This window comes from Marmota flaviventris, chromosome X (assembly GCF_047511675.1).
Source record: "Marmota flaviventris isolate mMarFla1 chromosome X, mMarFla1.hap1, whole genome shotgun sequence".
NCBI lineage: Eukaryota > Metazoa > Chordata > Mammalia > Rodentia > Sciuridae > Marmota > Marmota flaviventris.
Window position 1 is genome coordinate 133,395,805 of NC_092518.1, and position 136,561 is coordinate 133,532,365.

Below are 136,561 nucleotides of genomic sequence, written 5' to 3' on the forward strand. Positions count from 1 at the left end.
TAGGATAACCTCTGGGTCTCCCTGTCCCCAATGACATTGTACAGGTTGAGCCTCCTTGAAACCTCTGCCACCCACACGTTTGCTCCAAGACACAGCATGTCATCTACCCTGTTTGGCCCAGATCTGAGGAGACAGTTTCTTCTTGTATCCTCCACAAGGGTCCCCTGCTCCATTCTTGTCAGATCTGCTGACACCCAGGAAGATCAACCAGTTCAAGCTTCTCCCAAACTGGACAAAGGCATGCTTTGGTCCAAACCCCTTCAATAGTTCCCCAGTGCTCATAGACTAAGGCCTGAACCCCTTACCTTGCCGGGATTGCTAGGGCCCTTTCCTCCAGATACAAGCTGGAATGTTCCCCAGTATCCCCACCCAGCTCCCTCTCCACCACCTCACACCACCCTTTGCCTTCTAGTAAAGGAGCTCTTCCTCTCTCCTTCTGCCCAAGTGACCCAAAACTTTCCTCTCCGGAACTGGACTCAGATGAGAAAGTCTGGGAGAGATGAAGTAGGGGTGCCACTCTACCTAACTTAGGAGTCTCCCCTCTCACCCCGCCCCCAGATTGACAGGACCTCTTTGTTGAATGAGGACTTCTCCAGGGCAGGATTTTGGGAGATGTGGAGGGGAACACAGATTTGAGCCACTGCTCCAGGTACTGAAGGAACCAGAGGTGGCTAATGGATGTCTAAAGACGTAACCGTGGCGCCCCCTGCTGTCAGGAGGCCAAATTGCACCATATGACAGGGCTGCTGGGCTGGGACCCAACTCTGCAGAAGGGATCTGGCCCCACACCTGACTTGGAAGAGCTGGCCACTCTGAACGAGCGTTTATTCTTTCTGGAAAGTTGGCTCTAGTACTCATGCTCAGGGCTCCTGGAGCGGCCAGCACGGTGCTTTCCCCACACAGATCATTCTTAGCATCCCAGTAAAACTATCCCCTGCACTAGTCTGAGGAGCCCAGCGCATTTCCAGCATCTGGCATACAGTACAGGCCCAGGGCAAACCAAAGGAGAACAAATAAGTGTCCTGTATGAGTGAGTGATAAGATGGGAAGCACAGCAAGCCAGCCAGCAAGATGCTGGTAAAGATGTCCAAATAATGATAAGGCCCCAGGTAGGGGCAGAGGGGTGGCAGGAGAGGCCTTTGGAGGAAAGGAGGCCAAGCTGCTGAGACCTGGCTGTGATCCTGGTTAGCTGAAGTTCCCCCTCTGAGTTGTGTGACTCAAAGCCTGAAGTGTAGGATGGCATGTGGGTAGATGTGAGGAGGGAGGAGCTGCCCACCAGCTTCCAGGATTCCCCCTGGTCTTGGGAGGGGATGGCAGAATGTTAGGACAGAAGAGCAGCTGTCTGCACTACGGTATACCCAGAGCACAGGTGCCATGACTGCTCTCCTTCCTGGAAACAACGCCAAACCCCATCATATCCAAGACCAGTCCAGCCTCGGATTGGGCCTCATGGCCTCCTTTTGATCCCAAACTTTGAAAAGGAGAGGAATCTTCTTCTTTAACATGCACCCTGGCCATTTAGCTCATCCCCTGGGGGCTGGCAGGAGAAGGAGTTTCCAAGGGGAAGGGGTGGCCTGCTAGCCTGGAATTCTGGCTGAGGCCAAGGAGTAGCCCTGGGGGTCTTCCCTTGATGGAACCAGCAAGGCCAGCCATTGAAACCCTGATCCATCATAGGTGGCGATGGAAGACCTGGGAGCCGCTACACCAGAACAAAGACCACAGTTCTTCATGCCATCCGTCACAGCTCCTTGTGTTCCAGCTGCTAGCCTGGGTCCGCCCAGCACAGTACAGGGGGTAGAGGCCCCTGTGGTACCCTCTCCTGGTTGAGGGGCTCCTTCTCATCCTCTGACACTGAGGTTCCTAGGATTTCACACAAGCTGCCCACTGGAAGGGGAAGGAGGTAGGAGGAGGTGGGAGAAGGCCTGGGCATATGCATGGCATGGACACTGCAGCCCTGTACTGGAGGCCCAGAGACAGTGCTGTTCTTTGCATTGGGGATAGGGATTTGGCTTCCTGCCATTGCCCCCTGCTGGCAGCCCAGCATGCCTCCGCTGCTGCCCAGAGACCCAGGGTCACAGGCAGTCAGATCTGTAGGGTGGCAGAGCTGGCTGCCAGGTGGCCTCTTGCTGGTACTTAGAGGGCAGGAACAGGAAATTCTTGGGCGATTGGGACCTTGTCTGCCATAATCCCAGAGAGCAGGGGTTCAGGCGGCAATGGGGTCCATTCTTCCTTCTTCATTTCCTCCCCCAGGTGACCCCCAACCCCACACATGTCCACCCCAGCTCACCACTGGCCCATTGCTCTGTCTGTCTTTATTGGTTTGGAGAAAACAAGGGAGCTGGAGGGCCACAACACAAGCAGAACCACCCACAGTCAGCAAAGCACAGAACAGTGCAGGAAGGACGGCCCCTGGAGCCCACCTGCCGACACCTCCCAGGCTTCTGGACAGTGACAACGAGTGCCCCATCCCTGCCCCAGCCATGCGCCACGTGCACGACTCACACACTCCAGCAGAGACCAGCCAGGGGCATAAGGGGTGGGGGAGGGGGACTGAAAGGACTTAAAGGAAGGAAATCGGGGTCTGTCCACTTGGCCTCAGCATCTGCCTGGGGTGGAGGGGAGGAGAGAGAGGCAGAGGAAGGGGGTAGTCAGGAGCCAGCCTGGCCTCCCTGTGCCCCTACCCATCTCCTCCTCCTGCACTCTGTGCCCTCAGCCCTCAGGGGCCAAGGAGTGGTCCTGGGGGTCTTTCCCTGATGAATCCAGGAGGAAGGCTGAGAGGGACCAGGGGAGACTGGGGACCAGTGAGGCAGGACCCTGGAGCCCTAGGCCATGCAGAATGGGGACAGGAAGGGCCAGGCAAACCCTGTAGGGTCCACCCCCTTAGCTCTTGGCCAAATGGAACATCACCAGTCTATAAGCTCTGGGGATGAAAGGCACACATACCTGGGCGTCACCACTTGGGGGGCTGGCCAGTTGGGAGGCCTGGGTGGCTGTGTCGGGCCATACTCTGCCTGGAGGCCTCCTCCCCCTCTGGACTCTGCCCCAGTTTCCGGATATGGCGCAGGAAGGAGGTAGCATTGAAAGCTCTCTGTGGGAAGAAGTGGGGGTGGTGTGTGTCAGGCCATGCCTGGGCCCCAGCCCAAGACTGCAAGGACTATAGTGACCTGCAGGCAGTGGAAGCTATGCCCTGAAGCAGGAGAATAGTGCTGACCTTCCAGTGGGTCCGGGCAAAATTCTTTTGAATCTGCTCACTGACTGAGCCCAGGATATCCTTGTCCAAAGCCGCATCCCCAGAGATCCTGAAGGAAGCCTGAGGTCAGTGGTGTATGGAAGATTGTCTCTCTGGCCTGGGACAACTTGCCAGGGGTCCCACTCACCAAAGATGCTGTAAGGCCTGCTGGCAGGTGAACCTCTTCTGGGGATCTCGCTCCAGAAGGTGCCGGATGAAGTCTTTAGCTGGAGCAGGGGGGACCAGGTCAGCCTGCCCAGTCCCTACTACCCCTGGTCACTACCAAGCAGAGGGTCAGCATCAAGCTCACCTGATTCCGAGATGTCATCCCAAAAGGGAGAGTCAAACTCGTAGCTGGCTCTCAGTATCTGGCTGAAGAGTTCAGGGTCGCTCTCGTCGTAGAAGGGCGGGTACCCACACAGCCTGGCACCCACAGATGAATCACCCAGCTGTTTTCCCCTCCCCAACCCAGCAGGGGGCAGGCAGGCAGGAGTTGAGGCTTCCCACTGGTCACTCACAAGATGTAGGAGATGACACCCAGGGCCCACACATCTACAGCTTTCCCATACGGTTTCTGCTCCAAAAGCTCTGGAGCTGGAGGTCACAAACAGACACATTCTACTGTGCACGCACACAACACGCATGTGTGATTCAGCCCCAGGAATAGCCCAGCGGCAGCAACAGTCACCCCAGATCCTAGCACCTTGGCTCCCCCAGGGTCCCCACCCCCTCCTACCAGCCAGCGAGGCCCAGAGTTTCCCCCCTCTTACCAACATATCCCGGGGTTCCACAAGCAGTGCCTAACATGTTGCCAGCCTGGATTTTGGAGAGGCCAAAGTCAGAGACCATGATCTTGGAGTCCTCAAAGGGCGTGGCATAGAGGAGGTTTTCAGGCTGTGACACATGGGGGCCAGGTCAGGCTCGGCATGGCACCGGCACTGGAACAGGGTGGGCCTCAGCACTCTCAAATTCCCCAGACCCTCAGTGCAGAGGGATGCTGGGAAAGGCCCCAGTCATGCGCCTGGGGAAACACACGAAGGGCCAGGTGGGCAAGGTGTGAGGGCTCCCAGCCAGGCACCTTGAGGTCCCGGTGCACAATGCCCAGGCTGTGCAGGTAGGAAACAGCGCCGAGGACCTGAGCCACCAGGTGGCTGGCATCCTTCTCCGTGTAGGAGCCTCGCTCCATGATGCGGTCAAACAACTCGCCACCCGTCACCCTGAGGGGAGTCCGGAGTTCAGCCAACCCAGGCCCCTGAGCCCAAGCTTCAGCCCCCACGCCTATCCAGCCCCCACTGGCCCTCCTCACAGCTCCATAGCGAGGTACAGGTGGGAAGGGCTCTCGTGGACATCCTCCAGCGCCACAATGTTGGGGTGGCTGACCCTGGAACAGGAAAAAGTAGCCCTTGTAGGAAAGCACAAGTCCAGGCTGCAGCAGCCCCCTTGGGGAGCACAGCAGGGTCTGGGAGAGCTTTGTCCTGAGCCACCTTCTTCCTCTCTTGCTCCCGCATGGACTCCCCATTCCTAACCACGGGCCACCCCTGGCCTACCCCAGCCCAGGCCTTCCTAGGACACACAATTCTAAATCCTGTCTGAAAAGCACAGATCAATATTGACCCTTTCTTGTTGGGGACATTCGGGCCCAGGCAGGGAAAGAGAACTGCCCCAGGCCCTCCAGCGGGTTAGCAGCAGGGGTTCCAGACCAAGGGGCTCTGACCATCCCCACTAACTTCTAGGTCCCAGGCCAGGCATGGCGCACCTGCGGAGTACGGCAATCTCATTCTCCACCAGGGCTTCCTTGCCCCGCAGCGCCTTCTTGGGGATGCACTTGAGGGCCACAAGGTGTGCAGAGCCCCGCTCCTGGGCCAGCACTACCTCTGAGAAGGCACCCCTGCCACAGAGCCAGACGGTGGGAGACCAATGAGGGGGAAGGGAGGGGAAGGAGAGGGCTGAGGGAAATGGGGAGGCCCTTGCCCCCCTCCCCAGCACTTATGCGCACACGCACACGTATTCACACACTCAGATGTGCAAACGTGCGTAACAATTTACCTACACAGTCACACACATCTGTGCCGCATCACATGCTTACATGTCCCCACATACTCCTCCCCACACTCACATGTTCACATACACATGCACACGCATGTCCACACACATATTCACACTGCATCACACTCACGAGCCAAGCTTCTCCCGGATGTCATAGACGCTGCTGATGTCCTCCGTCTGTTTCTTGAGCAGCAGCATGTCTGCAGTGGGAGGTGGAGAAGGACCCTGGGCATGGGCAGCTCCCTCCTCCCGCCATCAGTGTCCTCGGAGATAGCCACCTTCATCCCACTGCCAATCCATCATCGCTGCCCCCCCCCCGCCCCCACCTCCGTCAGGGCCACCCCGCAGCCGAGGTACATCCTGCCCCTCCCCCCGCCCACTCCCACATGGACAATTCCCCATCCCGGGTCCGCTGCTGACATCCCGTGCTTCCCCACCTCAACATCCCCAGGCAACCAACACCTGGGCATCCCCTCTCTGCTTCCACGTATTGGAACCTACATGAGCAGCCGCTTTCTAGAAGGCTCTGTGCACCCCTACTCTGGCCCCTCTAGCCCACCTCCATCTACAGGGCCCAGACCCCTCCCCCACCAGACCTACCACCAAGACACAGCGCCCACATGCACGCGCCACCTAGACCACCCACCCACCCACCGAATGCATCTGCGACCCCGCTCACAACCACCTGTCACGACCACGGCCACCCACGCGGCCGCCTTGCCACAACTCAGCCCTTGGTGCCACGGAGTAAGGGGACTCCGCAGCGTGGGCCCTCAGAGTCCCGAGCTGCGTGGGCCGCGTGTGCGGGCAGGGGGCGCTCCGGGCGTGACAGGTGTGTGCGAGGGTTTTTAGAGTCTTCGGCGGCTGCCGGCCGGGACCCTGTGTGCCCCTGGCCCGAACGGACCTGGCAGGTGCGGACCTGGAGCGGATGCAGCAGCGTCACCTCGCGCAGTGGCCGCTGCGCCGAGCCCCCCGCCCGCGCCCCGCCGGCCCCGCCCCCTCTGCGCGCGCCCCCGCGGGCCGCTGCCAGCCAAGCACTCCGTGGATGAGTACGGCCGGCCGCAACGCGGTAGGGCGCCTTGTAAGGCAATCCCCGGGGCTCCACTGCTGCCACTGCCCTGATCCTTGTTCCTCAGTTATGCTCGCCAGTATCCTGAAGCTCTGGTCTGAATAGGTGGCCACAGGGCCTTTGCACCATCGGTGTCTTCTGTCCAGAAATTTCTTCACCCACATAGTGGCATGGCTCTCTGCATTGCGGTCTCTGCTTTTATGGCCTCTCCTCAGACAGGCCCTCCAGGCCATTTGGTCTATAGCAAGCTTCTTCCCTACTGACCTGCCACCACCACTCTGCTGCCCTGGCCTGAAGCCCCATCAGCACTCATTGAGTTCTTTCTACCTCCACCCTTAACCTTTCACCCTCCTTCTTTTCTTAACCAGCAGCCTGAGCATTCTCTTCTTTAAGATCATGTCACTCTGGTACTGGGAACTCTCCCGCCCCGGCATGTCACTGCTAGTCAAAGCATGAGCCCTTGAATGGCCTGAGGTCTGCTTTGGAGGTTCTTCCTCTGCCTCCTAAAAAGGCCTCCCCTCCCCCAACCCTGCCAAACTGGAACAGAACTCTGCGGGCTCTTTAGAAAAATCCATCACTGCAAAAATCATCTTCTTTGTCTACTCTTCCTCACCAAAAGGTGGGGGGGTCCGCCCTTCATCTTAGTAGATTACTATCACACCTCCCCATCCTCACCCGAATCCCAGTGTTACCACTGTTTACCGGAGACACAAGGCAAGTGTAGAGTGGAAAGTAGAAGCTTTATTAAAGGAGAGCAGAAAAGACTTCTCCCCGGAGGAAGAAGAGGACCCTAAAGGCAAAGTTGGAATCCATGGAAGAGGAGGTCTTCCCTTTTTTACAGCTAAGGTCTTCTTTCAGCTTTCCCACACTCATTTCCTTTGTTTCCCTTCATCTTTCAGTGCTAGAATGCAGATGGGAAGGCCAAAAGGAGGGCATAGGTGGGCTGAAGGAGTAATCTGAGCAGGAAGGGCCTGGGGTGGTTTTTGGTTAGCACCTCCCTGTTTACTGGGAGCTACTTCATTAACAGTTCCTTAGGATGGGTTCTGGGCCTTGGGGACATTAACATTTCAATTTCCCCAAGTGCAGCTCTGGTTTCCTGGACGCCATTCTCAATCATGGTCTCCATTTTCTTTACTAAATATTAGACCCAGATTTACCTAACTACACTAACTACGTATATGTAAATCTGGCTTCACTGGTATCTGTGCCACACCAGGGGATGGGTGCCCTGGTTGTATCAGGAGCACATGTAGAGTGGCCTGTGTCACAAGGACCCTACCAAGTCACAGGGGCCAGGAGTGGTTTACTTAATCCAGTCTTAAGAGCAGTCCATGGGTTTATAGCATAACACAAAGTCTTCAACAGTGTCCTCAGAGCGGGAAAAGTTTTTTAAAACATCATCTTTCCAAACCTCACCTCCCAAACGTATTTTGTTTGTTTGTTTGTTTGTTGTTGTTTTTTAATATTTTAGTTCTCGGCAGACACAACATCTTTGTTTGTATGTGGTGCTGAGGATTGAACCCTGGGCCACACGCATGCCAGGCAAGGGCGCTACCGCTTGAGCCACATCCCCAGCCCCCCAAATGTATTTTGTAGAAAAAAATGAGAAATCTAGCTGGTGTGGGGGCGTACACCTGTAATTCCAGTTACTTGGTATGCTGAGGCAGGAAGATCGTGAGTTCAAAGCAAGGCACTAAGCACCTCAGTGAGACTGTGTCTCTAAATAAAATACAAAAGGGCTGGGGATGTGGCTCAGTGGTTGAGTGCCTCTGGGTTCAATCCCTTGTACAAAAAAAAAAAAAAAGAGGAAAGAAAGAGAGACAGAAAGAGCTGCTGTGTAGCTCAGATCAAGCCTCTGGGTTCAATCCCCAGTATAAGAAAGGAAGGGAGAGAAAGAAAGAGGGAGGGAGGGAGGGAAAAGCAAAGGCAAGATAAGACAAGACAGTCAGGGGAATGTAACTCAGTGATGGAGCACTTCCGGGTTCAATCCCCAGTACAGAAAAAGAAATCTGAGAAGGTTCCTGCCAGCTTCTGACCCAGACCCTTCCCAAGAGCTCCCTCCCAGCTCACCTCAGAAGGCTCCAGAAGCTTCCCAATCAGGAGTATGGGCCCTAATCCCAATTGCTCAACTATGCCAATGGAGTCTTCAGGGTTTACACCCTGTATAAAAAATGATATCACAAGCCAGGCACAGTGGTGTACACCTGTAATCCCAGTAACTCAGGAGGCTGACACAGGGGGATCATGAGTTTGAGGCCAGCCTCAGCAACTTAGTGAGACCCTGTCTCCAAACAAAATTTAAAAAGGACTGGAGATGTAGCTCAGTGTTACAGCACCCCTGGATTGAATCCCTAGTATCAGACACACACAAAAAAAATGCTTCCACATGCAAGGTGAGGTGACATGCACCTGTAATCCCAGTCAGTGGGGAGGATGAGGCAGGAAGATCACTTGAGCCCAGAGGTTTGAGGCCAGCTGGCCAACATAACAAGTGTCCATCTAAAAAAAAAAAAAAGAAGTTTGTTTTACATCAGTATTCATGATGGAACAGAAAGTACACTATTTGCAACTGTTTACACAATTGTTGAAATACTATAGATGTCAATTTCAACATGCATGTGTGTCATGGATAAACAGCTTTTCAAAATGCTTTCAGGAGGTTTATACAAAACTTAACTCAAAAATGGGTCATAAACCCAAATGTAAGATGCCAAACTATAAACTTCTACAAGAAAACATAGAAGACAATCTAGGTTACTTCAGGTTTGTCGATGATTCCTTAAGTACAATATGAAAAACATGACCCCTGAAAGAAAAATGATAAATCCCATTGTAACAAAACTAAACACATGTATCCTGCAAATAACACCATTGAAACAATAAGGGAACAAATTATAGGCTGGGGAAAAAATCTTTGCAATGTGATTATCTGACAAAAGACTGGTTATCCAAAATGTACAAAGAACTCTTTGAACTCAACAATAAGAAAACAAACAACCCGATTTTAAATATGAGCAAAAGATCTGAAAGATACCTCATGAAAGAAGAAAACACAAAACACAAATAAGCATATGGAAAGATACTTAGTGGGCTGGGGCTGGGGCTCAGTGGTACAAGCTCGCCTAGCAAGTGTGAGGCACTGGGTTCAATCCTCAGCACCACATGAAAATAAGTAAATAAAGGTCCATCAACACCAAAAAAAAAAAAGAAGATACTTAGCATCAAAGTTTACCCAAGTGATGCATGACTCAGCAAGCAGGCCCGCACAAGGCCAGGTGCTTGGTGCATTCCTGTAATCCCAGCAATTCTGGAGGCTGAGGCAGGAGGATCATAAGTTCAAAGCCAGCCTCAGCAACTTAATGAGACCCTGTCTCCAAACATAAAAAGGACCGGGGATGTGGAAGAGTGCCTCTGGCTTCAGTTCCCTGTACTGCAAAATAATAGTTCAGCCATAAATGTGTGGAATTGCTGTCATAGAAACTTTTATGGGGCTGAGGTTGGGGCTCAATAGTAGAGCACTCGCCTCACATGTGGAAGGCACTGGGTTGGATCCTCAGCACCACATAAAAGTAAAAGAAAGATATTGTGTCCATTTATAACTAAAAAAAAAAAAACTTTTTAAAAAAGAAACTTTTATGGCTTGGATCTGGAATGTCCCCCAAAGGCTCATATGTTAAAGGTTTGGTCTGCAATGTAGCAATGATCAGAGGTGGTGCTTTTGGGAAGTGATTGGATCACAAGGGCTCTGATCTCACCAGTGGATTAATCCATTGATGAATTCGTGATTTGATGGCATCATTGGGAGGTGGTGGAAACTGCAGGAGGTGAGGCATAGTTGAAGTGAGTGGGTCACTAGGGGGCGTGCCCTGGATGAGTATATCCTGTTCCTGGCCCCTTCCTCTCTAGCTTTCTCTGCTTTCTGGCCACCATGAGGTGAGCAACTTTCTTCCACTATGCCCTTCCACCATAATGTTTTGTCTTACCTCAGGCCCAGAAAGAATAGAACCAGCCAACCATGGGCTAAAACCTCTGAATCCATGAGCCAAAATCAGTCTTTTCTCCTCTACGTTGATTTTCTGAAGTATTTTGTCACAGCAATGAAAAACCAACACATACCTGATTAGGAAATTGCAAACTCTAACTACAACAATATACTACTATGTACCTGCCCTATTAAAATGACTAAAATTTAAAAACCTGACAATACCTAATGCCAGCAAGAATGTGAAGCAACAGGAACACTTATTCATTACTGATGGGAATACAAAATGGTGTAGCCCCTGGGGAAGAGAGCTGGCAGTTCCTAATGAAGCTAAACATATTCTTACCACATGATGCAGCAGTGATAGTCTGGCATTTACCATACAGATTTGAAAACTTATACGCACACAAAAACCAGCACAGAAATATTTACAGCAGCTTTACTAATAATTGGCAAAAACTGGAAGTGACCAAGGATGTCCTTCTGTGGCTGGCAGATAAAGTGGCACATCCAGATGAGGAATACTACTTGGTGGTAAAGAGGACAGAGCTAAGAAACTGCAGAGAAATGGATGAACCTTCCACTCATGATGCTAAGTTAAATAAACCAATCTGAAAAGTTACATATTTTATGATTGCATGTATGTGACATTCCAGAATGAAACCATAGAAACAGTATACAGATCAGTTGTCACCAGAGAAGATGGTGTTCAACTTAGGGACCGCAAAAACATTTGAGGGTAATGAAACTATTCTGACATTGTGATGGCAGACCCCTGCCACTTGGGTATGCTACAGAAGGTCACAGAAGAAGAATGAAAGGATACATGAAGATTTAAAGATAATTGTTAAGGAATTGGTGGACATTACAACAATGCAAATGGTGGCAGATGGTGGGAGCCCAGTTTTTTTTACAGAGAAGCAAAGGGAGGAGGCTAGAATGATCCCTGTGTTCATGCAGACATTAGTGTTATCCACACATCAATGCATCTGTGTGTTCATACACAAGTATCTACACAGGTGAGTGACTACATCAATTTCCTTGTTCTGAGAGCTAAGAGTGTTGTTGAAAGCTCGGTTTTTGTCCTGGATGCCAATCCAATAACGAGGACATGGTTTTGAGACAAAGGAAAAAGATGGTTTATTGCTTTGCTAGCAAAGGAGAAACACAGGGGACTCCTGTCCCAAAGGCTGTCATTCTGCCCAACTGCAGGAAAAGGGGGCTTTCATAGAGGTGATTCAGAGAAAATGAGATTAGGGAGGCGGGATCAGGAAGGAGAAGATCCGGGAAAAAGAGATCAGAGAGGAGAAGTTTAGGGGGAAAAAGAAAAAAAAAACATGTAAGTTTCAAAGCCACAAAGGATATAGTCAAAGCATCAAGTGAGCCCCTGTTACAACTGGGCCTGGAAACAACAGTGCTATACTATTCTCAAATAAATGGCTCCTTGAAGAAATGGCTGTTTCTAGGACTAGAGTATGAGATACATAAGCCAAACCTGGAGCCAGAAGGTCAGGAAGTGTACACCCCACACACACACACACATACACACAGTGGTGGGAGGTGTCTAGGGAACACAGGAGCTAGCTCAGTAGCTCAGTGGTAGTATGTGCCTAACATGTGCAAGGCCCTGTGTTGTATCCCTAGTACTGATTTTTTTTTTTTAAAAAAAGGAACACAGGAGCCAACTGAAAGAGTTCCCAATGGTTAGATAAAGAAAATTTGAACAAAATAAGAGTAGTATTACATTGTAACCAAAAGTATAAAGGAAATATCCATGAGTCCATAAATGACTAATAAATCAATAAATGTAGAAGAATAAACTCCTGTGCAGAAAAATTCCAAATAAATTATGTGGCTGTCCCCCCATGGTTTGTATGCTAGGTGACCCCCAAAGACCCATGTATTAGAGGTTTATTCTCCAGCCTATGGCACTATTGGGAGGTGATGGAACCTTCAAGCAGTGGGGTCTGATGGAAGGAAGTTAAATCATTGGGGGCTTCCCTTGAAGAGGATCTTGAGACCCCCAGCACCTTCCTCTTTTTTTGCTTCCCAATTCCCCTCCTCCACCTGTGGCCAAGCTGACCTGTCTCCAGGGATTGTTAATGAATGAATGTCTCCTGAGCCACTCCCTTCCTTTCCAGCCCAGGATCACTCCACCTTTGGCCCACCTTTTGGTCACGAGTCACTTTGGTCACGAGTCAGAGTCACATCACAAGTCAAAGTCACATCACGTAGGCAGGATGGGGGAGGAGAGAACATGAGAACTTAAGGAAACTTAAGAAGTATAAAAGGGGCAGGACACCCCCACTTCCTCTGCCATCCTGCTCTGGGGCTCCTTCTCTGCACAGAAGTCTGTCTCTGTTCTATCATTTAAATAAAACTTGCTTTCTATGCTTGTCTCAAAACAGAACTTGGCGCTGATTGACTTTCATTATCAGTATCAACTGGGGGCAGCCCTTTAAGAGGATCCTGGGACCCCCAGCCCCTTCCTTTCTTTTTGCTTCCCAGTCACAATAAGGTAAGAGGTGTTCTGCCTTGCCACAGGCCCAAAGATAACAGGGCCAAGTGACTATGGACTGAAAATTCTGAAATTGCAAGCCAAAATAAACCTTTCCTTCTTATAAGCTGATTATTCCAGATATTTGTTACAATAACAGTTGCCTAACACATCCTCAAAGGTGGGACATCACCTGTACCCCTTAACTGTGGGCTGCTCATTAGTGACTTCCTTCTAAATAGTACAGTATGGAAAGTGAAACAAAGAGTCAGTTTACAGTAGAGAGACACCTGAAACACACACCTCAGCCAGGTGATCAAGGTCAATATCAATAGTCATCAGTCACGTGGAAAGCACAGACCCCCTGATAGGACTGATAAGCATGGTAGTTTAGTTCAGTGATCTTTCTCTGAATAAGCCTAGTCTAATCATAAGGGAAATGAGTATTCCCAGCAGAGGCATTCTACACAAGATCAGCTCTCCTCAAAACACCAGGGTCGCCGGACATGGTGGTGCACACCTGTAATTCCAGTAATTTGGGAAGCTAAGGCAGGAGAATTGAAGATTGGAGGCCAGCTTCAGCAATTTAGCCAGACCCTGTCTCAAAATAAAAAAAATAAAATAATAAAAAGGGTTGGGGATATAGCTCAGAGGTCAAATGCCCCTCAGGCTCAATCCCCAGCACAAAAAAAAAAAAAATTAAAAAGTCAGTGTTTTGGTCATCAAGAACAAACAATAGTTGGGCATGGTGGCACACATCTGTAATCTGAGAAACAGTCACAGTCAAGAGATATGACAAGGAAGTGCAATGTGGGATTCCTGGATGGGATCCTGGGACAGCCAGGCTTTACTTAAAAATAATGGACCACGATTGATTCATTAACTGCAACAAACCACTATGCTTGTGTTAAGAGATCAATAACAGGGAAGTTGACTGTGGGTGCTGTGGGAACTCTTGCTGCGATCTCTGAGATTTTTCTGTACATCCAAAGTAATCTAATATGAAACATTTACATAAAACATTTAAAAAATCCTGTCAGAAGGTTTCCATGAATGATCACAGCTTGTGGACAGAGGGTGCTGTGCTGGAGAGGGGCCAGGCCTCTCAGGTTGCACCCTCAGCCCCAGGGCCCAAGACCACAGCCCCATTGGTCTCCCTCACCCGCTGGGCTCAGGAACTGGAAGTATAGAGCCCCACCAGGTGGATCCCAGCTTCTTCTTTGTTCCCAGCTCATTGTAATTCCAAAGCCCCTCGAGCCACTGCCTCCAGAAGAGGAGGCGCCCCTACCCAGCCTCCAGCTGCCAAGATCCTGCCTCTGGGATAAACAGTTACCCCAGGGCAGGACTGACTCCACGCAGCTCATTCCCAGTCCAAGGCTGCCTTACGCCTGGGTGGGCACTAAATCCAACTTCCAGCCCCACTTCTCAGGCTTTCCCATAGGTCCTTCCTCCACCTCACCCCTCTGGGCCCCTCCCCATCATCAGCTCCTACCCTACCTCCAGCCCTAGCTGGGGTCTAGACAGGGCCCGGTTCCCTGCAACACTACAGGGGGAGGACACAGCTGTCCCTCTATCACTTCTGTTCTGGGGTAGAGTTGGCTCCTTCTCCTAGGAGCTGCAGCAGGGGCTTTGGGTTGGGCATAGTTTGCAGGTCCCTGCAACCCATTCTGTGCATGCTCAGGACCCCTTTGGTGAGTAACACCTGGCAGCACAGGGGGAGGCTTGGACAGGAACAGTTTCTGGCCATCAGCTGGAATCCTGGAGAGTCCACCCTGCTCCTTCCTGGCAAAGCCCTGAAAGCACCTTGGAGACAATCCACCCACGGCTTGAAATCCCTGTGCCTTTGTTCCTCAGGCAGTCAGCACCTCAGGGAGCTGTACTCTCCCCACCCCTCCAAGGTACACTCACACACCCCCACCCCAGACTGCGCACGTCGGAGCACCACCTTGGCTCCTCTTGGGAAATTGCCTAGCCAGTCCCCTGGGAGGGAGGAGGCAGAGCTCGGGTATAGGAAACTCACAGGTGGCTGTTGGGAGTGGGGGAGGGCTCCCAAGTCCTCCAGGAGCCCAGTCTTGAGCATCAGCAGGAGGTCAGCAAAGAAAGACAATTGGGAACTGGGGACCCAGGCCCAGCCCGGAGGGAAGCTTAAGTGCTCCTCTGCCACTGACCCCAGACTGGGGAAGCCATGGTTTGGGTCATACTTGATCTTGAATGCCTTGGAGAATAATTTAGTTGTGTATTTTTTTCAATGTTTTCAATATTTTTTAGTTGTTGATGGACCTTTATTTTATTTATTTTTATGTGGTGCTGAGGATCCAACCCAGTGCCTCACACGTGCTAGGCAAGTGCTCTACCACTGACCAACAACTCCAGCCCAAATTTAGTTCTTTTGTGTGTGCATTTCGTTGGCTTTTGGGGAGCATGTTTGTTTTGTTTTTGCTTTGCAGCACTGGGAATGGAACCCAGGACCTTGCCCAGGCTAGGCAAACACACCACTGAGCTACACCCCCAGTCTGGAATTTAGTTTTATTTCCAGAAAAGCCTAGAGAAGGAGATCAGACTGAGGAGGGACTGGTTGGATTCATGCTTCCACAGGGTCCCTCTGGCTGCTGAGAGAAGAATGTAGTGTGGGGCTGTACCAGGCCATGAGGAGGGGGGCCACTGCAGGGTTCCAGAGAGCCATGGGGCTCCTAGTCATTGGCTGCCAGTGGGGTCCACAGAAGTGAGTGGAATGCAGAAGGGTTTGGAGAGGGCTCTGCAGGCCCTATTGACAATGGGGGTTTGTCGATGAATGTGGGAGGGGCTGGCTATAGCAGGCCCACAAGGAGGCCTGGGTGTCTCTTAGGTTGGTAGGGAGCTGGGAGGGTGTGTCCCTGTTGAGTCGGGTCTGGGGGGGCCTGTTGGACATGCCACCCCCATGAAGGTGGAGGTCTCAAGGCTCACAAAAATCATTCTTCTGTTTCCAGCAACCTTCAGCCAGTCCCCCACAGAGACAATGGCAGTCCCAAGTGGCAGCTCCCTCATGTTCCTGCCACTGGCCTTAGCACATGCCTCCCTAGCCAGCTGGCTGTCATATGGCAGAGGAATGTGCCCACCTTTGGCTCCTGGCCTTGCTCTCTTCACCTTCTGCCCTCCCTACAGCAGTGGTCATTTCCCCAAAGTGTCACCAGCTCACCATGTTCTCTACCTCCCACCCCTGCTCTCTGGACAAGCAGTTTTTGAGAGTTGCACACACCCCTCCACTTCTTACTTCTTCACTTGGTTCTCCTGGCACTGCCCACAGTGCTTCCTTCAAGCAGCTTCACCCAGGTCACTGCTGCAGCCACTGTCCTCCTTTGTGGACATCACACCCCCACTCTGTCCTCTTGCTGTCTACTTCATGGGATCCTCTTCTTGTGTCTCTTAAACGTTCTCTGTCCTGGATCTCTGGATGGCCTCAGCTCTTTTTTTTTTTTTTTTTTTTGCGGGGGGGGGGGGCAGATACCAGGAATTGAACTCAGGGGCACTCGGCCACTGAGCCACATCCCCAGCCCATTCTGTATTTTTTTTTAGAGACTGGGTCTTACTAAGTTGGTTAGTGCCTCAATTTTACTGAGACTGGCTTTAAACTCGTGATCCTCTTGCCTCAGCCTCCCAAGTCGTTGGGATTACAGGCAAGTGTCACCACACCCAGCTGGCCACAACTCTTTCATCCCATCTGTGGGTCACTTTCTTAAAAATCTTTTTGTCTCCAGATAGGATTTAGTTCCAGGCTGAGCCAAAGAAGACCCAAGTTAGAGCCCTCTGATGAGCAATGTGACTCTGCTATCTCTACCCTCCTCCTAGCCTAAGCACAAGGGACGAGACACACCTCTTGAGGCTCCTCCTGCTAGAGGGGTGGAGATGCTGCCCCTCCCTCACCTACAGGCACAATCTGGCTCAGGCCAGAATTGCTTTTCTTCCTAAAGCTGACCGGATGACTGCAGGCTTAGCTTAACCGGATGAGCCATCTGGGGACGCCAGTGTCTGAGATTAAATCAGGGAGCCTGGGATTGAGCATAGCACACTTTATTTTCCCAGACAGGACAATAACCACTCCTTCCTTCCCCACCCACTCTCAGTGTAGTCTTGGCCCTAGGAAAATTCACAACAACCTTGCCTTTACTGGGGAGGCCTGCAGGTCCCTGTGGACAGAAGCACAGGCATGGGGAGCTGGGTCCTCCTAGCAGAGGCCTTTGGGGGAGGGTCTGTGCACCGGCCAGGCACCAGAGGGCAGCCTTATCCTATTCCTGCCCCAGTCTGGCAGGTCACACGCCCTTAGCGGCCCACTCCAGGGAAGGGTGGGGTGGCAGGGATCATCATGCAGTCCACCTATCTTGGAGACAAAGTGTACCCTTACTTGTCAAACAGGTTCCTCTTTGCCCACTTTGGAGACTCACAAAAATCGGTTAGCCCAAGTTCAGATCCCACCTCCAGCTTCCAGGGCTATACCCTTGGGGAGGACAGACCGCCCAGCAGCTCACGTGGATGTAGATACACCTCCAACCCTATCCCTCCAGCCAGCTGGGAGCCCAGCCCTTCGGAAGGAAGTTCAAAGCACCCTGGACCCCTTTTCGGGCAGGGAGTTGGCAAGCTTTAGACTTGAGTATCCAACACTGTCCAAATCCCAGCTGGGAGCCAGAAAAGGGCTCGAGATGGGGCGATCAGGACCGATCTCGAGCAGGAGGGAAAGACTCCAGTCTGGAAGGAACAGAGAGAGGGGGAGACGGAGAGCCAAGGATGGCTGGAAGCGGGCCAAGGGAGCCGTCTTCCCAGACCTGGGAAGGGCCAGTAAGAAGACAGAGGGGAGAAGTGGGCCGGGCCGGGGCCAGGTGAGCCCTGGGAGAGGGGCGGTTCAGCCCCAGGGAAGGGCGGTGCTGGACGGCACCCCAGGTAGCAGCCATCCTGCCAGTGGTTGGAGCCGCGTCTTCTTCTCGGGAGGAGGGCGGGAGGAGGTGGGCGGAGTGACGGGGAGGGCGGGAGCGAGGGATGGAGGGGGGAGGGGGACCAGCCCCGTCGTGGGGGTGGGGCGACAGTGACATCACCCGGGAGTCGGTTCTTAAGCAGCGGCCGGTCGCATCGGGGAAGAGAGGGACGGTGGGAGTGCGGTGGCGAGTCTCTGAGCCCGCCGCGGCCCCGAGAGCGGCTGGAGCCGCTGCCGGGAAGGAGGGGGCGAGGCGCGCCCGGGCCGCTGGAGCCGCCGGAGCCGCCAGAGCCGCGGGAGCCGCGGACGAGGAGTGCAGCCGCTGCCGGCGAGGGCCGGGGCGGGGGGCGCGGGCCACAGGCCCCTGCTCCGGCCGCCACTTGCAAACAGTGGGCGCCCGATGCCGCCCGCGCCCCGCTAGGCTGAGCCTCACGCCGGGCGAGCAGCCACCGCCGCCGCCGCCGCCGCCGGAGCCGCGGGCAGGAGCCTCGGGAGCCGCCGCCGCCGCCCGGCCGAGCCCCGCCGCCGCCCGCGCGCCCCCGGGCCCCCGACACACATGAGATTCTTCAGGCTCACTTTCAAGTGCTTCGTGGACTGCTTCTGACTGCGCCGCCCCCGCCGTCCCGCACCCCGCCCGCCCGCCCGCCGCCCCGTCCCCCGGCCCGGCCGCTCCCGAGGCCCCCGGGCGGGCCCGCGCCTTCGGGGCCCTTCCCCCGGGTGCCGCCGGCGCCCCTTGCCCGCCCGCCCCCGCGAGGCGCCGCGACCCCCGGCCCGGCCGCGCGGCCCTCCTGGGCCATGGCGAAGAAGAGTGCTGAGAACGGCATCTACAGCGTGTCCGGCGACGAGAAGAAGGGCCCCCTCATCGCGCCCGGGCCCGACGGGGCCCCGGCCAAGGGCGATGGCCCCGCCGGCCTGGGGGCGCCTGGCGGCCGCCTGGCTGTACCACCACGAGAGACTTGGACGCGCCAGATGGACTTCATCATGTCGTGCGTGGGCTTCGCCGTGGGCCTGGGCAACGTGTGGCGCTTCCCCTACCTGTGCTACAAGAACGGCGGAGGTAAGCGCCCCCGCCCCGCTTCATCCCCGCTCCTCGCCGTGGCCCCTCCCCCAGCCTGCCGCCGGCCCTTCGAAGCGGAGGGGCGAAGTCCAGGGGGTGGGGAGGCCCCCCAGGGTGCACGGAGGCCGAGGTGCCCCTCGCCGGCTGGGCCGCTGGGTGGCACAGCTCGGTGGCCTCCACCCCCCTCGCCAGTCATGTGCCTGGCACTGTGGGGGGAGGCGGCCGGCAAGCCTCCTGCCGAACTGAGGAGCTGTCCCCCAGACTCCCAGCTGAGGCCCAGAGCGATTGGTCACTGAGATGGGAAGGGGAAGCCTGCCCACTAGAGGGGCTCCAAGAGGTGAGGAGTCCTGGCTGCCCCCACGGATCAGACACAAATGGCACATTGTGTGGGCCCCCCACGTGTGCACACACGAACACACACACACAATGGGCCACTCTGTCCCTCCCCCATGTCCTCCCCTCCCCTCCCTTCTCTTCTCTTACATTCCCTCCCCTCCCCTCTGGCCTGGGCCTGGAACACTGGGTGCCTGAGCCAGGCTTGGGAAGCCTGCGGCCTGGCCCGCCTGGCGCCTCCGCTGGACACACCGGCATGCACACCCCATGCCCATCTGCTGAAGCCCAGCTTAGCAACAGTGATGGACACACATGTGTCCTGTGACTGCAAAGCAGCACTGGGTCGCTGGGAAGTAGAGCAACTATGTGATGGGTGGGAAACTGAGGCCCAGAGGGAAGGCCTTTGCCCAAGGTCACACACAAGAAGGATGCTGGGACTAGGAGCCTGGCAGGCTGCAGTTAACTTGGCCAGTGAATAGTGGAGAAAGCTGAGCCAGGAGCAAGTGTAGTAGAGAGAAGTAGGGGGGAGTGGGCAGGGACTGCTGGTACCCAGCTCCCCTTCTGCCACCTACCCAGCCTACTGATAGCCTATCTCTGACTATACCCTGCCTGCCTCCTCCAGAGCCTGGCTCACTGGAGCTTGCTGTGCTTAACTTGGTCCCTTTCCTCCACCTGTCCTCCTCTGTCCTTGTACACAGACACCCCCAACAGCAAAGGACCGCCACCCACTCACCCCCTCCTTGTCTTTGGACAAGCCCCCAGGCCTGACCACGTGTCTTCGCCATTCCTCCAGCTGCTGCCCGGCAAGCAAAACTGGCACAAGGGATGGCCTGCATGCATGAGTGCATGTCCTCCATGCCCATTAGGTCACTCTAGGTGTCCAGGGGGATGGAACCTCCATGGACATGGCCCACACAGGGACTGGGCTGTAATGGCCAGGGGAAGCTATAGTCCCTCCTCTCAACAGATCCAGAACCCACCCCCAAAGACTGTTCACCTTGGGCTTCTGAGTCAGCGACCATCCGTGCACTGATTCACCCAGTGGGAAGTTATGGGACCAGAGTAGAGGCCAGAGCTGGGGCTCCACCTGGATTTCCTAGGGCTTCTGAAGTCTGGGTTAGCCAGCTGGGCCTGGATAGGCTGGCTGACAAATTTCGATCTGCTTCTGGCTTGGGGCTACCCTGTGCCAGTGCCCATGGTCTTCGTGGGGTACTGAGAGGTGTTGTTGTGGTCTGTCTTCTGAACCCCCTCCCATGGCTCTTTCCCCAGGTGTGTTCCTTATTCCCTATGTCCTCATTGCCCTGGTCGGAGGAATCCCCATTTTCTTCCTGGAGATCTCACTGGGCCAGTTCATGAAGGCCGGCAGCATCAACGTCTGGAACATCTGTCCTTTATTCAAAGGTGAGCAGCCCTGGGCCAGTTCCTATCCTCCCCCCAGGGACTCCTCCCCTTTCCCATTATTAGGGTGAGGGCTAGGGAACAGAGCACATTGGCACCCACTTGAGATCTTGTTCTGTCCTGGCCTGGGGACAGGTGATGGCCCCCAGTCTCAAGGGACAATATGAAGGATGTGCAGACCATATAGCAAACTTGGGGAGACTGGGGACAGGACCTGCTGTACATGCTTGGTTTATTAGGGAGGTCTTACTATTGTTATTGAGGAAGCAGGGCATGGAGAGGGGAAGTAACTTGCCCAGTTGTCCACTGAGGGAGGATGACTATCTCCCATGTTGCCCCAGGTTACTAAAAATCTCCCCCAGCTGCTATGTACTGGAGGCTGCTGGGAGGCCAGGTGGAGGCTTGCCTCCAGTGACCACAGTGGTGGCAGTGGGACCTAGGAGAGGGGCCAGGTACCCGAAGCTGGAGAATTGACAGACTAGTGACCAGATGGGGCAGGAGGGGAGGGTTCCACCTTGGCTCTGGAGTGGATGGGGGAGATGAAGAACAGAAGGTGGACAAGGAGCAGGGGGAGTGTTGATGGGGGACAGACTGGGGAGGTGGCACACTGTTGGGACACACAGGGGGGCTCCGGGTGCTCGGAGAAGTCTATGGAGCACAATGGCACAGACCCTGGGAGGATAGGGGAAGGGGAGGATGTGGACACAGGGAGCGGTTCTTAGGGGCTCAGCAGCCCTGGAAAGGGAGCAGAGCAAATGGGGGTGCCAGGAGGTAGCCAGAAAAGAACCCACATGTAAAGGAAGCCCTGGCTCACCCTCAGGCCTGGGCTATGCCTCCATGGTGATCGTCTTCTACTGCAACACCTACTACATCATGGTGCTGGCCTGGGGCTTCTATTACCTGGTAAAGTCCTTCACTACCACTCTGCCCTGGGCCACGTGTGGCCACACCTGGAACACTCCTGACTGTGTGGAGATATTTCGCCACGAAGACTGTGCCAATGCCAGCCTGGCCAATCTCACATGTGACCAGCTTGCTGATCGTCGGTCCCCTGTCATCGAGTTCTGGGAGTGAGTCTGGTGCCCCATCCCATCCCTACAGTCCCCCACAGGTAGTCCAGTCCTGCGGAAACATAGCCAGGGATGCAGGAACAGCCACTCCAGGCCCTGCCTCTCCCTGTTCTAGAGGAGTATCCAGGCCTGCTACTGGGGGTGGTGGGGCTTGCTCCTTCAGTGACACTTGTCACTGTTCTTGCACCAGACCCACTTGGTGAGGGAGCTGGGGTTGCGTGTATGCAGGGGGTGTGGGTGGGGTCAGCTGGCAGCACACAAGCCGGGGGCTGCCAAGCTCCAGGCACATTACAAGACCTGGACCAGGGTCTGTAGGTGGGACAGAGGAGCCACCATTCCTGGGGGCATATCCCATCCACTATGCCCTCTGCTGGCAGGGCCCACAGGTGTCCTCCTTCTCTTCCCCTAGGAACAAAGTCTTGAGGCTCTCTGCAGGGCTGGAGGTGCCAGGGGCCCTCAACTGGGAGGTGACCCTATGTCTGCTGGCCTGCTGGGTCCTGGTCTACTTCTGTGTGTGGAAGGGAGTCAAGTCAACAGGAAAGGTACAGCTGGATGTGGGCAGGGTGGGGCCAGCATTGCCCTGGGAGAGGTGTGTCCCTGCAAGGACATTACAAAATGGGGTGTCCAGCCAGGCACAGTGGTGCATGCCTGTATTCCCAGTGGCTCAGGAGGCTGAGACAGGAGGGTCGTGAGTTCACAGCCAGCCTCAGCAACTTAACAAGGCACTAAGCAACTCAGTGAGATGCTATCTCAAAATAAAATACAAAATAGGGCTGGGGGTGTGGCTCAGTGGTTGAGTGCCCCTGAGTTCAATCCCCAGTACCAAAAAAAAAAAAAAAGGGGGGGATGTCCAGACTGGAACTAAGGACTAAGGAAAGGAGAGGTCCTTAAATCCAGACCACTTTATCACACCCCATCACAGGATATTCCATCCTACCCTCCCAATCCAGGGAGCAGCAGCCTTCACTCCGGAGGGGAAAGGCCCATGCAGTAGCTGCTCCTTCCTTCCCTGTGCCCATCCTCTGTCCCCACCCTCACATTCTTTCCCTCTTTAGTTCCTTTATTCCTTCCTCACTGCCTCAGCCTGTTTCTATGGTCTGGGTGGACCTGGTCTATGGTTTCCAGTGCTGAGGGCCCGGAGGGAAATCTTCACACACTTCCTCCTTCAGGGATTGTCAGGTCATGGAGACCAGTGCATGAACAGATACATAATAGGACAGTGTGTCACTGTGGGAAATGGCCAGGTCAGTCCCTGGAGGGTAGGACTGGATGCATTCACAGTAGGGTCCCCAGAGCTTGGATACTGGGCAAGGAAGCAGAGGCCTTTGCTGTCCCTTTCTCTAAAAAGTACAGGGGATGAAACCCAGGTTCTTTATATTTAATAGGCAAGTGCTTTACCTCTGAGCCACACCTTTTCCCCTTTCCCTTTCCTTTCTGTGTGGCCCAGTTAGAATCCTCAACTAGTAAGGACCCTACCTCTGTACAGAGGATGACCTGGAGTTTGAGGCCCCACAGGGCTCTGAGAGGGACATGGCTTGTCACCCCATGCTACACTGCCAGCATTAGACTCCTTGCTCATTCATCCCCACACCCCAACACCTTCCCAATCTTGCATGGACAAACCCCAGAAGCTGCCTCAATTCTGATCCTCAGGACTGAGTGCACATGGGCTCACTCACTCCCTGTGAGCGCCCTTCCCTGCAAGACATTAGATGTGCCTAAGGATCCTCCTCTGTAAGAGCCACGGTCTAGTCTCTCCCCTCCCTCTGCAGCTGGCCTGTGCTTGCTGTAGAGCTGCCCAGGCCTCTGTCTTCCCTCAGGGGAGCCCTAGCTCTGAGAAGAATGGGGCACCAGTGCTCACCCTCCCTCTGAGCACAAGGGCACACCATGGCTCCCCTGGTCAGATGCCAGGCTCAGGGGGAGGTAGGGGCACAGGCCCTTCTGAACATCCCACCCCTTCAGATCGTGTACTTCACTGCTACATTCCCCTATGTGGTCCTCGTCGTGCTGCTGGTGCGTGGAGTGCTACTGCCTGGGGCCTTGGATGGCATCATCTACTATCTCAAACCTGACTGGTCAAAGCTGGGGTCACCTCAGGTGAGGGGAGGACCTGTGAAGCAATAGGAGTGGGAGATGGTGCTACTGGGCTGGGGCCCTCATGCCCATTCTTTCCTGACCCATCTCCAGGTATGGATAGATGCTGGGACCCAGATTTTCTTCTCTTACGCCATCGGCCTGGGGGCCCTCACAGCCCTGGGCAGCTATAACCGCTTCAACAACAACTGTTACAAGTAAGCACCACAGCCCAGGCCCACCTCTGTCCTCCCTTGCCTGGGAGCACCAGGAGATCTAACCAGTCTACTCCGTCCCCCTCTCCACCACCCAGGGATGCCATCATCCTAGCACTCATCAACAGCGGGACCAGCTTCTTTGCTGGCTTTGTGGTCTTCTCCATCCTGGGCTTTATGGCCACAGAGCAGGGTGTGCATATCTCCAAAGTGGCTGAATCAGGTAAAGCCTCAGCTTCTGCCCTCCTCCAGAACGGCAACACTGTCCTGATGTATGACATGCAAACACATGCAAACCAGTTTTGAAAAGTGACAGACAAGTTCAGCTGAGCTTGTCAGATTGCTCTGTGCCAGAGGGCAGCAGGCAGAGCCACTGTGAGGCACAGCTGTTTTGGCAGCTCAAGGAACCCCCTTCCACCCTTCAAAAAGGGCCACAGGGTGTGTCTTTGTAGTTGTCCCAGGGCTTCAGGAGGGAAAAAGGGTCTCCTGCAGCCCTGCTGGTTCACCTAGGGGAACCAGAGACCTGTGACAGTGATGGCTGCTGGAACCCAGGGAAAAGCCTGAGCCAGATGCCCCACTTACATGGTGGTGGGGTCCTGCTGAGCCTTCAGACAGTATGAGGTGCCTGCAGGGGCCTGGGTGTGCCTGGCCATGCCTAGAAACAAATGTAATTGGAGGGTGTAGCTCTTGGCCCCTAGGTGCCCAGGCTTTGCCTGTGCCTCTGGTGTCTCTGAAGGCCATGTAAGCAAGAGCATCAAGATAGGTTCAGGGCATGCACAGCTCAGGGGGGTGCCAGCTCACCCTGCACCTTTACTCCTCAGGGCCAGGCCTGGCCTTCATCGCCTACCCCCGGGCTGTCACGCTGATGCCTGTGGCCCCACTCTGGGCTGCTCTGTTCTTCTTCATGCTGCTGCTGCTCGGCCTGGACAGCCAGGTTTGCGGGGTGCTCCAGGACAGGAGCTGGGGCTGGTGGGCAGGGGCCTGGAAAACTGGGCAAGAAGTGCTGGTAGGGAGAGGGCTAGGCCTGAGCTGCCCTGGCCACAGTTTGTAGGTGTGGAGGGCTTCATCACCGGCCTCCTCGACCTCCTCCCGGCTTCCTACTACTTCCGTTTCCAAAGGGAGATCTCCGTGGCCCTCTGCTGCGCCCTCTGCTTTGTCATCGACCTCTCCATGGTGACAGATGTGAGTGGGGGCCAGGTGGGGCTGCCAGTGGTCTTCAGCCAATGGCCACCATCTTCCTTAACCTGTCTCCATCCCCCAGGGTGGGATGTATGTCTTCCAGCTGTTTGACTACTACTCAGCCAGTGGCACCACCCTGCTCTGGCAGGCCTTCTGGGAGTGTGTGGTGGTAGCCTGGGTGTATGGTAAGTCTGGGCCAAGGGCCGGGCTGGGATATGAGGTAAGGTGGGGGCAGGTGGTCTCCAGCTCTGGGCCCTGTTGCTTTGCCCAACCCCAGGAGCTGATCGCTTCATGGATGACATTGCCTGTATGATTGGGTACCGACCTTGCCCCTGGATGAAATGGTGCTGGTCCTTCTTTACCCCGCTGGTCTGCATGGTAAGGGCTGGGAAAGGCTGGGCAGGTAAGGCAGTATGGAGAGCCACGCTGACTGCAGGTGTCCATGTCCACAGGGTATCTTCATCTTCAATGTTGTGTACTATGAGCCGCTGGTCTACAACAATACCTACGTGTACCCGTGGTGGGGCGAGGCCATGGGCTGGGCCTTTGCACTCTCCTCCATGCTGTGTGTGCCCCTCTACCTGCTGGGCTGTCTGCTCAGGGCCAAGGGAACCATGGCAGAGGTAAGACCCATTCCAACCCTCCCTCCGGGTGATCAACCTGAAGATTGGCCACCTTGGGCTAGGGGTGATGGCAGGGGAACAGGGCCCACATCTAGCTTCCTTCCCTCTGAGGAAAATACCCACCCATCCCTGTTTTCTGGTGCAGAGACTGAAGCTTTGAAGGGTACCCTTGGAGGAGCAGCCCTAATTTAGTGGCAGGTGGTAGAAATTGGAGAGAGGCAGAAACCATTGCATGGGGAGTAGTGACCCTTGGGGGTGCTCAATATGTCTTCCTCTCCACAGCGCTGGCAGCACCTGACCCAGCCTATCTGGGGCCTCCACCATTTGGAGTACAGAGCTCAGGATGCAGATGTCAGGGGCCTGACCACCCTGACTCCAGTGTCCGAGAGCAGCAAAGTTGTCGTGGTGGAGAGTGTCATGTGACGGGCAACCCCAGCTCATATCACCAGCTCATCCTCTGGTAGCCATAGCAGCCCCTGCTTTAGCCCCCACCCCACCCCTCCAGGGGGCTTGCCTTTCCCTGACAAGTTTTGGGGTCTGCCTGGGGGGAGGGGAGGAAGCACCTTGAGTGCTAAAATAACTTTTTTCCATTTTTAATAAAACGCCAAAAATATCACAACCCACCAAAAATAGATGCCTCTCCCCCCAACCTCTGGGCCCTAGCCAAGCTGGTCCATGTGTTGCTCCCAGGCCCAGCCTCCCAACTCTCCTCTCAGTGTCCAGGACCCATCTCCTACCCCTGCTAGGCCCATCCTGCCCCCATCCCTAGGCTCTGCTCTGTTAAACATCCTTGGGTGGCCCCTCACCCCCAGAAGCAGCAGTGGTAGCTTGGGGAACAGGAGGGAAGGGGGAGGCAGGATGGGGGGGAGGGGTGTGCAGGGGATCCTAGGTGAATGTTTAAGCTGGACTGCACCCCTCTCCCCACCCCTATCCCTGTTCTAGAAGCTTAGAGAGCCAGCCAGCAATGGAACCTTCTGGTTCCTGCGCCAATTGCCACCAATATCAATTGTGTGAGCTTGGGTCCGAGTGCACGTGTGAGTGTAGAGGATGTGTAGATCTCTCTTAGCGAATACCAGATGTTAACTGTGCCTCTGGGCAACAGAGGCTTGTATTTTGCACATTTTATAAAAACTTGAGGAGTGAGATTTCTGCTTGTATATTTCTAAAAAGAGAGCCCTAACCGTCCCCTCTCCTTACCACTCCCTTCCCTCTCAGCCCATCCTTCCTCTTGCCCCTAGCCAAGGAGTGTGAATTTATAGATCTAATTTTCATAGGCAAAACAAAAGCTTCAAGCTGTTTGAGCGTGTGAGTCTGTTGAGTGGATGTGCGTGTGTGGCCCCCAGCCCCACACTGGGGTGGGAAAGTGCATGGTGGGGGCCTCAAAGGTGTCCCCATACTGCTCCTTTGTCCCCAAGTCTGTGGGAGGGGGAGGCTGCAGCACTCTGTCCCAGGATCTGGGGCTGCTCACTTGGCATGCTCCGGCTTGCCCACACCCTGCTCCCTGGGCTGGGCTCCATTGCAGGGATCATCCATGGGCACAGCCCAGGGAAGGGATCCCGGGCACAGCTCCCACTTCCAAGCTTAAGGCTGATGCACTTTCCACATCTTGAGTCTTCCGTGTAGCAGCTTTAACCCACCTCTGTGTCCCATCTAGCCCAAAATGGCTTAGTGGCCCCTAGAAAGGCTTACCCCACCCAGAGACCTAGGCTGGAGGAGTGGGGCTGAGTGAGGGCACAGGGCTGCAGGGACGTTCTTACTGTGCTAAAAAGCCACTGCAAACATAGCAATAAAAACACGTCATTTTCCAAAGCTGGCTCCTGCTTCTGCCTCTGCTTCTCTGAAAGGGGGTCTGGCTTCGGGTGCAAGAGATATAGGGGGCTTCCCTCCAGCTCTAGCTGCTGCCTTCCGCAAGGACCTGTTCTGAAGGTTTTGCACCCAGCACCGTTCCAGGAGCTGGGAATAGAGCAAGGAAGGAAGCTGCAGAAAGCCTCAGCCCCCTGGATCCAGTGTACACACGGGAAGAGGGTAATGGTCATCTCAGGAGCATACCCAGTAGAGGATGGGTGTATAACCATGCCACTGGAATTTTGAATTCAAGAGGTTGCCCAAGAATGTGTCACAGAGCAGGTGACCTAAGATCTGAAGAAAGTGAGGGGTGGTACTTGGACCCAAGTGGTAGTAGTCATGGAGGGGTATAACGTCTTCAGATTGGTGTCTACTTTGAGGGCAGGGCCGGCAATTCTGGGATGCAGAATTGAATAGTCAAGGAGGACACCAGATATTCTGAGCCACAGGAAGACTGGCATTGCCAGGTCCTGCAATGGGGATGATTGGGAGTTGGCTTTGGGTGTGTCATCCAGGAAGTGTCATCCAAGTGGAGATGTCTAGTTGGCAGCTGGACACCAGAATGTGCAGTTATGGAAAGTCTGGCCTGAGTATCCATGGGTTCACAGTAGGGGGTGAGGTGGATAGGTATAGAGGGAGACAGGGCCCAAGCACAGGGTCCTAGGCCACCCTGCAAGTTTCATAGAGGAGAAAATGGCCTGCTCTGCTGGCTACTGCTCCTGGTCAAGGAATACAGTGCTAAAGCACTTGCTGGTTCTGGCAATGAGATCATGGAGACCTGGACAAGAGGTTTGGGGGAGGAGCCTGACTGCATTGGGATTAACAAGGGGGTGGAAGGAACCAAAGTGTCCGGAGACATATGAATGGATAAAGTTTGGCATGTCCATAAAATAGAATATTATTTCACCTCAAAGAGTAAGAAAATTCTGGCTGGGTGCTATGGTATGCACCTGTAATCTCAGCAGCTCGGGAGGCTGAGGCAGGAGGATCCTGAGTTCAAAGCCAGCCTCAGCAATGGTGAGGTGCTAAGCTACTCAGCGAGACCCTGTCTAAATAAAATACAAAATAGAGCTGAGGATGTGGCTCAGAGGTCAAGTGCCCCTGAGTTCACTCCCCAGTACCCACCCCCCTACCCCCCAAAAAAGAAAATTCTGACACATGCTTCAACATGGATAACCCTTGAGAACATGATGCTCGGTGAAATGAGCCAGTCACAAAAGGGCAAACACTGCATGATTCCTCTCACAGGAGGTCCCTACAGCAGCCAAATCCATAGGGACAGAGTAGAATGGTAGGTGCCAGAGGCTGGGGGGAGGGAAATGGGGCCTTAGTGTCTAACAGGGACAAGGTTTCAATGCAGGAAGATGAGCAATTCTGGAGACAGATGGTGGCAATAGAAGCAGAATGTGGATGTGTTTAATACCACTGGACTATGTGTGCAATTAAAAATGGAGATGATGGTGGAACCAACCTAGATGCCCTTCAATAGATGAATGGATAAAAAAAAATGTGGCATTTATACACAATGGAGTATTACTCAGCACTAAAAAATGACAAAATCATGGCATTTGCAGGGAAATGGATGGCATTAGAGCAGATTATGCTAAGTGAAGCTAGCCAATCCCTAAAAAACAAATGCCAAATGTCTTCTTTGATATAAGGAGGGCAACTAAGAACAGAGCAGGGAGGAAGAGCATGAGAAGAAGATTACCATTAAACAGGGACAAGAGGTGGGAGGGAAAGGGAAAGAGAAGGGAAATTGCATGGAAATGGAAGGAGACCCTCATTGTTATACAAAATTACATATAAGAGGAAGTGAGGGGAAAGGGAAAAAAACAAGAGAAATGAGTTACGATAGATGGGGTAGAGAGAGGGGAGGGGAGGGGAGGGGGGATAGGAAGGGCAGCAGAATACAACAGACACTAATATGACAGTATGTAAAAACGTGAATGTGTAACCGATGTGATTCTGCAATCTGTATACGGGGTAAAAATGGGAGTTCATAATCCATTCGAATCAAATGTATGAAATATGATATGTCAAGAACTATGTAATGTTTTGAACAACTAACAATAAAAAACAAAACAAAAAATGGAGATGATAATGTTTTCTGTTATATATGAATAACATTCCACTGGGCACAGTGGCACACACCTATAATCCTAGTGACTCAGGAGGCTGAGGCAGGAGAATCACAAGTTCAGGGGACAGCCTGGGCAACTTGGTGACTCTGTATCAAAAATAAAATTTAAAAATGGATAGGGGTGTAGCTCAGTGGCACAGTACTTTCCTAGTATGCATGAGGCTGTGGGTTTACTCTCCAGTACAACGCCCCCACCACCCCCTGCCAAAAAAAAAAAAAAAGCAAAGGGAGGCAGAGAATAATCAGTTCAGACAGGTCCTCAGAGGGATGGGACATTCAACACATGCAGAAGGCAGCCTTCAATAAGCGTGTGGCACCATGGGCAGGAGGGAAGCCAGGAAGCCCCAGTTTTGTCATGTGCAGAATGGGAAGCACAGTCTTCAGGTAGGCAAGTGGGAGCCTGCACAGCCTCCCTGCCATCTTTCTCTTCAGCAGTTTCCCAGTTCCCCTCTCCACAGAACCCCTGCCTGCTCACTGCTCCCCAATTGCCACCTTTTCTTCCACAGCTGCAAAGGCCCTAAGTGTGCGTTAGATCTCTCCCAGGGTGTCCTAGGCCCTATATACTGTGCCTAACCAACTCCACCCATCAGAAGGAGCCAACAGCCAGTGTCACCCTCAGGGCCCCACCCAACCCCTGCCAGGCTTACATCAACTTCTGAACAGCTCTCAGCAGCCAAGTTTTTTGCCTGGGTAAGAATCCTGGTCTGCTGTTCTCGCCTTCAGGCCAAATGCCCTCCAAGCCACATGCCACAATGCCAAAGACACAGAAAACAGTGACATCACAAAAAGGCAATTTCACAGAGGTGTGCCATTTAAACTGGATTCTGCAGTAGCAGACAGGTGCCATTTACTCGGGAATCTGCTCCCTCCCTAGGGGTCAGGACATGGAAATCAACAAGAGCTCTTAGTTCTCAAGTCTCTTGAAGTATAGTGGGAGACATGGGTGGGGAAATGGAGTGCTACAGCACCTTCTGTCCCATTAGATGACATGCCTCAGAAGCTAGGGCAGAGAGGGGCTGTGCCAGGGCCAGGGTGGAACAGCAGGAGAAGCTGTCTGGACTTCAGCCTGTTGAAACATAGGCAAGCTTGGGGAGGCCCAAAGGAGTCCAGGAACACTTCCTGGAAAAGTGGACTAGCCCTAAGCCTTGGCATATCAATCAGAGGGTGTCACTTGAATGCCCCCTCTCCCCATGGCTACCACCTCTTAGACTGCTGAGAAAGGGCTGGGGCCCTTCCCAAGGCAGCCACGCTCTGAGCACAGGGAAGGGTGAGAGGGTGAGGGAAAAGGTAGCCGCTGGCCTGGGCCCAAACTAGGCAGGCAAGAGTGGGAACACACAGCTGGCCATCAGCCATCCTGCCAGTGTTAACATCTATAGGGATCACCCTGATTCCAAGACATGTACCTCCAACCTGCACACCGACCCTTCCACCCAATCCTCACAGATATCAGGCATGGCAGGCACCCTGCAAAGGGAGGAGGTTGGGGACAGAGGACAAGCACCTCACTGGACATAGGCTCTTTCTTGTGCCCTCTTGGAGAGAAGTTCAGCTGCAGGCTGACCCTGCATTAGGGTCTGCTCTGGGAAAGCCACGGGGGAACCACCAGCAAGCCAATGCACAGTGTCAAGCCTGTGCCCAGCGTGTCCTCAAGGCTGGGGTCAGCAGAGAGGCCCCAACCCATTCACAGCCCATCTCTACTGCCTCACTCTGCCCTGGGCCAGCTCTAGGTCACTACCAAGGACAAGTCTCCTCTCCCAGTCTGCATTAGTCAGAGGTCATGCTGCAAACCTTCAGGAGGGGGTAGGGCAGGGAGTGACTGGTGGCATTCTGCCACGTTGTATCTGTCCCAACTGCGATGAACAGGAACTCAGAGAAGGCAGGCAAGTTTGCCATCAGGAAGTCCTGCCGGTTTACCGAGCTTCCCAAGCTCCTAGGATGGCTGCCAACCCCCAGGGAGACTGGCAGGACAGACACTCCCCAAGAGCCATAAAGTGAGGCCTGTCTAGGCCTGGGGGAGAAGGGGGAAGGGCAGAGAGGGCAGGACCTTTAAGGGCAAGTGTGAGCCTGGCCTTCGGGGCTGGAAGCAACTGAAGGAAATGAAGGGTGCTGCACAGAGACCATGCCATGCCTTCCTGGCTGCTCTGGAGTGGCAAGGGGAGGTAGCAGTCCTCCCGGCAGCCCCAGTTACACACAAGTACCACACACACATGATAATAACCTTTATTGCCTCAGGAGAACTAGATGGCCTGCTTCACAGAACTCCTGCAGGACTACAGAGCACACAAAGATGGCAAAACAAAGGGGCTCAACTTGGGCTGGTCACAAGTGCCCTCTACACTCCTAAGAGTGGAAACAGCCCAGCAGGGCAGGACAACAGCAAACTCAATCTTGAATGAGCGACAATCAAGGCCCCTGTGATATGCAGGCAAGGTGAAAGGGGCCTAAATGAGCTATTGGTTGTGGAAGGCAATGAGGCAAGCAGAGGGAGAGAACCGAAGTACCAGAGGAGAGGCTGGGCTCCCAGGAAGCAGCACACAGGCCAGGTGGAAGCCAGCTGCAGGCAGAGAAGGAGGCAGGCCCTCACTCCTCCTTCTTATCCGTTGGACCATCTACTGAGGCCTGAAAAGAAACAGAAACCCCAAAGCAGTAGGTTGGCAGTGCCCATTCCTCCCCTTCAGCCTCTAGCCCTACATGTGCCCAGAGGCTCAGCCTGGTTCCCTTCTCCCATAAATGACAGGTACACAGGCAAGCAACGTGCCCCACCCTTGACAGCACCCAAAGGCTTGCCAGGGTGGAGGACTGCCAGGACTACTGAGGTTCTCCAGCTGGGGGAGCAGCTGGAGGCCTCCATTATGGTTTTTATAGCAGCTGGACCAGAACCAGGATCTCCTCTCTCTCAGACAAACAGCAAGCTGTTTGTTTCAAGTCCTGATTCAGGCTGTTCCCAACTCTGCATACCTTCCACAGATCCTCTCAAAACCCAAGTCCTTCCCAGAGAGCCTGTCCTACACTGAGGGTATGGATCCCCGCTATGGGGCTTACCCCTTTTCCTTGCCCACTGTGGTACCTAAGCTTTGACTGCCAAGCACCAAGGCAAGCTATTTGAACACTAGGGTGTTTACCTGGCCCTATAGCCCAACTTCCAAACCATCTAAGATCCAGCTGCACCTGGAGTTCCCAGGCTAGCCTGAGGACTTAGCCCAGACCTGCAGTGGCAGACAATGGCAGCAACTAGTACATAATTAGTGGCCTTCAAGACTTTCTCCCCAACCTCAAGGGAAAGGTAGCCAGCAGCAGGTCCCACTGTTTGACCTGCATTATCTATTCTTGATGGGGCCCCATACCATGGGCTGGGGTGGTCTGAAAGGTAAGGAGTAGCCCCTCTTGAGAGCCCTGAGGTTGAGCTCAAGAGGAAGGCCCAGAGCAGAGAGCCAACCTACCACGGAGGGCCACCTCAGCAGGTGTCCACCATTCACTGCCAGGCCACACCCCACCATGAAGGGTTCTAGCTGCTGGGTCTGCTCTGGGCCCAGACTTAGCAGCAAAGGAAGCAGGAAGAGGAGGCTTACCACTGGCTGGTCACCTAGACTTCTAGCAGGACCTTTTGGGCAGAGGCAACAGACTCCTCCATACATAGAGGGACTAACTCTGCTACAAGGCCCTAACTCTAACCCATATCTGACAGGCATAGGCACAGACACTGACCTGCAGCTTGGCATGCTCCTCCAGCAGGCGGTCATACTCCTTGGTAAGGCCCTCAGACTGCTTGCGCATGGCCAGAGCCTCATTTTCAGCTTTCTCTAGTTCTGAAAATGATAGAAATGAGGAAGACAGAAAGAAATTAAAGGACTGGGACCAGGGAGGAAAAACCTACTTGCTGAAGACAGAGGACACTGCCGGCAGTCTCTTGGGCAATTACTTCTGTTTCTAAATAAAACCCCTCTCTCTGCCTTTATAGCCCCCAGAGCATAGATGAAGAAAACAGCTAGATGAAGGAAAAAAAAAAAATACAAAGAAACTCCTTGGTTCTTTTAAAGAAGAGAACCCCAGAGCCTCTCAGCAGGGGTGACCTTCAGGGACACCTGAGAGTGAGAAAAATCCTAGACTCAAAGAAAGAACCCCTAATGATGATGACACCTTAGCATGAAGACACAGCCAAAGCATGTGAAGTACAGGCACTCTGGACTTTTGGAGGGTATGAAGGGGGAGATGCCAGTTAAGAGCTGACTTAGTCTAAATCATGTACAACCACAAGAATGAGATCTAAATTAGAATTAGTTATACTCCATGTATGCATAATATATCAAAATACACTCTACCGTCAAGCATATCTAAAAATAAAGAAAAAAAGCCAGTTTAGATTATTTAAAAAAAAAAAAAAAAAAAAAAAAACACCATGAATTCCTGTCCATTCCCTGACATTCCTTTCGTTCTCAGCTCCAAAACAACTTTGGGTTCCCCCTGCCTGTCTTTCTTGATGGGAAAACCCCCAGCAGACACTGCTATGGCATGTGGGGCAGCTGCCAGAGCTTCTCCAGGGCCAGCTCAAATCACTGAGCCCCACCTAGCTGGGGGCCAAGCTCGGCTGCATTTGGTTTGGCAGACATAAGGGTGCTATGTGTGTTTCCACGCAGATCTTGAGGTTGCATGTGAGGTTTGTTATGAATACTTTGGTATAAAACAGGCAGCAGCAGACAACACAGCTTCCAGGCCTCTAAGGGGTAGAGAACACAGAAGACAACCCTCACTTTGCTTGGTGCTGGCCAACTCATCCTTTAGCTTCTTCAGGTCAGCCTTCAGATTCTTGTTTTCTTCCTTTAGCTTTGCCTCAGCATCCTCAAGATCCAACTTGCCTACATCCATAGCAGCTCCCTGGAAAAAGTATGGAGGGCCCAGGTTACTGGGAGGAAGGGAGGGTGAGGTTCCAGCTCGATCCTCCCCACCAAGCCACAGTTCCTCAAGCTGCCCTGGGCACTTGTCCCTTCAGAAATGTCAACACAGAACTGGGCCACCACTTGCTCCCAGCTTCCAGGCAAAGGCCAGGGTGTGGCTGGCTGCCGAGGAACAGAGAAGGGTCAGTGGAGCCACCTGCTACAGGCTCACAGGCCACATGCCCTGCCTGCCCTGGCCCCTGGCCCCGCTTCCTTCCTCACCAGCAAGACTCAGCAGCTTCACGGGGTTAACTGGTCCCTCCAATGTCTCAGCTTGCTGTCATCTTGAGCTCTCTGCTAGTCATCCCCAACTAACCACTTATCATCCCTTCCTTTCTCCAGGCTCTAGCAGCTCACTTAGCCAATGACCCCAAATTCACCCCTGCCCATCCAGCTACATCCCACTGGTGACTCCTGAGCTTGGCTCACACCTCACCTCCTAACAAGCCTTCGAGGACTTGGCCAACAACCCTGTCCCTGCTTCTTCCCTAGCACTGAAGAATGTTATTGGCCCCTGAGTTCCTGAAGGGTCATGGCTGATAGCCATCTTCTGGAGAATAGAAAGGAGACAGTGGCAGCAATGCCCCGTTCTCTACCTCATCCCTAGGAGCTAGAGGAGGATGTCAGAGTCACCCCGGGTCCTTCTAGCAGGCACACCCTCCCCACTGACAACTTCTCCTTTGCGCTTCTGCCCAACTCTCTTCAGCTTCTCAGGTAGCAGCAGTCTCACAGAATTCCCAGCCTACTAACTGTGGGAATGTGGCCATGACCCCAAGCATCCCACAGTGGGTGGCAAAGGCAGGACTCACCTTCTTGAGCTGGTCATTTTCTTCCATATACTTCTTTGCTGCCTCACTTGCACTCTCTGCCTGTTTTTTAAAGGCTTCATTGGAGGCCAGCAGTGTGGCCTGCTGGGAGATGAGTGTCACCAAGCGCCTAAGCAGGCTGCAATTGTTTACAAAAAGGGAGAAGTGAGAAAAAATAAGAGAGCAAATTGGCTGGCAAGAATTCCTCTTGGCTGCCCGCCGCCCCAACCTGCTTCCAGGCTGGACCTGGCTGGCCTCTTATAGGTGTCTCAGGGAGGTTCAAAGTAGGAGCCTGGGGACATCCAGGGCACAGCCTATCTACAGCACAAGGTCCCAGATCAGGGCTTGGACATGCAAGACAAGCCTCAGCACAGTTCTCCTCCCCACAAGGCCGGGCTTGCCTCTGTAAAAGAACAACAGCCAACACACCACACCCAATCCTCTATCTACCTTATAAGGTAGTTACTACGACTGCTCCTACTTTACAGAAGAGGAAACTGAGGTACAGCAGAGTAATGTGCACAGGGTCAAGAGTGAGAAATGGACATGGCTGGAATTTCAGCTTATATCTGTGTTACTCCAAAGCCTGCAATCGAAACCACCATACTTTCTTTATTCTTGGGTCCTGACATGAGGCAGAAAGGACTTTTCTCCCCTCAACCCCTTTTGCAAACCCACCATCCAGGCATCTGTTACATAAAAGATGGGCACAGGTGCCCACTGCCTATCTAAAGCAGAGAGGAAAACAGGTGGCAACTGGTGGCAGACCCCTTTCCAAGTAGTAGGATTGGGCTGGCAGGGAAAGGAAGAAAAACGATGGGGGTAGGGGTGCTTTCCCCATGTCATGCAAAGGGGCCAAGTCCAGACACAGGCAAGGCGCGTAGAGGCCCAGGGAAAAAGGAAGAAAAGTTGTTTCCCTCAGGGCACTCCAACGAAACGCTCTTGCTCAAAACCTCAGCAGTCTGCTCCTACGCTGTCCTCTCTGGCCCTGCCAGGTCTTGGCATGCTCTGTCAATCTCCACCTGCAGCACAGGTGGGCAAAAACAGGAAAGCAGAGCAGGTGAGCTCTCTCTCTGGCCTGACCCAGGGTTCTCCAGGGCCCTGGCAGAGCCCCTTTCAGGAATGCACAAATGGGATGGAGTGGCCCATGGTTCCTGGTTTGGGGAGAGGCTCCCAGGGGCCCCTGGCAGCACAGGGAGAGCCAGGCCATTGATTCCTGGCAGGAGAGGAGAGTTTCCAGTGACATGTGCTCTCTAAAATTAGCATCTGGACCTCGTGGCCTAGGGCTCAGGTTTCCCTGCCTCAGCCCCCAGCTGCCCACCAGTCTGCCCCCCACTGGGTTGGAGCCCTGAAGGTGGAGGGAGCTACTGAGTGCCCCGGGAGCCAGGGAGAAGCCACGCATCTGACTCACAGCAGCATGGCCAGAAGTCATGGAGAGGCCAGAAAGAAAGGCAAGTGTGACTAGTCCCAACCCCCAGTACAGACCTCACTGGCTCCTGAGCAGGTCCCTGTGCTAATGAGGAAGAGGCCCCTCCTCCCAGCTGGAAATGGGGGGAGGGGGCATGTGTGCCACCTGGTGGTAGAGATGGAGCCTGTGGGGACCCTGCATAGACAGGCAGGCAGGACTAAGGGTTACCTCCCCAACCCCCACTCAGGCAGTGCAGGTGGCCACTGGGAATGCCCACGGCTGTTGCCTCAGTTACCCAGGGAAACCAGCAGACTGTGATGACAGCGGCAGTGCAGCAGGGGCCCAGGCTCTTCTCTGTGCTGTCTCAGGCCTTCTCTAGCTATTGAGAAAGTTTCCTGGTTGGGCTACAGCACCCACAGAATCCAGCACAAGACCTGTGCAGTATTCACTCATAATCCCAGCTCTACTGAGCCCCAACAAGGCCTTCAGCTTGCAGCAGTAAACAGTGAATGTTCCCACCACAGGCCCTAGTTCCCTTTCCTCTGGGAGACTATCATAGATGTTCCCCACATGCTGAGCACCCTGGTTCACCTCAGGGCAGACACCCCCATTGTCCACTCCAGCCTGGACAGTTCTCTTCCATAACATCCAATGATTCAACTGTGATTCTGGATAATTCTCCCTGTCCCCACTCCAGTCAAGGCCACAAGCAGGGCCACCAGTGTTCCCCTAACTGCCAGATCCTGTGACCACCCTGAAGATCTCACATTCTGCAGCATATAGCACTGCTGACAAGTCACCCTCATGATGTCCCCCCAATTTCCATAGCTCCTCTCCTGCCACTCAGTACTCTGCTCCTTGGGGGTCTGCTCTGTACCTCGAACTTCCTTCTTACCAATCTTATACCTGAAAGGTTTTATACACCACTCAGACTCATATTCAGCTGTCCATTAAACATCAGATCTTGGATGTCCCTAGAGACCTCCAAACTCAGTCTTTCCAAAACAATCCTTTCCTTACCTACTCTGAGCCAATCATTTCACGCATCCATGCCATGGTGGTGGACACATAAGCCATCTTAGGATCCACCCTCCTTGTTCCTCAGCCCAGGCCACCATCCAGGGCCTTCCCTGTCGACTCTTAGGTCACCTACCAGTCATCCCTACCACCAGTACTATCTCCCTATCAACAGCAGTCCAGCATTCCCATCTACCCCAGATCACCCACTACTCCTCCTGTCAAGCCATTGCTTGGGTAATATGGAGCCTTCACCACCCCCAGAACACATCTGATTCTGCAGGTGAGTCCTCCAGGCTGCAGTGTCTCCTACCCAGCTCAACTAGAGAAGGCCTTTCTCAGCCCACTGCCTGCCCTTTAGGTGTTCCCACAGTGGCCCCCTACATATCCACAGGGCTGCATGGTTCTTTCTAAATCTTCTGCATCCTTCTCAGTTCATGTGGCTGCCTTACCAGGCTATGAACACCTTCGAGCCAGCACTATACCTTTCATCTCTACGCCCCTGTAGCTGGCACAATGAAAAGGGGCCTTCCAGGTGACCTTACCTCACTCCTGTAATAGGAAACACTCCCTGATGAGTGAGGGGACATGTTTGAGGCTGCTCATCAGGCCTAAGCCTGCCCTTTCTCCTTGCTACACCCATGTCCACCTACAGGCCTGGCACTAAGGAAGGCACAAACAGAGAGTGCTCACCAATCTGTCCCACAACAGAAGAGACAGTAGTGGGAAAGTATCCGCTCAGACCCTGTTGGTGAGCAAATCAGGCTTGGAGCCTCGGTGGCAGCAGAGAAAGCACATAAGACAAGCAATTTGCCATGAGCTGGGGCAGACCTGAGCTCTGGCTTCTATCCCCAGTCTATTCCCTTGAGGATTCAGCAAGGCATGTCAGGCCCTTCCCAGCGGGCTCATCAGCATTTGCCAGCTTGGGAGTCGGCCTTCTAGAACATTTTGCTGCTCCTTCACCCACTGGGTCATTCATCCAGATCCCACTCAACAGTCCCCTCAATGACCCTCCACCTCCCACATCCTCACCCTGGCACTCCTCCACACTGTTCTCTATGAGATTTGCCAGGGCCCTGGGACTAAGTACAGCACAGTGAGCAGGGGTAACCTTCAGAATTTCAAGGCTTCAAAGGCCCCAAGACACACCAGCCTGCTGACCACCACACTGCCTCTCTCTCCTGCCACGTTCTCTTCCATCGCTCTCTATCTCCTGAGAGATAGCTGTTCTTCGCTATTCATTTAAGGAGAATAGGTGAGAACCTGAGAGCCAAAGAAATTTCCTAAAGGAATAAAGTAGTCACCGACAAAACAACCCAGGATCCAGATTAACTGCATCTAATGACAGGAGGAAAAGCCAGTGAACTTAATAGAATCCAGATGTGTCCTTGGCAAACAAATGTCAACCCCAAATACCTGAACTCGGCTTGGCTTTCTTGGTAAAATGTTCTTGGATGCTGAGCAGGGCTATCATGCTTTTATAAAAGGTTGAGTAAACAAGAGAAGGCAGGAGAAATACAATCTCTCTCTGGACTCTAGAGAAACAGGGCCAAGCATATCAAGTGGGGAGAGACATGGCTCATAGGCACTTTTCACCAATCCTGTCTCCCCTGTGAACAAACAGGAGAAGGAAGATAGGGGCTTAACAGGAAGTGGGAAAGGAGCAAGCCTCCATGAAAGGTCCTTCAGTGAGGCCCCAGGGGCGTCAGGTGAGATCACACCCCTGCAGGCATAGGCTATGCACACAAGCTCTGCTCCCGCACAAGTGTGGCCCCGGTGTCACAGCGCCACCTGCTGACTCCACGCTGTCACAGCACATTAGAGCCTGGCAATGTGGCCAGAAGACATTGGGTAAAACACACCTTAGCTGTTATGAGAAAAAAATGAGGCAGCCTTCCTGGCAAGGAACCAAAACCAGGTGACGCCCAGGAAAGGCTTTGGTGTAGCAGTGATAATACTAGGGCTTCTGCTGCTCCAGGACTCTCCTCTCTCTCAAGAGCCTGCAGTCTTGAAACTAAGGAAGCTTCGAACAGGAGGGTCAATTGAGACTAGGAAAGTTTTGCAATCCCAGCTACTTGGGAGGCTGAGGCGGGAGGATGGCAAGTTTGAGGCCAGCATGAGAAACTTCATGAGACTGTCTCAAAATAAAAAGTAAATAAAAGGGCTGGGAGCGGGTGTAGCTCAGAGGTAGAGCATCCCTGGGTTCAATTCACCAGTACCAAAAAAAAAAAAAAAAGAAACAGAATTTCCCTAGGAAAGATCCAAGGAAGGTCACCCCAAAGGGCTGCCAAGTCCCTTCTGGCCTCAGCTACTTAGCGAGGCCATGTCTCAAAATTAAAAACAGGCTGAGGATGTGGCTCAGTAGTTGACTGCCCCCAAGTTCAATCCCCATTATCCAAAAAAAAAAAAAGGTAAAGAGAACAAATGATGTGAATGAGCTACTCCAGAGGTTTTCTCATGCTTCTTTCTTGAAACCAGTTGAGGACTTTGGGGTGACATGGGAGGAGGCAGAAAGCAACAGGAGGCCAGACAACTTTGATAAAGATATTCTGTAATTAGTTCACTCAAACTAAAAGATGCTGGTGGCCTGCCTTGTTTCTGGAGAAGTAATCTCCATGATGGTATGAGTCAGGAAGTTGTCACCCTCCAGATGTGCCTGGCACTGGTGCCTGTCACAGCTAAGGGCCTCCAGTAGGTTGAAGATGGTGCTCAGAGTCCAGGGAGAACCACCACAGTGGACACGTATGAGCTCGACTGTATGGTACTCTGTTGAAACGCTCTGTACACAAGGGACATATGAAGCTCAAGTTTCCTGCCAATGAGGAGCAGTGAACCACACATGTGTCTACAGACACTGCTGAAAGGAACCCTGAGTCTTGTCCTCCCCCCACACACCCTGCTTGTGTGACCAGACCACAGAGGTACTCAAAGGGGATCTCCTACGAAAATAAATTTCCAAGGACCTTCAAACAGAGAAGGGCCCCTGCTTGTTCAGCATCCTGCCCCACAGGAGTTCATTCACAAATTTTTGGTGGGAGGGAATACTGGGGATTGAACTTGGGAACTCAACCACTGAGCCACTTCCCCAGCCCTATTCTGTATTTTATTTAGAGACAGGATCTCACTGAGTTGCTTAGCACCTTGCTTTTTGCTAAAGCTGGCTTTTAACTCATGATCCTCCTGCCTTAGCCTCCCAAGCCACTGGGATTATAGGCATGTGCCATGGCACCTGGTTCCACCCTTTAAAAAAATTTTTTTTTAGTTGCAGATGGACCTTTATTTTACTTATTTTTATGTAATGCTGAGAATTAAATCCAGTGCCTCACACACACTAGGAAAGTACTCTACCACTGAGCCACCACCCCAGTCCCCCACCATTTGCTTTTAAGAGTGTGTGAGAGAAAGACTACTTTGGCCTAAATTTAAGAGACTAAACAGTATCTATTATTTTGAAAGCAGGTGGTGGTTATTCAGTTGGATGCTTGTCAAGCAGTCCCTTCCAGGCCATTCAACCTTTTTGTAAGAATCCCCAAGACCCAGCACCAAAGGACACAGCACAGTTGGATGATTTTGACTTGAGGGGAGGCACTAGGAATCAAGGGGTTCTCAAAAAGGCTCTTCCATATTATCTAGGGAAGTGCTATTCCAGTGTTTGTACTCTTAACCCATTTTGTCCCATCATTCCAGATGTGAAACACCTATAAAAACTTAAACTGAGCAAGAAATACACCACTTACGCTAACTTAAAATATATGAATACTAAATATGTTCACAGAATTGAAAACTTAGAAGTTAGTGGGTTAAGAAAAGGTGGCAACCAGTGGATGATTGATGGAGGGAGGGACAGACGAACAGATGGACAAAGGGAGAGAGAGAGAGAACATCAAGTGGAACTTAAGTTAAAAAAATTCCTCTGCTGGCCTTCAATAGCAGTGGCCCTCAGTTCTGGCTGCATTGGCAGAAGTCACCAATTTAATCACCATCTTAGGGTGGGCCAGCACCTGTATTTTTTTAAAAATTCCTAGTTACCTTATCTAGATATGGATTTAGATACCCAAATTGTAAAGACAATCAAGGGAATGTGGATAGACACTAAAGACTTTATGTAAAAAAACTATTACAAACATCTTGTACATAAGGTGTCAGCAACATATTGTCTGGGATTTGCTTCAAAATAATCCAGAGTGGGGAATCATTTGGGAGATGTGAGATGCCCAGTGCTAAAAGTGGACCTGTGCTTATTATTCTGATTATATACACACCTGCTTTTCCAAGTCAATAAAGTGGAGCTCACCCTGCGTGGTTCTAATGTGACCAGGATATTACCCATCTAGATGTCTGGAGCTCCCTGAAGATACGTAGACTGGTTCATCTTCAACTTCTGTTTAGACTACTGCAAGGAGGTCCTTCCCCTAAACCTCTGCTCTTTGAGTAGGCAGAACAACATTAGCCCTTGCTTTGGCTACAGTACCTGTCTTAATGGTTCTGCTGGACTCTGCCTCCTACCGAAGGTCAAGAATAAACTTTCTCGGGCTGGGGTTGTGGCTCAATGGTAGAGCATTCGCCTAGCATGTGCGAGGCCCTGGGTTCAATCCTCAGCATCACATAAAAATAAATAAAATAAAGGTATGGTGTCCAACTACAAATAAAAAATAAATATTAAAAAAAAAGAATGAACTTTCTCTTTAACTCTCTCTGGACCTGCCAATCTACCAATCATGAGGAAAAACATCCCACCAAACTCCATCACTAGCAGGAATGAGACTGATAACAGCTATCAGGCATCAAACATCTCCTACCTGCAAGCATCGCTGAGAATGTTAACATGAATCACCTATATCCTCATCTCTGCTTTAGGGTTTAGGAAAAAGGCTCAGGGAGGGGAAGTAACTGGCCTGAATTCATATAGCTAGCCAGTAACAACCAGAATTCAAACCCAAATATGATTTTAAGCTCTACTCTCATCATGTCAACCTGCCTAACAGAGCCACCAGAGGCCACTATGGTCCCTGGGCAAACAGGAAGTACCCCATGGCCAAGGCACATCAGCAGGCAAAGGCCAGAATGAATATTGGCCTTTTACCCTCGTGGCTGGCACATGCTGTGCCAGCTTACATGGCAGCTCTACCTCCTCTCACCACTGAGCACAAGCCCTGGTAATCATAGGAGTGCTAACTATCTGCATGGACAAAATGCTATTGATGAGCAGGACTGACCCAAAGGAAAGCAGAGCAGCTCACCCAAGGGTCTGAGTGAACTACATCCTGTGGGTTAAAAAGGCTCCACTGCCTTCCAACAAATAACCCAGGCCCCCACAGGGGAACTCTTCAGTCTCACAGTTAAGAAGAAGAGATTTAAGCCCAGTGCCATGGCACATGCCTGAGGCAAGAGAATCACAACTTTGAGGTAATCCTGAGCAGTTTGGCAAGACCCTGTCCTCTCTAAAATTAAAAGGGCTGGGGATGTAGCTTAGTCGTACAGTACTTGCCTAGCATACACAAGCCCTGGATTCAATCACCAGTAGCCCCCCCCACCCACCCACCCACACACACACACACACACACACAGGAGGAGTTTAGCTCTGACCCCAACCTACCTATAAGCCATCAAACAATCCTAGAGCTTTGGACCTTATCCACAGCTCCAGCTGGAGCTGCTGAGAGGCGCCTGCAAATAAGTGCGCCAGTTCCATCCCAGGTGAATTCTTTCTCAGATTCAGACCACTCAGCCTGAGCCCCTCCCTCAACAGCCACAATCACTCCCTAGTTCCTGGAGCTGGCAGGGGCTATAGCCCTGCCTGGATCAGATGCCAGTGACAAGCTGTGAGAGAGGATGAAGGATTGTCATCTCCTGTGAGAGGAAGCAGCTAAAGACAGACAGACTTAGGAATAGCCACTAGCTTTGGTACTCCCTGCACTGACACCCCATGTCCCACACTGAGGACGAGGTCCAGTTCCATCGTGTCCTGCAACTCGGGCATGGCTCAGCACATCAATATGTGCCAAGCCAATGCTTAGTAAATGCCTGTTACTTGCCTGATGGGGGCAAGGGCTTAAGGAGTTTCCTGAGGCGTTCTGGGCCCCTCTGTTTTGTGACCAATCCCAGTTTCTGGCCTATGCTGGAGGTCTGCTAAGTCACAGGGCAGGTACTAGATGGTTAAGCCCAGGAGTTTTCAACCTTGGCACTATTGACATCTGGGGACAGAATATTCTTTGCTCTGGGAACTGTCCTGTGTATTAGTTTGTTTAGTATTAGTTTGTCTACTAGATGCCAATAGACCCCCTTTCAATTGTGACGACCAAAAAAATGTCCCTAGATACAAATGTCCCTTATGGGAGCAAAACCACCCCTGAGAACCACTGATTTAGACTTGCACTGTTCAATACATTAGTCAATAGATGCATGTGGCGAAACTGAAACTGAAACTAAGATTAAAAAGTCTTGTTTCTTGATCAAACAGTCACATTTCAAGTGCTCAAACAATCACATGAGGAGACACTTGTAGCTCTAGGAGTCTAGAACAAGGTTTAAGAGGAAAAGCTTGCATTGGCTGGGAATCGAACCCAGGCCTCCTGCGTGGCGATGAGAATTCTACCACTGAACCACCAATGCCTATGACACTGCAGCTCTAGGAGTTTTCCATCATCAAAGTTCTGTTGGCAGTATTGTTCTATTTCTATGAAACAGATCTGTTTCACAGGAAAGCACAGAAATTGGAATAAATCAGATCCTCTCACAAAAAAGGACCCCTGCCACCTGTGTTCCCAAGGTAGCAAAGCAGGCAGCAAGGCAACAGAAACAATGATATAAAAGACAGAACCTGGGACTGGGGATACAGCTCAGTTGGTAGAGTGCTTGCCTTGCATGCACAAGGCCCTGGGTTCAATCCCCAGCACCACCAAAAAAAAAAAAAAAAAGACCGAATCTAAAGCCAGTGGTTCCCCACAGTGTGGTCCCCCGGAGGGGCCCAGATGTGCACATCTTCACACAGTCATCACTCCTAAGACATGAAAGACTGGGCTTCCAATCGAAAATGCCTGGCCTGGCAGTCTGACAAGTTCAAATCAGACATGCACCTACAGCTGTTACCATCAACCCATGACAACCCAGTCAGTCAACAATGTTCTGGCTGCTCGTCTTGGGTGCCAGGCCCTTGGCACAAGCTAACCAGTCCAAAGGGGAAAAGTCTAGGTTCCCTGTGTGGGACCAATGTGCCAAGCACTACTCCCACAGCCCAATGTGTCAGCTACCCTGGGACCTGAGGACAGTTCTACAGGCCAGCAAGCATGGGCGGGCCTCAGGTAGCCTCCAGAGGGAAACCTCAAAGCATCCTGAACTGATAGCACTGGCTGTGCAAGCGCTCACAGAGCATGTGCAAGGCAAATGCGCCAGAAATGCTCAGAGAAAGGTGTGTATCACTCAAGGTTCTCCAAGGACAACCATGTTGCTGGCTCCAAACAGGAAAAAGCCTCTAAAGCAGAGAATGTTAGGGTCACATCACCAAGGATCTGTGTGTTGAGCCTTGAGGCCACTGGAAGGAAGGTCACTTGGCTGGGGCACAGTGGACAGGTTAGACACAGAACAAGGCTGGTAGCAGGAAGCCTAGTATGGAAGGTCCTATTGGGGTCTACAAAAAGTACTGGTGGTCCTGCTATGGCGATGGTTCTGAGGGTACAGAGGAAGAGAAACTTGGGCAAGGCAAGAACCACAGGCTATGTAACAGATACAAAGTTTTAGTTTTGCAGGAGAAGAATTCTGGAGGCCACTGCACAGGAATAGAAGGTCTGTAATGCTGCTGAACTGTACCCTTAAGAGATGGTAACCACGAGAAGTCTTTGGTTGTGTATTTCCCATTAAAAACCCCCACAGGATCAGGGTTAATGTGGGACAGGGAGATGGGACAGAGCACTCCTAGTTCCTGAGTCAAGGGATAGGGCTGAAGCAGTGGTTCTCAAACTTTGTGGCAGGAAAAGGAACCCAAAAACTTAAGAGGTAACAAGGTACTTTCCCCAAGCCTCATGTGAACAGGCAGCTGAGCCAGGTAAAATTTCAGAATACCTTGGTTCTGAAGTCCGAACTTCCCACTCCCCCCCTACCCCCAGCAATAGCAGCAACTGTGACAAGGACAAGAATACAGGCTAATCCCCATGTGTCCTGACCCTGGCCTGCTAGCAGCCAGTGGCCACCCAGGCTTTCTCCTCTCACCTGGTTCTCTCCTCTACCATGGGCACTCCAACTTGCATCTTTCTTCTCCGTTTCCCTTTTGTGACTCCTGGTCCTTTCACCCATTTCTCAACATACCCTTTCCTGTTGATCTATTTGACCTGCCTGTGTTCAACCTTTCTTTCCCTGTTCTCCCCAGCATGTCCTCTTAGTGGGCTCTGCTGGCCTCCTTCCCTTGTCATCTGTGGGTCTGTGGGCAGCTCCCTCTCAGTGGCTTCATCTCACCATGTACTTATGAAGCTACCAGTGGAGAGTTCCCTTTCCAGAAGGTGACAGATCTTTCACATTCAACGTGCTGAGAAAAGAACCTCCTAGCCACCAGTGCCTCTTAGACCTGTTCCCTCCTTCCCTTTAGCTAGGAGTGCCCTGACTGAGGACAATAGAATCTTTCGTAATGGCCTCCTGTTCCATTCTATCCCACACATCCTTACAAATTTTAATCCAGGACACTGACCAGGCCACATCACTAGTGGAAAACCCACTTTGCTCTCTACCACCCATAGAAGTTTCAAACAAATTCACTCTGAAACCCTCTGCCCTGTCCCCCACCTCTTCTGACCCATCTACCCTACTCTACAGGCTGGGGCCTGCATATGTTCAAATCCTGAGCCAGCTATTCCCAGTGAGGTGGCACACAAAGAAAGAATAGAGATAAACTGGACAGGATGCCCAAAGAAAGTGGGACTAGCCAAACTGCAGGAAAAATGACAACTGACGGTTGTTTTCAACTGTTTGTATGTTGGGGGAAAAAAAACCCATTGAGCAACAGGCTCAATGTCCACCAATGAGGATTGGGAGGCAGCAAACAAGAATGCTAGAGACAGATCAGTAGTCCAGGAAAAAAATATTCATGCTAAACTCAGTGGCAAATGCAAGTCACTACATGTGACAGTTAAACCTTGATCTTGTGTTTAAGAAGCATGTGGATTCTATAGGGAAAAATCCAGGTGCTCAGGTCAGAGCACTGAAACCTCAGCTTTGCTGATGACTAACTCCAGGAACTCAGAGAAGTTTCTGAACTTCTCTGATACCAAGTTTCTTTGTAGCAGAATTAAATAAATAAGTGAAATAAAGGTATTGTGTCCTACAACAAAAAAATAAATAAATATATTAAAAATATCCTGGGTTCTACCCTCAGCACAACAAAAAAAGAAAAAAAAATTTAAGTCTCATGTTTCTCCAACGAATAGGTACTACCAGATGACCTCCTGATCATCTAATATACGAAAGGCACTGCGGTCATTAATATTCTTAAAACCAAGACTAAAAAGGAAGACATTCAGAGAGGTCAAACAGACATCTCCCTACCAAAAGTCAGGCCAGGAAAAAGAGCAGCCCACTATGTGATCTAGCCAGAAGTGAGCTGAAAACACCCATTCAGAACTAAAGCGTCCACCAATGCAAAGAACCTGGCATCTGAACCCTGGCTGAGATCCAGTCTTGGGCACAATGTTTGGCCATCTCTCCTGGATGCCCTCCTCTGTTCACAAAGTCCCATCTAGCCAGGTGTGGTGACTCACATCTATAATCCCAGTGACTCAGGAGGCTGAGTCAGGAAGATCAAGTTCAAGGCCAGCCTCAGCAACTTAGATACTATCTTAAAACAAAAAATAAAAACTACAAGAGCTAGGGACGCGGCTGGTGGTAGAAGGCCTCTGGTTTCAATCAAAACACAGACGGGCTGGGCACAGTGGCACACATCTATAATCCCAGGGGCTCGGGAGGCCGAGGCAGGAAGATTGTGAGTTCAAAGCAAACTTCAGCAAAATCAAGGCACTAAGCAACTCAGTGAGAGCCTGTCTCCAAATAAAATATAAAACAGGGCTGGGGATGTGGCTCAGTATATTTGAGGAGAGCTTCATTTATTTATACCTGTTTATGACCAGGTACAATGTTTGTAATTGGAACAAAATAATAGAGGATGGCTTTGTATCTTTAGGTGTTTCCTGCAAGTCACATATAGGTTGCAGAGATATAAGATGTGGACAAGAATATTTCTGTGGATAAGATCACACAAAAACAGGAATTACAGCTGGGTAAAGTGGCATACACCTATAGTCCCAGCCACCAGGATGCTGAAGAAGGAGGACCACTTAAGGCCTTGAAACACTCTCTCTTTTTTATTCTTATTTTTTGTTTGGTTCCAGGTATTGAGCCCAGGGGCACATCCTCATTTAGTCACCTTCCCATCCCTTTTTATTTTAAGACAGAGTCTCACCAAGTTGCTTAGGGCCTTACTAAGATGCTAAGGCTGGTCTTGAACTTGTGATCCTCCTGCCTCAGCCTCCAGAGTCACTGGGATTACAGGCATATGCTACCATGTCCAGCTCTTTTTTAAAAAGAATTAAAAATTTAAAACGATGAGTTCCTTATGCACGATAGCCATCATCATAGGCTCTGACCCTTAGACTAGGGAGTATGTATTTCTGGAAAAATTCTAGAAATGACTAAATAGATCAATTGTGTGCAACTGGTGAACCCACAATGATTCCTGAGATCACTGTGCCTTTTTCTAAGCAGATGTACCACAAGACCCACCTTGTGACTGGATGGAGCCACAGAAGGGTGCTGCAGGAACAACAAGATGGCTGACATGAGTTTCCAAAGCTAAGATAGAGAGGTAAGGGCTGGGGTTGTGGCTCAGTGGTAGAGCGCTTGCCTAGCATGTGTGAGGCACTGGGTTTGATTCTCAGCACCACATAAAAATAATTAAAGCCCATTGACAACTAAAAAATATTTTTTTAAAAAAAGATGGAGAGGTGAGATGTGTGGCTGCTTGAACAATCTGAACAAGAAGGGAAATCAGCCATTTATCTTGTCTGACACATTTAAAAGGAAATTAAGTAAAGCCTTAGATGCTTGTCAATAGAAGAGATGACAGTGAAGTGGAGTAGGTTGCCAACACAACAGAGAAAGGATTAGGACCATAAGAACAGACTGTGAACAACACGATCAAACTGAACTCCATTCTTCCACCCCCATGCATCACTTTGGAAATATTTTATGGGGTAAATGCGGGCTGCCTTATTTGAAGCACTCATTTAAGTTAGAAAGAAAATCTCAAACTGTTCTGCATCATGATTGTGATAGACAAATGCACATTTGTCCAAAAGCTTTCAGGGCTTGGGATATAGCTCTATGGTACAGTGTTTGCCTGGCATAAGCAAGGCTCAAGGATGGATACCCAACATGGCAAATAAATAAATAAATAAAACCTAAAACCTCATAGAACTGTATGTCAAAAATGGCAAATTTTGCTACACAGTCATGTGCCATATAATGACATTTCAGGCAACAATGGACCACATGTATTGCAAAGGCTGCCTATAGTGAACACATAGCAAAAGACAAAAGAAAAGCAAACTGTAGGAGAAGAAAACTCCCCAAGAGTTTCTTTTTTTTTTTTTTTTAAGTTTGAAGATATGGATCACAATCCCTAAGATTTTTCATTTAGAGAGTGGAATTTTCACACATAATCTGCTTACAAGCAAATCTATGATTAAAAAAAAAAGAAACATCAAGCAAACCACCATGGACATATTTCTAAAAGGAGTGACACATCCTCAAAGAGAGCCTTAGGCTATGTCATTCTGGAGATGCAGAAGGTGGCATTGTCATCAAAGGAGGTGACAGCACTATGCATGTTATTGCCCCTGAAGACCTAATGGTAGGACAAGATGTGGAGGTAGAAGAGTGATCCTGAAGATCCTGACCTTGTATAGGCCTAGGCTGATTGTGTTTGTCATTATTTATAACATTTGAAAAGTAATAATAAAAATTTTAAGAGGAAAGAGATTAGAATAAGAACATAAAAAAGAAAATACTTTAGTACAGCTATACTGTACAATAGGTTTTTGGTTTATCCCATGTATTACAAGAGTTAAAATTAAAAAGTTTAAAATTTACATTAAGCTAAAATTAGTTTATTATTAAAGAAAAACATATTATGAATTCACAGTGTAGCCCACGTGTACAGTGTTTATAAAGTCTACAGCAGTATACAGTAATGTCCTAAGCCTTCACATCCACTCACTACTCATTAGCCAATTAACCCAAAGCAGCTGTTCCACTTATGGGATGTGCTCCACAGAGGTATACGAACTTTCATCTTTTTGTATCTTTTCTAATCAACATTGTTTGGAGGGTTTTGTTTATTTGCAGTGCTGAGGACTGAACCAAAGGCCTTGCACTACGTGAGCACTCTACCACTGATCTACATTCCAAGCCCTATACCTTTTCTAAGTTTAAATACACAAATACTTCCTATTGTGTTACAACTACATACAGTACTCCAGAAAGTAGCATGCTGTACAGGATTTAGCTTAAAAGAAACATGCTAGAACACACAGTCTAGGTGCATAAGCTATATCTCTAGGCTTATGAAATATGCTCTGTGTTACCACAATGAAATTGCCTACTGGGGGCTGGGGATGTGGCTCACAGGTAGAGTGTTTGTCTGGCAGGTGTGAGGCCCTGGTTTTGATTCCCAGCACCCTTTGAAAAAAAGAAATTGCCTAACAATACATTTCTCAGAACATGTCCTGTCATTATATGGCACATAAGTGTAAACTGAATATCCTGGCCCAATAATAATGCACAAAGAGGACTACACTGGGCACATATTCTTCTGGTAGCTTGGCCACCCTAAAGGTGCAGAAGAGAGGTGACCACTATGCCCTGGCATGGTCAGACAATACCTATAGCACCTGAGCTGGATGTGTCCTTCCAGAAGCAAAACAGAGTCATAAGAGAAAAGAAGCTAGAAAGATGGGAAGCACTGACATGCCACTAGCCTACCTGCTATTCTTTCTACCATTCCACTTGTTTTCACATCTGCCCACCATGCCTTCAAGCAGATAAACATGGAATAGGCCACAATCAGGCAGTAGACCTCCGGAGGCCTCTAATTGGTTTGTATGGATCCACACAGCAGCCACTCATGTGAGTTATGACCACGCCTAAGTACAATGTTAGGCTGGCGCCCTGCCCACACCTCAGCATTTGGTCTATGAGAACAGATTTGGAGCTTAGTGAACACTCCATCTATGCTTGATCTACAGCAGGCAGGGCTAAGGTTGATGAACTTCTCCAGGAATTCATAGCAGTTGCCAATAATCCCTATCTTTTCTAAAAGCACATAAGCTTTTCTTTCTAGAGTACAGCTTGAGATCAATCAAACCCTCCCATTTTGGTCATTTCCTCACCCACCTCCTTCCTTTGAAAATTGGGAGGCTGGCCTATCTACAGCCCTTCAGCATCTCTTCCAACCTATAATTCCTTAAGGATCAGCAGCAATTCCACCTGCAGCCAACCTTAATAGTTTCTGTACATAATTCCACCAAGTCTAAGAAATTACACAATTTGGAAAAGGCTAGGCAATCTAGCAGAACTTTGTCCACCAGGGATTTCAATTCTCTTACCATGTTTCCTTCTGTCCCCTGTCTCTTTACTTAGCAATCATGTAAAACGACCTGCTAACCCCCCAGTTCTTCCTGTTTCCCCATTCAGAGCTCATGGAAGGATTTTGCCCTTCACATTCCTTTCCCCTAGCAAGTGCTGAAGATGGAACCCACAGACTTTTGCGTATCAGGCAAGTACTCTACCACTATCTAAAGCTACACCCCCAACCCCCCAAAGACCTAGATGCTGCTGGCAGGCATCCTCCCTCAGCTTCCTCTCTGGTCTCTTTCCTTCCTCATTTAGATCATAGTCATACTCAGAACCTTGTTTGTGAGCCTCAGTCCTCTGGGTATGCTTCCCTTTCATTCTCAGACCACAACATCATACTTTTTTGGACCTTCCTAAAACTTTAGAGTATGTGTCTGACTCCTCCGGGCCTTCTCATTTCCTGACTTTCCTAAGTCTGAGGAATTGCAGATTATATCTGCAATCAAATATATCACCTTAAAAAGATGTTAGAACTGAGGGTATAGCTCAATGGGAGAGTATGTGTTTAGCAGTCACAAGGCCCTGGGTTCAATCCTTAGCAATACACACACACACACACACACAATGATTCAGCACATTAAAAGACTAAATAGAGAGAGCTAGGGTTGTAGCTTAATGGTACAGCGTTTGCCTCGCACATGTGAGGCACTAGGTTTGATCCCCAGCACCACATTAAAAATAAACAAAGATTTTTTAAAAAGGCCACATATTAAAAAAAAAAAAACTTAATTCCTATTGTGGTAGAATTAAGAGGTGGTGCCTATTTGGAAGTGACTGAGTCTTGAAAGTCCTGTCCTCATAAATGGATTAGTGCCTTTTAAAGGCCTGGAGGTTAGCAACTTGGGAGGCTGAGGCAGGAGGATTCCAAGTTCAAGATAAGCCTCAGCAACTTAGCAAAACCCTGTCTCAAAAAAGGGGTGGGGGGCAGGCTGGTGTGTAGCTCAGTGGTAGAGTACCCCTGGGTTCAATCTCCAGTAGTGAAAAGACCTGGAGGGAACCAGCTTAGGCTTTCTTTAGCCATGTTGTCACATGAGGACAGTATTCCTCCTTTCCAAAGGATGAAGCAATAAGGCGCCATCTTAGAAGTAGAAAATAATCCTCACCAGACATCAAACCTGCCAGTGTCTTGGATCTTAAGACTCCCAGCTTCTAGAACTGTTAAGAAATAATTTTTCTGTTATAACTTACCAGTCTCAGGTATTCTGTTACAGCAGCACAAATGGAATAAGTAAGATACTTGGCTTTTTTAGCCCTGAATCACATAGCAGCAAATCTTTCTAATATCTTTATTCACCCTTAATCTGAGCTTCTATATACTTCCCTGCCAGGCCCCATTGATCAGAACCCATGTATGAAACAGGAGGCAGCAAACAGGGCCCAAGACTCTAATTGGCACTTCCTACTAGTCCAGTCTTGCCTAATTAGCCACCCCAGGCCCTGACCAAGACTCTTGGCATTGTCCAAAACAAAACAAACAAAACACCAAAAATACTCAGGGCATCATGGAATACAACATGCAGCCAATACAGACTTACACCTGGAAAGGCTTTAGGGAAAGGGTCACTTTTGTGCACTCTTCTCAAGCACCCCATACAGAAAAGGCCCTTGGGTCAGTCAGTCCCTTATGAGATGGGCTCCACATGTCTTCTTCCAGAGGAGGGAAATGAGGGAAGGGCTTTGTCATTTACTTTGATCTACATGCAAAGAGACTGTAAGATGGTAATACATTTTTTTCCCAGAGACCAGAGAGTAAGTCAGGGTCTTTTGACATTCAGTCAATCCCTTCCCATGCTCCATGCTGCCTCTGGAGATGAGGAGTCAACTTTGTGGCTCCATAAACACAAACAGGGCCGCTGGGTCCAGGCCACAGCCTGAGGAATAGTTGAAGCCACAGGAGGCTGAGCCCACACAGCTCCATGTCGCCGACTAGGCTAGGGTTCACTTCACAGCCCCTGGCCTCTCCCCACTCACAAGGACAGCAGCAATGAAAAGCCAGCAATGTAGAGATTCCTCTGGGCACGGAAAAGCTTCATGTGGAAATGTTCCATGGCCCCAGGATTGTTCTGGAGGTTCACCTTTTCTGTCACATCATCATACTTCCGAATTTCACGTACGGCATCTATGGTGAAGCAGAGAGAAGACAGAACTATTTAGCTGTCACTTGGGCAAGGGAAACAGGTACTATGAAATAGGCTGGCCTCACTTCCCTCATATCCATCTCCCTAATTACTTCTATTTCCACACACACCCATGGGAGGCTTTATCAAAAGCTTCCTCCCTCAGGCCTCCTCTCTACTCTGGCTTTTTGCACATCAATACCTGCTCCATTCTATCCAGACCACAAGCTTGCTCTATACTTCAAGACACTAACCCAGGTTAGGTATTGCTAGCAACAGTGGCAGCATCCCTTTCCCATTGTGCCCCCAATCTCAGCTTGTTCTCCTTCTTTTAAGTCAGGCTGCCAACTACCCCACTGGCAAGCCAGGTATCCTATTTGTGGAAATGCCTGCTTAAGAAACATGGAGATGCCTTGGAATCAAGGGTTTCTGTTTTTAAGTTTTCCAATAGGCTTTATTATTTATGTCTTATTTTGAATAGAAAAGGAACTTATGCTCATCAAAAGTTCAAACATGCTGGGCCCAGTGGCACATGTCTGTAATCCCAGAGGCTCAGGAGTCTGAAGCAGGAGGATCACAAGTTCAAAGCCAGCTTCAGCAAAAGCAAAGCACTAAGCAACTCAGTGAGACCCTGTCTCTAAATAAAACACAAAATAGGGCTGGGGATGTGGCTCAGTGGCCGACCGTCCCTGAGTTCAATCCCCAGGACACCCTCCCCCAACAACAAAAAAAGTTCAACACGGTGGTGCATTCTTGTAATCCCAGCTACTTGGGAGGCCAAGGCAGGAGGATTTCGAGCTCAGGGCCAGCCTGGGCAATTTAGCAAGACCCTGTCTCAAAATAAGAACTGGCTGTAGTTCAGTGATAGAGCACCCCTGGGTTCAACATCTAGTACCAGGAAAAAATGAAAAGATACATATATAAGTATGTGGTCCCCTCATATAAAGTCACTATCGGTCACATCACCCTATTATCTGCTTTATAATACAAATCTGACTCTGAAATTATCTTAGAACATGTTTCTTGTCTGTCTTCCCCAAAATAGACTTTATTTATGAAAGCAGAAGCCTTTTCCACCATTCCCCCAAGAGCTAGCATACCTCTGGGTACAGAGTGAGTATTAAAAAAAATAATTTTTGAAATTATTCAAAATAATTATTGAATAACTCTGCCTCCAAAAGAGCTACTGTCAGATGCACAATTCTATGGTTCCATTCAGGTGTACATGGAACTAGAGCACACCTACTACTTTTCCCCACTTACCATGAGATAGCTTTTTAAGTACATAAAATCTACCTGAAGAATACTCTTAATAGACCCCCATGTAAGAGAGCAAGAGATCACTATTTGGTACTGAGGGTTTGGCTCAGTGGTACAGTGCTTGCCTTGCATGTTCAAGTCCATGGATACCATCCCCAGTATGACCCCCGCCCCCAAAAGGTGGGGAGTTTTAATGTCTAGGTATTGTTTGGTTTATAATTTTTGGTTTGGACAGGTTGGTTTTCATGTTGATCTTGCATTACAAAAATCTACCTGCCCTTCCTGGTGTCTGTGTGTTAAATCTGTGTCATGATGTAAGCACTCTCAAACACTGCCAGTAGGAGTATAAGCTGGTACAACAACATATCCATTAAGAAATGTAAAATGTTCATACCCTCAGGTTCAGCAACTCTACCTTTATGAATTTATCCCACAGAAGCATGTACAATACAAGGATGCCTGTAAGGGAATTAAACTATAGCACAACCATATGAGTATGCAATCTTTTATCTAACTTTTTTTTTGGGGGGGGTGGGCAGTACTGAGGATTGAACTCAGGGGCACTTCACCACCGAGCTACATCCCCAACCCAACTGACTGATTCATGCTGGGGATGAACTGCTAAGCCACACCCCCAGCACCCCCCCACCTTGGGACAGGATCTGGCCAAGTTGCTAAGGGCCTCCCTAAGTTGTTGAGGCTGGTCTCCAACTTGGGATCCTCCTGCCTCAGCCTTTAATGTGCCAGGATTTCAGGCATGCAATAACACACCTGGCACTATGCAATCTTTAAAAACAATGAGATTGCTATAAAAGATTCCTAAGGTAAACAAAAAAAGCACAACCCAGAACAATATGCATATGACCCAAGCACTGTATACATTTCAATACACCACAAAATATTCATAATGGTTACCTATGGGACATGGGATCATGGGGGACTTCAACTTCCCTATCTTTAATTTCTCCATCTTTTCGGGGGGGGGGGGGGGGGCGCGTACTTGAGATTTAACCCAGAAGCAACTTACCACTGAGCTACATTCATAGTCCTTTTCATTTATTCTGAGACAGGTTCTCTCCAAGTTGTTTAGGGCCTCCCTAAGTTGCCAAGCCTGGCCCTGAACTTGCAATCCTCCTGAGTCACTGTGCTTATAGGCAAGTGCAACCATACCCAGCAATTTCTGCATCCTTAATAATAACTTTATACTATTTTGTAATCAGAAAAACAAGATTAAAAATATCAATTCTCACATTGTTGTTGCAATCCAAGAATGCCATCATCCTAAAGACCACATTGACTAACATCCGAGAGGAGATTGGAGTTGGGGGGAGGTTGAGTACTACAACCCAAGGCCCACAGCAGAATCCAGCCCCACCCCCAGGTTGGGTCCCAGCCCAGGTAGTTGGACCCTACCTCATCACCTCTACTCTCCCAATCACATCTGATATAGACCACTCCTGGTGAATAGTGCTGGCGAGCGCTGTAGCTCATGCTAGTTATACCTATAACCTTTCAGTAGTTCTACTATTAATACTTATACCTGCAGAAGATCTGCAGATGTCTCTAAATTATGTCTCTAAATCATAGTCATATGTCTCTCTAGAACTCACAGCAGACCCATGATCCCCAAAAAGAATGCTTTGCCAGCTACCAAAAGGTCTCTCTGGTAAGCTAGCTTTCCTAGTGGTAAGCTGCACTAGAAAACAGACACTATGGCTCTGGTTTGGGGAAGGGGCAAGATCCTGAGGGAATAAGCCCAACATGGCCCATCCTTCCTCCAGTTCTTGCCCTCTCCCCAAACTAAAAGCAAGCATAGACTCTCAATTCAAAAACTCTGTAGCCTGGCTTTGCAGCTCAGAACCAAGATTGACACAAATATTCCCAACCGACTCCTGGCTCAGAGGCTGCTCAGGGAGAGAACCCTGATTGAAAAGAGCTGCTTCTAGAGAGCTTGCCAAGTATTTCAAGAACAGTGAGGTATGTGAGCAGCTGGCACCTACGCTATATGCCTGGGAACTGGTAGGCCACACCTGGCCTGTTCAGAAACAGTCTTGCCTGAACAAATCCCACGGGCCCCAAGACATCAGGAAAGAGAAATACCCAATAATGTAGCTAGTGGGTGGGGCTCTGTACAGTCCTCGGACCTATGTCCCTCACACTATGGCAGAAATGCTGGGCACCAAGGGACAGAAGTACTCAGTACCTAAGCAAATGTCACAGCTCTCAAACGGGACTGCTATCTGCAGCAGAGCCAAGCAAATGATCAAGGCACTTATATCAGTCTCTGTCTCTGAGAAGCCAAAGCTGTTCTCTATATGTCCAAAGTGGCACAGGGTTTTGCAGCAGAGGCCATGGCACAAGGCGTGTGACAGGCAGTTGCCCCTAGACCCAGCTCACTCACCAATGACCAGCAGCACAAGGATGACAATGAGAACTACGAAGAAGGTGTTGCCATAGGTCACTACTAACTCCACCAAACGAGACTTGAAAATCTTCTGCCATCTGTAAAGGAAATAAAAAGCATAGGAACTAAAATCTCTCTCACACACACACACACACACACACGAGATGTAGGCCCTAAACAGAACAGAAAACCAGCTGTTCTCCTGTGGCCAAACAGCCCATACGAAGTCAACCTCAGCTGCCTGTAATTCTCCAATTAATGATGTCCCTTCAAGAGTGTTTAATAAGCCAGGAGTGGTGCTGCATGCCTGTAATCCCAGGGGCTCGGGAGGCTCAGGCAGGAGAATCCCAAGTTCAAAGCCAGCCCCAGCAACTTAGTGAGACCCTGTCTCAAAATAAAACAGAAAAGTTCTGGGGATGTGGCTCAGTGGTTAAGTGCCCCTGTGTTCAATCCTTGGCACAAAAAAAAGGGGGGGGGAGGGTGTTAATAAAAAGATGTCTGCCCACATACAAAAAAAAAAAAATCTAAAAAAAAAGTCTTAAAACACAGGCCTTCTCTAGTGAGGAGAAACAATTTTCATCATATCCTGTTTCACAGTATTTAAGTGTTTGCCCTATACAACTGGTATTTCTTTTTTTTTTTAATTTCAATATTTATTTTTCAGATTTCGGCGGACACAACATCTTTGTTTGTATGTGGTGCTGAGGATCGAACCTGGGCCGCACGCATGCCAGGCGAGCGCGCTACTGCTTGAGCCACATCCCCAGCCCCACAATTGGTATTTCTTTAAACTTTCTATGTGATAAATTTTGGTTTGTCTAGCTCTTCCCACTCGATTATAAAAACACTCCAGAGCTGCCACCATGTCCATCCCCAAATATTGTGGGATGTGGAGAATTATCTTCAGAAATGTTTACATATTGTTAAAATTAGCAAGGCACCCTCATTATCAGAGGCAGCGTTTAAAAGCCCAATTGTTTTAACAGTTGCTTTGTTACAATCAGGAGCCAACAAGGTTCTGACTTGGCATCTGGTAAGTCAGTCTGTCTTACTCTGCAAGTTCCACCCATCCACCCCCCTTTTGTTTCTGATATGTGATTAAAGTCAGGGCCTCCTCTATGCAAAGCAGAGCCCTACCTTTGAGCTATACCCCATCTCTTCTTATTTTGAAAAGAGGTCTTAAGTTGCCAGGCTAACCTGGAACTTGTAATCCTCCTGCCTCAGGCATTTGCCACCACCACTGTGTAGGAAGGAAGAAGTTTGCCCTAGGAAGCTTCCCAGATTACAGCTTCAAGGGGCTCTACCATTTCCTGCTAATCTGTGCACAGATTTGGTTTGTAGCAAACAAAAGCATTGCTTAGGTGATATTGCATTTTTCTTCAGGCCATTACATCAGGACTCTATTTTTCATTAAAAAAAATGATAAAAAAGATATCTGTGGCTACTTAGCCTTAGTTGTTAACATTCAAGTTTAGACAAGGATAATGTGTTTGTGTTCTGTGTGTAATTAAAAATTAACTTCAAATTAACTTTTAACAGTTCCTTTGCTCATTAAAAGGGAATATGGCTTCATCTTTCACAGGCTGAGTAATGCTCATGAGGCTACTATGCAATGCCAGTGAAGCTAGTTAGGACAAAAGTCAGCAAATCAGCAACAACGTGACCCAGTGGTGCAAGTGTTCTGGATCCCACACACAGCCAATCTCCTCCGCAACCTGGGGCCCAAGGGTAGGCAGTAGGAGTTTGTTTCTAAAACTTGAGATAAATCCTCCTTTTGGAGCATTGTGAACTCCAGAAGATAGGGTGCGTAAGAAAGGAATTCAACAAAATGTGACAAAGCACAATGGTGTGCAGAGTTGTCAGTAAAAAACATACCCATGCCACCTCCAACCCAGACAGGTTCTACCTGTTTTAATCTGGCCCCAATTCCAGGGTCCACCAATGCTGCACATGCACAAGCCACAGGGCTCAGTGGCAGGCACCCTCCAGCTTGCTCCACAGGCCATACCTTTTGGGAGAAATGAAGGGAATGCAGAGAAGCAACACAGCAAAGACCTCTGCATAGAGGAAGGTGGCAACTGCAGTCCACTGCAGACTCATCCTGTGGTTAGCAGGTTTCCAACAGAGATGTGAGCTTGTTTCCTAGCAGGGAACAGAAGGAACGGAAGCTATGAGAACTGGGCAACCACTGACCTCGAGATTAGGTATTTGGAGAGGCTAGGGTTGCCACTCATCACCCTGGACCCCAGCACTCTGCTTCAGAGCCCTTAAATCACCGGCTAAATCGGGATTCAACGGACCGTAACTACTTGGCCAATGGCGTCCAACCGCCTGACAAACTTCCGCTTACAGGGACAGTTACTTGCCGCCCTCCAGCATGTGTGTTAACACGTCCAGAGCCACCTTTGTTGACGATTCCTTTCCCTGGGGAGTCCCAGAGACTCCTTGGGCCTGTTTAACTAAGAAAACGTATTCCATAAACAACAGTACATGAGCAGGAGGAAATCCTCAGCACCCACTGGGCTCCCTTCCCAGGCAAACTGCACCGTGCTGCAGAGGCTGGGCATTTTTCAAAACCCTGCTACAGCCAGCCCCGGGACCACAGTATTTTAATAACTGCACCTTGCGGCCACCACCCACTCCCCCACAGAAACAGGGAGTCCCTTCGGTCCCCAACCCTTCCGACCCATAGATAAAAACACAGCGCCTCCTTCTGGAACCATTTTCAGGAGCTAAAAAAGCCTTTCGACTATTCCTGCCTTCCATGGGGCGGGAGGCCTCGAGGTGCCTTGAAAAGGCCCAAGAGAGCGACTCCTAGAGTGCAGGAGTCAGGGCCAAGAGCAAACTCAGGTCTCGATTGAGCATCCCAAGCCCTCATCCAAAGAAAGTTCCAGAAGAAGCGAGTCTCCTCGAAGCCCTAGTGGGTCACAACGCCACCCAGCTCACGAGCCGCCCACGCAGCATCAGGCGGCCTGGGAGTAGCCCTGGCCCGGCACTCTCCCAAAGGCTCTCCCAGAGCTCCTACGGGTGGGGTTCGCCACCGTCCCCTGGCCCTCAACCCCCGAAAGCCCCGCTCCAACCGTCGCCGCGGGCCCATTTCCCTCAGCCCAGCCCTCTCCCACACTCCCTTGTCGGCCCCAGATCCCTAGAATCCGCAGACCCCTCGGTGTCTCCACGCTGCTGGTCCCTCTCCCTCGCTGAAGGGATGGGGTAGCCTTCGCAACCCCGGAGCCCAGCCAGACGCATGGACCCCACTCACCGAGTTCCTCACAATCCACGCACACCCTGCCGCAACCACCAAAATCTCTCACCACAGTCCCAGCCCCGCCCCTTTCCCGCGGCCGGAAACCGGAAGTTCCTACAGGGCCACGCCCACCAGCCCTCGCGAGGCCCCGGCGGCTCCTCCCACGGCTTCTTCCCGCCTCGCTCGCCAGATTAGGGCCTGTCTCCAAGGGCTTGAGAGGAAGCGGCGCCTCGCAGCGGGCAGCTGTCCGCGGTGCCTTGGGCACTCCGGATGCACAGGGGGCGGGGTGGGGCGGAGCCTTGGCGGGAAAACAAGGGCAACTGCTCTAGCCAGCCGGGTCGTCCCTCGTCTCTGTGGTGGGGGGCGGGACCGGCGTGCAGCGAGAACGGGGTGGGGCGCCCCGCGCCTGGACTCCGCCTCTCGCCCCTCCTCCGCCTCCTCTCCTTCCCCTGGCTCGCCCCTGGGGAGGGCTGGATGGGTGGGGATTCTGGGCCGGTGGCGGAGTCACTGTCGCTTCAGCCAGGCTGCGAAGCGGACGGACGCACCCCGTGCCCCGGGAAGGGGCGCCACCAGGGGAGGAGGAGGAGGGGAAGAGATACCCTCTGCCCGAGATCTCTCGAGGCTCTCATCTCAGGGGCTAGGGGATTGACAGGAGAGGGAAGCCAAGTTCCTCTATCTGATCTGCGTGAAGAGGCCGCGACCCTGGAGGGCCCTGAGCCCACCCACATCAGGGGCCCTAGGACCACCCCGAGGGCCTAAAGCGACAGTCTTAGGGACCACTGCAAGGTTACCAGTTGCCTAGACAACGAGCCTAGGGGTCAGCAACAGCCCTTTCCAGCACCTGCCTCAGGCATCACTCCTAGCCCCAAGCGTGCCTGCCAGTCCAGGTGACATGCCGGTGCTCTCCACCCCACGGCCCTCGCGGGTGACCATGCTGAGGCGCACAGCTGTGGTCCTGGCCCTCACAGCCTACGGAGTCCACAAAATCTACCCTCTGGTGCGCCAGTGCCTGGCTTCGTCCAGGGGCCCTCAGGTGCCGGCTGGAGACCCCACGCAAGAGGCCCTGGGGGCCACAGCGGCCAAGGCTGGCATGAACAGAGTATTTCTGCAGCGGCTCCTGGTGCTTCTGCGGCTGCTGTTCCCTCGAGTCCTGTGCCGGGAGACTGCGCTGCTGGCACTGCACTCTGCTGCCCTGGTGAGCCGGACTTTCCTGTCGGTATATGTGGCCCGCCTGGACGGTCGGCTGGCCCGCTGCATCGTGCGCAAGGACCCACGGGCCTTCAGCTGGCAGCTGCTACAGTGGCTCCTCATCGCTCTCCCTGCCACCTTCATCAACAGCGCCATTCGCTACCTGGAGGGTCAGCTGGCCCTGTCTTTCCGAAGCCGTCTGGTGGCCCACGCCTACAGCCTCTACTTCTCCCAGCAGACCTACTATAGAGTGAGCAACATGGACGGGCGCCTGCGCAATCCTGACCAGTCTCTGACAGAGGATGTGGTGGCCTTCGCTGCCTCTGTGGCCCACCTCTATTCTAACCTGACCAAGCCACTCCTGGATGTGGCTGTGACCTCCTACACGCTGCTTCGTGCGGCCCGCTCGCGTGGAGCTGGTACTGCTTGGCCCTCGGCCATTGCTGGCCTCGTGGTGTTCCTCACGGCCAACGTGCTAAGGGCCTTCTCACCCAAGTTTGGAGAGTTGGTGGCAGAGGAGGCACGTCGGAAGGGGGAGCTGCGCTACATGCACTCTCGTGTAGTGGCCAACTCGGAAGAAATCGCCTTCTATGGGGGCCATGAGGTGGGGCAGTTTGGGGCACTGGGCATGTAATAGAGCATGTAGCTGGGAGGCCCAGGGCAGCCAGCTGCGCAGGGTGGGGAAAGCCCAGGGCTGATTGGGGCTGATGCTAAAGGTGCAGTGGGCCATGGAAAGGGGCCTGGGGATGGGTGAGGCCTTGGATGGCTGTGGTCTTAGGTGCAGAAAAGGAAAAGCAGGACAACCGGGTAGGAGCAGGCCTGTGCTGGCTGCCTGTGCAACTCTGATCCACTTCTGCTTCTTTGCTTTGCTACCTTGGTGAGCTTGCCCTGGACTTGGAGCTGCAGATCCTAGCGGTTTGAGACGCTAGCATTCTGGCTCACCCCAGTGCTGCAGCCAGCCAGGAGGAGACTCCTGCCATCTGGGAGCAGAGACAGTAGGACGCAGCCTGCTGCCCAGCCTCTCCCAGGGCCCTTTGAAGGCTGGCGTCCACCAGAGCTGGCCGGCATTATGGGCATGACTCAGCCCAAGCCGAGGTTAACGAGCATCGCCCAGCTCAGCAGCCACTCGGTGGAGGCCGTGGCAGCACTCAGGGTCAAGGCCCAAGGCCGTGGGTCTGCCGAGTTACAGACCAACTTAGCCTCCTACCCGCAGCCCTGGGCTGTGTATGCCTAGCCCCAGCCGCCACCGCGGCAGGACACACTTCCTGCCCACCCGGCAGCAGCCCTGCCCCCAGCGTGGCCGCCCTTCCGCCTAGGTCCCAGGCTCAAGGCTCCCTGGTGGGCCTACGCCGATGGGCAGGCACTGGGAAAGGTTACTCCAGGCCAATGCTCCCTTTATCATTGCAGCCCCTCCCCTTCCTCGTGCCTGGGGTTGCAGCTGCCTCAGGTCTTATTCTCTGCAACTCCATTTTCGGTTCCTGAATGCCTTGGGGGGAGGGGCGCGGTGACATCCAACTCCTAAAGGCCAGTGTGTATTCCCTAGGTCAGGTGGCCTCTTGCCCCAGGACCCTGTCTCATTGGTTGCACATCAAGTAGAGAATCAGGGTTGCATCTGTTTTTTTTTTTTTTTTAAAAGGGCTTGTCCCTAAACTCTGAACTTCAGAGACATTCCGGGTGGGATCAGGTTTCAGATTAGGAGAAAAGTGCCTGGCCTTCTTCGGTATCCCCTCTCCTGCTTCCCTCTTCTCCTGCATGCCAGGCTGCAGGGCCTTGGCAGGCAGCCGTGGCCTTGGGTGAGGTGCTTGGCACATCACCTGCAGCTACATCGTCAGCCTTGGCTGGCACTCCTGCCAACTCCCAGCACGAGCCTGGATCATCAGGGTGCTCAGAGGAGACGCAATCACTTCAGGAACAGGAAATTGGGCCTGAGAAAAGCTTAGCTATGGGAGCAGCACCAGGTGCTAGGGGCAGGTTCTTTGAAGGACTTCCTCTGGCCCTGGCTTCAGGAAGTCATTCATTTGTCAGGGTGGAGGGCCCTGTGTGCATTCTTGGCCAGTCTGGATAGGCCTCAGCTGGAAAGCTGTGTGGGGTGACAGGCCCCCAGAGGTGGGTTGATTGCCCTTGCTGTGCAGGCATGTAGCTCACTCAAGTCCCACTGGCTGATGTCCCATGGACAAGGGCCTGGGTTCAGATCAACAGGTTAGGACAGAAGTGACGGACTGGGAAAGGTTACTCCAATGGCCGAACAGCAGAGTATTCTCCTTTTACTAGGGTTTCAATGAGGCCGCTCATTTAAATACACACACATGCACACAACCTCTTGCTTGAGAACAAAGTAAACCTTTCTTAACAAGTCAAAGCATCATTTATAAGAATCTGGTTCTCCTAACAGCTCTGCCGGTGTGTTCCACATTCCTGTACTGCCTGCTTCCTTCAGGCAATGTGAGCTTGGGCAGAGCACTTTGTCTCTCTGGGCCTCAGTGTCCTACAGTGGACATGAGAATACATGTGCTGTGATATGGGTGTAAATCAAATAGATGTGAAAGCACTTGGCAAATGATGCCAAGCTGGGCATCCCTCATCAGTTAAGCATGGGAGTCAGGGCCAAGGCATGTGTACCTGTACTGAACCAGAAAATATAGGACCCGGTAGCCACCTTGCCAGAAGCACTTTCCAACACCTCTGTCCTCCCTACCTATCTGACTGCTGCTACCACTCAGTTCCCTACAGAGGCACCTACCCAATCCTGACCTAGCAGGAAGTAGTAGCCAATGCACAAGGGCCTACCCATTGCTGAGGGAGGGAGAACCAGGCTGGGATGCAGACCGCTGGGGAACATACCCTCCTGGTTTGGGTGGGAAAAAGCAGTGCAAGTTTCTCATGGAGAGGAACCCTGGAAAGTAGCCGGAGGTTGTCAAAGCCAAGAACACTACCTTTTGCTCTCCTGTACTGCTCTTTGCTTAGTTTAGGGTAGAAAAGTTAGAGCTAGCCTGTGTGGTGTCACATACCTGTAATCCCAGTGGCTCAGGAGGCTGAGGCAGGAACATTTCAAGTTCAAAGCCAGCCTCAGCAACTTAAGTAGGCCGTAAGCAACTCAGTGAGACCCTGTCTCTAAATAATGTATCAAAAAGGGCTGGGGATGTGGCTCAGTGGTTAAGTGCTCCTGAGTTTAATCCCCAGTACCAAAAAAAGAAAGAAAAATTAGAGCTGATGGGGGTGGTGCTGAGGGAGTCCAGAGCCCCTCATGCAGAGGCCACCCAGGGTACAGAGAGGGGAGTGGTGAGTATACTAGCTACAGAGATAGTGGGAAGAGGGGACAGGTACTACACTATGACTTCAGGCAGTCCCTTCTCATCACCACTACCCACATTGGGACATGGCCTCACCCCAATTGTAACCCCCACCTCTTAGCCTGGTCATGGCCATTAAACGGTGAAGTATGTGTGAGCAGTACTTGGAGATTCTCACCATCACCCCCACAGGAGTTGCCACAGGGCCTCTTGGTATGTGTCATCCTGGCAGGTGGAGCTGGCACAGCTGCAGCACTCCTACCAGAACCTGGCTTCGCAGATCAACCTCATCCTTTTGGAACGTCTGTGGTACGTCATGCTGGAGCAATTCCTCATGAAGTATGTGTGGAGTGCCTCGGGCCTGCTCATGGTGGCCGTCCCCATTATCACTGCGACTGGCTACTCAGAGTCAGGTGAGAGCCGGGGCTCTGGGAAAATGAGACAGGGTCCGTTTTTTCCTGTAGTACTGGGTGCTAGGTTTGCAAGGACCCAGTGCTCAGCTGGCCGCCTCCCCATTTGACTGGGGATGTTGAGCCCCTGATGGCATCATAAGATTTACCAGAAGTCAAACTCTTTTCATAGCTCCTTGTTGCCATTCACCCAGCACATTCCTTGTACTGCCCAACCGAGCCTGGGACCACAACCCAGGAACACTGCATGCCACTCCACCATGTACGTGCACCCTTGCCCACCTGTCCTCAGCCCAACTGTAACTTGGAGGTGGGAGGATTTGGAGAGTACCTTGGGTGAGCCCCTTCATGGGCCCAGCCTTGGTTTTCCCACCTCTAAAGTAGTTCTTGCAGGTTTCAGAGGATAGAGATCTATCTCTCTTCCCTGAAGCCTTTTGGGGGAGCAGTAAGCCCATCCTGTTATTGGTCAGGTTGTCTTTGTTCCCATTTTGTTCCTTTACTGGTTTGCAGCTCATTCATTTTGATTTCAGACTTTCAGTAGTTACTCTTGAGAAGTTTCTAAGTCTCAGGTTAATCAATATCTCCCTTCTTCCTAGACTTTAGAACATAGGACCTTAGAGAACCAATCCCCATTGCACAGCTCAGCATGAAGTTTGGTTTCACATGGTTTTTGTTCTTAGCTATGCTTTAGCTGCCACCAGCTAAATGGAAAATGAAGCAAAGTCCCTTGGGTGTGTAGACTTACCTGCTTGGCATTCAGTCATTATACCTCAGTCTGCCTCTCCATGTTCCATTTCCTTCTTCCAGGTAGACATTTTTAAAAAGTTCTTTCAGGATGCATTTCAACCTGGGACATTCTCAATTATTTTGTTGTCTGCAGTTGTCTTTATTCCTGAGCTAAGTTTAGGTTGGGTACAGAAATATAGGTGGAAAGTTAATTTCTCTCAGCCCTCTGTCGGTATTCCATTGTCGACTCACTTCCATTACTGTTGGAAAAAAAAAAAATCTGTGATTGGTTTAATTGTTAGTAACCTCCATTTTCTCTCTGGGTGCCTTTATAATTTTCTCTTTCCCTGTAGCATTCTGCGTTTAGGTGTAGGTTTCTGTTTCTCCTGCTGGAGACTTCTGTATCCTTCGAAAATTCAGGGTTTTCAGTGTTCTTTCTGCTCACTAATTCTCCAGCTCACCAGTTTTTAATCACATCTAAGTTGAATTTTTTTTTTTTACTTCTCATTGACTATTTTCTATAAGTTCTATTTGATTCTACTTCAGATAGAAATTTGAAACTAGAACTTTTCAGATTGAAATTTTAAACTGTTTTTGTATCTTATTTGCTCCTCTTTTGTCTGCTCCTTTTATGCTGCATATCATATTAGTCATGCTTATTTCACAGTATCTATCCAAAGACTTGATGATCTGAAGTTCTTGGGGGTCTAATCCACCATCATCTTCCCTGCTGGTCCTCACTCATGGTGGATCATTCCCTTGTGAGAATAGCTGTGGCGTCCATGGAGGGTGTAATTCCTGTGTGCCTCTCTTCTTTTCTTTTGGGCACGCGCACCAGGGGTAATTAACTAGTTGTAGGTCATGTTCATGTTAAGCTCTCAGCTTGGGCAGGAAGAGGGTGGTTCCAGGGCTTGGAGGCAATGTTCATTTGAAGCCCAGACATATAATTACCAATTCTTAGAGAAGACCTTTTGCTCAGGGCACCTAGAACCCAGGCAAGGTTGGTGAGACTCCCTGTCTTCTTCCCATCTGCTTTCTTTCAAGCACAGTTCTGCTTTAAAAGGTGTTCTAGTTTAGCTAGTTTGATAAGAGGGTTTTCAGTTATACATATATGTATCTAAGCCTGACTTGTTTTAGAAACCGAAGTCTCTCCTATTTTTGTTCCCTCTTTTTTTTTCACTTTGGGGCTTGCATACCTTCAGCTCCGTGTCCCTCTCTGGGTGACACCACCCCCAACCCTCCCTTCCAGAAAAGAAATCTGACTCGGGGGTTCTACATGCAAAGGGACGCTTTGATTCAGTCATGGGTGCCTGGCACAGCCAGCATACCTGGCCCATGGCACATGGAGCCAGCCATGAGGAAACCAACTAGGCTTGTAGGAGATTCAAAGACGGGCAAGTTACTGCCAGGCGTGGTGGCACACATCTATAATTATAGCAACTCAGGAGTTGGAGGCAGGAGGATGGAAAGTTTAAGGACAGCCTCAGTAGTTTAGCAAGACCCTGTCTTCAAATAAAAATAAAAGGGGCCGGGTGCAGTAGCACACACCTGTAATCCCAGCGGCTCAGGAGGCTGAGGTAGGAGAACCGCAAGTTCAAAGCCAGCCTCAGTAATGGTGAGGTGATAAGCAACTCAGTGAGACTTTGTCTCTAAATAAAATACAAATTAGGGGGCTGGGGTTGTGGCTCAGCAGTAGAGTGCTCGCCTTGCACATGCGAGATCCTGAGTTTGATCCTCAGCACCACATAAAAATAAATAAGTGAAATAAAGGTATTGTGTTCAAGTACAACTAAAAAATAAATATTTAAAAAAAAATAAATATTTTTAAAAAATAAATAAAAATAGGGCTAGGGATGTAGCTCGGTGGCCAAGTGATCCTGAGTTCAATCCCTGGCACCAAAGTAAGTAAGTAAGTAAATAAATAAATAAATAAATAAAGTGGTAAATCACCCCTGGGATCAAGCCTCAGTATAAAAAAAAAAAAAAAGAGTGAACTCCTGCCCCTGCCACCTGGCCCTCATAGCTAGTAACCTTTAGAAAATATACAAAGAATGTTCCCATCCTCCTTGCTGGCCCCACTTATGTCTTAGGGGCCTCCTTGTTATTTTCCTAAATACCACACATTCATGGACTCAGGGTCCTTGCGCCTGCTGTGTGCCCTGCTAGGAATGTTCTTTCCTCTGCTGCCCCTGAGGCTCTGTCCCTTTCTCTGCCAGAGCTTTGCTCCCAGGTATCAGGTAAGCAAGGCCTGCCTTGACCACCATCCCTCTCTCCTTCCTTTCCCCTCTCCCAAACAGCATGTGTCACTTCTTTGTGGAATTCCTCCCTTTCTCCCCGCCTTCCACTGAGAGCTGTATAAGGGTAGAGATGTTTGTCTGTTTTATCCCTGCAGTACCCCTAGTACCTGGAGGCAAGTGAGGGCTCCAGGTGCTTCAAAGAGAGCCAGTGGGAGAAGACAGGCACTTAACTACTAGGGAAGATTTAGATAAGCCTATGTGACAGGCCTGGAGGGCCCAGGAAAGGAACACAACCTATCACCCACTCCAGCCCAGAGGTCTGGCCTGCTCTGCTGCAGCCAGGCCTTCAGCTTCCTAAGGTACTAAAAGGGACCTGCAGGGGGCAGTTAGCTGTGTGAGTTCTGTCTCCAGGAAGGTGCCAGACTTGTGGACCCCTTCCCTTTGTCCACTCTATCAGGACATTGAGGAAGAGGACTTGTATTCCTACCCTTCCTAGAGGGCACTGTGGGAAGAAAGGCTCAGGACCTTAGATTTGGAGGATTAATATTTACCCCACACCCAGTTTATATACCTGGTTTCCTGGGCCAGGCCCCAGTAGGCAATGTGAGGTGCTCTGTCCATCTATTTTTTCCCCTTGCACTATCCCTTTTCCTCCCCTCCCTGTCATTGATCTCTGAGGCTCTCACTTCAGGATCACATATGTCCTTGGATAGTCTTCCTTCCCAGTTCAGTCCCAGGGGCCCTGGGCTCTGGAGCTTCTCTGGTAGTTGCTCACTACTCACCCACCCACACTCCTCATTGCCAGATTTCCAGATTACTTGTGTAAAAACCCTGCCCCTCTGGAGACTCCCAAGGTCAAGCATGGTTGAAGGGCATACAGTGGGATCTAGACTGACAGAAAAGCAGGTTCAGACTGGAGCAGTTCTTAGGAGCAAACAAGATAGCCATTGCCACAGAGGTCAGAGATCATAGCTCAAAGGGCCATGAGGGAGAATGGGCCCCAGGGAGGTCAGGAAGTGAGATATTCATGTTTCAAAGACAGCTCTGGGCATTAGATGAGGAAATCCAGAGGCTGATATGGTACAGTACAGAGGGGCTGGGACAGTCCAGGTGAGAGGAGCTGGTTGTGTCAAGAAACAAAGTCATGTTCCTGTAACTTATTTTCTTAAAGTTATTGAGATGTGATTAACAGACCATGTAATTTAGCCTTTTTTTTTTTTTTTTGTGGTACTGGAGAAATGAACCCTGGGGTGCTCTACCACTGACCTAATCCACAGCCATTTCTATTTGTTGTTTTGAGACAGGGTCTCGCTAAGTTGCCCAGGTGGCCTCCAACTTGTAATCCTTTTGCCTTGCTCTCCTGTATATCTGGGATTACAGGCATGCACCACTGCACTGGGATCAATCAGCCTTTAAAAATGGACAATTAAGTGGGTTTTTAAATATATCCACAGAGTTGTGCAACCATCACCACTATCTACATACAGAACATTTTTACACCCTAAAAAGAAACTGCAGACCCATTATCATTCATTCCTTAATCCTTCCCTGCCCAGCCCCTGACACCCACTAATTTACATTCAATCTATGGATTTGCTCATTCTGGACATTTCATAGAAATAGAATCATATGATATGTGACCTTTTGTGACTGGCTTCTTTCACTGAGCATAATTATTTCAAGGTTCATCTATGTGATGAGATGAATCAGTACATCATTCCTTTTTATAGCCAAATAATATTCCATTGTGTGTGTATATGTTTTTCTTTGCAGTACTGGGGATTGAACCCAGGAGCATTCTACTGCTAAGCTACATCCCCAGCCCTTTTTAAATTTTATTTTATTATGAAACAGTGTCTCACTAAGTTGTTGAGGCTGGACTCAAACTTGGAGTCCTCCTGCTTTAGCCTCCTGAGTTGCTGGGATTACTGACATGTGACACCATTGCCAGCTTGTACCACAATTTCTTTATCCATTCATCCACCAATGGACATCTGGATTGTTTGCACCTTTTGGCTATACTGGATAGTTCTGCTGTGAGCATTTTTATGTGGACATACAGTTTTGTTTCTCGTAGATATATAGCTAGGAATGAAATTCCTGGGTGGGTCCTCTGGTAATTCTAGTTTTAACTTTGTGAGGAAGTGCCATACTGTTTTCTAGAGCAGCTGCACCATTTTATCTCCCATGTGCAGTGGATAAGGGTCCAACCTCTCATCCTGGCAAGTGCTTATTATTTCCCTATTTTATAGCCACACTTGTGGGGATGAGGTGCTATCTCTGGGTAGTATTCGTTTGTATCTCCCTAATGACTAATGATGTTGAACATTTTTTTCATGAGCTTAATGGCCATTGGCATACGTTCTCTGGACAAATATCTATTCAGATCTTTTGCTGGTTGTTTGATTGGGTTGTCTGTCTTTGGTTGAGTTGTAGAAGTTCTTTATGTATTCTGCATACTACACCTTTACCAGATATGTGGCTTACAAATGTTTTCTCCCAGTGCGTATGTTATGTTCTTTCTTTCTTTCTTTTTTTTTCCTGGCAGTACTGAGAATTGAACCCAGAGTGCTCTACCACCAAGCTGCATCCCCAGTCCTTTTTGGGGGAAGGGGGTTGGGGACCAGGGATTGAACTCAGGGGCACTTAACCACTGAGCCACAACCCCAGCCCTTTTAAAACTTTTTTTGTTTTGTTTTGAGTCAGGGTCTCACTAAGTCTTTGGGGTGTCACTAAGTTGTTGAGGTTGCTCTCAAACTTACGATCCTCTTGCCTCAGCCTCTTGAGTCACTGGGATTACAGGAATTCACCACCATACTGGCCCTGTTCACTTTCTTGATGATGTTCTTTGGTGTCCAGAAGTGTTGGATTTTGGTGTTGTTCAATTAATCTATTTTTCTTTAGTTACTTGTGCTTTTGATGTCATAGTTAAGGAACTGTTGCCATATCCAAAGACATGAAGTTTTATCTTTGTTTTCTTCTGATTTTATAGACTTAGCTCTTATACACATCAACCTCTGATCCCCTTGGAGTTAGTTTTGGTATTTGGTGTGAGGTAGGGATCACTCTTATGTGCATGTATGTATCCAGCTTTCTTTCCCCTGGTGGCTCATTTTGACTTTCCACTGTCTCTCCTCCTCCACCCCTTCCACTGGTGGGCAGACTCGGAAGACATGAAGAAGGCAGCCTTGGAGAAGGAAGAGCTTGTGAGTGAGCGCACAGAAGCCTTCACTATTGCCCGCAACCTCCTCACAGCTGCTGCAGATGCCACTGAGCGGATCATGTCATCCTACAAGGAGGTAACCACAGCACAGCCCCCACCCCTGCCAATAGCTGGCCAGAGCTAAGTCCATGCTGCTCTTCTTACAGGTGACAGAGCTAGCTGGCTACACAGCACGGGTTCATGAGATGTTCCAGGTATTTGAAGATGTCCAGCACTGTCGTTTCAAGAGACCAGGCGACACAGAGGACAGTCAGGCATGGTGTGGGACCATGGTACGATCTGGTGTTCGTGTGGAAGGGCCCTTGAAGATCCAAGGTATGGTGGTCTCCCCCACGCAGAGCACCCCCTCTCATCCCTGCCTCACTACTTGCTGCCTGGGCTTTGTTCCCATCCTGACACTCAGGGATTATCCAGTCTATCCAGGAGAGAGGGCTTCCCAGCAGGGTCATTGAAAACTTTCACCAGGTTTAGTGGGGTCCCTAGGGAGGGTTTCTCCAGGAGAGATGCTGGTTCAGCAACGTGCCTTCTTAGAGTCGTTGCTGCCAGCCAGACTGCTAATGCAGCCTCCTGAGTGCCCTGGATGAATTATTGGTTAAGAAAGTGGGGACAAGGGTGTGTAGCCAGGCATGGTGGCATATGCCCATAATTCAGGTACTCAGGAGGCTGAGTCAGGGGAGGATTGCAAGTTCCAGGACAGTCTTAGCAATTCAGAGAGATTCTATCTCGAAATTAAAAATTTAAATGGCTAGGGATATGACTAGTGGTAGAGCACCCGTGGATTCAATCTCCAATATCAAAGAAAGGAAGGAAGTGAGGAGGGAAAGAAGAAGGGGAGGAGGAGGAAGAAGAAGAGAAGAGAGGAGAGAAAGGCAGGTAGTCCTTGAGTGTAGGGGATCATGCATCCATGAAGGGCAGCCAGAGAAAATTCAAGGCAGTGTGCAAGCATGGAGCGAGAGTTTAGCCAGCTGTCAGATTACAATAATACAATAGGAAGAGGGACCTGGACATTGGAGTTGGCTTTGACATGGTGCCAGGAGGGTAGAGCCATAGAGCAGGAGTAGACACTCGATGCCACTGGTTCCAAGAAGACCACAGGGTGGCAGCCCACACACAGTACTAGACACTAGGAAAGGGGAGATCTGCCTGTCAGAAGGCCTGGCTGTTTTACCCAAGGACCTAGTACTGCACCATGCCAATTGAATATACACTGGTTTGCTACTGGGGAAGCAAGGGAGGGCAGCCAGGGGCACACAGAACCCACCAAAACACTGCTGCCTATCCTCTCTCCTTGCACTCTTTCTGCAGGCAAAGTAGTAGACGTGGAGCAGGGGATTATCTGCGAGAACATCCCCATCATCACGCCCACAGGAGAGGTCGTAGTGGCCAGCCTCAACATCAGGGTAGGTCAGTGGGCTGGGAATGTGATAGAGTACTTGCCTGGCTTATGTGAGGCCCTAGGTTCCATCTCCAGCACAAATAAATAAGTAAATAAATAAATAAAAATCACAGGTTGAGCAGGGAAAGCGTGCCTGATGAGGAAGTGCTTATCACGTAGACTTAGTTGACAGGTCCAGGATACATGGCTTTGGGTCCTGGCCATCTGCCATCTGCAAGCCCAAGCCTTTGGCTTCCCATCTGACTGTGCTGGCAGTAGCCATTGTCCCCAGATGTACATGGCAGATGGGTCAAGGTCAAGATGAGAGACCAATGTGCCTCTGTGTTCTGAGGCAATAGAGTCAGAGCTGATAAAAGAGACTAACTATCACCAAGATTGGCCAAGTGTTTCTAGTCTGATTGTTGCCAGCTTCCAAACATCCTGAAAGAGCCAAGACTTGGGGGCTCTCATTCCACTCCAGCTGCAGGGGAGGAGATTGCTGCTCTCTCTATCTGGGGCCCTCTGCTCTCCAGGCTAGGTACCTGTCCCATCTGCTTTGAGAAGCTCCCTGTACAGGGTCTATGTGGTGGGCACAGAGCTATTCACTGAGGAGTGCTCTCAGGCCCTGGAGAGGTTGTGGAATGGAGTTTCTGGGAGCTAAACCATCTACTGATCACCTTTGTGCCCAATCAGGGCTTTGGGTAAGGGCAAGGAGCAATGGAGTAAGAGGAAGAATGAGCAGGGGAATGGGGAGGAAGTAAGAGGGATTCATTCCTTTCTTCATTCATTTGACCAATGTTCCCTGAACTCTGGGCTGAGTACTGGAAACCAGAGATAAATTAGGAGGCCCATGCCCTCAAGGTGTCCTCACTCTGGGGGGCACTACAGTGTTACAAAGGACCCCAATTAGACAGCTGTCCAGAGTATAGCAGGGGCTGAAAAAATAATGGTCACCATCCTAGGGGTGAGTGGAGGTCCAGTGAAGCTTCACTTAGGAGTCACAGACAGGAGGATGGGTAGACATGACTGGAACAAAGGACTGAGGGAGGAAGCACCAGGGCCTGCCATGTTCCTGCAGGGAAGGGCAAGAGGAGGGGGGAGTGCCTAGGCCTGGAGGGGACGAAGATGGGAGAAGGCCCCTGAGAGCCAGATGGAGGCAGGGCATGTGTCACTATCCAACGTAGCACAACACAGTGATGTGATCCACATCACCCCTAGTATTGGTCACTCTAGGGGCTGGGGAGCAGCCAGTTGCTAGTGGATCCAAGATGAGTGGTTTCCAGGCTAACCTGGAAGAAGCCCAAGGAGGCAAAGATCCTGAGGTGAAAAGGGACACAGCTGGTTAGAAAACAAGGCCAGGGGAGAAGGGGCAGTGGCGGGTGGAAGAGCAGGGGCAGAGTCCTGAGTGATCCTGTAGCCCTCTTGTCTCCTCTTGCCCTCTGGAGTTAAGAGTCACATGATGGTGTGAATGTTCTGGGGCTGGCCTACAAAGTTACCACAGACTGGGTGGTTTTAGCACCAGAAATGGACTCTTCCCAGTTCTGGAGGCCAGATGTGTACATCAAGGTGCTGAGGTGCTGGCAGGATGGGTTCCCTCTGGGGGCTGTGTGGGAGAATCTGGCATGGGCCCCTCCCAGCTTCTGGTTTGCAGCAAATCCTAGGCGTTCCTTTGCTTCTGCTGCACCACCCCGACCTGTCTTCACATGACGTCCTCCCTCTGCATGTGTCTGTGTGCAAATCTCCCCTTCTGGTAAGGACACCAGCCTTGTTGGGTGAGAGGCAACTCCAGTAGGACTGCCTGTTAATTTAACCAGTTGTATCTGCAACAACCCAATCTCCAAATAAGGTCACACTCGGAGGGAGTGGGGGTGAGGATTCCAACACATGAATTTGGGGGACAAAATTTTGACTCATTACACTGCCCAAAGTAAACCAAATGCTAGAACCTTAAATCTTCCCAGGAGCCCTGTGCATGGTGTTGTTATCTGTGGCTTTCACGGATAAGGAAACACACACTGAGAGAGGGAAGACACAATGTGTGACCATGCTGGTGGTGGCCAGGGAATCTCTGCTCCAGGGTGCCTAACTCCATGCCCTGGGTTGTCCCTAACACCTGCCAGCTCCGGTGCTCACTGTGAATCTGGCAGGCTGGGACAGAGCCTCGCTGCACTCTGACCCCTCCTTCCTATGCACCACATTTCCCTAAGTACAGCACAGATAACGCAGCAGGCTAACCAGGAACCTGGAGGACTCTGACGTGCTTGATGCTAAGCCCACGGGCCACAGAGGCATTTTGTGTCCCCCTGGCACCTGTGGACGTGAAGAGGACTATGGGGGCAGGGAGATGGGCAGTGGAGATTTGGATTGTAAGTGAGAACTGTAAGGAAAGTGTCTCGCCCTGGGCAGCTCCTAAAAGGGATTGGGGCTCTTGATCCTGTGCTTGGACTCCCAGTGAAGTGGAATTTAGGGTAACATTGACTGTCTTGGAACACACCCTTCCTCTTGTGCTGGCCTGTGCTTTCTGGGCATACTGGGACCTTAGGGAACAGGACCAGGTCTTGTCTATTTCCTTGCATGTTGGGCCAGGTGTTCGTTTAGGGCTCTGGATGCTGGACCCCATCCCTCTGATCCTAAAATCCCTTACCAAAAGATTGAGAATGGCCTGTCTGCCAGCCTAGGACAGAGGGAGCCTTCTGAGGCTAGGAAGGAAGCCACAGGGTGTGACAAAGGAGGCCCATGCCTAGGTGTCACAGTCTGCTGCCTCGCTGCCTCTGCAGGTAGAAGAAGGCATGCACCTGCTCATCACGGGCCCCAATGGCTGTGGCAAGAGCTCTCTTTTCCGGATCTTGGGCGGGCTCTGGCCCACGTACGGTGGTGTACTCTATAAGCCCCCACCCCAGCGTATGTTCTACATCCCACAAAGGTAAGGAGGCCAGCCACAGGAGAGGCCTCCCCAGCAGGCTGCTGGAGATGGAGCCCTGTTCCCAGATATCTGTGCCCCACCTCTTCCCACCTGTGCACTTGGAGGCTTACAACAGAGGTCCAGGAAAATATTAGAATCTGCCCCTTAGGAAAAGATACAAGACATTATCTCTGAGCTGGTCAGGGGCTGTGAGGCCTGTGCCCTCCCTTCCCACCCCCATCCGCTCTGTCCATTTAAGATCTGGGTGGGAGGGTTGGTGCACGGGTACCCACAGATGTTGGGGGGTGCACACACACTGTATGCCTGCACGTTAATGTATGTGTGGTGCGCATGTTAGTGTGGGTGGGTGTATGGGCATGGTGGGCATGTACCACCTAGAAGGCTCTGTGTTCAGCCAGGGCCACCATAGAGCCCACTCAGGCACAGACACCCTCACAGAAACAGGGCCACGCTGCCCTCAGTGAACACTCAGCTTTCCCACAGGCCCTACATGTCCGTGGGCTCCTTGCGTGACCAGGTGATCTACCCGGACTCAGTGGAGGACATGCGGAGGAAGGGCTACTCCGAGCAGCAGCTGGAAGCCATCCTGGACATCGTTCACCTCCACCATATCCTGCAGCGGGAAGGAGGTAGGGGTGGGGCTGCTATCCAGTTTATCATCCACTGCAGGGAGCAATCAATTGCCCTTTGTTCCAAGACCCTGATGGGGAACCTGTTGCCACCCCCAGCCCAGGGGGATGAGGATTATCTCAGCAAATAAGAGTCCAAAGTGCTTGCTGCAAGCCCCACCTACCAGGAAGGACAGGCAGTAAACAGGTAGCCCCAAGGGGACTTTCAACAAGGCTCTCTTTAGGAGCCCCGGACACCCTTTCTCAGAGAAGAGAGGCCTGAGCCAAGAACTGTGGAACATTAAGAAGTCACCCAACCTGGGAACCAAGGGACTGCAGGGCAGAGTATAGCATAGGCTCTGTGGCAGGGAGATGCTGGCTCACAGTGGGCCATGGAAGCCTGGACTTGCCCTGAGAGGCATCAAAAGCCCTTAGAAGGGTATAGTCAGAGAAAGTGACAGGTTAGTTTTGCATTTCAACAAGATGGCCCTCCTCCAGGCAATGGGCAAGTGCTCTGGCCAGGCTGTGTATGCAGAGGCTTGAAATGTGGATGGGGAGAGCAGAGTCAGAGGGGACTCTTGGAAGAGTCCTTAGGAGGGAGGGACAGCTGGCAAAAGAAGTTGTTTCAGAGAAGAAAAGGCTTATGGAGGGACAGTGCTTGTCTGCAATGTCCATTGTGCCCAGGGGAAGAAAGAGAGGGCTGCCCAACTACAGGCACAGAATGGAGGCTATCGCTGAGTTTCTTAATGAAGTCTAAGCATCTGGGTTCCGTTTCCTGCCTCCCCCACTTAGATAGAAGATGCCCTTGCACAAAGACCTCACTTCTCTGACTCTTCACCTGCAGCATTAAATGCAATAACTCCTGTGAGGAGCACTAGTGCATTTTCAAAAAATGGCAGGGGGTATGAGGATTCAGGAAGATTTTTCCCCAGGTATTGTCACCTGCCCATACAGAAAAGGGGAACAAGAGGTGAGGTTACTGCAGCTCTGCTCACTTCGGAGCTTCATCCCCATATTTCCCCTGGCCTGGCCTTACTTCTTTTGTTCCTGCCACCTTCAACCTGGAAGGACATCCCTGCTCCTGCCCTCTGTGGTGCCCCTGAAGGCCTAGGACCTGTGGCTAGTCATCACAACCTACTAGGATTGAGTTTAGCTATAACAGAATTATGCTGTCCCATAGTGACTCAAAAGTTTAGCCTACTGTGCTGAGTCCCAAAAAAAAGTAGGCCACAGTTGGAGGGGGTGGCCCCTCTCTGTGCAGGCTCTGGGAATCCAGGCTATTCTATTATGTATGGCCTCCATTCCCAAAGTCACTTCATGATCCAAGACAGCTGGGGCAGCCATCACATACATGTCCCCTACTATGAGATAAAGGAAGTAGAGGGGAGAGGCTTGCCTTCTATCTTTCAAAGAAGGTTCCATCAGCTGCCACATGTGTGACACTCACATTCCTATCCCATTGTACAGAATTTAGTCACACAGTAATACCTCACTGCAGGGCAAGCTAGAAAGTACTCTTTTGGGGGACGCAGGAGTACTGGGCATTGAACTCAGGGCACTTGGCCACTAAGTCACATCCTCAGCCCTATTTTGTATTTTATTTAGAGACAGGGTCTCACTAAGTTGCTTAGCGTCTTGGTTTTGCTAAGGCTGGCTTTGAACTTGTGATCTTCCTGCCTTAGCCTCCCAAGGCCCTGGGATTACAGGCATGTGCCAGGGTACCTGGTGGAAAATAGAATCTTGATGGTTTGATTCTGAGCTGCCACGTGCCCTGGCAAAACTTCTAGTCCTGTGGGAAGGCAGATGGATGATAGGAGAGGAGGCACCCCTTCTGCACAACCATCCTGACAAATCACCCTACTCATCTGCCTGCTCAGACAACCTGGAAGCCCTGCCAAGGCACTGGCACCAGACCATGCTATGTAGCTCAGTCCTTCCAGCAAGGAGCTCCATTCAGGGGAGACCACTCTGTCCATTCCTGGGGCTCTCTGCCATGGGCATCTGCTGCCCACTGAAGGAGGTATTGGCAAGCTCTTCATTGGCACCCCACTGGGGCTACACATAGGGAGCCTCAACAACAGAAGTGCATCTTCTCCCAGTTCAGGAGGCTGGACATCCAAGTTCAAGGAGTTGGCAGGGCTGATTCCTTCTGAGGCATTGAGGGAAGAATCTGCTCCAAGCCTCTCTGCTTGGCTAATGGAAGCCATCTTCTCTGTCTCTTCATACTGTCTTCCACCTCTGCTTGTCTCTGTGTCCAAACTTCCCCTTTTCATAACACACCAGTCATATTGGATTAGAACCACCCTAATGGTCTCATATTAACTAATTACACCTGCACTAACCCTATTTCCGAAGAAGGTTGCATTCTCAGAAATAGAACTGTAATATGTCTTTTTGGGGAGGAAGAATTCTGGTCCCAACTCTTTCAGTTATTAAAGTATCACAGACAAGGACACAGCAGAAGTAGGCAACTGGACAAGCTCCTTTGGGGTTCAAATGTGCCCTGTCTTTCCATCATCCTTGTTATCCTAGCTCTCCCTGCATAAGCCCCAGCATCCCTGCCCCTCACACACATGCACTGGGTCCTATTGAATTGAGTGGAGCTCCTTGCCCTCTGGCCAGGTTGGGAGGCCATATGTGACTGGAAGGATGTCCTGTCAGGGGGTGAGAAGCAAAGAATCGGCATGGCCCGCATGTTCTACCACAGGTAAGCCTCTGGTGGTCGGGCCATCTGGGGTGGTCCAAGCCAGTAACAGAGAGAAATTGGTGCTCCCTAGGGCCTTCCTCAAGACAAAGGCACCTTCCAGGAGGAGCCTTGATTCTACCCTGAACGTAGCTGGGTGGGGTTGGAGCCTGGTCAGGGGTTGGCAATGGAGGGTCACAATCTCTCCCTGTTGGCCATCTTCCACCAAGGCCCAAGTACGCCCTCTTGGACGAGTGCACCAGTGCTGTAAGCATAGACGTGGAAGGCCAGATCTTCCAGGCGGCCAAGGATGCAGGCATCGCGCTGCTCTCCATTACCCACCGGCCCTCCCTATGGTAGGTGCCTCAGAGAGGTCCACTCTTGGAGGAGGGGGATGGGGCTGCCACCCAAGGAGGGGAGGGCAGCTACCCACAAACATCCCTGTCCTTCTCCCGGCCAGGAAGTACCACACACATTTGCTGCAGTTTGATGGGGAGGGGGGCTGGAAGTTCGAGAAGCTGGACTCAGCTGCCCGCCTGAGCCTGACCGAGGAGAAGCAGCGTCTGGAGCAGCAGCTGGCTGGCATTCCCAAGATGCAGCGGCGCCTCCAGGAGCTCCGCCAAATCCTGGGAGAGGCCATGGCCCCCCAGCAGCCCCCAGCAGCTAGCCTCCCAGGCCCTGGTGTCCCCACTTGATGAGGACCCAGTCCCTTGGCCCTCCCCCTCCCCAGGCTCTCTGATCACATGAAGGAAACTGCAGCTCCCACCCTGTCCTCACAGGCCCTGCATGCCTTTACCTCTTCCTGGCCTCCTTGCTGGGGGTTCTGCCCTTTGTAGAAGACCCCAGGAACCTGTCTTCTTCCCCATACCACCACCCCCAGGCAAGTAGGAATGGAGGGTGGCACCCTACTTCCTGCCCCCAATTGTCCATCACTCTGGGGGCTGCTCTACAGTAACTGTCCTGTTCAGGGCAGCAAGTCCTTTACTTTTCTCTGGGGGCGGGGTGGTGAGCCCACAGTCCTGACCCTGCACCTATGTATGGTTGAGCCATACACAGGAAGCAATCAGGGACCCCTCAGGCCCCTGCTCACTGCCACAGCCAGAGACTTGGCAAGCCTGGTGACTGTGTGTCATCTGCCTCCTGAAATTCAAGTTCCTGTTATTACCTCTTCAATACCTTGCAGACCCCATGGTCCTTCCTTCTATTGCCACCTTCCAGGGTAGCCAGCCAAGGCCCCTGTTCCAGGAAGCATCTTTCCTGCCATAGAAGCAACCAGATGGGGCCCAGGGCCAGCCAGTCCCATGCGTGCATCTTCTCCCCCATGGTGGTCGCAGAGAGCCCTGGGGAGAAAGAATGGCTCAGCATTCCTCCCAGCCACAAGAATGTAGCCTGGCTGGTTCACTCCCTTGCTTTCTCTCCTTCTACAGCCTAATTTATTGGATTCCCTGTTTGTAGCCATCTAAATTGCCAATGTGAGCACCCTGCCAGCAGGGGAGGCCACCAGGCGCAGTCCCTCCAGCTGCCCAGCCTCTGAGGCCACAGGCCCTGTTCCCACGGGTGCCAAGCCTGGCCCCCCCACCAGCCTATACTGCCAGCCGCCACTGGGGGGCGTGCTCTGCCTGCCAGGGGGAGTAAGGGCACAGTGTTTCCTGCTCAGTGCCAAAGAGGGGTCCTAGGGGGCGCTGTCTCTACCAAGCCAGCCCTTGCCAAGAGAGACCCCACCACCGCTGTGTGCCTTTCCTGGGCCCTCAGCCCGTGGGCGGGGGCACCCCCCTTAGTCCCCTCAGTAAAAACATCCTACAGAAAATGCAGTGTCGCCTCCCTGCCTGTGTCCTGTTGTGGGGGAGGAGGGCAAGAGGTTGGCTGTGGGACAATTTGAGAAAGGAGTGTACCTAGTTTCCCGAGGCCCTCAGGGAGAAATCGCCTCAGCCACCACCTTTATTCTACCTGAAGACAGGTTCAGTGCTTTCTCTGGATGACTCTCTGAATGGAAATGTTCTTGGGTTACATTCACATGGTGTTGGGGCAGGGGAACTGACAATGACATTTCACAAAAATATTGACTGAGCCAAAGCAGGACTTAGCCTGGTGCTGGAGAGAGGGGATTACCCCCAGTCACTCAGGAGGAGTTGTGGAGAGGAATGCTGTGGAAAGCCAGCAAGCTGCCAAGAAGCAGGAGGGCTCAACCCTGGCCAGTCCTGAGCAGCAGGGAAGGCTGAGTCACAACGCAGGGGTGCTGTGCTTCTAAACCTTCTAGGAAGAGGGAACCACCTCTTGTGCAAAGGCCCAGCAGTAGTGAATGGGGGCAAAATACAGGGTATGATGGCCTGTGGGGGGAAGGAGGAGCTGACTGGTAGGTCTTCCTAAGGAGCCTGGAGTTTGCCTGGAGGCAGCAAGAAGCCACCAAAGAGTTCTCTCCAAGGTGGAACGAGCATGGGGTTCTGTTTTGCCTAAAGCAGGCCATGAGACTTCATCTGGAGGGTCAGTGAAAGACCAGAGCACACTGCTGCTGGGAATGGAAGGGGTGGCAGGAGAGCAGTGTGGCCAGCCTGGGGAAGCTGAGCAGAATTCCTGCTGGCCCAGCACTCCCACCCTGGCTTTGCACTAAAGAGAACCGAGAACAGCCATGCAGGAAAACATGAATATCCATAGCAGGCCAAGTGTCCACTGACAGATGGGTGGACAAAATGTGGCATATCCACAATGCAATATCATTCAGCCATAAAAGGGAAGGAAATGCTAGTGCGCTCCTGCAAGCATGAATCTTGAAGACGTGATGCTTCCTAAGACAACCAAAGGCTGCGTGTTATATAATTCCACTTAAATGAAATGTTCACAATAGGCAAATCCATGGAGACACAAAGCAGATCAGTAATTGCCAGAACTGGGGGGATAGGAAGGAAATGGGTCGAAGGTGTACCTTTTGGGGAGGGGTACAGGGGATTGAACCAAAAGGCACTTAACCACTCAGGCACATCTGCAGCTTGCTTGCTTGCTTGCTTATTTATTTATTCATTCATTCATTCATTCGTTCATTCATTCATTTAGGTCCTGAGGATTGAACTCAGGGATGCTTTCCCACTGAGTCATATTTTCAGCCTTTTTTTATTTTTTATCTAGAGACGGGATCTTGCTAGGTTGCTCAGGGTCTCACTAAATTGCTGAGGCTGGCTTTGAACTAATGATCCTCCTGCTGCAGCCTCCCAAGCTGCTGGGATTACAGGTGTGTGCCACTGCGCCCAGCTTTATTTTTTATTTTGAGACAAGGTCTTCCTAAGTTGCTGAGGGCCTGGCTAAGTTGCTGAGGCTGTTTATGAACTTGCAATCCTCTTGCCTCAGCCTCCTGAACCACTGGGATTACAGATGTGCACCACCATGTCCATCTCAAATAGTGGACTTTAAAGAAATTAATTTTATGTCATGTGAATTTTACCTCAAAAACATATGATAGGGAATTACAGTGGATAGATATATACATGCATATGTCAACTTGTGGATTTATGAGAAGGTGATAGATTGATAGATGATACAAAATAGATGATTAATTGATAAATAGATGATAGAGAGGGAAGATAAATGATAGAGCCTGGCACAGTGTACACAGTTGCAATCCCATCTACTCAGGAGACTGAAGCAGTGGCATCCCAGGTTTGAGGCCAGCCTCAACAATTTAGTGAGACTCTGTCTCAAAATATAAAATAAGAAAAAGACTAGGGCCAGGTATCGTGGCATATTCCTGTAATCCTAGTCTTGGGAGACTGAGGCAGGAGGATCACAAGGTTAAGACAAGTCTCAGCAATTGAGCAAGCCCTAAGCAACTTAGACCCTATCTCAAAATAAATAAAAGGGTTAAGTGCCCCTCAATTCAATTCCCAGTACCAAAACTAACAACAAAAAATGATATAGGATTATATATGGATATACACATACACACATCAATTGATTGAGTAATGATGGATTGATGAAAAGATAACAGATTCATAGTGAGGCCCTAAACAACTTAGTGAGACCCTGTCTCAAAATAAAAAATAAAAAGGGCTGAGCATGTAGCTCAGTGGTAAAAATGCCCTTGGGTTCAATCCCCAGTACCCTCCCAAAAATCAGAAAGAAAAGATAATGGATTGATAGATGATACAAAAAAATCATTGATTGATAAATGGTAGAGAAAAGGTAGATAGAGCCTGGCACAGAAGGCACAGCTGCAAAATTCCAGCTATTTGGGAGACTGAGGCAAGAGGATCACCAGAGTCCAAGAATTCAAGGCTAACATCGAAGACATAGCAAGGCCCTGTCAAAAATTATAATAAAACCAGCTGGGCCTGGTGGTGCCTGTCTTTAATCCCAGTGACTCATGAAGTTGAGGCAGGAGGATCACAAGTTCAAAGCCAGCCTCAGCAATTTAGCAAGACCCTGTCTCAAAATTAAAAAATAAAAGGGCTGGGGATGTAGGTACCCAGTACCAAAAAGAAAAAAAAAAAAAACAGAAAGAAAGGGGGTAGGGGATGCCACTCAGTGGTAGAAAACTGGCCTAGAACACATGGGGCCCTGGGTTCAATCCCTAGCATGAAGAAGAAGGAGAAGAAAGAACTCAAATGAACTAACATATCTATGGAACTAGAAAAAAGAAGAACAAAGACCAGAGCAGAAATAAATGAAATAGAGAGTGGATCAATAAAACTAAAAAAGTTTTCTTAAGATAAACACAATCGGGCTGGGGATGTGGCTCAAGAGGTAGCGCGCTCGCCTGGCATGCATGCGGCCCGGGTTCGATCCTCAGCACCACATACAAACAAAGATGTTGTGTCCGCCAATAACTAAAACAAAAATAAATATTAAAAATACCCCCCCAAAAAGATAAACACAATCAGCAAAACCTTTAGCTAAACTAAGAAAAGATGCACAGCAGCCAGGCACAGTGGCACACGCCTATAATCTCAGCCACTTGGGAGGCTGAGGCAGGAGGATGGCAAATTCAAAGCTAGCCTGAGCAACTTAGCAAGACCCTATCTCAAAATAAAAAAAATAAAAGGGGCTAGGAATGTGGTTCAGTGGTTAAGTGCCCCTGGGTTCAATCTCCCCACCCCCCACAGAAAAAAATTAAATCAAGGTGGAAATAAAAGGGGAGACAGCACAACTGATACCACAGAAATATAAAGATCACAAAAGACTACAATGAACAATTATATCCCCACAAATTGAATAACCTAGACAAAATGGATAAATTCCCACCCAGACTGAACAGACCAATAACGAGAAAGGGGATTGAACCCAAAACTTCCTAGCAAAAAAAAAAAGTCCATGACTTGGCCAGACATTTAAAACTGAAGAGGAGGGAACATTTCCAAACTCATTTTATTAGACCAGCATTACCCAAAGCCAGATAGGACACAACAAGGAAAGAAAACTACATGTTGCAACACACGACTAAACCAGTCAAGGTCACTCCAAGTGAATCTGGGGACTAAATAAAGACACAGAAACAGGAAGTACCTTTTCTTTGGGTTCAGTGACTGCTCCTCAGCCACAGCTCCCACAAGGGGGGCAAGGCAAGCAAGAAAGAGAAGGAGCACGCCTTGAACCTGGGTTTTAATGGGAAGAAGCCATTCAAATGAGGCAAGGGGTAGGGTTATAACAAACAAATGGGTGTAATCCAACCCCATCATGTGATGCCCACTCCTGGAGCTGCACCTCTTTATGCAAGCGGAGGCAAAGTCCAAGTTGTATTGCAGAGTGCAATACCTGTTCAGTACCTCTTTACTCAGGACTTAAAGGTGTGTACATAGCTCCCGTCCAGAGCAGCTCCCAACAACTACAGGCCAACATCCCTGAGGAACATAGGTGCAAAAATCCACCACAAAATTCTAACAAAACAGATTCAACAGCACACTGAAAGTCGAATTTATCCCTGGGATTGTAAGAATGATTCAACATATGTGAATCAACAAATGTGATAGGTCAAATTAGCAGAAGGAAGGGCCAAAATCATATGATATCTCAATAAATGCAGAAGAGACTTTTGATAAAATTTGACATCCTTTCATGATAAAAATTTAAAATCTCAATAAATCGGATATAGAAAGAATATACCTCAACATATTAAAGGCCATATATGGCATCATATGCTAATATCATACTCAATGGGGAAAATAGTGACCTCCAAGGTCAGGAACAAGGCAAGGACATCCACCCTTGCCAAGTCTATTGAACATAATTCTGGAAATTCTAGCTAGAGGAATTAAGCAAGAAAAAGAAATACAACTGTCTCCACTTGAGATAACATGATCCTATTATGAGGCATTATTTGCAACAGCCAAGATATAGAATCAACCTAAGTGTTCATTAACACATGAATGGATAGAGGAATGTAGCATATATACACAATGGAATACTAGTTAGCCTTAAAAGGGGGGAAACCCTGTCATTTGCAAGAACATGGAGGACATTAACTGAAAGAAATAAGCCAGGCACAGAAAGACAATACCACACATTCACACTTACATGTGGAACTGAAAAAAAGGCAAACTCCTAGAAGCAGAGTAGAATGGTGGTTACTAGGGGCGTGGCTTGGAGTGGGTTGGGGAATAAAAAGATAAAGATAAAAGGGGGCAAGTTGAATAAATTGTAGAGATCTATTGGACAGCATGGTGAATACAGTTAATAATAATGTTTAAAGTTGATCTCAGTGCCTCACCCATGCTAGCAAACACCCTACCATTGAGCTACATTCCCAGTCCTTTTTTTTATTTTTTATTTTGAGACAGAGTATCACTAAGTTGTTGGAGCTGGCCTCAACTTGCTATACTGTTCTCTCAGCCTCCTTAATCGTTTGGATTACAGGTGTGTACCACCACTCCCAGAATGTCAAACATCTTTTCACATGCTTGTCTGCCACTTGCATATCATCTTTGGATGTCTATCCAAGTCCCTTGCCTGTTCTTTAATCAAATTATTTGAGTTTTTGAGGTTGAGTTGTAGGAGTTATTTATATATTTAAGATGTTAACCTCTTCTTGGATATATGAGCTGCAAATATCTTATTCTGTACATTACCTTTTTGCTCTCATGTGTCCTTTGACACAGAAAATTTCTTAAGTGTGATGTAGCCCCACATATCTGTTTTTGCTTTGATTAACTATGATTTTGGTACCACATCCAAGAAAGTATTACCAAGTCCAATGTTACAAAGTATCCCCCTGTTTTCTTCAAGGAATTTCACAGTTTTAGGTCTTACATTTAGGTATTTTATTTCATTTTATCTTTGGTACCAGGAATTGAACGCAGAAATGCTCTACCACTGAGCCACATTCCCAGTCCCTTTGTGTGCATGTGTATGTTTGTATGTATGTATGTATGTATGTATGTATGTATTTATTTATTTATTTTGAGACAGGGTCTCACTAAATTACTGAGAGCCTTGCTAAGTTGCTGAGGCTGACCTTGAATTTGCAATCCTCCTGCCTCAGCCTCCTGAGCCGCTGAGATTAGAGGGGTGCACCACCATACCCAACTCTTCTATTCATTTTTTGGGGGGGTTTCATTCACTTTATTATTATTTTTGTATAAAAACCCTATGTCATAGCCACAGCTGGAGCCTGGGTCCTCTGTACAGAGACTCTGGTATGGGTTTTCACAAGATGGTCAGTGAATTCCTGATAAGGAGACTTGGTGAACACAGTCTCTTTCCAGAGATCAGGGGTCAAATAGCTGTATGTCTTGGAGATGGCATCGAAGGTGGCCTTGGCAAAATTGCCCAAGGTGGCAGTGCAGCCCCTGGCAGAAGTGTAGCAGTCATCAATACCAGCCATCGTCAGTAGCTTCTTGGGTACAGGAGCTGAGACAATGCCAGTACCTCTGGGGGCAGGGATGAGCCATACCAGCACAGAACCACAACGTTCTGTTACCTTGCAAGGGACAGTGTGAGGCTTGCCAATCTTGTTCCCCCAATAGCCTCTCCGCACAGGAACGATGGAGAGCTTGGCCAGGATGATGGCCCCTCGGATAGCAGTTGCTACCTCCTTGGAGCATTTTACTCCCAGTCCAACATGACCATTGTAGTCCCCAATAGCTACAAATGCCTTGAATCTGGTCCGCTGGCCAACAGAGTCTGTTTCTGTACAGGCATGATCTTCAAAATCTCATCCTTGAGTGATGCCCCCAGGAAAAGTCAATGATCTCAGACTCCTTGATGGGCAAAGAGAAGAGATAGATCTCCTCCAGAGACTTGATCTTCATGTCCTTGACCAGGTGGCCCAGCTTGGTGACCAGGATCCACTCCTTGTCTTCGGCCTTGCCTCCACGAGCCCCACGGCCTCGGCCCCGTCCACAGCCCGGCTGCGGCCTCGGAGACCGCTGCCGAAGCCTCCGCGGAAGCCGCCGTGGCCATCCATTCTGGGGCCCCCGGGACCTCTGGGACCTCCGGGACCTCCCGCTGCACCGGCGTCATCCGCCATTTGGTGTTTTTCCAGAGAAGAAGCTCTTCTATTCATTTTTAGTTAAGTTTTGTCTATAGTGTAAGGTAAGGGTCCAACTTCAGTCTTTTAGATGGAACTATCCAGTTTTTCCAATATCACTTGTAAAAAACAAAACAAAACAAAACAAAACTGTCTTTTCCCTAATTTGTAGTTGTAAAAATACAGCGAATAATAAGTATTGGGGAGGATGGGGAGAAATTGAAACCTGCATGCCATTGGTGGGTTTGGAAAGTAGTGCAACTGCTATGGAAAACAGTATGGAGCTTCCTCAAAATATCAAAAGTAGAACTAGCATATGGTCCAGCAACCCCACTGCTGGGTGGATATCCAAAACAATCAAAAGCAGGAATATTTGCACATCCACGAACATAGCAGCATTATGGTGGAAGGCACTTAAACGTCTGTTGGCAGATGAGTGGATGACAAAATGTGGTCCATAGGTACAACTGAATGTTATCCTTCCTTAAATATCCTGTCACATGTTACAACGTGGTTGGAACTTGAGGACTTTATACTAAGGGAAAGAAGTCAGAAAGAAATTGACAAATTTTGTGTGGTTTCACATACATGAAGCACATACAATCATGAGATTCATAAAGACAGAAAGGAAAATAGTGGTTACCAGAGACTGAGGGGAAGGGAAACATGGGAATTATTTAGTGGGTATAGAGTTACATATTTACTGAACTGATGAAAAGTCCTGGGGATCTGTTTCACAGCAAGAATGTGAGTTGACTTATTACTGAACCACACAATTCAAAGTGGTGAAGATGGTAATTGTTATGTGGGTTTTACCACATTAAAAATTTTGACTTGATAAAGAATAGAAAACCTGAACTATCCTATCCCATAATTATTAAAGTAATTACATCAGGCTGGGTGTGGTGCTGCACACCTGTGATCCCAGCTACTTTGGAAGTTCCAACAGGAGGACTGCAAGTTCAAGGCCAGCCTCAGCAATTTAGCAAGGCCCTTAGCAATTTAATGAGACCCTAATTCAAATAAATAAATAAATAAAAGGAATGCAGATGTGGCTCAGTGGTTTAGTGCCCTTCGGTTCAATCCCCAGTATGACAGAAAGAAAAGAAGGAGAAGGAGAAGAAGAAGAAGAGAAGGAAAAAATAAATTAGATCAGTAGTTTAGGAAAAATAAAATATCCCTTTTTCATCTCTAATTTTGTTCATTTAGGCCTTCTGTCTCTTTTGGTCTAGTTTGGCTAAAGATTTATCAATTTATCAATCTTTTTTATCTTTTTAAAGATGGTTCTTTATTGCATTGATCCTTTGTATTGTTTTTTTATCCTCAATTTTATTAATTCAGCTCTGATTTCTTGTCTTCTACAGGTTTTGGAATTAGCTTATTTTTGCTTTTCTAGAGCCTTGAGGTATAACAGATTATGTAGATACTCAGTGCTATAAATTTTCCTCAGCCAGATGTGGTGATGCACACCTGTAATCCCAGCCACTAGAAAGACTGAGGCAGGAAGATCTCAAGTTCAAAGCCAGCCTCAGCCACTTAGCAATACCCTAAGAACTTAGTGAGACCCTGTCTCAAAATAAAAAATAAAAAGTCCTGGAGATGTGGCTCAGTGATTAAGTGTCCCTGGGTTCAGACCCTGGTACCAAAACACACAAAACCTTTCCTGCTAGAACCACTTTCATAGTATCCCAAAGATTTTGATATCTCTATTTTCATTTATTTCTAACAATTCCTGGGGCTGGGGATGTGGCAGCGGTAGCGTGCTCGCCTGGCATGCGTGCGGCCTGGGTTCGATCCTCAGCACCACATACAAAGATGTTGTGTCCGCCGAAAACTTAAAAATAAATATTAAAATTCTCTCTCTCTCTTTAAAAAAAAAATTTCTAAGTATCTCTGTTCTCATTTTTTCTAAGAATTTCTTATTTCTCCCCTGATTTATAAATTTATTTTTAATAGCTTATTTATATGTTTTGTTGCCATGTAAGTATAAAGATTACAAATGAACATTTTGGGATAATGTATACTTATATTAAAATAAAGCTTATTTTTCTGTTAAATAAATAAAATCTATGGTGAGAGGGCCAGGAAACGACAGAAACAAGGGTAGCTGATATATTGTTCCAGGGAAAAGCTGAAGTACTCCCCCAAATCACTTTATGTCTTGAAACCAAATATAGATGAGTTTGATACAAGGATATTAAACACACCAATTCAAAATCATGCATGAAAAAAAAAACATGACAAACTAGAGTTTAGCCTAGAAAATACAAGGTGGTTTAACATTAGAAAATCAATGTGTCAGGTATAGTGGTGCATGCTTATAATCCCAGTGACTCGGAGGCTGAGGTCAGAGGATTACAAGTTCAAAGCCAGCCTCAGCCACTTCGAAAGGTCCTAAGCAACTTAGCAAGACCCTGTCACAAAATTAATAAGTAGTTTTTAATTTGGGGAAGTAGTTAAGCACCCCTGGGTTCAATCCCCAGTGCCAAAAAATGGAAAATTAATTATTATAATTTATCATGTTAACAGATAAGAGGGGGAAATCCTGTGGTCCTCTCAATGTATTCAGAAAAGACAGTTTATAAAAATTCAACATATATCAAATGAGGAGTGGAAGGGAACTTCCTAAGTTTCATAAAGATATCTACCAAACACCCCTGCAAACATCATACTTTTTTAAAAATTCTTTTTTAACTTTATTTTATTTATTTATATGTGGTGCCGAGGATCAAACCCAGGGCCTCGCACGTGCTAGGTGAGTGCTTTTACCGCTAAGCCACAACCCCAGCGTTCATCATACTTAATAATAAAACATTGACAATAATTTTTTGCTTCTATTCAACATTATATTATATGAGGAAGTAAGACAAGAAAAAGAAATTAAAATGAAAAGGACTGGAGAAGAAGAAGGAAAATAGTCATTACTCGCAGATGATATGATATGCAAGCAGAAAACCAAGAAGAATCCACAAAGGGAATCCAGACAATTCTTAGAGTTAATAACAGGTTTATAAGGCTATATAATATGAAATGAATATACAATAGTTGCTACTATACAATAGCTGGTATATGGCAACATACAGTCAGAATGTGGATTAAAAGCAGACTGGGCACAGTGGTGCACACCTGTAATCCCAGATACTTGGGAGGTTGAGGCAGGAGGATGGCAAGTTTGAGGCTAGCTTCACCAACTTAATGGTGGCCTGTCTTGAAATGAAAGTAAATAAAAAGACTGGGGGTGTAGCTCAGTGATAGAACGCTCTGGGTTTGATCCCCAGTACAAAAACAAAACAAAACCAAAAAATGAAACAAAAACATTCTAAAAAGCCTAGAATAAACAAGATGATTTTGAGAGATGAGGAAGAACAACAAAAGGAGAGAGGACAAGCAAGGAGGAGGAAAAGGAGAAGAAAAAGAAGTGACTCCAAAGTGGGACAATTGTCCCTTTGAGAAAAGATGAAGCTACATGCCTACCTCTCACCATGTACAAACATATTCCTTCTAAATGAATTAAAGCCTGTAATCTCGACAGCTCAGGAGGCTGAAGCAGGACATACAGCTCAAGGATTGGTATCTAGAATATGGAAAGAATGCCCACAAATTAAGAAGGAAAGCCAGATATGGTGGCTGAAGCCTGTAATCCCAAGAACTCAGGAGGCTGAAGCAGGAAGATCACAAGTTCAAGGCAGCCTGGGCAATTTAGCAAGACCCTGTCTTAGCAAGACCTAAGTTTAAAGATAAAAATTCAAAAAAGGGCTGAGGATATGACTCAGTAGGAGAGCACCCCTGTTCTCGCCTGCTCCAGCCTGGTGCCTGCAGCAGGCCCCTTTTCTGCACCTGTGGAGGCCAGCAAAGGGTAGCAGTGCCCTGCCCTGTGCCATCAGGCAAAGGGGCGGGCAGGGAGAGGCTGGGCTGCCTGGCAGGGCCCGCCAGGACGAGTTATGCTGGGTGTGATTGCATTGTGGGGAGGGAGGCTGGGACTCTGCTAGGACACACTCCTGCTACTGCCAGCTGCTCCTCAGCCTGCCGGTGGCTTATACAGGTAGGGAAGAATGTGGCTGGTGTGGGTGGGTGTGGGGTACAGGGGGCTCTGGGCTGAGGGACACCACCTTGAGATATGCTAAGGCTGGGAGAAGCCAGAGTGTGTAGGGCTGGCTAGCTGGGGTCAGACAAAGGCCTTTAAGCAGTAGCCCAGCCAGCAAAGACACCTCCTGATGTCTGAGGATATGTAGGGTGCTGGAGCTAGGAGGTGGGGGACCAGCGATGTTGACCCCAAGTGGGAAAGCTGGTGCCAACCCAGGGCACAGCGCAGGGTAAGAAAGGTGCCTTCCTGGCTCCCTGCACCCACAGCCACCCAACCGGTTCAGCCAGGTGGCAGCAAGCTGTTGCCACTTACTGTGCTGTGCCTTATGAAGGAGGCAGGGACCCCAGTCAGAGCGCACCTGCCCTGCACCATGGGCAGTGAGACTAATGGCCCTGGAGTGCCCTTCTGGGGTGACAGGGGAGCCAGCTGTCCCTCCCTTCCCCACCCCATGCATAGAGGATGATTCCCTGGAGGGGAGTGAGCAGTCAGCAGCCAACTGCCTGTCTGAAGGTCAGGGTTGGCTCCCTGTGGCAGAGGGCCTCAGCCCCCTCCTGTGGGTCCTTTTTGCATCAGCCTCCTCTTATGCAGCATCCTCTACTGGTACTCCCCACCATGCTGTACCTGGCACGACTTTGCCAGGCCTCTGGGGCAGGGCTGAGTGGGGGAGGGGGAGAAGGTCCTCTGCATGGGATGCCTTTGTCAGCGTCTCCTCTGCCCCCAGCCTGAACAAAGGCAGGCATTGAGGACCCAGACTGGCACTTCAGCCAGGCACCAAGGCTACTGAGGCCAAGACTGGCATTTACAGGGGTTCAGTGCCTCTGACTCTGTCATGGGGGCTCTGAAGTCCACCTCATGCCCTTCACAGGGATCCAGGGGAACTCAAGGTGGGGCACCCTGGGCTGGCAGAAAAGTTGTGGGTCAGATGGGGAGGACTGGCTGGAGGAAAACCCTGTCCCTTTGTCCCCAGATTCAAGGGGGTGTCTCTCCCTGGAGGCGGGGAGTGGTAGGGAGCCCCCTGGCCAGAACAGCCCGGGTGGGGGTAAAAGCACCAGATAGTGGGTCCCTGGCCTGGCCCTCTGGACAGAGGAGGCATTGTTGGGGTGGAGGCAGGGCTGCCTTAGCTCGGCCACTATTGACAAAGCTGCCAGCTGTGGTGGAGCCCGGTCGCCAGGCCCTTGGTCCCCCCCATCCCCCGCCCCCTTCCTTCCCCAGGGCCGGCATGAATGGGGCTGAGCCTCAACTGTCTCCCTCCCACTCAGGACAATGCCCTCCACATCCATCTTGTGCCCATCATCAATGCCCCAGGGCAGCTGAACTGAAGAGATGTGGCACGCTGCTCAGGAGACCCCACTGCTTCACTCCTTGCTGGTGGTAAGTACCTGGGCCCCACATCCCCAAAGATGTCCCTGAAGGGGCAGGGTGAGGTAAAATAGCCCAGGCCAGGGTCAGGACACAGGGAAGCTTCGGCGTGGGACTCTAATGTCCTGTGTCTCCTCCACACACCAGACATTACCGCAGACACACCCAGGATCTAAAGGAAATGTCTGTCCCTTTCCGCCTGTATTCCTGAGATAAGGGACTCCAGGGCCTTCCTGAGGCTTGACCCTAGGCCTGAGTGGCATTGGGTGGCTCCTGGCTGGCATGTGCCCACATGTCCAGCCATGCAGACCCCAGTTCAATTCAGGGCCTACTGGCAGCTCCTGGCCCCTTCCCAGGGGTCTGCTTGGCGTGGCTGGTCTGCTGGAGGCTGCTGGGCACTGGCTGCTGCCAACAGCTCGTGGGCATGAGCTTCACTCCGGTGCCTCCTTTGGAGTGTTGGGGCACCACCCTTGCCCTCAGGGGCTCAGACTCAAGGTCCCTTCCAGGCACACTCTGAGGTACCTTGGGTAAGGCTCCCCTCCCTCTCCCTCCACCCCTTCAGTCCAGCTGTCTTTCTGCCCCACCTTCTCACTGGGGCTGTCTTCCTCATCAGCACTCCCACACTGAGGACCCTTCTGGTGTCAGGCTGCAAAGACCCTGGCTGCAGGGGCAGGCCTCCATCCAGCCCTCCATCCTGTGTTGCCTCTTCCTGCCCCTGGTGACCCTGCACCTTCCCTTTACCCCTACTCTGACTACCCTGAGGTGGTCTAACGTCCTCTGTGGTACAGCTCTGGCATGGGGCAGGTGGGCCGTGTCTGGCCGTGTTTTAGCAGGTGGCTGCCTGGCTTCCTCCATCTTTCCTGGCTCACTCTCTCCCGGCTAGTGAGGGACTCCCTATTCCTTGTACCATGGGTATCTCCCCTGGTCATGTGGTGACACTGCTCTTGTCCCTGTGCCAACTCCCTTGTCTGGATGGCTGGTGCAGGGTCACCCTGCTGTGTGGCTTCCACCCGTCTTCCTTCTCTCATGCTCCTCCCCTCTTTTCCTCTCCACCCTCTGTCACTCAGAGTCCCTCTGGTCATGCTCTTGTGGCTTCTCAGGATGTGCCCCCAGTCTACAGTGTAGATGAATATAAAGTAGAAGACGAAAGAATTCTTCCCTTGCCTGTGCGCATGTGCACGTGCAGGCATGTGCCCCCGCCCCCGCCCCAGTCTTTTTCTCCAGCTCTTGGACACTTTCTTTGTCCCTCTTTCTGTCCTCTCTCTGGCTCCTTTCTCTGTGCCCCCTCTTTCTCTCTTTCTTTCTCCTCTCCCTTCTCCGCCTTTCTATCTCTCTTGTCCCTGTCTGCCTCCTGGGTGCTCCCAGGCTGTGAACCTCTCTCTTCTCTAGTCTCCACCCTGCCTTCCTCTCTGGTCCCATCTCTGCCTCATCTCCTCCTGCTCCTTCTGCCCTGGCTTTTGCCTGTTGGGGAGTGGGGTATCGGGGACTCCCTCCCACCAGCTCTCACATCGCCTTGCTCTCCCCCAGGTTCCTGGAATGGCTGCCTGGCCTTCCTACTACCTCCATCTCCTGCTGCTGCTACTGTCCCCAACACCACTGCCCTTGACAGGGGCCCATCACTTCTCTGCACCCAACACCACCTTCAACCACCTGGCACTGGCACCTGGCCAGGGCTCGCTCTATGTGGGCGCAGTGAACCGCCTCTTCCAGCTCAGCCTAGAACTGCAGCTTGAGGCTGTGGCTGTCACGGGCCCTGTCATCGACAGTCCTGACTGCGTGCCTTTCCGTGACCCGGCTGAGTGTCCGCAGGCCCGGCTTACTGATAATGCCAACCAGCTCTTGTTGGTGAGCAGCAGGGCCCAGGAGTTGGTGGCCTGTGGGCAGGTGAGGCAGGGTGTATGTGAGAAGCGGCGCCTTGGGGATGTGACCGAGGTGCTGTACCAGGCTGAGGACCCCGGTGATGGGCAATTTGTGGCTGCCAACACTCCAGGAGTGGCCACAGTGGGCCTGGTGGTGCCCTTGCCAGGCCGGGACCTTCTGCTGGTGGCTAGAGGCCTGGCAGGCAAACTGTCGGCCGGGGTGCCACCCCTGACAGTACGCCAGCTGGCTGGGCCACAGCCCTTCTCCAGTGAGGGCCTGGGCCGCCTGGTGGTGGGTGACTTTTCTGACTACAACAACAGCTACGTGGGGGCCTTTGCTGACACCCACTCTGCCTACTTCATCTTCCGCCGCCGTGGGGCCCGAGCCCAGGCCGAGTACCGCTCCTATGTGGCCCGCATCTGCCTGGGGGATGCCAACCTTTACTCCTACGTGGAAGTGCCCCTTGCCTGCCGGGGCCAGGGCCTCATTCAGGCTGCCTTCCTCGCCCCGGGCACCTTGTTAGGGGCATTTGCCACAGGCTCAAGGGGGGCCCAGGCGGCCTTGTGTGCCTTTCCCCTGGCTGAGCTGGATGGGAGCATGGAGCAGGCCCGGCGACTTTGCTATACGGCAGGTGGTCGAGGACCCAGCGGCATGGAGGAAGCCACCGTGGAGTATGGTGTCACATCCCGCTGTGTCACCCTGCCTGCTGTGAGTGGCCAGGACCTGGCCCCAAATTCTGACAGAATGTCCTGCCTTCTTCCTCTGCACCTTGCTTGCTTGTCTACCAGGCAGCCCTCCTTCCATGACATGGGGCCAGGTGTCTCCAGTGAGAAGCAGCTGGCTGACCTCTTGGCGAGGGGATGTCAACAGAGGGAGGGGCGTGGCTCTGTGGGGCAAGCTTGTCATGTCATTGGGCTTGGTGACCCAGCCTTCCAGCCCCCCAGCCCTGGTCACTCTGTCCCCATGTCTCTCCCAGCTCCCCACACTGGCTGCCTGGGCATCATATGCTGTCTTTCTGGGCCTCTCCTTGGAGCTGATTTCCACTCCTTACTTGTCTAGGACTCCCCTGAGTCATACCCCTGTGGCGATGAGCATACCCCCAGCCCCATTGCTGGCCGCCAGCCCCTGGAGGCGCAGCCTCTGCTACAGCTTGGACATCCCATCAGCGCTATAGCAGCCCTCCAGGCAGATGGGCATATGATAGCCTTCCTGGGGGACACCCAAGGCCAGCTACATAAGGTGAGAGCCTGACCAAGGGGGGTGCCCTAGTGCAGCCCACACACTGCCAGGCTGGGTCCAGCCTTGTGGCCTGTCCGGGAGCCTCTTCTGCCAATGGCTCAGGGAAACCTCCAGAACCCTCCACCTCTGAGACTTTATGTTCCTGAAATGGAGTCCCTGCTCGGAGGAGAGCATGTACCCCGAACAGTGAACATATGGCCATCTGGAGAGCTGATGGCTCAGCCCTATCTTTGTGCCCCTGCCCAGGTCTTTCTCAACAGCTCCCAAGGCCAAGTGTATCACTCCCAGCAAGTGGGGCCTCCTGGCTCACCCATCAGCCCAGACCTGCTGGTGGACAGCAATGGTGGCCACCTCTATGTCCTGACTGCCCAACAGGTGAGGACTGTCCCAAGATCTGGGGCCAGGTCCACATGGCCCATGTCTCCACAACCACCATTTTTCTCCCTCGCTGCTCATCTAGGTTAACAAGGTACCCGTGGCAGCCTGCCCTCAGTTCCCCAATTGCACCAGCTGCCTCCAGGCCCGGGACCCACTATGTGGCTGGTGCATCCTACAGGGCAGGTGAGTGTGGTCATGTGCCCTGGCTTGTACCAACATGTACAAGCAGAGCAGCTCTAGGTGTGCCAAGAGTCCAGCCGTACTTGCTCAAGTACCAACCCTGGCTGTTGCTGAGCTCCTCAACCCTGCCCCATCCCACCAAGCTATGAATCTCCATGGCATCGGCTGCCTGACATTGCCTAACCTATCCACTTCTCACTTCTAGCAGCCCCACCCTGGGTCCAGGCATCTGCCACCACTCCCAGGACCCCTGCCCAGCTGATGGTGTCCCCTGACCCACTTCAAGTCCCCCCCCAGCCAAAGCTCCACACAGCAACCCAGTAGCAGGTCCCTCTCTCACAGTCAAGAGCCAAAGCTTGTCAGGTGTGGTGGTGCACATGCCTCTAATCCCAGCCGCTCAGAAGGCTGAGGCAGGAAGATTGTGAGTTCAAAGCCTGCCTCAGCAAAAGTAAGGCACAAAGCAACTCAGTGAGACCCCTGTCTCTAAATTTAAAAAAAAGTGGGGGATGTGGCTTAGTGGTTAAGCACCCCTGAGTTCAATCCCCACTCCCCCAAAAAAGCTAAAGCCCGCGCCTTGGCTGTGAAACCTCCAAGGTTGGCCCACTCCTCTCAGCACTGTCCCCTCACTACCCCTGCTCACAATGCTCCAGCTGGGCCAGCCTCCCAATCCCCCAGGGAGCCTGAAACCCACACAATGAGATGATGGGCCCCTGCCCCGCAGGTGCACCCGGAAGAGCCAGTGCAGGCGGGCAGCCCAGCCGAACCAGTGGCTATGGAGCTACGAGGAGGACAGTCGCTGCCTCCACATCCAGAGCCTGCTGCCAGCCCACCACTCACGCCAGGAGCAGGGCCAGGTAAAGTTCCCACCGACTGCCACTGCCTGTGTGTAGGGGGTGCCCCTGGCTGCCTCCCAGCAGCCTCTGTTCCTGCCCTCAAGAGCGTATCTTACCTGCTTACCACCCTCCCCTTGCCCAGCTGCATTGCCCTGTTTCCCTCTCATGTGTTCCAGGTCACATTGTCTGTCCCCCGGCTGCCCACCCTGGCTGTGGATGAATATTTCCACTGTGCTTTTGGGGACTATGATAGCTTGGCTCATGTGGAAGGGCCCCATGTGGCCTGTGTCACCCCTCCCCAAGACCAGGTGCCTCTTAACCCTCCAGGCACAGGTAAGGGGGCCCCTGGGTAGGGGACCTGTGGGAACTGAAGGGGACAGGAGCCATGTGCCCTGCTCTACCACCACTATCCCTCTAGACCACATCACCTTGCCCCTGGCCCTGATGTTTGAAGATGTGGCCGTGGCTGCCACCAACTTCTCCTTCTACGACTGCAGTGCTGTCCAGGCCTTGGAGGTGGCTGCCCCGTGAGTTCCTTGGCCTGGCTCCTGCTGGGTAGGGGTGGCACCCTGAGATGGCACCCAGCCTGAGCAGACCCCTGTCCCTGCAGGTGTCATGCCTGTGTGAGCAGCCTTTGGCGGTGCCACTGGTGCCCCCAAAGCAGCCACTGTGTACACGGGGAACAGTGCCCAGAGGGTGAGAGGACAGTCTACAGTGCCCAGGAGGTGGGTGTACCCGACCAGGACTCCCTTCATATACTCAGCCCCCTATGAACACCCCTGCGGGCACTGCAAACAGAGGCAGAGCTGCCCAGGGGTGGGCTCCTGCAGCTCTGAAGGGCTGAGGGTTCTTCTTTCCCCAGATGGACATCCAGGGGCATGGACCGGAGGCTTGCCCCCAGGTGGTGGGGCTGGCAGGTCCCCACTTGGTACCTGTGGGCTGGGAGAGCCATTTGGCCCTGCACGTGCAGAACCTTCAGTATTTCCGAGTAAGTTGTCAGGAGGGCAGGGGCTGGAGACTATGGGGGGTTTTGACACTGTCCAGGGGGCTGACAGCATGCCCCCCAGGGCCTGTCTGCCGCCTACCACTGCTGGCTGGAGTTGCCTGGAGCATTGCAGAAGCTGCCGGCCTCCCTGGAGGAGACAGCTGCAGACACCGGCCTCATTCACTGCCAGGCCCAGCAGGTGGGTGGCTCCCCCCAGCCTCACCTATTGCTGGGCACCTTCTGTAGCCCTCTTGCCCACCCCCCGGTTTCCCGAGTCCTTCTTCATCCTGTTGTCACTCATGACAGTCTGTTCTGTGCCAGGCCCTGAGCATGTGGCAGGAACATAGTGCTTGTAGTCTGTCCCTGAGCACCCTGGTGGGAAAGGCAGGGAACAGGCTCACCCATTCTAGGGAGTACCCTAGGGGAGGTGGGAGGTGGGGTTGCCCCAAGTGGGGGTCAACTCTGACCCTGCACTCCACCCACAGTTCCACCCCTCCATGTCCCAGCGAGAGCTCCCAGTGCCCATCTACGTCACTAGGGGCGAGGTCCAGCGGCTGGACAATGCCCATGCTCTTCATGGTGAGCTCGGGGGTAGCAGGGCAGGAGGGGGCGGGGGATGCAGCACAACAGTGCTACCTCAGCGCATGCCTGGCCTTTCCTAGTGATCCTGTATGACTGTGCTGTGGGCCACCCTGACTGTAGCCACTGCCAGGCAGCCAACGGGAGCCTGGGCTGCCTGTGGTGTGGTGATGGTCAGCCTACCTGTCGTTATGGGCCCCTGTGCCCACCAGGAGCTGTGGAGCTGCTGTGTCCCATGCCCAGCATTTATATGGTGAGCCATTCCCCATCAGGGCCCTTGCTCACCACCCTCCTCCATGGCCCAGTCTCCCACTTCTCCCCTGCCCCTCACTGTCCTACCTCCCCTCAGTTCAGACTGACTGCCTCAGGCCCCCAATCTAACAGCCGGGCCTAGCCACAGTCCAGCTGGTTGGCTGGGCACCCCCGCTGCAGAGTGAGCTGTGAGATTGGAGTGCCCCATCTGCCATCCTTCCCTGATATAGATTGAGCCTCTGACTGGCCCCCCAGAGGGTGGCTTGGCCCTCACCATTCTGGGCTCCAACCTGGGTCGGGCCTTTGCTGATGTGCAAGATGCTGTGAGTGTGGCCGGCCAGCCCTGCAGCCCCGACCCCGCTCTCTACCGTACCTCTACCCGGTGAGGCGCCTGGCAGGCAGAAGTGGGTGGGGAGGCCGTCCAGGGTAGGCCTTCAGAAACCAGCCACCCAGAGAGAAGGGAGGCTTGCCATCAAGAAATGGGGGTCCTGGGTATGTGTACAAAAGGAAAGCAAGTGGGTGAGGGAGAGTGAGCAGGAGGGGGCTCCAGGAGGTGGCTGGCAGTTGCCCAAGGCTCCGCTGGGGGCCCTGAGGCACTACTGGACCTTGCTCATCAGGATTGTGTGTGTGACATCTCCTGCCCCTAATGGCACGACTGGGCCGGTCCAAGTGGCCATTAAGAGTCGGCCACCAGGCATCTCAATCCAGCACTTCACCTACCAGGTCAGTGTCTACCTCAGGGTGGTGTAATGTAGGACAGTGGGAAGGGCGGCCAGACAGCTAGGTGGGGACATCAAACTGGATTCAAGGGTCGCAAGAAGCACTGCTGTGTGTTCAGAAGGGAAAGTACATGATCTCAGTGGAGAGGAAGCTGGGGACAGTGGCAAGAGAGCAAGGACATAGCCATTGGCAGCTGTCCAGGAGGGCACTGGGCTTCAGGAGCAAATGTGGTGGGCAGCTGGGCCAGAGTTGGCACAGAGCTATCAGAACTTGTGGGCCTGGCTCCCTGCAGGAGCACAGGACAGAGGAGTGTGGGGACACCTTCAGGTGCTAGCCTGAACGCTGGGCATCTAGGAGGGCATTTCTGGGTCAGGTATCCCAGAATGCTAACAGTAGGAGGCAGGGGTGGGTCAGGACCAGGAGTTATGCTTGGCACACAAAGCACCTCGAGAAGGCAATTGGATCTTGAGGTTTAACTCAGGATGCAAGTTAGTCCCAAGGGGAAATACTGATGGTGAAGAGAGACTTGGGGCAGCAGCAGATTGAAGGAAAGCTGGAAAATGAGGAGCTACAGAAGCCAGAACTGTGCTTATGAAAGGAGGGCATGGTTAGCTGTAGCCCCTGACACTTGAGAAACCAAGAATTGGGCCTGTACCACAAAGCCCTAGGACCTCAGGGATGGGCACCAGGTAAGGAAGCACCAGGCCAGACTGCCATGCCTACTGCAGTCTGCTCTGTTCCCCAGGATCCTGTCCTGCTGAGCCTGAGTCCCCGGTGGGGCCCTCAAGCAGGAGGCACCCAGCTCACCATCCATGGGCAGCACCTCCAGACAGGAGGCAACATCACTGCCTTTGTGGGTGGCCAACCCTGTCCCATGTAAGTATCTACCCTGCTGCCCACCAGGTCTAGAGGTTGCTTGCCTCCTAGCCCAGGCCTGGCTGCTGCCAAGTGGGGATATGCCCTGTGGGTGTCCCCTCCTATATAGTGGGGGCAGTGGATTCAAGGCCACCATCAAATTCTAAGAGAAGCAGTACTATTTTTGCCTCGGTGGTCTCTACCCTTGTTATGCGAGGCAAAGTGGGCCTATCACTGGGAGCTGGGTCAGGGCTGGGGATGAAAGGTAACAGTGAGAGCCCAAGATAACAATTCCTCCTGCACTCCCTGCAGCCAGGAGCCGGTGTGTCCTAAGACCATCGTGTGCCGCACCATGCCCCAGGCCACACCAGGAGAAGCAATGGTCCTTGTGGTCTTTGGCCATGCTGAGCGCAAACTACTCAGCAGCCCCTTCCGCTACACTGCCAACCCCCAGCTTGTGGCAGCAGAGCCCAGTGTCAGCTTCCGGGGGTGAGGAGCCTGGCCAGCCCACGGAGCAGCCCGTGGACTGATCCAGAGGGGAGCTGGGGAGCTGGGGCTGTGCAGGGCTACCCACCAACCTCCCACCCTTCTGACTTCCATCTTGGCCCAGGGGCGGGCGGCTGATCCATGTCCGGGGCACAGGCCTGGACGTGGTGTGGCAGCCCCTGTTGTCCGTGTGGCTGGAGGCCGAAGCAGAGGTAAAGGCTTTGGGGGCTCAGCCCCAGGACCTGAACCCAAGGAGGAGCTGTGAAGCCCCTGCTGCAGAACCCCAGACTTGTATCCAGCTTGGGGGAGGCTTGCTACAGGTGAGCCCCTCCACACCAGCTGGTGACAGGGCTGTCCCCAGGCCTGCTTGGGGGCTGGGGGGGGCAGGGCCAAATAGTATGTCTATAGGAATGAAAAAGGGAACCCTAACTGACCCTCCTGTGTTCCTGGCCCTAACTGCCGCGCAGTGTTCCACCATCTGCTCTGTCAACTCGTCCGGCCTCCTCCTGTGCCGTAGCCCTGCTGTACCAGATGGGGCCCACCCAAAGCGGGTATTCTTCACCCTGGACAATGTGCAGGTGGACTTTGCTAGTGCCAGTGGGGGCCAGAGCTTTCTGTACCAGCCCAACCCCCGCCTGGCCCCGCTCAGCCGTGAGGGACTCGCCCGCCCCTATCGCCTCAAGCCGGGTCACATCCTGGATGTGGAGGTGAGCGTCTCCCAGCTGTGCATTCCCAGGGCGCTCAGGGCCCCCAGTACAAGCAACCAGCTCAAGTTCCTGGCATGTGTCCCAGGGCGAGGGCCTCAACCTGGGAATCAGCAAAGAGGAGGTACGTGTGCACATTGGCGATGGTGAGTGCCTGGTGAAGACGCTCACGCTCACCCACCTGTACTGTGAGCCACCCCCACACGCCCCTCAGCCCACCAACAGCTCCAGTGCCCTGCCGCAGTTTGTGGTGAGTATGCGCCCCAGGCGGGTGGGCTGCAGGCTGCAGACCCGTGCTTAGGAGCACTGCCCCCACACCCTCAGGTACAGATGGGCAACGTGCGCCTGGCCCTGGGCCCCGTCCAGTATGAAGCGGAGCCCACCATGTCTACCTTCCCTGTGGAGGCCCAGGTGGGCCTGGGCATGGGTGCTGCCGTGCTGATCGCCGCTGTGCTCCTCCTCACCCTCATGTACAGGTGAGGAGGGCTCTCCCCCTGTACAAACCTGCACAAACTTCCCTCTTCATTGCTGGCAAGGATGCCCCGTGGCAGGACCTGGGTCGATGGCTATCCTGGCCTAGGGCTGTGGTTGACACGTGGCCCTTGGCTGCAGGCACAAGAGCAAGCAGGCCCTGCGGGACTACCAGAAGGTGCTGGTGCAGCTGGAGAACCTGGAGACAGGTGTGGGTGACCAGTGCCGCAAGGAGTTCACAGGTGTGTGGGGGCAGGGAAGGGGGGGCAGAGGGCCCACTGGGCCTGAGCCCACATCTTGGTGGCTCTTGGCCTACAGACCTGATGACTGAGATGACAGACCTCAGCAGCGACCTTGAGGCCAGTGGGATCCCCTTCCTGGACTACCACACATTCGCTGAGCGCGCCTTCTTTCCTGGCCATGGTGGCTGCCCACTGCTTCCAGAACTCGAGGGGCTTGAGGAAGAAGGCCGCCGTGCCACTGTTCGCCAGGGCCTCACGCAGCTCTCCAACCTGCTCAACAGCAAACTCTTCCTCCTCACAGTGAGGGCCTCGTGGGTGCTTGGGGGCAGGCAGGGAAGAAGGCCTCTATGGGCAAAGAGGTGGGGCTGGGGACAGGCCAGGCCAGGCTGGGAGAGGGGTGTGAGCATAGAAGCGGAGGAATGCATGGGGCTTCCCAGAGTGAACACCAGCTTCCTGCGTAGCTCATCCACACCCTGGAGGAGCAGCCTGGCTTCTCCCAGAGGGACCGCTGCCACGTAGCTTCGCTCCTGTCCCTGGTGCTGCATGGCAAGCTTGAGTACTTGACCGACATCATGAGGACTCTGCTTGGTGACCTGGCGGCTCATTATGTACACAAGAACCCCAAGCTCATGCTACGCAGGTTGGTCTTGACCTGGGCATAGTGGCAGGGACAGGGGCTCACTAGTGATCTGTCCCCACCCTGGGCAGGCTCTGCCCTGGGGTGGTGGAGGCAGGAGGGATTTAGAAGAGGAGTTGAAGGACATTCTCATAGGAGACCTGGGGCTTTCTCCCCACAGGACAGAGACCATGGTGGAGAAGCTGCTCACCAACTGGCTGTCCATCTGTCTCTATACCTTCCTGAGGGTGAGGGTCACTGTGCAGCCTGCCCCCAGCCCTGATGGCACTCTCCTGCCCCCCAGCTCTTGGGGGATGCTGCCTTCCTATAGCCTCTCTGACCAGTGCCTAACTTTCCCCAGGGGCCTTGTGCAGGACTCAGGATGGGCCATCAAATGAGGGTCATGAGAGTTATCTCCCTGTCCTGTGGGCCTACTGTGAGGCCCAGCCAGAGGGAGTTCTGGAAAGGGGAAGACTCAAACCCCTTCCAGGGCCAGATTAGAGGCAGAGGCGAAAAGGGCTGGGGTCCCCAGTGCAGCCACCTGTCCATCTATCCTTGTTCTGGGGTGCTGATGGCCCCTTTCATTCCTGCTATGCCCTCTGCTGGGCATCACTGAGCATCCTGGCCCTGTGGCCAATGCTGGTCCACCTTGATGGTTGCAGGAAGTGGCTGGTGAGCCCCTGTACATGCTCTTTCGCGCCATCCAGTACCAGGTGGACAAGGGCCCTGTGGATGCTGTGACAGGCAAGGCGAAACGGACCCTGAATGACAGCCACCTGCTGCGGGAGGATGTGGAATTCCGGCCCTTGACACTGATGGTGCTTGTGGGCCCTGGGGCTGGCACCGCAGTAGGGAGCAGCGAGATGCAGCGTTTGCCAGCCCGGGTGCTTGACACGGACACCATCACCCAAGTCAAGGAGAAGGTGTTGGACCAAGTCTACAAAGGCACCCCCTTTTCCCAGAGGCCCTCAGTGCATGCCCTAGACCTTGGTGAGAGAGACAGCCCCACCTCCCCCATCCCTACTGCCTCCACCACATATAGCCACTCAGCTCTGCCTTACTACAGATGGGAAACATGTTGTGGGCTGATGTGCTTCCCTGGGTCTCCCCAGAGTGGCGCTCAGGCCTGGCTGGTCACCTAACCCTGTCAGACGAGGACTTGACCTCAGTGACTCAGAACCACTGGAAGAGACTCAATACTCTACAGCACTACAAGGTGCTGGGTGGGCAGGGACAGGGCAAGTTGGTTGGGAGTAGGGGACAGGTCCCTGCCTTAGGAATCAGATGGCAGTAAAGGGACCAAACTCTGCTTCCCTGTTCCCCACCAGGTCCCAGATGGAGCAACAGTGGGGCTCATCCCTCAGCTGCACAATGGTGGCGCTGTTTCCCAGAGCCTGGCTCAGAATTGCCCCTCAGGAGAAGGTGAGTTCCTCAGGCCCAGACACACCTATCTGCCCCAGAAGCACCAGGGGACTGGAGTCCACACTAGGCTAGGTTCACAGAGCCCAAAGCTGGGCAGGAAGGAGTCCTGGTCGTGTCAGCTCCCTTGCCTGGGTTGCCTGCCCCACCTGCTCAGCAGGCAAGCCAAAGCTCCAGGTTGAGCCAAGGCCTGGAAGTTCTAGAGCCACGAGGTGTCAGGCTGAGCAGGGAGCACACGGCACCTCCCAGGCCACTAGTGCAGGATGGGGGAAGGGGCATGGGACTGAGGCCAGGTTCCCATGCCCTTAGACATTCCCATGCTGGAGGATGGTGACGATGGCGGGGTGCGCCTCTGGCACCTAGTGAAGGCCACCGAGGAGCCAGAAGGGGCCAAGGCACGGCGTAGCAGCCTCCGGGAACGGGAACGGGAACGGGCCCGGGCCAAGGCCATCCCAGAAATCTACCTCACCCGCCTGCTGTCCATGAAGGTTAGTGTAGCCAGGGGAGCCAGGCCATAGGGGAGGCTTGGGAGCAGGAATGGTCCTAGAAAGGCAGAAGGGCCCTCTTGTCCTGCTTACAGGGTACATTGCAGAAGTTTGTGGATGACACCTTCCAAGCCATTCTCAGCGTGAACCGGCCTGTGCCCATTGCTGTCAAGTACCTGTTTGACTTCCTGGATGAGCTGGCAGAAAAGCATGACATTGAGGACCCAGAGACCCTGCACATCTGGAAGACAAACAGGTGCCTTTCCTGTCGACCCCCTACTTATTGCTACTGATCCATTGAATCCCAGAGGAACAAGGACATTCCCAGAACAGGACAGCAGGTTCAAGACAGGAACCCAGCCTGATTTTCAACAACCCCTCACCCCCCAGCATGGACTCACAGGAAGGTCACCTGGGCCATGAGGACAGCTCCTAGAGAAGAGCAAGGCTGGGGTCCCTGGTTGCCTGCATGGATGGCTCCAGTGACATCTGCATGGAAAGGGTGGGCTGCAGTGCATGGAGGAGGAGGCCACAGTGACCCGGTCTCATCCCCACACCTGGCCTGTGTCCCCAGCCTCCTGCTGCGGTTCTGGGTGAATGCCTTGAAGAACCCACAACTGCTCTTTGACGTGCGGGTGTCGGACAACGTGGATGCCATCCTGGCCGTCATTGCACAGACTTTCATCGACTCCTGTACCCTCTCGGAGCATAAAGTGGGCCGGGTGAGGTTGCAGTAGCCAGCGCCAGCTGGCAGGGACTGGAGAGGAAAACCCTGTGGGGGAAGCCACGGTGCCCTGTGCAGAGCCTGAGCCGGGTGGAATGGAGCAGTGAGCCCTGTGCAGAGGCAGGGGTGCTGTTGGGTCCCCACGCCTGCTCACTCCTAGCCCTTCCTCTGTCTTGAAAAGGATTCCCCAGTGAACAAACTGCTCTATGCCCGGGAGATCCCTCGCTATAAGCAGATGGTGGAGAAGTAAGTGTCGAAGCCGTTACGGCTGGGGGGAGGCCCTGGAGGGTGCCCGCCCCTAACTCTGTGCGCTTCTCCAGATACTACGCAGACATTCGCCAGAGCCCTCCGGTGAGCTACCAGGAGATGAACTCTGCTCTGGCTGAGCTTTCTGGGGTGAGACATGGCCCAGGGGCACTGCCCTCCATATCTTGGGGGATTCATTGGCAGAGCAAGGGGAGAGCCTTGGGGCTTGAGACCAGGGCTGAGGCCTCACTGCCCGCTACATGCTGTCCCCAGAACTACACCTCTGTTTCCCACTGTCTGGAGGCTCTGCAGGAACTCTACAACCACATCCACAGGTATCATGACCAGGTGAGGCCCAGAACACCATGGAGGGGAGGAGGCAGGTACCTGGAATGAAGTGAAGCCAAGACAGAGGCTCACAGAATGTCCCTGGGGGTGGCTTAATCCAGGCAGAGGGAAGGAAGGGATGCCAGCCTTGGCTGGAAGGGCCCAGGTTGAGTCATGGGCTTGACTTTCCTCTGGATTTCCCGGGAGGCCCCAGCAGTGTTTCTTGAACTCCTAGGCAGCCCCGGGTCAATGATCACAGGGGTGGGGCCTCAGGTGGATACCCTCCTCTGCCCTGGCAGATCATCAGTGCCTTGGAGGAGGACCCCGTGGGCCAGAAGATGCAGCTAGCCTGCCGCCTGCAGCAGGTTGCTGCTCTGGTGGAAAACAAAGTGACTGACCTGTGAGCTTAGAGAACACATCACCACAGTACCTTATGGTCCCTGAACCGAGCCATTGACTGAGGAGGGCCCGCAGAACTTGGGTGGTGTTGAGTGCCCACTGCCTCACCACAGGGCTTATTTCTAATTTATAGCAATCCCTACCCCTTCTCCAACTGTATTTATTTGCTTACTGGAGAATCTGGAAATAAAACAGAAATACGTCTTTAAAAAAAAAAGTCCAATCCCCAGCAGTGGCTGCAAGAGTCAACTTCATGCTCCTTGGGCTGGTACCCCCATGGCCCCATAGCTGTGAGTGCTACCCAAGGGGAAAGAAGTTATTAGGCCTTCCAGGAGGGCTCTGCCCTCCCCATTCCCTTCCTAACCTCCCCAGGGCCCACAAGAAAGCTGCCCCTTCCATCTATGCCTGTCTTGCCCATATCAGTTCTTTCCTGACAGGACACTGGACCAAACGTCTCTCATCTCGAATAAGCACTGTCACTGCCCAGCCCCCTCCACTTCATTTGCAGACAGCCCCAGCAGTCCCAAACTTGCCTCCTACCTCCAGTCTAGCCCTTCTATTCTTTTCTAGAAGCATCCAGTGCATTTTCTAAAAGCAAAAGTGCTTGTCAGCCTCACTGGAACCCTACACTGGCACCCACAGATTCCAGGCAGGGCCCCTCAGCCACCAAAGCCTCTTATCCCCCCAGCTCCTAGCCATGCTAAAGCATGGCCAGCATGTGGAGGTCTCCAGCACATTCTGTCTGCAGGCCTCAGCCATAGATGTGCTCTGTACTGCCCTGGATACTTCTGGGGACGAAATTCCTCTTGGTCTCTCAGGATGCAGCTTTAAGGCCACAGGCTCCTTCTGTTGCCTTCCAGCCCCTGGGCAGTGGCTGTGGGCTGTTTGTTCCCCAAGGTAGACAGGTCAGTGCTGGCCCACAGTGGGCACCTGACAAATGTTGGCAGAAATAGGAAAGCCAGGTAGCCAGCCCTGGAGCTGGAAGGGAGGTCATGCATTCCACAGTGGTACAATTCTGGAGGAGGAATGAGTCACTCTCAGGTCCCGCCCCTGACTCCCTCAGTCAGGGGGACCCCAGAGACACAACACTCAGGGGAGATCTGGGCTCCCACTCTATTAGGGGCCTATAAAAAACTGGAAACAGGACTAGGAGTGGGCAGAGAATGGGTTCCTAGTAGGATTGGGAGAGGTCACCTCCAGGACTCCCAGAATGCTCCAAAAGTTCCAAAAGCACTGCTGGTGGCCTGCAGTATGAAGGGGTGGAGCTCAGCCTGAGGACCTGGTCACTACATCCTTTCATGGGAGGCCCCCAGCAGCCAGCCCTGGAGTGCAGGCGCCTTGGTCTGGGCTCTGGATTGCTTCGTCTTCATGTAAAGGCCCCCCCAGCTGGTCCTGGGGCATGGGGACTCAGCTTAGGGACTGAGTCTCTATGTGTACCCGGCACAGCGGCCCCCTTTTCCCCTGGGGCGTGGGTGAAGCAGGGGACCTCAGCCTGGGGACCGGGCTCTCCGGGCCACCGTCAGCCGCGCCGCCCCCTCCCCGCACCACATACCTTGCCCACAGCTGAGCAGCTGGGAGGCTATTTATAAAGGCGAGTGAGATCAGCAGCCGAGGTTATAAATGCCCGGGCCAGAGCCAGGCCCCACAGGAGCAGCCGCCCAGGGCACCGGAGCCGCGGGCCACAAGGCTGGGATGAGCGCCAGCGCGGGCGGCAGCGGCGGTGGAGGCGACAGTGGCGGCAGCAGCAGCAGGTAGGGCTTAGCCCAGCCGTCCAGGGTCCCTGGCTCCTCAAGCACTCACTGCCCGCCCATTCCACCCACAGCTCACAAGCCTCCTGTGGGCCTGAGTCCTCAGGCTCTGAACTAGCCCCAGCTACACCAGCACCTCCAATGCTTCAGGGGCTCCTGGGCTCTGATGACGAGGAACAGGAAGACCCCAAGGACTACTGCAAGGGTGAGGCCGATCTTGGGTACATGTGGCCAGATTGCCAATGAAGGAGCTCAGGTCAACCTGGAAGGAAAAGGGTGCCTGAAGGCTGGGCTTACGTGTGCTGGGTGGCTGGTAGGGATGGCTGTCCTGGGGAACAGGAAGGGAGACACCCCCACGATGATCTACTGGCTCTCTTTGGCAGGTGGCTACTACCCAGTGAAGATCGGTGACCTGTTCAATGGGCGGTACCACGTGGTGCGAAAACTGGGCTGGGGCCACTTCTCTACCGTCTGGCTCTGCTGGGACATCCAGTGAGTGGCCCCTCCGTCCCCAGGACCCGGTGCTTGCTGGGATCCTGTTTTAGGCTTGGTTGAGGCCACCACTATGGCCGGCAGCTGACAAGGGTCTTGGTATTGCAGGCGCAAGCGCTTCGTAGCCCTGAAAGTAGTGAAGAGTGCTGGGCACTACACTGAGACAGCTGTGGATGAGATCAAGCTCCTGAAATGTGTGAGGCACCTCCCTACCGCTCTGGCTTCCTGGGAACTGCCTTGGGCCTGGCAATGTGGGTGCAAGGCCTGCTGGGGCTCTGCTAAGTGGGACAGGACAACAAGAGGCACAGGCTCCAGCTGGCTCTGCAGTAGGAGAACCTTGAAGATCACACGGGGTGAAGGGGTTGTCTTTTCTTCCTTCCAGTGGGACCCAGCTAGGGCATAAAGTGGGGCCAGACACTATCCCTGTACTTCCATCCAGGGACTGCCAAGGGGAGCAACTGGTGAGGGGTGGGTTGAAGGCATCTATGGCCCCTTGGCTTTTGTTCCAGGTCCGGGACAGTGACCCCAGTGACCCCAAAAGAGAGACCATCGTTCAGCTCATTGATGACTTCAGGATCTCGGGGGTGAATGGAGTTCGTATCCTTTGTAGGATGAGCAGAGCAGCAAAGGGCCAGCTTCTGCCTTCCTAACTACCAGGGCCTCAGTTGCTGATCTGTACCAAAGGGCTTTATTTCTCCCAGGAACACTACAAAATAGTCTCACCCCTTTGGGCATTTGTATTGCTATGGGGGGCATGAGAGTGGGTAACCAGCTTGCTGATGATCTGTGGATTTGAATTACACCCAAATAGCTGGGGTTACCCAAAAAGGCCTATCTCTGCATAGGAGTAGGGTTAGCCTGAGGACTGCATATCTGCTCCTCCAGTGCCATCTCTAGGATGACCATAAAACATAGCATCCCACTGGCACACTTCTGATGGTGACAGGGACACTGTAAATAATAACACCAAGACAGGGGTGGCCACCAAGACTGCTTATGGCAAGCACTGCCTCCTCCACCTCTGTGGAGCCTGAGCTTTGTTGCTCTCCCCTCTCAGCTGAGGGTGGGCAAGGCGTGTGCCCCAGCTGTGTGCTCGCTGGCCACCCTTCACTCCAGTGCCCAGATGTGTGCATGGTGCTGGAGGTCCTGGGCCACCAGCTCCTCAAATGGATCATCAAGTCCAACTACCAGGGTCTGCCTGTGCCCTGTGTGAAGAGCATTGTGAGGCAGGTGAGTGCTATCCCCCCAGCTGCCTGGCCTAGCCTGGGAGGGGATGCTGGAGTTCAGATGTGGCTCTTCCCAGGTGCTGCATGGCTTAGACTACCTCCACACCAAATGTAAGATCATCCACACGGACATCAAGCCTGAAAACATCCTGCTGTGTGTGGGTGATGCCTACATCAGGCGCCTGGCAGCAGAGGCCACAGAGTGGCAGCAGTCAGGGGCCCCACCGCCATCCCGCTCCACAGGTATCACAGGCATGTGCAGGGCCGGGTCCAGGCCTCTAGGCACTCAGTCCCTGACTGAATCTCCACTGATTTTTCTCCTTCCACCCCAACTGCATCCCCAGTCAGCACTGCCCCCCAGGAGGTCTTGGTAAGTTCGGGCACTCCTCTCTACCTGTGCCCTCTCCCCATCCATGTCAGGGGAGGCCATCTCCTCAGAGCTGGCCAAAAACATTGGGTGGCCCAGGTACCAGTGATACACAGGGTGGGTCATGTACTCCAAATTGCCTTTTGTGGTCACTGGGCCCAACACTGCCTCAGTGGAAAGATGCTGCATCTTCCTCTGTTGGCTACTTCAGGCCACCCTTGCTGGGCCTGGAAGGGGAGAGAGAACAGTCTAGGGGCAGGCCCATGATGTCCACTCCAACCTACAGAGCTTTAGGGAATAAGTGCAGGGACAGGAGGGGAGGTAAGGAGATGGGTGAGGTCAAGGGGTGAACAGAGGGTAGTGGCACCATATTCTGCCATCCAGGGGACTCCTGGGTTCTGGGCTGGACAGGGAAGCTTCCACTGTCAGACTGGCTGGGGGATGGGAACCCTGGGGGTGACCCTGACTCTGGCGGCAGACTGGTAAGCTGTCCAAAAATAAGAGGAAGAAGATGAGGCGCAAGCGGAAACAGCAGAAGCGGCTGCTGGAGGAGCGGCTGCGAGACCTACAGAGGCTGGAGGCCATGGAGGCTGCAGCCCAGGCTGAGGGTGAGTGGCCGGGAGGGCACTGGATTGCCAAGTGTGTGCACAGGCCATGGGCTGTCTGCTCATGAGGACCTCTGCCCCATCTCCCCAGATTCTGGATCGAGACTAGAGGGGGGCAGCGGCTCTACCTCTTCCTCAGGCTGCCATCCTGGGGGCACCAGGGCTGGCACCTCCCCAGCCTCCACCTCCCCTGCCCCTGGGGGTGACCGCAGTCTCAGCCCCAGCTCGCAGACCTCTGGCTTCTCAGGCTCCCTGTTCTCGCCGGCCTCCTGCTCCATCCTTTCAGGCTCGTCCAATCAGCGTGAAACAGGGGGACTCCTGTCACCCAGCAGTAAGTGTGGGGAACAGGAGGCAGTGGGCAGGCAGGGACAGGAGGAGCTGAGCCATTCAACTTCTCTCCCTTTTCATTCCCAGCACCATTTGGTGCCTCAAACCTCCTGGTGAACCCCCTGGAGCCCCAAAATGCAGACAAGATCAAGATCAAGATTGCAGATCTGGGCAACGCCTGCTGGGTGGTATGAGCACCTTGGGGAGGCAAGCTGTTCTTGGGGAGCCCTAACTGGGCCTGTGGGGCACAGGACCCATTGGTATAGCCATGGGCTCACATAGCAGTACCCTCAAACAGAGCTGAGGGCTGCTTCCTGCTGCTGGCCCCAACCAGCAGGGTCCTGTGCAGTCAGCAGAAATGGGCCCATGGCAAGAGGTCACTGGGAAGGGATCCAGCCTCAGCCCACCAGGTGGGGATGAAAATGTGTGTGTGTGTGTGTGTGTGTGCGTGCGCGCGCGCACGTGCGTGTGTGTATACACACACACACACACACACACACCTGGGGACCCTAAGGATCAGAGTAGGCTCCACAAAATTCCTGGGTGCATGAACCAGAGGTAGGACTGGGGGTTATGGGGCAGGCCATCCTGGGCCCCAGCTCCTGTCCCCAGGGATCCCGTTGCCTCCAGCACAAGCACTTCACTGAAGACATCCAAACTCGGCAGTACCGGGCTGTGGAGGTACTGATCGGTGCTGAGTATGGGCCCCCGGCAGACATCTGGAGCACAGCATGCATGGTACGCTGACTGGGCTGCCCTCACGCCCAGGGCCAGTCTACCTGCCAGCAGCTTCACCTTCCCCATTCATTCCAGGCCTTCGAGCTGGCCACTGGTGACTACCTGTTTGAGCCTCACTCAGGAGAAGACTACAGTCGTGATGAGGGTAGGGGAGGCAGGCCCTGGGCTCAGCCTTGGGGCCTTGGGGCCTCCTGCCCACCTGCCTACTAGCCAACTTCCTCTCTGCCCACAGACCACATTGCTCACATCGTGGAGCTTCTAGGTGACATCCCCCCAGCCTTTGCTCTGTCAGGCCGTTACTCTCGAGAGTTCTTCAACCGAAGAGGTGGGGACCAAGTGGGCTCAGGCCACCTGGCTGGGGAAAGGGTGGGACATGGACCCTGGGTTCTTACATAGAAGGAACACTGGTTCCCAGAAAGCCAGAGACTTTCCTAGCAGAGTCCAAGTGCCTAATGCTGCCTGGCCCCCCAGGAGAGCTGCGGCACATCCACAACCTCAAGCACTGGGGTCTGTATGAGGTGCTCATGGAGAAGTATGAGTGGCCCCTGGAACAGGCAACACAGTTCAGCGCCTTCCTGCTGCCCATGATGGAGTACATCCCTGAAAAGCGGGCCAGCGCCGCCGACTGCCTCCAGCATCCCTGGCTCAACCCCTAGGTCCTACTGTAGCTGTAGGCAACAGGGTTGGGCCTGGCTCTACCCCTAACTCTCAGTGCCTTAAGGGAAAGTGGGGTGACTCTCACCACCCTGTAGGAGCTACCCTCTCCTACCCTGCTGAATGCCAGCTTTTTTACCCACCCCTGGCAGGAGAGAGAAATGCTAGGGCCAGGCCCATGTCTCAGAACTTCTCTGCCCACAATTCTCCTGGAAGATCCTCTGGTGGGAAAGTATGTGTTTCTTTCTTAATAAAGCGTGAACAGAAATACCAGTATCCTGGAGTAAGGGAGTCACGTGGCTGAGTTCTGGGGCAGAAGTGGGTTTATTTTGGGGTCTGCCTACCAAGCTGACTGGGGGTGCTGGAGTGAGAAGGCGGATCTAGGAATGGGCTGACAGCCCCAGGGAGAGCCTAGGCCTCCACAGCCCGGCCGTTGATGATGCGGATATGGCGGATGATGTCCTGGATGGCTTGGGAGGTAGTGCCCTGGCCCCCGATGTCTGGGGTGTGCATCTGTAGAAGATGGGAAGTTTAGGTACATCAGGCATGTCAACACCTGCCCCCACCTCAGGGTGAATTAGGGTTGCCCACTGTCTCCTGTAGCTTGCAGGGCCTGGAAATGCCACCAGGAGGGTAGGGGTACCAGCTAAGGCCCAGAAGCCTACCTGGTACCACCCTCCCCTTGGGAAACACAGTCAATGCTGGTCACTGACTTCAGCCTCTCCGGTTGGTCACAGCAGCTCAACATGGGTTAGAGGAAGGAAGGCCACAGCATGGGGCCAGGAAGGGACAAGAGGAGCCTTACATTTTCGTTGTCCATAGATGCTAAGACAGCTTTGCGGATGGAGGTGGCATAAGAATGAAGCCTAGGAGAGGGAAGAGCCAGACTTTGGTTGTCATGGCCTAGAGGGCTGGCCAGGAGGCTCATGGCTGGGTACTGGGACATCACTTACTTGAGGTGGTCTAGCATCATGCAACTTGCTAGCAGTGTGGCTGTGGGGTTGGCAATATTCTTATTGGCAATACTCTTGCCTGTGTTCCTTGTAGCCTGGAAAAGGAAGGACAAAGTAGAGTGGATGGAAAACATCAAGGGCGTAGGGGCAGATGATTCCACTCATGTGACGTGCCTAGCAGAGGCATAACTCTAGATAGAAAGCAAATGAAGGGATGCCAGGTGCTGGGGAGAGGAAATGAGGAGAGACTGCTCATGGATGAAGTGTTTTCTTTTGGGGGGGCTGGAAATATTTGGGATTTAGATAGTGCTCATGTTTACACACCATTATGAGGGGTGTGAATTAACAATCCAACAAGGCTGCTGTAAGAGAAAGATGGTGGCATCCAGGCACTCACCGTCTCAAACACAGCATACACATGGCCATAGTTGGCCCCAGCCACCAGGCCTGGACCTCCAACCAGCCCTGCGCAGACGTTGTTAACAATGTTGCCGTAGAGATTGGGCATCACCATAACGTCGAACTGCTGGGGCCGGGACACTAGCTGTGGAGCAAGGAGGGGGCTAAGTGTGAGAAGCCCAGGGTGCCCAGGGCAGGAAGTTGTGGAGTTAGGTGGATCCACTACCTGCATGGTGGTGTTGTCCACAATCATGTTCTCAAAGGTGATCTGGGGGTAGCGGGAAGCCACCTCCTTGCAGCACTGGAGGAAGAGCCCATCACCCAGTTTCCTGGAGGGAGATGAGGAGGGACAAAGGACACCAGCTTGATCCATCATCACAGACAGAAGAACAGGGCATGTAGAGGGCCTGAAGGTTAAATTCTAACCTACCCCTCCATTTGCAAAATGTGCATAATTTTGTCCCACTAAGTGTGTTCTGTGGTGAAGCCAAAGACTTCAGGGACAGTAGGATACACTCTTGGGTGTGGACCCTTGGAGGGTAGACATTGTCCTAGACCCCGAGTCCCTGAAAACAGGCCACTCCAACTGCCTGAGGGATGACTAAAGAGTGGGTAGGAGGATCAGGTTACATACATGATGTTGGCCTTGTGCACAGCTGTCACTTTCTTGCGCCCACTCTCATGGGCTAGCTTGAAGGCATATTCGGCAATGCGTAGGGACTTGGCCTTGGTGATAATCTTCAGGCTCTCCACCACTCCTGCCACGCTCTGAGAAAGGGCCAGGAGATTAGTGAACAGCACAATGGGGGGTGCTATGGGACATAGCCCTATTGCTGAGTACTTCTGGCTTCTCCCTTAGGTACAACCCTTGTCCTTTGGGGACCACCTCTTCGTGGTTCCTTAAGGTCTCTCTTCAACATTGACCCTGACTGAGCATATCCCCAGATTTCCATAATCCAACAGGGTCACCTGTTTTTTGTTTTGTTTTAAAATTTTTTTTAGCTGTAGTTGGACACAATACCCTTTATTTTATTTATTTATTTATTTATTTATTTATTTTTATGTGGTGCTGAGGATTGAACCCAGTGCTCACACATGCTAGGCAAATGCTCTACACTGAGCTACAGCCCCAGCCCCGGTCACTTGGTTTTGCGCACCTCATGCTCCAGGCTGCTGTACTCGCCCTCTGTATTTTCCCGCACAATGAGAATGTCTATGTCCTTGTGACGGGTCACCACTCCTGGCAGGCTCTTACAGTGAATGACGTTAGCGTAGAGGTCCAGGCTTGTGCTACAAGGGGGACAGAGAAAGAGGAAGGCTAGGCCTGAATGGCAGCTGGCTGGAGGTATGACTCTGCTGGCACAGCCAACCCTGGGCTTCGTTGAGCCACCACCCCATGTACTTGGCTCTCACCGAAGGATGTTGTTTCGGGATTTGTGAGATGGTGGCAGGTTATGGTTTGTTTCGATGTTACCTACAGAACAAAAACAAGACAAGCAGGTTGGAGAGGGGCTCCTGGCCCCAAATTCCTTTGCTTGGCCCAGGGGATGTGAACTGAAGGCTGCTCCAACTGGAGGAAAAGATGGCTTTCAGCATCAGAATACTTCACAGAACACTAGGATGTAACTTCCAATGAGGATAGATGCATGTGTGGTTTTTTACCAATGGATTCTGAGGACCCAGAAAAGCATCTGGCTCATAGCAGGCATTCAGTAAATATTTACTAAATGAATGAATAAATCCAATTGGCAGCTGGCAAGGAGACCCTACCACTCCCTGCCCAGGATCTGCCCTGATAGAAAGTGACCATTCCTGCTTATCAGCAGGCTGGCTGGCCAAGCCAAAACCATCAAAGTGACTTTAAATGGGATTACTCCTAGGCTCCCGGGCAGTCAGGGTCTGCCTGGAAAACGCCAGGCTCTGTCCCGTGGCCCAGGCACCCAGAATGGAAGCAGGGGCCCAGTGAGTCCCAGAGGCCAGCAGCCACCAAGAGAAGGTAGACAGAGGTTAACCAGCAGAAAAGCCTTTTTGACAGCCCAACAGGAACACCTGCTTCTCTGATCTGCCCCTGCCCAGACTTCCTTCACCCAGAGTGCCTAGGGCACTCTGTAGCTGCCATGTATACTCTTCAACTTGACTACCAGCACCTACGGCTCCACCTGGTTCATCACTGCTCACAATATCCTTACAGAGCAGATGATGAGCTGAAGAATGCAGAGGACCTGAGCCCAACCAAGACAGACTCAGGAGGGGCTACCAGAATCCTCATCAGAGTCACAGCACCAGCAGGCATGCAGAAGTTTCTATTCAGACTCTAAGCACAAGAGTCCTCTCTAGTCAGAAAAATCCCAAAATTGGAGCCATGGGTCCTCACAAGAGTCAGCTTGGGCTGGGCATGGTGGTGCAGGCCTGTAATCCCAGTGACTCGAGAGGCTGAGGCAGGAGGATCACAAATTTGAGGCCAGCCTCAGCAAATTAGCAAGGTCTGGTCTCAAAATAAAAAATAAAAAGGGCTGGGCGGTGGCTTAGTGGTTAAGTGCCTCTGGGTTCAATCCCTGGTACACCCCCCCACCCCCAAAAAAGGTTTGGACATAAAAGAACTCAGTGTAGAACCCTACCTGGCCCTTGAGCTTACCCTTCAGGGCCACACGGTTCCGACGGATGGCCATGATGGCATTGCGGATGTCCTCCTCATCGGCATTGGAGCTTACATGCACTTCTTCAAAGTCCACTGGCACACATGCATGCCTGGGACAGAGCTGGGTCAGGGTGGCTGGCTCAGGGCCTCCCATACCTCTTCCAGGAAACATGCCCAGGCTCTGGCTGAGAGGGGACTAGGCCCACCCACGCCAAATGAAAAGGACATGCTTGAGCTCTACAATGCAGTGAGCAGGACTGCCACCCTCCCATATCAAGCCAGCCTGGTGGGAATGGAGGCTTTCTTGTCACCACCTTGCTAGATGCTCAGGAAAAGTCCTGGCTAGTGGCTTCTGGGCTCACTGCCCTTACTGGGACAAAGTTCTCAGGGCCCTCTGGTTGGAGCTAGGGCACAACCTTCTCTAGAGGTCAAGGCAAGAAAAAGTGGCCTGAGGTCTCCATACCTGAACACGGACTTAACATGCAACATGAGCTCTGGCCCAATGCCGTCTCCTGGAATCATAGTCACTGTGTGCCGTCCACCATACTTAGCTGACGGAGGCTGGAAAGATGGAGAGGGTAAAGACGGGCCTTTGGATATTCCCACATGCTCACTGGCTCAGCACCCAGGGGCTCAAGCTAGTTCCTTTCTTCCCACCAGCAATGATTCCATACACTACACTGGCCAACCTTGTGGTTCTAGCTTGGTGTACCCCCATCCCAAACAGGACTGATCATCTGAGTCCCTGGTCAGCAGCAGCCCCCAGGCCCACCCAAAGCAACTAAAACACCCCCCCGCCAAATCTAACTCAGAGGAAAAGAAGAATACTCACAATTGTTTGTTGCTAGAGGGAAGACAGAAAGGAAGAAGACATGGATCAGCCAAGGTTGGAAGAACAAGGCTGTGATGGAGAAACCAGGGTCTTTTCCCTGGGGACAATGTCTAGCACAACTTAGGGAAGGGTGAGGTATGAGTAACCTCTGGAGACTGTGCCTCAGAGGGAAGGACACAAAGGCAGGGAGCAAAGAGGCACAGGCACTTGTGCATGCATATGTGTATACACACACTGCATGTGCACACAATTGCACACACAAACTTGTGCACCCCCCAACATAGGGACAACTATACTCACATATAGGCACACACGCCCCTGGGGGGCAGGTACTTACTGAGGAGATACTCCTCCGAGGGACCTCATGGGTACCCAGAACCTGCCAAAGAGAACCCAAATCAAAGTGTTGGTTGTCCAGCCCTGAGAGTCAAGTTGACCAAGGTCTCTTGACAGGGAGAAGGGATTAGCCCCACGTGCCCAAACAAACCCCACCTGTGCATCACCAGCACACAATGTGCCCAGGAAGGTTGGCTCTAAAGCCCATTGCCGGTGACTGGCCCTTGAAGCACTACTCAAAATTGTTCCAATGCTTCACGCCTCCTTTGGCTCTTGGGTCAGTTTAGTAAAAAGCTTTGTGTCCCGGCCTGGGATTGTGGCTCAGCGGTAGAGCACTCATGTAGCACATGTGAGGCCCTGGGTTTGATCCTCAGCACCACATAAAAATAAATAAATAAAGGTATTGTGTCCAACTACAATTAAAAATAAATATTAAAAAAAAAAAGCTTTGTGGGCTGAGGATGTGGCTCAAGCGGTAGCGTGCTCGCCTGGCATGCGTGTGGCCTGGGTTCGATCCTCAGTACCACATGCAAACAAAGATGTTGTAGCCACTGAAAACTAAAAATAAATATTAAAATTTTCTCTCTCTCTCTCTCTCTCAAAAAAAAAGCTTTGTGTCCCCCTGCCCCCCCTTTTTTTGCTTTTGATTCTTTTTTGGCCAATTATTGCTGTCCAGTGACGTCTACAACAAGGAAAAATTGGCAAAGTAAATGTGGTGCAAAACAGAAATCATTACAACAAATCACAGGGCCATAACAATAATGTTATCACATATTTTCTCATTTTTCCTTATTACAAAAGCAACACACAGTCACTACAGTAAAAACAGAACCGGGAGATAAGGAGAAGATAGCAACCAGCTGCTCTGTGACAAGGACTATCACTCCCTAGGGAATGGCCCTTCAGAAGAAAACTTAAACATGAATGTATAGGGAAATGCAGCCATTTTTGGAAGACTCATGACAGACACCAATTTCTAGGAAGGCTTTTGTAAAGGACTGCAAGCTGCTTCATGGCCTGGATGATGAATGTCCCCAACCCCTAAGTAGGAAACAGCTGTCTGGCCATGCCAGAGCCACATCTGACAAGTTCAGAGCAAAAGCTGCCTAGGCCAAACAGGCCAGGTGCTGAGAAGTGACCCACTGTCTTCGAGGGAGAAGCCTGTGTCCCAGACCCTGCTGCAGGAGAACTTTCCTCCCTTCCCTGATGTGCTCCACCTAGGAACACACCCAAGGAGGTACAGAGCCAAGGTACTCTTTGTTATTTGGGGAAGTCCTGCCACTTGCCCACTAGGCAGCAGCAGAGTGTTCTAGCCATTGGCAGAGGCACTGTGGCCATCTTCTAAAGAGCTGTGCCTTTCTACTAGAAGTCCCGAAGGCTCACATAGAATCTAATCATTCTCCATCTGGGTCCACCTGACTTGCATTAACAAGGGATCCACTTGCCCAAATGCTAGCAATGCAGGTATGCCAGTCACTGGCCCAAGCTAGGAGGGGGTGACCAACTGAGACCACAGTCCCAAGGGTACCTCATTATCTGTGTGGCACATGAATTTGCAGCCACAAACACTCTTGGGACTTTCTGTTTTCTTTCTAGCACATGTCAACATCTGGATTCATCTTATTTGTAGTCTCTCAATACAAGCTTGGAGAAGGCAGTTTATGGCCTACCCCCAGAGAGTTTTCCCTGATGTCCAAAAGCTGCCAAGCTGGGCTCCCAAAGCTTCACCTATTCCCTTCCAACCACCATTAAGGAACACCTCCCTAGTTTACTGCTGTATTGCTCTCTTCCCAGCCTCTAAGAGCAGAGGTCATGCCTCTCTTGTCTCCCACTGTCACTCTTATCACTCTAAGTGCTTGATCCAGAGTTGTCACACAAGGGACATTTCCTTACTGAACAAGCACATCAGAAAATGAAGAGATAGATGGCAACCAGGCAGATCTCAGTCCAAATCCACCATCTGCTACTCTCAAGATGGCTTCATAGTCCCATCTGAAATCCCTATTTCATGTGACTGCTGGAAAGCAGGTATGTGAGCTGTTCACAGGTCCCAATAGGGCAGCAGGGGTTGTGCTAAGGGACAACTGCCCCTTCACCCTATCAGACCCTCAGATCAGAGTTCAAAGCTATTGTTGTTGGAGAATATAAGGTTGACCCCTGCACCTCCCAGCAATTAATTCCTCCTGGGCCCTGTTTAGCTGTAGCAATGAGCCAGTATCCTGAAGGCCTGCAACAGGTCTGGCTTGAAGTCTATGCATTCCTGCCTATGTATGCCACCAGGGCTGAACCTCTCCCACACTTGCTTCTTATGCCAGATGTTTCACTGGGCTCTGGCCAAAGTCCCAGAGAGCTCTTCAGAGAGAGACTTCCCTGACCTTGCTCTATATAGATGCAGGCATCTTCCTTCAGCGGGTTACAAAGGTTCTGCCTCATACCTGGCTTGCTCCATGAAGCTACCAAAGGAGCCCAGTATGAGGCAGGCTGGGATGTACACAGGCATGTATCATCCATCATCTTTTGATAGTTCCACAGAAACAAGGGTCCAGGATGCTGCATGCTCCTGCTGAAGGGCTCCCACATGCCACATCTTACTATATAGCTTCTCTTTGGCACTTTTCTGTTGGATCAAGTGCCAATAGTGGCTGCATGTTTTCCAAGGAGGTCCCAACAAGTGGGACCCTAAATCTGGAGTTCCTTTATAAGGTTTGTCCAGGACAACCAGTCTCAGGGCAAGGCTCCATCTGCCTATGAACTGTTCGCTGTTCCTTACTACCACCCCAAGGGCATCCACAAGCACCTACACATGGGGGGGGGGGGTGTCAGGGAGGAGAGAAATGTCTTCACCAAGAGCCTGCAGGTACCATCGGGGACTCTAGAAATCCTTTACATGCTGCTGTTCTTTCATTGGTGATGTGGAAGAAGTCAGCATTTTAAAGAAAATTTCATAATGCATAAGCAGTCTCCCCCAGAGGACAGAGGGGAGAACCGTGGCAAATGGAAGCATCCACAGGAAGTGTTTACAAAAATCATGGAGTTCTGCAAGGTCAAAGTTTGCAGGATCCTTTGAGAATAAGAAGTCATCTCCCTTCACTGGACAGAAGGGAAATTGGAACCCAAAGGAGGAGGAGGAGCCTGGCCTAAGGCCAAGCAGTGGGTCAGTGGGGGAGCAAGGCCCGGAGGTTATACCTCTTATACCCTAGGGCCAATATTTGCTTGTAGCCGCTATGTAGTGCTAACCAGGACCTAAGCTATCCTCATCTCAAACATGTTTGAGAAGGGAAGAATCGGACCAGAATAAATAAGATACCAAATGCAGAACTGAGGAAGCAAAGACCCTGCAGTCTCTAGCACCCCCCAACCCCTGCCGCAGCTTCGGAAACCCTGACTTTTCATTACAAGCGCCTGGGGAGAGGGGAGTCTGGGACTCTAAGAATGTGGGAGGGATCAGGGGTGACTGGCTAAGTCCAATTATCATGCACTAGGGCAGGTGGCAAAGCGGTCCACGAGGGAAACCCAGGAGGAATTGAGTATAGAACGGGATATCCAAGGTGGCATGAACAAGGCGGGGCCGGGACACGTGACCGCCTCAGGAGGGCTCCCACAAGGACACCGAGGAGGTGACACCCAGCCGCCGCGGCCCACCCACAGCCCCCGCCACGAGATACAGACCCCTGGCGGAGCCAGACCAGGGCCAACTTTGGCCAATCCCGTCACTGACAGCAGAGGTGGCCAATGAACCCCGGCGCACAGCGCTCTTCCCCGCCCCTCTCGAGACCCGCAGCCAATCGAACTCCATTCTGCTCAAAGAGCGGCTGTCCCTGTCCCGGCTCCAATGGGGTGCAAGGACCCCAGCAAGCGCTGCAGCTGTCCGGTGTCCCGTTCCCCACTCACCTCCCAAGGACGACAAAGGAGGGCTGGCCTGAGCACTGTCTTCGCAGCGCCACCGGCGGCCGTCGCCACCTTCAGCGCCATGACAGAAAGTGAGAGCCGCAGCAGGTTCCAATGTTAAAACACTGTTCTCGCGAGAGATCTGCAGGGCGAGAATCCTGAGGGCACCGGTCCAGCATTGCGCACGCGCGAGGCCGCGCCGGTTCCCACGCCCCCTTCCGGTGCCCTCAGTACCGCTGCCGCCATCTTGAGTAGGGGGCGCGGCCGGCTGGGCCTCTGGCTCGGGGAGGGGACACGTCAGTGCCGCCAGCGACGTCACGAGGCCCGACCCGGCCCGCTCGGGCGCGATTGGCTGTCGCAGCCGCTTACGCGTCGCGCTTCCTCGTCTGCCCCGCGTGTTAGGGGAGCTCGCTCTCTTTTTCTCTCGGCAGAGAAGAGGCGATGGCGGCGATGGCATCTCTCGGCGCCCTGGCGCTACTCCTGCTGTCCGGCCTCTCTTGCTGCTCAGGTAGCGGCCTGGCCGGAGCTTGTTTCTGGCGAGCCTGTCCCACGGCAGGTGGTGCTGGGGGGTGAAGGGGTATGGGAGAAGCAGGGGTCTGGCCCTTCCCGAGGCTTATGGCTACCGGCCGGGCCTTCCTCTGAGAGGCAGGTGGCCTCGGGGTGCAGGGACCAACGTACCACACACACGTTTACCTAGCAGCCGGGCTGCTGGAAGAAACAGACATCCTTCTCGTCTGCTCATGGGAGAATCCCAATGCCAGCATCGTTCTCTTGGCCACCAGTTCCAACAGGGAAGGTGACACAAGTCCCTGCTCCTGCTCCTGCTCCCTGTCTCAGAGGGTAGTGGGACGGGAGCAAGGCTATATAGCACGGAGCAATAACGGTGAGAAACAGGGCTGGCAGAGAGGAACCACCTGAGCCTGTGCGGTGCAAGCCAGGCTTCCCCAGGAAAGTGAGAGCTAAGTGAGAAGGAGCAAGGACAGTCCAGACAAGGGACAGCAAGAGCACCAGGCAAGTTAGGGAGCTGTTGACTTTCCCTGACACTCTGGTGTGTTCATCCTAGGGTTCTCAGCTAAGCTGAGCCACAGTCTCACTGATTTACATCCGTGAGTGACTCTTTAACACCTCGGTGGGGGGGTGAGTCCAGTGTATTTATGAGGTTGTTGGCAGTAGCTGCATCAGGTGTGGAGGCCTAGACTGGGCAGGAACTGCCTTTTGACCATACAGTTTCCTGAATACTTCAAGGCCAGCATCAGCCTAACTGGCCTCCCTGCCCATACCCTTCCCACCCACCCCTCAGGAATTCCCCAAGGCCATAGCCAGGAATTTTTTAAAAGGATAAACCTGACTATAAAACCTTTCAGAGGCTTCACAGTATGCACACAGAACGCTATGATATCTGGCCCCTGAGAACCATCCTTCACTACCATTTGTAGGCATTTTCCTTCTGCTGTCCAGACCCAAAGTCTTTTCTTGACTTCCTTAATTTAAGCCATCATTTTGCCAGGTCATCACATTCAGAGAGCAGTTGGTTGAGAACTTTTCCGCTTAGGGTAGTGTTTGCTTCGTGCCCTCTGACATAGGTAGCACTCTTCTTTTCCTGTGGCTGTCTGTGGGTATGGAGATGGCTACAGCTGGCTCCTTTTTCTCTGGGCTGCTGAATTTACAGGGACAAGTTGTGTGCCTGAATCCAGAGCCCCTCCCATTTGCTTACCCTGGGAACTACTGAGGCTATTCTTGGCCTTCTGTCAACCAGCTGGGAACCCAGACCCTTTTCCTTATCTTGAAAGCTCCTGTACCTTGCCACCACTCTGCTTGGTGTCTCTGCTGAGGATGCTTTCAGTAAGTTGTCTGGGCAGTTCATGGCTCTACATTGAGGCTAGCCTGGCTCCCTGATCTGCTGGGGTGTACCATGCCCAGGTAGGTTAGTTATATGGCTTCCCCTTCGTAGGTCCAGAAACTAACATGAGTGGTGCAGTGAATCCAGCCTGTTCATGCTCCTCAAATACATGCACTTTCTCTTCCCTTGTCATTGCATTGAGGTCCACCTCTTTACCTGGCTGACCAGGAAGGTCTTCTTGCCCCACTGTTTCCTGCCTTCATAGCCATCAGACTCCCCTTTTTCACTGTACTTATGCATGAGCACTGGGATTGGTTCCCCAGTCCACACCTGACAGGGGCAGAAGGACCTGTGTGTCCTCAGCTGACTGGGCCTGGGAGGCAGAGCTGGGGCAGACTAGCCTAGCACACATAAGCCAGCTTTGTCTCCTCCCTGCAGCAGAGGCCTGTGTGGAGCCCCAGATCACTCCTTCCTACTATACCACTTCAGATGCCGTCATTTCCACCGAGACTGTCTTCATCGTGGAGATCTCCCTGACATGCAAGAACAGGGTTCAGGTGAGACAGTGGGGCTTCAGTCAGGAGGGTGTGGAGTGGAATGATTCTCCTCATTGGCAGTTGACAAAATCTGACCCAAGGGTCATGTTGACAGGGAGAATAAGGATTCCAATTCTTGGGGGTGCAGGAGAGATAAGGGCACAGCAAGGACAGATCTTAGCGAGTATTTAAGAGCATTTCTTGACTTGCTCATGTTTGCTTTCCCTACATGCACTAACCTTACAGAGATACCCATGTTTCAAACATGAATGTCTGGAACGTGAGAAAGGGCTGGGGTCAGGCCCCTCCCTCCCTTTTCTGGTTGTTGTTTGCAAGAGTGTGTCCTTGTGGGTGTTTGTTAAATTATAACACTCCTTGAGTTAAATGCTTCTTAGGCACTCCTTGACCCTAGCATCTTCGTTTTAGGTGCTGAGAAATAACAAGGACGTTTTCATCATGGGTCTCCTGTTCACAGTTAACAGACTTATGGGGGATCAAGTTGGGCCAGGCCATACTGCGGATCTGACCTATTTTCCCCCAGGAAGAGACAGAAAAGACAGTGACAGGGCAGTGGTTGGGTTCCTAATACAGCTCCAGGTTATGGTAGGCCTGTCCTTATGGTTCTTACATGGTGGCCCCTACCAAGCACACAGCAACCCCCAGATAGGCCTGGCCTCCCTGCCTACATTCCTGACACTGCTGTAGGTAACACGATGGGGTCTCTGCCTGCATCCACAGAAGATGATGATGACTCTCCCTTTGTCTCCTCATCCAGAACATGGCTCTTTATGCTGATGTCAGTGGAAAACAGTTCCCTGTCACCAGGGGCCAGGATGTGGGCCGTTATCAGGTAAGGGATGCTGAGCCAAGGGTCAGGGAAGGCTACCTGCTCATGAGCATGACTTGAAGGCTGCCTGTATTGATACTGTGTCAGCATTGGTAGGGTGGCCCCTCAGGTGTCCACTGTGCCCACCCCCTACCAAACACACTCAACCAGGTGTCCTGGAGCTTAGACCATAAGAGCGCCCATGCAGGCACCTATGAGGTCAGATTCTTCGATGAGGAGTCTTACAGCCTCCTAAGGAAGGTAAGTATTGCTTGGAGGCCCCAGTGAGGGAGGGCAAGCCCTGCCCTCCTGCAGCTTCAGCCCTCTAGGGAGATCACTCATGTGGAGCAGGATGGGCTGGGTGGGTGTCTTCCTGTGCTCCTACTCCACTCGCCCCACCTGTTACTTCCTCCTTTCTCTCCTTTGTTCTTCTGTGCTCCTGCCTTTCCTGTCCCTTTCCACCCCACCTAGACAACCCATTAAGTGTTCCCTGACCCCAGTACCTCCCTTGCAGGCTCAGAGAAATAATGAGGACATTTCAATCATCCCACCCCTGTTCACAGTCAGCGTGGACCATAGGGTGAGTGTCCTACTCCCAGGGGAACACTTAATATGTGGCACACCTCTTTTTAGAGGGTTGGGGGTTGAGGGAAAGTTCTCTTCCTTTGCAGCCCCAGCTCTACCTGTTGGGCCATCTTTAACTAATGTGCCTTGTGTGCCCTGAGGGCAGGTGACTGGATCCACTCCCCTGAGCTAAGCTTTTGGTGTTTTTTCTTTCAGGGTGCCTGGAATGGGCCCTGGGTCTCCACCGAGGTACTGGCCGCAGTAATAGGCCTAGTGATCTACTACCTGGCCTTCAGTGCAAAGAGCCACATCCAGGCCTGAGGGTGGCACCCCCAGCTTTGCTTCTTTCAATAAACAGTCACTGGTTGTCATGAGTACATTTGGAACACAGGGCTCCTGGCTGACATTGCCATGCCTTCCTCACATTAGGAGAGCTGGGCACCTAGTGTGCCCTTTGCCCACCTCAACAGCAGAGGTCAAACCTTCCCCATAGTGTCCTATGTCCACCTTCTCTGTGTCTGTCCTGGTTGCTGGCATGTTGGGCATGGATCCATCCCTTTCCTTCCCAGCACATGACCCCCTCAGTGAAGACTGCTTTGTTCTCTCCTGTTCTCACCTGGTCCTCTGTGGCAGAGCTGCCAGCCCTCCATCTGGCCTCCTAATGGGGCCTCTTCCCATGGTTGGCCTGAGACAAGTCCCTATGACCTCTGATCCTGCCTCCGGCTGGGGAGCATGGGGTGCTGCTCTGCTGCACCTGTGCCTTTAGGAATGGCATGTACTCTAGCCTGGCCAGAGAAGGCAGAGACTTTTCTAGTTTCCCCATAATCCTTTAGTGTGTGCCATGGACACTCGTGGTAAAATAGCCAGCGTCATCTTCACAATGGCTTCTATTTGGAGCCTGGGGCATGAGCCACATACAGGTACTTTGCAGTGCTTTGCTGAGCAGTGAGGTCCCATCTTGCAGATGGAGTTAAATCTGGTATGTGCCTCAACACCCCACAGCTGTCCAGGCAGAAGCTGTCTCCAAACTCAACACCTTGGCCACTTTCTTGTTTATTTATTTAATATTTATTTATTTTTTTAGTGGTGCTGAGGATCGAACCCAGTGCCTTATACATGGTAGGCAAGCGCTCTACCACTGAGCCACAATCCCATCCCCTAGCATGGGTATTTAGAAAACAGACTCCCCTACCTTGGAAAGCCCACTGCTCCCTCCTAGTGATCCCTCATGAATACCCAGTGCCTTCAGCACATCAGGCAGGAATCCATGCATGTGCTTGTGCACAATGCTCCGGCTCACCCTTCCAGGCTTGGAATGTGCTAGGCACCAGCCACTTGCATGGTCAGTGGCACTAAGGCAGCAGGTGGAGTAGTAAGCACCCTGGGGTCCAAAGGGGCTGGGTGCAAATTTTGTGAACCCTTTCCAGCTGCATGACTGCCTACTATAGGGTGTCAGGGAATTCTTGAGACTAGTCGGTAATGTCCTGGTACCTGAGTACATAGTCACCATTGGCCATTACAGAGGAAATGGTATAGCCATTCCAGAAAAAGGAGGCAAGGCCCCGAGCCTGCTGGGAGGACAGTGTCCAGGCTCCTTCCCCTGCCTAGGCTCTGCCACAGGCCTGGGGGGGGGGGGCTGGAAGGAGTAGGAGAGTGTGAGGGTGGGCTTGTCCACCTACCCAGGTCTGCTAGGTGGCCTCCTCCAGACTACAAAAATGGGTTGAGGTGGGCACAACTAAAGAATTGGGCCCAAGGGGATCAGAACATACTAGCTCAGGCAGCAGATGAGCTTTCTGGAGTCCAGGGATAAAACCCAGTGCTGGGAGCAGTAGCTGCTCCCCTGGCTGCTAAGGAATGACTATTCTTTGTGTTCTGCCAGCAGCCTAGCCTATGCAGGAAGAAGGCAGCCCAGTTGCTTTTCTTGGTTCTGGCTCAACCAGGCAGTCTGATGGTAGTAGGACCCAAATGTGAAGACACTGTTCCAGGGCATCAGTAGCCAAGTGCTACCAGCCCTCCTGGCGCCACTTCTCCTTGAGATGGCCAAAGGACTCCAGGCTCTGGGCCCATCTTGGCCCATGTCCTGTGAATACCCCATAAGAATAATGGGGAAGTGAGTCCCCAGAGGAAGGAACAGTTGGCCTTGGTTTCCACATATTCCGTCCCAGGGGCAGGAGGCTGATTTTGGTATACCACACCCTTGGCTGAAGAAGGCCCAAGAGGAATGGGGGAACTAGTCTAACCCCCTTCCCTATTCCCACCTCCACTGCTTCAATGAGCCTGTCATCCACTCCCCTGCTCATTGTTGTTCCTAGGCAGGACTGCCACGTGACATGCTGGGCCTTCCCTCCCAGAGCCATTCAGTGTGGCAGACAGATGAGGCTGCACCCCTATGTCTCTGCCTTCCTAGCAGGAGGATGCGGCTTCTGGAAATGGGCCCTTGGATTTCCCGCTCACCCATCAGAGCATCATATCCATCACCAAATTGCTGCCTGCATCTCTGCATTTAGAATTTAACCAACTGCTCTCTCTTTCTCCAGGATAAATAGCATGATGAGAATGAACACAGGGAGGCCATGATTCAACCAAGTAAAAAGGCAGCTTGCTTTATTCTTGAGATGCAGGTGGGGGCAGGGTGGGACAGCCTGCCTGCCTCCAATCTGGGGCTCTCCAAACCTGAGGGGCACCACTTGCAAACTGCAACACCTGGAAGTGGGTGAAGGCCAGATGTGCATCTCTCCTGATCAGCCCACCTGCCTGTCACTGGGTCCAGGCTTCTGGTTGCCACCAAGTCCTCTCCAGGCCAGACAGCCTGAGGTCTTCCACTTGTTGCTCATGGGGCTTGGTTTCAAAAATCCCCTTGATATCTAAGCACCCTCCTCAGACCATTCAGAAAGAGTGGCCCTGCTCCAGATGGCATCAGGCACAAATGCAGGCTCAAGTTAATTCTTCTTGGATGGACACTGCCCACTCAGTCCCTGCAGTCTCATTCTCCTCCAGTCACTGGGGAAGGATGCAGCCCCCAGGAGTGAGCCTCAAAAGCCATAGCAGAGGCTCCCCTTCCCCACCACAGAGTGGAGGCCACTGGGACAGCTGCTTCCCATTCCTCCCGCCATTCCCTCCCCTCCCTTCCCACCCCAGCCCTCCCTCTCTCCCCCCCCACCTCCTTCCCAACCAACACTGGGTGGGGTTCCACCTTGGTCAGGCTGCCTCAAGGAGCTGCCAGCGCCCAGAGCAGGTCCACAAAACAGAAAAACAACTATTGGCAAGCACAGAAAGGGAGAAAAACCACAAAAATCAGGGTTGCCTCTGTCTACAAATAACTGCAGCTCCCAGGGGTCGAGAGAGGTTGCGCTCAGCGGCGAAGCTGGACATTCTCTTGTGCTTAGGACAGTCTACCTCACTTCTCTTTGCACCAACTTCCCTGTCTCCAAATATACATGTCAAGAGCACTGCATATATGTCATGCACACAAAGGGGTGCCCATTACAGGTATGCTCCCAACGCCAGCTGTTGACATGGTCTTTTGGGGAGAGGGAAGTAGGTGATAGAAAAGAAGTGTCCCTTCTCCTTGGGGCTTCTCTGTCAACAAAGTCCTGTGCACACACAAAGACAGGAGTATGTACGTGCACAGTGTGCACACGCACACAGACACACACTAGATTCTAAGGGAGGGTGAGGGCCAGGCCTGGGAGGCTGCCTGGGCCTGGGCTGGGCTCCTGCCCAGGCGGTTCAGACAGTGGTGACGGAGAGCAGAGGGTTGTAGATTCGCTTGCCGTCAGCTGAGCGTGCGCCATGGGCTAGCATCTCCTGGATAGTGATCCAGTTATCCAAGATCTTCTTGTTCCGCTTCTTCATGGTTTTGCGATGGCTCAGGGCGATGATGTTGAGCTCAGGCTTGCTATCGCCATTCTGCTGCTCCCTCAAGCACTCCAGCCGGCTCTGCATCATGAACTCACGCCGCTTCCTCTGCTCCCGTGCACGGATCAGGTGCTGCTTCCGCTCCTCCTTGCTCCAGTAGCGGCCCATCTTCATCTCACTCACTGCGTCATCATCAGTAGTCATGCCGCTGCGCTCCTCCCGGATCTTCAGGGCCCGGGCCTTCAGCAGCCGATCTCGCACAGGCCGCTTGGCCACGTAGCGTGTCCCGTCGCTGCGTACCTTCACCTTCCACTCCATGCGGGGTGCTTCAGCGGCCGCAGCCACCACCCCACCCACCCGAGGGCCCCCAGCCAAACTCAAGGGGCTGTGGCCCAGCTCCTCCAGGCCACGGGTCGGGGCCAGCTGCACACAGCTATGGTAGTGCTCGCTCTCCTGGCCTTGGCTACGGTGGCGCCTAGAGAGGTAAGGACTGCCTTCAGGGCCCACACGCTCCAGGGTCACCCCCGTCTTGGGACTGCGTCTGACTCGTTCCTCTGCATGCTGTCTCCGGCCCACCTCAGGATCCCGGGAGAGGGATCGGAACTTGGCGGGGCTCCCAGGCAGAGGAGCAGCCTTGGAGGGGATGGCGACAGGGGGACCAGGAGGGGTCCGGTTCAAGTTGGAGTTGCCAGCAGTGGCCCGCTTCAGAGGGCTCTCAGGAAGGGGCTCCACGAGCAGTGGGGTGCTGCGGCAGCTCTCCCCGGTGTTGTAGGCGCTAGTGCTGTCCTTGTCAGACTTCTCTGGCAGCTCAGAGATGTCAGACAGCTCATGCTTCTTGGGCTCACTGGCCGCCAGGTCATAGAGACTCTCCTCCTCCAGCAGCCAGGCCTTCATGCAGCGCTCGCGCAGCTGTTGCATCTTCTGCGCCCGCAGGATGTTGCGACACTTGAACTCCAGGTGGCGAAGCTCCTCCTCCAGCATGGCCATCTCGTGGCCCAGGCTTTCATTGCGGTTGACATCCAGAGCATTATTGCTACCAGAGGCCCGGGAGAAGACGATGCCCAGCTGGTTGCCATTCTCCAGGTGGCACTTGATCTCCAGTAACTCCCGGTAGCGCTCATACTCTTCATCTGTGAGGCCAGGCACATCGCCACCTCCAAGCCCTGCCCCCTCTGCCAGCAGTGAGTCCATGCTGAAGTGGAAGTCTCGGCTCTGCAGAGAATCCCCTTGCAGACCAAACTTGCGCAGGCTCCCAGGGGTGTTGGTGGTACTGGGGGGCTCATCCCCCAGCAGGTCATGCTCAGAACTCTCTTCATTACGGGTACTCTCATCAGTCCGGCCCACCCCACTGTCCAGCTCCTGGCTGTTGCTCAGGCCTGGGCCCCCATCAGGAGCCCCCTTCTCCTCTTCATTCCCAGGCTAGAGTAAAAAAGACAAGCACACTCAGGGCCCCAAAGGCCTGAAGGGGCTTCAGGGTTGTTTCTTCTCCTGGCCCAGGCTAGGAGACCCTGCATACTCCCAGTCCCTTCCCCCTTCTCTCCCTCTTGCTCTCCCCAGTAATAGCTCTTCCTTACCTGTTGGGCAGGGGGTGACTTAAGCTTCCGAGCACGCAGGTCCCCCTCATTCTCAGAGCCAAAATCATCCAGGAAGTCATCCCGGTCACTGTCCTTCCACCGCTTTGCTAGCTGCAGAGACAGGCTCGAGCTAGTCCCATTGCTTCAAGGTTCTCCCCAGATGCCCATCAGGTCCCCTCTAGGTCAAATAGCCCAAGAAATGGGGTACTCTCAGCCTATTCAGCTATCAGAGGCTGGAAGGGGAAACAAGATCTGGGACAGCTCTATCCACCCACCCTCCAGCTCCAGACTGTTGAATGTCTGTGCACTTGTCACAGATCAGCAGCTTCCAAGAAAGCCAGCCCAATGTTGAGAGTCCCAGGTCACCTGAATATGGGTACACACACCTGGCTCTCAGGCCGAGCAACCAGCAGGGAGATGTTGGTGTTCTCCTCCTGGCTCAGTATAGCCACTGCCTCTTCTCTGTTCTGGACATCCATGCCGTTTATCTGGCAGGCCAGGGGACAATCAACAAGGATGCTAAGGCTGGCTTTGGGGCAGGGCCCTGGCTGGTCTAAGACACGTACTTGAGTTCTGGGAGGGTACAAATAAGCAGAAGGTGCCAGGGAGAGAATGGTCTTGCCCATGCAAGAGGACATGTGTGTGCCAAGGACAACACAGCGAGAATGTAGGGAAAGGAGGCTGGGGAGCTGTCCACAGATGCCATGGCATTTGGAAGGGAGGTTGAGCAGAGGACAGGAAGCACAGCCCAGGTTTTGAACACAGTAGGCTGCCTGGCCTCAGTCTTGGCTCTCAGTGAGAGCTGGGTATGGGCTAAAGAGAGGGAGCAGGGCCATCACTGGGTGCAGCAGGGCCTCCAGTCAGACCTGGAAGCCTGCAAATGCTCACCTGGATGATGCGGTCTCCCTCACGGATCCGGCCATCTTTGGCTGCAATGCTGTTGGGATTTACCTGCAGGACACGTGCATCTTGGGGACTCAGTGCCTAAAGTGCCCTTTTCAGTGAGAAGGGGCAGCCTCACCTTGGAGGTCCCCAAAGCAAAGTGAAGCTCCAATTTCAGCTCAGAGCAGCAGCTTCCAAGCTCCAGGCAGCAGAGGCAGAGGCAGTGGGCCCCAAGTTAGTCACTTTCCCAGCCTGGGAGAGCACACACTGACCAGAAGCTCCCTAGCTTCTGCCCAATACTCCCACACCCTTGCCTATGCCCCAGCACTCTGTGCTCCTTTTCATGGAAGCCTGTTATTTTATTTACCAAGAGCTGGGCAAAGCAAAGCAGCTGGTTACTCTCAGAATGAAAAAAAAAATCCACCCTGAGGCTCCATGGCCAGTGGAAACTTTTCCATCCAGAAGACTAGCTTTATTATGATACTGCTAACAGAGGGTAGCTGAGGAGCCATGTTCCCTCTGGTGGACACACAGAAACTTGGCAAAGGGAGGGAGGGAGGTGGTCCTCTGTCAAGTCCTAGGGAGTTGGCCCCACAATGTGGGAGAACAAAGCCTGGGCACAGGTCTCCTGCAGAGGACTGCTTCACTGGCCCAGTGAAGCTATCAACTGCCTTGTCCTCACCACCCAGCAGCATACTGAGATGCCCAGGGAACAGTGTTTGAGCCCTGGGTGGGATGTGTGGAGAGGCCACAGGGATCATGTGGCATCAGAGCCCTCCCTATGCCAGAGCTTCCTTGGCACCCGCCTCCATACCTCTCCAACGTAGATGCCCAGGTCTTCCTCGTCATCCGTGCGGTAGCACACCATCAAGCCCAGCTTGTCCCGGTGGCTGCTTTTGTACAGCTCCACCTCCTGCCATAAGGGTACGGGAGGAAGCAAAGTAGAAAGACCCAGACAGTGTGAGCAAGGAAGCCTGCAGCCAGTGACAGCCTCAGCCCAGACTGTCTCCCCCAGCACCCCCTGGCCTTCCCCTCCAGTCACCTAAACCGAGTGTCCAGCCCCTGGCTTTGAGGGCTTCCTTCTCTTACCATCCCAAATGGTGCACATGTTCAGTGGTCTCCCTACCAGGAAATGCCCAAGACAGACAGGATGCACAGGACGCACGGGACACACACATGCGTGGAACATGGACTCACCAACACAGACGTAATGCACTACTACCTCACCCGGGCCCTCCCTGACTCAGCCAGACGCGCACCAGGAAGGACACACCAGGGAAGGCTCAGTGGGAAGAGCCAGGAGGCCCAGCCGCCTGGGGGCAGCAGGAGCCAGGTCTGAGCAGGGCTGCAGCCAGCCATCCTGTGCCGCCTCCTGAGGCTGGCTGCGGGCCCTGGCCCGGTGGCCGGCTCACCTCATACTCCAGCTCGTCCATACGGTCTGGCTCCTGTGGGCCGCCCTCCATGAACTCCGCCGGGTCATAATACTCATGGCTGATGGGGGGGCTGCCCAGGAGAAGGTGGGGGTCAGCAGGCCATCTGTTCCTCTGGCACGCTAACCCCAGCTCCTAGCTGGCCAGCAGGGAGCCCTGTGCTGGGTACACTCTCCATGGCAGGTAGCCCAACAGCCTCCTCCAGAACCCCTCCTTATAAATGTATGCATCCATGGAAAGATCAAAATGCTTCTCAACTGTGAGTGAGCAGGGATCAATGCTGAGGACCCAGGCATGCCTAGCTCTCCCTGCCTCTTCTCCCAGAACAGGGATAAACTTCTCCAAAGCTCCAGGTGCCCCATTTGTCTCCCAGTACTGGCCCCACTCATGCAGCACCCCCAGGAGTTAGCCAGGAGGCCTGCAGAGCAGATGGGCATCCCCTCTGCCTCTAAGGGCTGCCCTCCTTGCCCCAAAGCTAAGGTTGGCTGCTCACAGCCCTATGGCCTACCTCTCTGCAGAGGAGGGATCTCAGGACCACCTCCCTGCAGCCTGGGCCAAGATTAGCAGAATGAGTCAGCACTCACATGGTCATGGGCCACCAGGCCTGGATGAAAGGCCCTTCTTCTGAGCGGGCCAAAGAAAGAAGCCGAAGAGATGGAGGAAATTCAGAGCAGGTAGAAGGATGGGACAGACAAGGGATGCAGGAAGATTCAAGGAGTGATGCTGTGAAGAGCAGAGACAATGGGGCGGCAGAGGAGGAGAGAGGATGGAGGAGCAGCGAGGTCCAGGCAGGTCAGCCCCCTTCACCAGCTGCTGCTGAGCCCAAAGCTAGAGGCCTGGAGGTTTCTGAGCCCTCAGGTACCATAGTCGGCTCTGGAGGCCAAGGAGCCTGCTTCCTGCCTGAGAGGCAGGTGGAGGTGGGGGTCTCCCTGACACTGCCAGAGCTGCATCAATGACGCCTTTGGGCATCATGGGGACAGCTGCCCCAGGTGGTATGTCCTCTCTGGAGGCAGGGCCCAGGGCCCTCCTAAGGGCAACTCACAGCTCAGAGAGGACGTACGGCTCCAGGATGCCCATAGGTGGGGTGGGCGGGCGCAGCTTGCCCAGCGCCATGATATGTTCGAAGGTGATGTCGGTCTGAGTGCCACTGTCCACCAGTTGAAGGTCGTGGCAGGAGCTGTCCCCCCGCAGGCGGGGGCTGCGTCTCAGCACCTGGATCACCAGGGGCTCCTTGGAGGCTCTCAGGGCCTCCAGGGTTTGCTCCTGAGACAGCTTGGAGAGCTCCTTCCCGTTTACCTGCAGCAGAGACACGTCTCCATGAGAACCCTCGAGGGCTGGCTCCTCCCCTCTAGGGGTGAAGACCAGCAGGACCCTGAGCACCCCAATATGCTCAACTGAGGAATGTGCTCTGCATGCATGGTCCTGGTTACCCTTGATGCCCTCATTCTCAGGCAAACCCCACTTCTCAACCTCTACCCCATGAGTGATGTCTGGGGATTTCTGGGCCGTGCTGAGAGCTAGGGTGACCTAGAGTCTGTGCACTGGTTCTGTAGACTGTCCTCACCCCAGAATCTCCTTCAGTCTCTCCTTGAGAAGGAGCCATCCACAACTCTCCTGTCCTCCCTCCCACTAGGACCGGACCTACTTTTCCTTCAGGCAACACTGAAGCCAGAACTAGCACCTAGAAGACCCCCAGAGAGCTCCTTAACAACAGAAGCACACCAGCCAACCCTAATGAACAGCTACACTGTGCTCCTCAGCCATCAAGGCAGGAAGACAACCCTGGCAACGGGTGGGATTTATCAACAGATGCCTACTTGCTAAGGCTGGGCGGGGTCTGCTGGGAGGGGAGTTGGAAGATGTTAGAACTTGATCTATGTCCTCATGGTGGTGACTGACTTGCTGAATAGAAAAGTCCTTGAAACTAGAAGTCTCCTGGAATAGCAAGGTGGCCTAAGAGAGCTGCCAAGAAAGTGGTCCTGACAAAGTCACCACCAGGTTTTTGGGCACCTGCTACATGCCAGGTTCTGGGCAGGGTCCTTGATGTGATCCCCGCTACCGAGTCCTGACTCCTAAATGTTACTGCCTCCATTCTGCAGATAGGAAACTGAGGCTCAGCCAGGTGAAGGGACTTGTATGAAGGTCAGTAGCCAGAATGAGGTATAGGGGAGGATGGGGCCATGCCAGGCCAAGGCCTGGGGCCCAAGACAGAAGTAGAACTGGGAACAGCTTAGTAGGAAGAACAGGGCAATCTGGGGTAGAAGGTGGTACACTGGGAAGCAGAGCCAGAAAGGGAGAAAAGCCATTAGGAGGGCGGACATCCCAGCTGGACAGAGAGCGAGGAGTGCCTGCGAAGCACCATGGGCAGAAGGCCGGCCACAGCCCAGCCAGCTTCTGCAGAACCCTGCGCCCTGGGTCCTGAGGTGGTGTGCTGCAACTTTTATGTGCAAGAACCCTTGTATCCTTTCTCATAGAGATGCCTACCCAGAGTGCACACCCATGCTAGTAGCTGCAACATCACAGCCCTAGCCTGGAAGGTGGCCTGTCTAGTGGAAGCCCAGGTGTCCCAGGGACTCCTCCTAGCCTCAGTGATGGCTCTTGACTTCTGAGCCAATGTAACCCAAACAATTATCTTTCTGCTATTTCATTATGTCCTTCTAGATAATTTGTTTTCTAGGTCTCCCTTCTCCCCCCAATATTCATGTTCTGAAAAGTGTTGAATCCTCAGTACCAC

At 52.2% G+C, this 136,561-nt stretch overlaps 9 protein-coding genes and 1 pseudogene across 13 annotated transcripts in view; 5 read left to right on the forward strand and 5 right to left on the reverse strand.

The window, feature by feature from the left end:
- Positions 1-2,950: 2,950 nt before the first annotated feature.
- Pnck (pregnancy up-regulated nonubiquitous CaM kinase) lies at positions 2,951-5,479 on the reverse strand. The gene is made up of 10 exons (XM_027921756.2): positions 5,406-5,479; positions 4,986-5,117; positions 4,536-4,610; positions 4,308-4,446; positions 4,000-4,123; positions 3,748-3,823; positions 3,540-3,652; positions 3,378-3,456; positions 3,212-3,299; positions 2,951-3,088 (listed from the first exon to the last, which is right to left on the reverse strand). Exons 1-10 carry the CDS (start codon positions 5,471-5,473, stop codon positions 2,951-2,953), a joined length of 1,032 nt encoding a protein of 343 aa, XP_027777557.1. The 5' UTR covers positions 5,474-5,479.
- A 12,753-nt stretch (positions 5,480-18,232) lies between these two features.
- On the forward strand, positions 18,233-27,522 carry Slc6a8 (solute carrier family 6 member 8). Its single transcript, XM_027921744.2, has 13 exons — positions 18,233-18,822; positions 20,425-20,556; positions 21,374-21,623; positions 22,033-22,165; positions 23,586-23,720; positions 23,811-23,914; positions 24,010-24,134; positions 24,733-24,845; positions 24,956-25,093; positions 25,173-25,275; positions 25,368-25,468; positions 25,543-25,713; positions 25,996-27,522. The coding sequence occupies exons 1-13, from the start codon at positions 18,561-18,563 to the stop codon at positions 26,134-26,136; spliced, it is 1,908 nt and encodes a 635-aa protein (XP_027777545.1). The 5' UTR covers positions 18,233-18,560; the 3' UTR covers positions 26,137-27,522.
- A 4,385-nt stretch (positions 27,523-31,907) lies between these two features.
- Positions 31,908-60,662, reverse strand: Bcap31 (B cell receptor associated protein 31). 3 transcript variants are annotated; one of them, XM_027921713.2, is made up of 8 exons: positions 60,575-60,662; positions 59,324-59,457; positions 57,313-57,413; positions 53,506-53,653; positions 35,442-35,577; positions 34,450-34,573; positions 33,407-33,507; positions 31,908-32,320 (listed from the first exon to the last, which is right to left on the reverse strand). In XM_027921713.2, exons 2-8 carry the CDS (start codon positions 59,413-59,415, stop codon positions 32,282-32,284), a joined length of 741 nt encoding a protein of 246 aa, XP_027777514.1. In that variant the 5' UTR covers positions 59,416-59,457; positions 60,575-60,662; the 3' UTR covers positions 31,908-32,281. The 3 variants fall into 3 exon arrangements, with proteins under 3 accessions (XP_027777514.1, XP_071462829.1, XP_071462828.1); XM_071606728.1 differs by lacking the exon at positions 60,575-60,662 and adding an exon at positions 59,666-59,771; XM_071606727.1 differs by lacking the exon at positions 60,575-60,662 and adding an exon at positions 59,616-59,699.
- Positions 60,663-61,035: 373 nt separating this feature from the next.
- On the forward strand, positions 61,036-81,033 carry Abcd1 (ATP binding cassette subfamily D member 1). The gene is made up of 10 exons (XM_027921714.2): positions 61,036-62,351; positions 65,270-65,450; positions 71,573-71,709; positions 71,780-71,948; positions 72,939-73,033; positions 75,786-75,931; positions 76,415-76,560; positions 79,162-79,246; positions 79,453-79,578; positions 79,683-81,033. The coding sequence occupies exons 1-10, from the start codon at positions 61,452-61,454 to the stop codon at positions 79,915-79,917; spliced, it is 2,220 nt and encodes a 739-aa protein (XP_027777515.2). The 5' UTR covers positions 61,036-61,451; the 3' UTR covers positions 79,918-81,033.
- A 5,740-nt stretch (positions 81,034-86,773) lies between these two features.
- Positions 86,774-87,671, reverse strand: LOC114080158 (small ribosomal subunit protein uS5 pseudogene; annotated as a pseudogene).
- A 7,211-nt stretch (positions 87,672-94,882) lies between these two features.
- On the forward strand, positions 94,883-107,343 carry Plxnb3 (plexin B3). The gene is made up of 35 exons (XM_027921717.2): positions 94,883-94,959; positions 95,606-95,682; positions 96,034-96,213; positions 96,460-96,588; positions 96,674-96,774; positions 97,493-97,625; positions 97,781-97,937; positions 98,023-98,131; positions 98,215-98,329; positions 98,467-98,592; positions 98,672-98,788; positions 99,075-99,168; positions 99,252-99,421; positions 99,651-99,802; positions 100,038-100,143; positions 100,886-101,016; positions 101,308-101,484; positions 101,606-101,801; positions 101,949-102,188; positions 102,274-102,435; positions 102,510-102,661; positions 102,798-102,898; positions 102,975-103,198; positions 103,360-103,538; positions 103,696-103,762; positions 104,177-104,504; positions 104,627-104,730; positions 104,843-104,936; positions 105,243-105,421; positions 105,514-105,674; positions 105,993-106,140; positions 106,324-106,388; positions 106,463-106,538; positions 106,662-106,736; positions 107,015-107,343. The coding sequence occupies exons 2-35, from the start codon at positions 95,626-95,628 to the stop codon at positions 107,117-107,119; spliced, it is 4,710 nt and encodes a 1,569-aa protein (XP_027777518.2). The 5' UTR covers positions 94,883-94,959; positions 95,606-95,625; the 3' UTR covers positions 107,120-107,343.
- Positions 107,344-107,811: 468 nt separating this feature from the next.
- On the forward strand, positions 107,812-113,547 carry Srpk3 (SRSF protein kinase 3). The gene is made up of 15 exons (XM_027921743.2): positions 107,812-107,884; positions 108,801-109,067; positions 109,246-109,354; positions 109,463-109,550; positions 109,864-109,951; positions 110,478-110,584; positions 110,658-110,823; positions 110,925-110,950; positions 111,426-111,555; positions 111,644-111,883; positions 111,967-112,067; positions 112,510-112,617; positions 112,693-112,762; positions 112,850-112,942; positions 113,089-113,547. Exons 1-15 carry the CDS (start codon positions 107,812-107,814, stop codon positions 113,271-113,273), a joined length of 1,851 nt encoding a protein of 616 aa, XP_027777544.1. The 3' UTR covers positions 113,274-113,547.
- Positions 113,548-113,576: 29 nt separating this feature from the next.
- Idh3g (isocitrate dehydrogenase (NAD(+)) 3 non-catalytic subunit gamma) lies at positions 113,577-122,466 on the reverse strand. 2 transcript variants are annotated; one of them, XM_027921690.3, is made up of 13 exons: positions 122,321-122,466; positions 118,431-118,472; positions 118,094-118,105; positions 117,725-117,822; positions 117,259-117,371; positions 116,037-116,097; positions 115,781-115,913; positions 115,258-115,391; positions 114,850-114,952; positions 114,622-114,768; positions 114,225-114,319; positions 114,077-114,137; positions 113,577-113,784 (listed from the first exon to the last, which is right to left on the reverse strand). In XM_027921690.3, exons 1-13 carry the CDS (start codon positions 122,399-122,401, stop codon positions 113,683-113,685), a joined length of 1,182 nt encoding a protein of 393 aa, XP_027777491.2. In that variant the 5' UTR covers positions 122,402-122,466; the 3' UTR covers positions 113,577-113,682. The 2 variants fall into 2 exon arrangements, with proteins under 2 accessions (XP_027777491.2, XP_027777492.2); XM_027921691.2 differs by lacking the exon at positions 118,094-118,105.
- Positions 122,467-122,686: 220 nt separating this feature from the next.
- Ssr4 (signal sequence receptor subunit 4) lies at positions 122,687-126,460 on the forward strand. Of its 2 annotated transcripts, none has more exons than XM_027921693.2 (6): positions 122,687-122,825; positions 124,599-124,714; positions 125,469-125,543; positions 125,691-125,780; positions 126,034-126,099; positions 126,300-126,460. In XM_027921693.2, the coding sequence occupies exons 1-6, from the start codon at positions 122,759-122,761 to the stop codon at positions 126,402-126,404; spliced, it is 519 nt and encodes a 172-aa protein (XP_027777494.1). In that variant the 5' UTR covers positions 122,687-122,758; the 3' UTR covers positions 126,405-126,460. The 2 variants fall into 2 exon arrangements, with proteins under 2 accessions (XP_027777494.1, XP_027777493.1); XM_027921692.2 differs by having other exon boundaries at positions 122,692-122,825; positions 124,596-124,714.
- Positions 126,461-129,275: 2,815 nt separating this feature from the next.
- Pdzd4 (PDZ domain containing 4) overlaps positions 129,276-136,561 on the reverse strand; it is a 26,095-nt gene continuing 18,809 nt past the window's right edge. Inside the window, exons 2-8 of the mRNA XM_027921733.3 lie at positions 134,870-135,123; positions 133,810-133,900; positions 133,212-133,310; positions 132,404-132,466; positions 131,902-132,003; positions 131,516-131,626; positions 129,276-131,360 (exon numbers count right to left, since the gene is read on the reverse strand). Of these exons, the coding sequence (XP_027777534.2) occupies positions 129,813-131,360; positions 131,516-131,626; positions 131,902-132,003; positions 132,404-132,466; positions 133,212-133,310; positions 133,810-133,900; positions 134,870-135,123 (2,268 nt within the window). The 3' untranslated portion in view covers positions 129,276-129,812. The remainder of the gene's footprint in view (positions 131,361-131,515; positions 131,627-131,901; positions 132,004-132,403; positions 132,467-133,211; positions 133,311-133,809; positions 133,901-134,869; positions 135,124-136,561) is intronic.

What these genes read in the sequence shown, in the direction of transcription:
- Pnck (XM_027921756.2), bottom strand. Translation starts at nt 5,473, where the DNA reads ATGCTGCTGCTCAAGAAACAGACGGAGGACATCAGCAGCGTCTATGAC. An exon ending in TGGAACCCCGGGATATGTTG is followed by an intron (nt 3,824 to 3,999) that starts GTAAGAGGGGGG and finishes TGTGACCTCCAG; the next exon opens with CTCCAGAGCTTTTGGAGCAG. An exon ending in TTGCCCGGACCCACTGGAAG is followed by an intron (nt 3,089 to 3,211) that starts GTCAGCACTATT and finishes TTCTTCCCACAG; the next exon opens with AGAGCTTTCAATGCTACCTC.
- Slc6a8 (XM_027921744.2), top strand. Translation starts at nt 18,561, where the DNA reads ATGGCGAAGAAGAGTGCTGAGAACGGCATCTACAGCGTGTCCGGCGAC. An exon ending in CCTGTCATCGAGTTCTGGGA is followed by an intron (nt 21,624 to 22,032) that starts GTGAGTCTGGTG and finishes CTCTTCCCCTAG; the next exon opens with GAACAAAGTCTTGAGGCTCT. An exon ending in GAGTCAAGTCAACAGGAAAG is followed by an intron (nt 22,166 to 23,585) that starts GTACAGCTGGAT and finishes CCACCCCTTCAG; the next exon opens with ATCGTGTACTTCACTGCTAC.
- Bcap31 (XM_027921713.2), bottom strand. Translation starts at nt 59,415, where the DNA reads ATGAGTCTGCAGTGGACTGCAGTTGCCACCTTCCTCTATGCAGAGGTC. An exon ending in AAAATGACCAGCTCAAGAAG is followed by an intron (nt 34,574 to 35,441) that starts GTGAGTCCTGCC and finishes TACTTTTTCCAG; the next exon opens with GGAGCTGCTATGGATGTAGG. An exon ending in GTTGGCCAGCACCAAGCAAA is followed by an intron (nt 33,508 to 34,449) that starts GTGAGGGTTGTC and finishes TATCATTTTCAG; the next exon opens with AACTAGAGAAAGCTGAAAAT.
- Abcd1 (XM_027921714.2), top strand. Translation starts at nt 61,452, where the DNA reads ATGCCGGTGCTCTCCACCCCACGGCCCTCGCGGGTGACCATGCTGAGG. An exon ending in GACTGGCTACTCAGAGTCAG is followed by an intron (nt 65,451 to 71,572) that starts GTGAGAGCCGGG and finishes ACTGGTGGGCAG; the next exon opens with ACTCGGAAGACATGAAGAAG. An exon ending in TCATGTCATCCTACAAGGAG is followed by an intron (nt 71,710 to 71,779) that starts GTAACCACAGCA and finishes CTCTTCTTACAG; the next exon opens with GTGACAGAGCTAGCTGGCTA.
- Plxnb3 (XM_027921717.2), top strand. Translation starts at nt 95,626, where the DNA reads ATGGAGGAAGCCACCGTGGAGTATGGTGTCACATCCCGCTGTGTCACC. An exon ending in CCCAAGGCCAGCTACATAAG is followed by an intron (nt 96,214 to 96,459) that starts GTGAGAGCCTGA and finishes GCCCCTGCCCAG; the next exon opens with GTCTTTCTCAACAGCTCCCA. An exon ending in TCCAGCACTTCACCTACCAG is followed by an intron (nt 100,144 to 100,885) that starts GTCAGTGTCTAC and finishes TCTGTTCCCCAG; the next exon opens with GATCCTGTCCTGCTGAGCCT.
- Srpk3 (XM_027921743.2), top strand. Translation starts at nt 107,812, where the DNA reads ATGCTAAAGCATGGCCAGCATGTGGAGGTCTCCAGCACATTCTGTCTG. An exon ending in CTCAGCCATAGATGTGCTCT is followed by an intron (nt 107,885 to 108,800) that starts GTACTGCCCTGG and finishes GCGGGCCACAAG; the next exon opens with GCTGGGATGAGCGCCAGCGC. An exon ending in CCCCAAGGACTACTGCAAGG is followed by an intron (nt 109,068 to 109,245) that starts GTGAGGCCGATC and finishes TCTCTTTGGCAG; the next exon opens with GTGGCTACTACCCAGTGAAG.
- Idh3g (XM_027921690.3), bottom strand. Translation starts at nt 122,401, where the DNA reads ATGGCGCTGAAGGTGGCGACGGCCGCCGGTGGCGCTGCGAAGACAGTG. An exon ending in CATGTTAAGTCCGTGTTCAG is followed by an intron (nt 117,372 to 117,724) that starts GTATGGAGACCT and finishes GCTCTGTCCCAG; the next exon opens with GCATGCATGTGTGCCAGTGG. An exon ending in TCCCGAAACAACATCCTTCG is followed by an intron (nt 115,914 to 116,036) that starts GTGAGAGCCAAG and finishes TCCCCCTTGTAG; the next exon opens with CACAAGCCTGGACCTCTACG.
- Ssr4 (XM_027921692.2), top strand. Translation starts at nt 122,759, where the DNA reads ATGGCGGCGATGGCATCTCTCGGCGCCCTGGCGCTACTCCTGCTGTCC. An exon ending in CTTACAGCCTCCTAAGGAAG is followed by an intron (nt 125,781 to 126,033) that starts GTAAGTATTGCT and finishes CCTCCCTTGCAG; the next exon opens with GCTCAGAGAAATAATGAGGA. An exon ending in CAGTCAGCGTGGACCATAGG is followed by an intron (nt 126,100 to 126,299) that starts GTGAGTGTCCTA and finishes TTTTTCTTTCAG; the next exon opens with GGTGCCTGGAATGGGCCCTG.